The sequence below is a fragment of the Xyrauchen texanus genome, chromosome 9 (assembly GCF_025860055.1).
Source record: "Xyrauchen texanus isolate HMW12.3.18 chromosome 9, RBS_HiC_50CHRs, whole genome shotgun sequence".
NCBI lineage: Eukaryota > Metazoa > Chordata > Actinopteri > Cypriniformes > Catostomidae > Xyrauchen > Xyrauchen texanus.
Window position 1 is genome coordinate 44,624,094 of NC_068284.1, and position 121,903 is coordinate 44,745,996.

Genomic DNA, 121,903 nt, shown 5'->3' on the forward strand with positions numbered 1-121,903 from the left:
ATGTGTCATAAGTGGTCATAGCTCCAATGTCTGTCTTCATCTTGGTGGATGGAGGAGTAATGCTCATCTCGGCGATGTGGAGAGGATGCAGGTGAAGGTGGGTTGCGTCACTTGTTATAGTCAGGTGGAGGACCGCAGTCAGAGTAGCCAGCATGGGAGGAGTATCAGAAGGTAATACCATAGTACTGAATGATTACCATATTCATTTAACCTAGTATTTGCATGGTACCCTAGTGTGCTTCTAAAAAGCTTCAAATGCTTCACTATTGTACATGTCCAAAAACATAGTAATGCTTTTAATGTTAATGTTAGAGCACTGAACTTGTGGTGCAAAGGACCGGGGTAAGAGTCCAGAAGAGCTCTAGTCGACAATTGAGTTGAAAGTATTGTAGATTGCGGAATGCTGTGGTTGCTTCGACAATTGCTTTTCAGGAGACCATTGATTAGGTTTAAGGTTTAGGGTAGGGAGATTTTGTTCATTTAAAACTCAATAGAGCGTTAACCTTGAAAAGCTCATCTGTCTGGGAGGAAATTTTACTTGCTCTTAGCGCCACACAGTGGGCATTTCACCTCAGAAATCCTGTGATACGTGTAAAGAGCAGCGTAATTTCCCTGTAATGTAATATTCATATTCATAACTATGCCTATGTTCATAATAGCGTACTTCACTGTGATGTGTACACAGTTTGACTTTCTATTTCTACTGTAACAATGAACCAAAACAAACTGAAAATTGGGTTAAAAATTCTAAATAACCACACAAAAAAATTTAACATGCATGTAATGTGTTCAATGTAGCATACTACTGTTTGAAATTAATGTTGAATGTTGCATAATGCATACTGCCATTTCAAAATAGTAGGCAGCATTCAGTGAATAGTATGCAGTAAGCTAATATTCCATTCCAGACAATTCCGAGCAGTTCTAACTGTTGGAAAAGTTTTGCACAATGTGATATTAAGATAATAGCACCATTGTGTTATCCCCACAAACCACATCATACACGACACTAACGTTATGTTTGTTGTTTTGTAACTACAAAGGGAGGCAAAACACTCATTTGCATGTAACAGTACATTAAATGAGATTATACAGCATATGTGATCCAATATCCTTACTAATGGCATTTTAGGGAATGTAATAACTGACATGTTGTTCCTCCACTGTGCAGGCACAAACACTTCGTTTGACACAATTGTTTTACCTCAAGTGCATATCTCATAACATGAAGTTTATTTCCCTGACTCATTCTAATTTATGTTCTTTCATTCACTTTCAGTTCCCTGAGGTGGATGGAGACAATTTCCTCTGATTTTGTATCAACAACTCTTGGCAAATATGAATTGTAGAAACAATAACAATACAATGGCAGTCAACAAGTTGTGATGTAAAACAAACATTGCTTGTAGATGTAAAAATGATGAAGAAAATTGCTTGCACTGGAAAAAGTTTGGCTCTAGATATTATTTTAGGAATATACCATATTTGCAAGAGCATATTAAGTGTAAAAGATGTTGTTCCAAATTTTATGAGTTTCTGTCTTCCATGGTTAGTTCTAAAAGGTGAGTAACTGATGACATAATTACACCTTTAATATTTTCTGCATAACAGATAAAACCAGCGGCGGGCCGTGCATTTAAATTCTAGGCCTTCAGTGTGATTAATGCCATTAAGAAGACAGTTTCACAATGAATAAGAAACTCTATGCCTTTGGGCATCATATATCATAGCTAACTAATAATACCAATTGACATTTTAAAAACACGTCCACGCACGAAAGCCAGAACTTGAAATTACAATTATTGCTCAAGCAAGCCTAATTTTAACTATAGCATTACTGTTGTCTCCCGAACAAACATTCAAAAATCATACTTTTTCATTTGACTCTACCAAGGAGGTATATAATACCTGGAAAAATCTATCTAGTAATATTTGCGATTTAAATGTTGCTTGCAATAAATTTAGTTTAGACAGGGTACATGGTTATGCTGCGTTCCATTCAAGTTGGATGAGGGATATTCCTACTTGATATCTCCGACTATAAATACAATCCATTCCCCGATATTCAGAACTGCAGGGGTTTGACTCTTATGTCTCTGTGGCAGGGCGAAGGGTGGGGCCAGGTTGTGATTATACACACCTGGTCACTTATCAGGCTAATTAAGCCTCCAAGAGGGATAAAGGCCGATTGCGGGCAGTGGTGCAGGAGAGAGAGATCGTTTGCGTGCGTGCGTGGGTGGGTGTTTTTTTTTTCATTAAAATATTATTTATATTATCAAGCCGGTTAGTTACAGAGGCTAAATCGTTAATTGTTTCAGAGCATATAAACAAGTGTGAATGTGATAAGTTATGTTTGTGGGCAATGGAGGAGTCAGGAGTCTCAGAAACAGGTTCAAGGTCAGTCTCTTTTAACTGTTTGTTCCAGCACTCAATCAATGGCAACCTTGATCGCGCTTTCTGGTCACCCTGTCGCTCTAAATTTCACTTAAATTTAATTCTTAATTTAATTAGATTCTGTCTTTGATGCTCTGGTGTGCCTTATCAGGTCTCCCTCTGTCATCACTATAATGAGAGACAGGTGTTAAGAGTAATTACCACCCATGTGACAAGCCTTACCGCTTTCCTCTCCTGCAGACAGACAGACAGACAGACAGACAGACAGACAGACACATGACCATGACCCCATGCCACAGTGACATCCATTAATTTCCAGGAGAGGTCGCCAGAAGGCAGTTATAAAAATAATTGTTTTCAACTGAACAGGATGTAAAACAGTAAAGAAAATGCTTATTTTATTTAATCTACCCCCAACCAAAACCCAAATCTAACCCTAACCATTAGTAGAGACAAAATGCAACCCCCACGCTTGTGGTTGTTAATACAAACGTTATTATCTCCTCATTTGAATGGTGATTGACCACAGGTCTCCCATGCAACTGACACAACACGCTTCCAGTCATGCCACAAGGGAAAGTAATTGTTGTTGAGCCATTTTTTTTTTTTTTTTAAAAGGCCAATTTTTGGAGGGTTTAAACAAAGAAATTTAAGCTTATAATTTTATTAAAGCACTTGCATTAATTCTTCTTTTAAACCTTGTGTATTATTTGAGCTGTAAAGATGTTTAAATATGGTTTTAGGGTTTGATGTAAACATCATGGCAAAGAAGTTGCTATAACTTTACACAGAAAAGGTTGGTAAGTGATTTTATCACACTAAAATCACATTTACACGCATATCTTTTATGGCTTGTGGCTATAATTTTGAAACTTGTCATTATTTTAACGTAAAAAACTTGGCCCCATTAACTTCCATTGTAAGTGCCTCACTGTTACCTCGATTTTTGCTTTTTCTAAAGAAAAGGAGGGATGAGTCAAAGTTTATTTTTGTGGTATTCAATATTATGCTACTTGAGCTTAACTTGTATTGAATCTGGAATATTTCTTTAAGTGCTTGTACTATGTAAAAAGTAGCGGTCTAAATATGATGCATGTCTGATTTACCTGATTTAGGAAAATAAACATTCATAAAACACCCGCTTTTTAACGTATTGCGCAAATACATGAATCGGCTTCTTTCAGCACATTGTTGAAAATGCACTTTTGCATTATTTTGGGCATTTGCGCTGACTGACATACCGACATCAAGAGCAGGGCTGATTCTAGGCATAGGCGAACTAAGTGGTCGCCTAGGGCGCCACCTGCTGGGAGGGTGCCAAAGAGGAGACCTCTGCCATACAAATCCAAAACACTTTGCAATAAACACAATTCCAAAATAAGTGGTCAATTGTTTCTTGAAAGTGATGACAAAAGGAACAATTGGATGAAATACCATTATTAAACTTTGCTAGTTTATAATTTACAGGGTAACAATTATGAATAATCATAGGATAAGAGGACACCCCTGTCATATAAAAGTTGACTTACAAATACAATTTTCTTATCAAACCAGATACGAAGAAAAATTGATTTTTTATTTTATATCTTATATTCTTATTATTCCAGATGAAATAAATTTGGCAGGGTGGAGGGCGGGGACGGACCGTGATTCCGCACACCCGGCACCTAATCAGGCTAATTAGCCCTCGAGAGGAATAAGGGCCGACTGAAGACGGCAGTGCAAAAGAGAGAAATTTACGGACAGCTGTCCGACACCTGTGTGTGTGTTTGTCTTTTTGGTTAAGTTTATAATTAAAATATTATTTGTATATTAAAGCCGGTTCTCGCATCCTCGGAGGAGGGATGTGCCGTAGTGGAGTTCTCGCCGCTTCTATCCACCCCAAAGGAGCAGCCGCGGCCATCTGCCGGGGGACAGAGGAGACCGGTCTCCTGGAAGCGGAGGAAAGGCCGCCAACCGTGAGGGGAGGAGGGGCTCCCAACCAACTACTGCCAGGGGCGTCCACCAAAAGGCGTCCACGAGGCGTTCTGTCTGCCGGGGAGGTGCGGCTGTCATCCATTAGAGGGTGGAGGAGTGGTCGAGGACCAAGCTGCGGCGTATCTGAGAGCAGGTGAGCACGTTTTTTTTCTCTCTCCTCTCTCCCACTGCCGCTCCATATTGGCCTTTCCCTCTCTTTTTGAAATGTTTTGTTAATTTGGCACGATTGCCGTTACGGTGTGTAGGTGACAATTGTTTTTGTTTCCCTCCCCTTGTCCCCTCCCTCTTCAGGTAGATGGGGATGACCTGCCGGCAGATGGGGCGGAAGGCACGCCCCTCCCCAGGGAAAGAGGGAAGGGGGATGTACATCATGCCGGGGGCTCCCTGGCCTGAGAGAACGAGGGAGGAATGTGGCAGGGCGGAAGCCGGGGCCGGGTCGTGATTCCACACACCCGGTCCCTAATCAGGCTAATCAAGCCTCAGAGAGGGATAAAGGCTGACTGGAGACTGCAGTGGGACAGTGAGAGAGATTTACGGACAGCTGTCTCACACCTTTGTGTGTGTGTTTGTCTTTTTGGTTAAGTTTATAATAAAAATATTTTTTATATTGTCAAGCCGGTTCTCGCCGCCTCCTTTCCATTAATCTCTTTACACTGGTGCTAAAACCCGAGTTGGAGGAGGGATGCGCCGTAGTGGAGTTCTTGACGCTACCATCCACCCCAAAGGAGCAGCCGTGGCCATCTGCCTGGGGACATTGATAAATGAATAAGTTAGAGTTGTCAAAATTGGGAAGGGAGCACAAAGGGCCTTAGGGCCAAACTTGAGAAATACATTTACAAAATCAAGGATAGCACCAAAAATTGTCGCAGACTCTCTTGGCGTGACTGGAAAGGAGAATTCTTTCATAAAGTGTTCATAAGATAAGAGGACACCCCTGTCATCTAAAAATAGACTTACTAATAATATATTCCCCTATAAATAGCCCCTGGCTGACTTTCTTGAGTGCCTCGGTTACCTCTTATCTTTGAGAAAAGGCCAATGAGAATTGGCTAACAGAATTTGCATGCCCCTCCCATGGACATACGGGTATAAAAGGAGGGAAGCATGCGTCTGTTCAGACAGGTTGAGCTGAAGAGCCGAGAGTAAGGTCCCGGCCATTTCAGTGGCTCAGTACAGTGTTGTGGCAAGAGGGACACAACTTCTCGTTCCCTCCATCAGGGAATGGAGGTTACGACAGTAACCAAAACGTTCCCCTTCTGTCACTCACTTGATGTTGTGTCGAAGTATTGACACTAGGGGTCCCTATTTAAAAATGCCACAACACTGAACGTGTTACACTGAAGTAACGTAACTAGCCTGGGAGCAGCCCGCGCCAGCCGCAGCCTTTTCTCTCCATAGAGAGTTAGATGCGGCTGGGGCCATCTAACACTATAACAAGCATCGGGGAAGGCGTTCTTTTCCAATTCTATTCTTTCAGGGGAAAGACCCCACGGAGACCACATCCTGCCCAACAGAGGAGGTTAACACGTGGCAAATACGTCACATTGGCTTACCAGCCACACATGGAATTGATGTGGTGGTAGGTCCTGCCTCGACGGGGAGGAGCTCTACAAACACAGCGACCGGGAGGCAGAAGGGGCTCTGCCCAAGGGAGCCGACAGGGAAAAAACCCTGGACACTGCAAAACTAAGGCGCGTCTGTGCTGAGGGGGGCTTCCGTCAGAGACTTCCAGTGCGGGCAGTGGGTGGAATCTCGGGAGGCGAACAGATCTACCTGTGCTGTGCCGAACCGAGGCCAAATCAGCTGGACCACCTGAGGGTGGAGTCTCCACTCTCCACTGAGCATTACCTGTAGTGACAGCACATCCGCCCGCCCGGGATATGAGTGCAGTGCAGCGACCTCAGTCCAAAGGAGGAGATGGTTGGTGAGTTGCGACTTGCTCTAAGGGAATGATCACGTGTGATGTACCTGGAGATGGGTTCTTGTGGCGGGTGGGAGCAGGCGACATCACGTCGGGAGCGTTGCTTCATACCGAGGTGGTTGTGCTGAGGAGAGGCTCAAAGCACTTACCTTGCTCCATGTATCCGGCTTGTTCTGTAGCAATGACCTCTGGACTAGTCACCACCTGCCAGCCTGAGGCGTGGTGCAGTTGGACACGTGGAGGCGGAGGGTCATGGGTGCCTGGCTAAGTGACCCATAGATTAAAGAAACTGCTCTTTTTTTGACAATGTGGGTACCGCAGCCCATTGGGGGTGTGGCAAACCAAAAAATGGAACTTAAGATTCTCCACCCGGCCCTCCACTGGGGGATTGAGTGGTCTGAGCACCAGCTCAGCGGCGGGGCAAGATATGTTTGATGCCTCTGTCTGCTTCTTCACCGCCGAGAACTGCTGGCTAAAGTCGAATAGGCCGGTCTGGGAGATGGGGGCATTGAGAAAGTGAGCCTCGTCAGGAAACTTACAGGGGCAGTGGTGGCTCAGTGGTTGAGGCTCAGTGTTACTGACCAGAAGGTCGGGGGTTCAAGCCCCAGCACCACCTAGATGCCACTGTTGGGCCCTTGAGCAAGGCACTTAACTCCAGGTTGCTCCAGGGGGATTGTCCCTGTAATAAGTGCACTGTAAGTCGCTTTGGATAAAAGCATCTGCCAAATGCTTCTATATAAACTTAAATAAAATAGCTGGAATTATGTTCACCCTCTTCCAACCATTTCCTTCTTGAACGAACAAAAGCGCCCTTTGTACATTTATACAAATTATCTGGTTATGGAGTTCTAGAGGTCAGCAAATTCAGATTTTTGATTAATTGACAGATTATCAAAAGGAGTGCATGAGAGGCAAACAATTCTCTTAACAATATTGAATTCTTCTGTTCTATTTTACTTGGCTTTTTGAAATCCAGCTTTAATTAACATTGACATAATATCCTATTTTAACAGCTCTAATAAAGCAGAATTTAATTTCCAATAGGAACTTTATGTTCTTGAATCGGAAAAGGAATTGTGGAACGACAGAAGTATGCATTTATGATCATACAATGGAGAAGGCAAATTCTCAACCCTGGTAACATAATGAGATAAAGAATCAGATATAAGCCAAAAGTCAATCCTAGATTTCAGCAATCCAGAGCTGTTAGACCAGATAAACTGCTACGCTTGAGGATTTTTCCCCCCTCCAAATGTCAATTAGACCAAAATGGGAGATCAAATCACAAAGGCCTGATGAAGCACTGGACAACCTAGGTGTTGATCTGTCCAGAGAGTCCTGTAAAGCTTGATTAAAGTCTCTGCCCAAGAGAATATACAGGTTAGGGTATTCAGACATGAAATAGTCCAAATGTGTTTCTACTGCATTAAATGATTTCAAGTTATTCTTAGCAGAATTAAACCCATACATTTTACCCAGGACAAAAAAAGTTGTAATTTAAAGCGATCAATAAAAAAAGAAAATGACCTTCAGGATCACAAATTGTCTCAAGCCAGAATGGTCTGAAACGGACCTGATAGAGCACATGACGTCATTGTCATGGTAACCAGACACATTTCAGCTGCTTTGCTGAAGACTAGAATGAATGTGTCATCAAATCAAGGTGCGACGCAACTAAATTTATTTTATTTTCTGCAAACGATACCAGAGATAATAGCGAGTAGGACAATGAGGAGATTTAATTTAAGAAGAAACAAATCAGTGACCCTACCAAAAACGAGGACCGTCTTGTGTAATAAACCGGGACTGCTGGTCACCCTGTCTATAATTACATTTCACTGCCCAAAATAACTTCATATTTCATTGTGCCTTTTATTGTGGAAAAAACTTTAAAAGAACACTTTCTTTCATAAGCAGCTCCTCAATGCTTTTAAAATAGAAAAACAATAAATAGGTGCTGTAGATATGTTCAGAGTTGCAGTCTGCTTTAGCAATAACACATTTTTCCCCGACTATTTAAAAAGTTCTAGTTAATTAATCAAGGACCAGTTTAAGTTGACAACACTGCGTGGACCACAAGAGACTACTGATGCCTACATGTGTGGATACATTATGCCTAAAAATACTTAATAGCCCAATATTAATAATATTTTTCTGAATTGTTATTTGTATATTTGTATTAGTAAACTGTGAGAGACATGGTGTGGGTGACATGACTTAATGAAGTTTTTAACTACAAAGAAACTGTGACGCATGCACGGTGGCTGCACAAACATTGCATGTAATTTTACCAGTTGTCAGGCCCCATGCCATGTAAAACAGCCTGGACTCCAGAGTTTGGGAATCCAGAGTCCCAAAGGCTCGAGTCCAAGCTCCAGTACCCCAACTCTACCTTCTACCATGCTATATTCCATCATGTTCATTATGATTGCAAAATTCTGGCCTGTTAATAGTTCCTAGAATATCAAAATCAACAAAAGTAGGTAGATCCTTTTCCTCTTTGGCTCCTAAACTAGACTATTCTCCCTAACACTGTTCGGGATGCAGACACACTCACTGAGTTGAAGTCTAGACTAAAGACTCATCTATTTAGCCAGGCATACACCTAATTTACCCATCAACTCACAATTAGGCTGCTTTAGTTTAGTCTGCCAGAACCAGAAACATTTATCATAATCTATAACACTGCAAAAAATTAAATGTCATCTAAGATAATATTATTCTATTTGTTTCCCTGTCTCAATTTCGGGATTCATATACCGAGGTTCCAGAGCCGGCCAGATCCAGCTCCATTCCTGCTTGGTGTCGGACTCTATGCTATGACTCTACTAATATGCTATGTGTCTCTGAGTGATGACGATTAAATGCAGCCGGTGATGCCAAATCCAACTCTAATGATGGACTGCACTCATGAAATGGAATGCATAGACTATCAATTAATTGCCCTTCATCAGCCAACTAACAAAGGACAATTGCATCTATGTGAACCTCTGCAGTTAATCCAGTATGAACACTTATTTAATTTACTAATTTTAAACCATGACTTGCACTGCACATAAAAAACTAATATTGGCATTATATTCATAGTGGTTAGTCAGAGGGGAACTGGCCCCCACAGTGAGTTTGGTTTCTCCCAAGGTTAATTTTCTTCATTAACAAACATCTTATGGAGTTTTGTGTCCCTTGCCACAGTCGCCTTCAGCTTGCTCACTGGGTTTCTAAATACATCCATCCATCCATCCATCCATCTTCAACCGCTTATCCGAAGTCAGGTCGCGGGGGCAGCTGCTCCAGCAGGGGGCCCCAAACTTCCCTATCCCGAGCCACATTAACCAGCTCTGACTGGGGGACCCCGAAGCGTTCCCAGGCCAGTGTGGAGATGTAATCTCTTCACCTAATCCTGGGTCTTCCCCGAGGCCTCCTCCCAGCTGGACGTGCCTGAAACACCTCCCTAGGGAGGCAGCCAGGGGGCATCCTTACCAGATGCCCAAACCACCTCAACTGACTCCTTTCTACGCAAAGGAGCAGCGGCTCTACTCCGAGCTCCTCACGGATGACTGAGCTCCTCACCCTATCTCTAAGGGAGAAGCCCGCCACCCTTCTGAGGAAGCCCATTTCGGCCGCTTGTACTCGCAACCTAGTTCTTTCGGTCATGACCCAGCCTTCATGACCATAGGTGAGGGTAGGAACAAAAATTGACCGGTAGATCGAGAGCTTTGCCTTCCGGTTCAGCTCTCTTTTCGTGACAACGGTGCAATAGAGCGAGTGCAATACCACCCCTGCTGCCCCGATTCTCCGGCCAGCCTCCCGCTCCATTGTCCCCTCACTCGTGAACAGGACCCCGAGGTACTTGAACTCCTTCACTTGGGGCAATGCCTCCTTCCCTACTTGGAGTACGCACTCCATCGGTTTCCTGCTGAGAACCATGGCCTCAGATTTAGAGGTGCTAATACAATTGTATTTCTAAATACAATTATTATTTATTTTTATAGACACTTCATAATCATATTTAATCAAACTACACAATGATGACTCTAAGACTTTATTGATATTACGGTTTAATTTTCTGTTAATGCCTGATTTTCTGATGTGTTGTGAAAAGCTCTACAAATAAAACTGACCAAAAAAACGAGATGTCATCATTATATTGGTGGAAGCATACAAATGTATCGCAATTAATACTTTTGGGAAAATAAGTCATTTATTAATATCATTATAATAATATTTGTAAACATATGCATTGTTATGGTCTAACATTAAACATCTTAAATTTAATCCTGAGACCCCCAATTGTTTTTATCTTGTTGCTTTTTTCATCATTATATTGTTGTAAGCATACAAACATATTAAAATAAGTACTTTTGGGGGGTTAACATATTTTTTGCCAATCATTATATTGTTTGATGCATAAAAAACATATTACAGTAAAAATTGTTTGGAAAAAAAAATATTATTAGTAGTAGTAGTATGATTATGATGAAGATGACGATTATCATTATTATTATATGGAACCATTTGCATACTGATATGGTCTAACATTGCACATTTTAAAATGAATCCAGATTACCCTGAATGTTTTATTGAAGATACTCCAGAAAGAAACTTTGTTGACCAAAACCAGATGTCTCACAAATTAACTGCTTGTTCTCAGGAGGATGTATAGTAGCATATAGATTAAAAACAACACCTCAAAACATTTCTTAAACTGCTTTGGCACAAACGGCAGTCTTGTAGGCTATGTCAGGGGGAAATGTGACATGCGCTTTTACGCGTCACAGGTAAACTCATCATCTCCGGTGTGGGCTGATCGTGCCATTTCAGATCGGATCATCGGGCGTTTTTATGTAATTGGGATGCCCATTACGTGGTGACTTAAAGGCTGCAAATGTTGTTGAACAGTATACAGATCTCTTGGTCTTTATCAGGTAGGTGTTATTTGTAGTTTAGCCTAATAATCTAAACATGTGCATCATGTGGTGACATCTAAATTAACTGCCTTGATTGTAACATATTACGTAATATGACGAAATCAACCTGATTTAGTCATTTTTAAGGGTTTGCTAGATAGAAACTTCTCTGCACGCATATGCTATTTGTTTTTACAGCGTATTTTTTGTCAGAGAGGTAAAAAAATATGGACTTTTTCTGGCTCGTCAAGCTTTAAAAGTTTTTTTTTTTCTCTCATTGGACTAGATGTTCTTTGCGCTGATTTTTGCCGGGAAGCTCTTTTAAAGTCGCTGGTTGGGCAAGAGTGTTTTGCTCTAGGCATTTCCGATGAGTTGTTATGTTGGAATCCTGGATATCAGCAACAATGGCATGAACTTACTTTACAGATGACGCTCCTGAAGTCAGAAATGATCCAGAAGAAGCTCTGGAGAACTGGTCTCCTGCTCTGGATGTGCGCAATGACCAGAGTCCAGTGCGCTGGTAAGATTGTTTTGAGCCCTTTATAGGTATAAATTGCCCTTATATATATATATATATATATATATATATATATATATATATATATATATATAATCTAGTGGAACAGACATTACCATAACACTTCTAATCTCTTGTGTCAATTAACCCCATCACAACCAGCAGGGATACTTTAAATGGATATTTAGCTAAATCCTTTATTACATCATCCACAAATTTAGACCAAATGTAATACTTTTTTAGAATAAGCCATTGGAAAGCTCATATTGGTCAACCACGAACCTGGATATTAGTGTGGCACAGGCTTCCAAAATATACAGTAACTGGTTTCCATATTAACAAACATCCATATATTTTAAAACACTTGCTGGAAAGGTTAATTTTGGTTTTGGCGTTTATAAAAGAATGTCCTCACCTCAACAGGTTTTGATATTGTATTGTCATGACAGAATGAGAATGAGTGTAGGTCAATTAATACTGATAAAAATTGTGGATTGGTTTTTATGTTTTGCCCACATAATGAGAAAACAACACTTGCTGTCTCAGTTTTGAGTCAACCATGTTACCCAAAACAACAGCACAACATGATGCTGTGTTGAGAAATTGCAGAAAAATGCTTTCCTTCAAAGTGTGTTTGTGTTTCTGGAATAATTTCTGTGCGGTATGCTTGGAACCTCATAATAAGGCATTGGATTACCGTAGTTCTTGCCCTTTATCTGAAATCTGATCCGTAGTGCTGGTTGTTTGTGGCTTCCATGTGTGTTCAACATGTACACAACACTGACTGCTTCAGGTGTGGATGATTAGTTGTGTTAATGTTGTAAATGCGTTCTAGGGTTTCAATGCCTCATTATTGTGCATCAAATTGGGCTACACTCAAAAAATAAATTTTTGCTCCTTGTTGAATTTAGTTACATAAAATAAGCTTGTGTAATACAATCCTAGTATTATTTTGTCACAACTTAATTTCATCGGGTCTGTTCCAAAACTACATTGGCAGCTGTCTTCTGTGGCAGCATTCATACTGGAATGATGCCTCATAGAGAGCTATTTTGAACGCTCTACATAAGCCCTCTCCCAAATGGCACCCTACGCTCTTGCGGTCCACTGAGAGTGCAGACTTTGGTGATGTAAGCAAGTGCAGACCGATGGGACGCTAGTCAGCAAGTCGACGAGGGTGCATGTGTGCATTTGGACAGACTTCAATCAGATGATGCATTTTTTTACATTTTGTTTTTAATACACATGCAGTTTTACACATTTTTATTTGGAAAAAGTCATGGCACTGATGGATAGGGTAAAGGAACACACTTTAAAGTCACTATTGAATGTTTGTTGTACACTGACAATAAAGCATTAGATAATTGAATCAAGAACCTCTGAAAAACAAAGTGCACATATAACTACTGCAACAAAACCCAATTGTTTTAAATCTGTAATTTTGAAAAATAAACATTGTTATTTTGTTATATTAATAATGCATATATATGCATATACTGTATATAATTCTCAGTTACCCAGCGTTCTTGTCAGTGAAGAACATTCTGTTTATGCATAGTCGGACTTCTAGCTTGGAAACTTGTGCGGAAACCGTCTCGGTTACTGACGTAACCTCCGTTCCCTGATGGAGGGAACGAGACGTTGTGTCGATGAGTTGACACTAGGGGTCGCTCCTGCGGAGCCCAGACATCTCTGATTTTGAGAAAAGGCCAATGAGAATTGGCGTGTGGAATTTGCATGCCACTCCCCCGGTATAAAAGGAGTGATGCTGCAAATACACATCAGGTATGGCACTGAGGAGCCGAGCCAAAGACCCGGCGCTTTCAGCGGTTGGTTCATTGTTGTGGCCGGAGCGACGTTGTGTCGATGAGTTGACACTAGGGGTCCCCATGGAAAACGCCACAAGAGTTGAACCGAGTTACACAGACTGGCGGTGCGAGACGGGCAAACCTTTGTGTGCCTCGTAGCCAGCACAGCAAGCAGTCGCATAACTACCACCAACAAACTGGCAGGCATGAAGCGGTCCCCTGCACCTAGGGGAACGGCTAACTGCTCAGAAGTATAAGGACTGGCTGGCCCATTTGGGGCCTTCTCTCTATTATTCTCCCCTGTAAAAGGAATGAAATCGTTCGGCTGGGGGCCAAATAGTAAACCGGACCGAACTCTAGGCACAGTTCGCTAACAGAAAACGACTGCAGGTCCCCTACCCTCTTGATGGAGGTGAGTGCCGTCAGGAGGTCAGTCTTCAGAGAGGGCGCGTTTAGCTCTGCTGACTCAAGGGGCTCGAAGGGAGCTCCCGAGGCCCCGAAGGACCATGGGAAGAACACCATGGGAAGAACACCATGGGAAGAACACCACTGAGCGAACAGACGCCACTTCAGGCCATAAAGGCACCACGTTGAGGGGCTCTCGCCTGAGTAATCGTGTCTACCACCGCGGGTGGTAGGCCACCTAAGTCTACCACGTCCCGTCCATGGGCCAGACATGGAGATTCCAGAGGTCTGGTCGCGGGTGCCAGATGGTGCCCTGTCCCTGAGAAAGAAGGTCCTTCCTCAGGGGAATTCGCCAGGGGGGGTCTGTCGCGAGGAGCGTGAGGTCCGAGAACCAAATCCGGGAGGGCCAATAAGGGGCCACTAAGAGGACCTGCTCCCTGCCTCCCTGACTTTGCACAATGTCTGTGCAAGTACGGTCACTGGAGGAAACGCATACTTGCAAAGCCCTGGGGGCCAGCTGTGTGCCAAGGCATCTGTGCCGAGGGGGGGCTTGGTCAGAGAGTACCATAGTGAGCAATGGGAGGATTCCAGGGAAGCGAACAGGTCTACCTGTGCTTGGCTGAACCACCTGGGGGTGGAGCCTCCACTCTCCTCTGGATGTAACCTGCCAGCGCGTCCACTGTGCTGTTGAGGTAGCCTGGGATGTGAGTGGCTCGCAGCGACTTGACTCTTTGCTGACTCCAAAGAAGGAGACGGCGGGCGAGTTGTGACATGCGGCGAGAGCGTAGACCACCTTGGCAGTTGATATATGCCACCGTGGCTGTGTTGTCTGTCCGTAGCAACACGTGCTTGCCCCGGATCAACGGCAAAAGCCTCCTCAGGGCAAGTACTATTGCCAGCGACTCGAGGCAGTCCAAGGGCCGGCGACTGAGTGCCCACTGAATACGGTGCCCCAGCCCCGTTGGGAGTCATCTGTCGTGACCACGACGTGCCTGGAGACCTGGCCTAGGGGAACTCCTGCCTGTAAGAACACTAGGTCTGACCAGGGGCTCAGAGAGCGGCAACAAGCCTGCGTGACAAGGGCATGGTGTGTGCCATGGTGCCATGCTCGTCTCTCGACTCGGGTCTGTAGCCAGTGCTGGACTGGCCTCATATGCATCAACCCAAGCGGTATAACCGTCGCTGAGGATGCCATATGCCCCAGGAGTCTCTGATAGGATTTCAGTGGGACCAACGTGTTCCATCTGAACTTATGCAGACGGCTCAGCACTGACTGTGTGTGCTCGCTGGTGAGACGCGCCATCATTGAGACAGAGTCCAACTCCATACCGAGAAAAGAGATGCTCTGAACCGGGACGAGCTTTTTCCCAGTTGACCCGAAGCCCCAAGTGGCTGAGGTGCCTGAGCACCAGGTCCCTGTGAGCACACAACATGTCTCGCGAGTGAGCTAAGATTATACAGTCTTTGAGATAGTTGAGGATGCGGACGCTCGCTTCCCTCAGTGGGGCAAGGGCTGCCTCTGCGACCTTCGTGAAGGTGCGAGCGGACAGGGACAGGCCGAAGGGGAGGACTTTGTACTGATATGCCTGACCCTCGAGAGAACAAGTGACTTGCTGAACCGAAAAAAATTTATACGTTTACATCCCTAGGAAAAATAATTTCTGAACCAAAACCTGGCTGGACTGTTGCGCTCTTGACAATGATAAAAAATCAAACCCTATCCGTTATGGCAGACGATAAAATCGAGAACAAATCATACAGACACACATTTAAGGAGGGACCAAGCAATATTTAGGGACAATAATACCATAAATACCTACAATACCCTAGCAACCGCATAGCAACACGCTAACATCGTGAAGAAGAGCTTTGCATGGGCAAGCACTGACATTTTCTAAAATATTGTGTGTTGAATGAGTTCCCAGACATTTTTTGTTTGTCAAAAACACTTTCTCTCTTTGTGTCATCATCAGCACTCTCAATCAAACAGTGTGTGATTCTGGAGTACACCAGTATTACCTGTTATTGGGAAACATCCAACCTGACCCTCGTCAACAGCAGCTACAGACTTCAAGTAAACAAGTAAGAAACTTTCTACATTAACAAAAACACCATATAGTACCATGGTATTGTCATGTTTTTGGACAAAGTACCACACTAATACCACTGCACCTTGGTGTACCATGCAATTACCATAATATAAAATTAATTCAGTATTGTATTCATTCAGTACCTTGTTAAATCAAAGTACCATCTGAAACGATCATATGCATTTTTGTAAGGGAATTCACCTTCCAGTTCTGCAGAATGTGACTTGTTTTGACATTAGATTCAGTCACTGCACTGAAAAAACTACAAAATACTGTTACAAAATACTAATTTCACAGATGTACACGTGGCATTTAAGGGTTTTTCCTAGAACATCGGACTGATGATATGCTCAAGATGGTTTTGATTGGCATGACTTGTGAAAACCAACATGCAAATTTGTTCTTATCGGTGAAACTGATAATGATAAACATCCGTGTTTAAAAGCTCAGACAGCTTATCTAAATAAGTGTAACTTGGAAGTCTATCTTTCATATAAGAAGAAGCCGCTTCACATCTAAATTTAGTTTTGAATTTGAAATACATTATTGTATATATGAATATGTGACTCATGTTTTTAGTCAATTTTAGGAACCAATCTTTTTTCGACTAAATTGTTTGCTTGATTTGAAAGTGGTTAACCATCTTTCAATGTAGACATGTGAGGGTTTAAAACACCTGCGACTCAATCAGTTGTTTTTATCTAGGTGACATGAGAAAGCTGAGACACCCCCCTTTCATGATAATAATTCCTTACATTTACACTGGTGGCCAAAAGTTTGGAATAATGTTCAGATTTTGCTGTTTCGGAAGGAAATTGTTACTTTAATTCACCAAAGTGGCATTCAACAGATCACAAATTATAGTCAGGACATTACTGATGTAAAAAACAGTACCACTTACTATTTGAAAAAAGTCATTTTTGATCAAATCTAGACAGGCCCCATTCCAGCAGCCATCACTCCAACCCCTTATCCTTGAGTAATCAAGATAAATTGATCATTTGGTACTAGAAAATAGTACCAAATTTGGTTCATTAAATGAAGCTTAACATTGTCTTTTGTGTTTGTTTTTGAGTTCCCACAGTATGTATTAGACTGGCATGTCTTAAGGTCAATATTAGGTCAAAAATGGCAACAAAAAAAAACAGTTTCTCTAGAAACTCATCAGTCAATCATTGTTTTGAGGACTGAAGGCTATACAATGCTTGTAATTGCTAAAAAAGGCAGATTTCATACAAAATTGTACACTACAGTATTCAAAGACAAAGCACAACTGGCTCTAACAAGGACAGAAAGAGATGTGGAAGGCCAGATGTACAACTAAACAAGAGTATAAGTACATCAGAGTCTCTAGTTTAAGAAATGGACGCCTCACATGTCCTCCGCTGACAGCGTCATTGAATTCTACCCGCTAAACACCAGTTTCATGTTCAACAGTAAAGAGAAGACTCAGGAGGACTTATGGGAAGAATGGCAAAGAAAAAGACACTGTTGAAAAGGTTCGAGTGGGCAGCGAAACACAGACATTGGACAACAGATAATTGGAAAAGAGTGTTATGGATCTTAACCCCATTGAGCTTTTGTGGGATCAGTTAGACTGTAAGGTGCGTGAGAAGTGAATTTTTTAGAGAGGCAAAAGCAGATATACGCTTTTGGCTACTTAAGGCTTACAGCAGATGTTATCGAAGCATAAATGAGACTTTTGTATTTGATGACTAACAGAAATCATGTATCACTTTGGGATTCTTTTGAAAATCTTTCAAACTGTGGTATTGGGGGGAAAAAAATCAACTGTACAGCTTTTATTTGATATGTGACGTCCATTTAGGTGCAAAGTGAAGGATTTTTATTTTCATATAAATATTTCTACCCCGTTAACTCTAGGGGGTGCTAATTTTCACCGCAAATGTTTTGAGGCCTTATTTAGTTGTTTTAAGTAATATGATTGCAGAATTGATCAAACGATACCTCATATTCCTGACTTTTGTATATGGAGACTTTAACATTTTAAACGTAAACTTTTTTAGCGATATTGAGCTAATGGGTTAAAACTAAAAACTCTCTTTTCAAGAGCACTGTTAAAATGTTTAAGCAAGTAAATAAAAAATGCTTCAATTCGTATGGCAACCTCTAATTTTACTGGTTTTCTTAGGTCCCAAATATTTTTAACTATGAATAAATTAACCCAAATATATTAGGTTACACAAACTAAAGTCATTTTTACAGGTTACATTGCACATTACCACTTTTTACAATGTAAAAAAACTTGTGCAACTTTAGTAAAGGTTCTCCTAAAACCCTCCTAACGCTTTATTTGTAATAGTGTGAATAGAGAGTGTGAATATTCTTTTGTATTTCTTTGCAGAACTGATTGTGATACCAAAGAAGGCTTCATCCCTGTGGATGTGTGTCACAGCAAAGGCTCCAGCTGCTCCGTTCAACCCATTGATTCTGCATTTCACTGTTTCTATGCGGATGTGCTGGTGTCCACACCTGCTGGACCCATACGCTCTCCACCCTTCTTCTTCATTGGTATCTATGAAGGTATTTGTGTTTTCTCACCTACAAAAGCACACCACAAAACAACAGTAGTATGCAACAGAAAAATGGTGTGCGTATTGCTATGTTTGAAATAGCATACAAACATACACAAACTGGATGCCACTTGCTCAATCAAACATGCATGTTATGATGTCATCCTATCCTATGTCTTACTAAACTGTGCAGTATTTAGTACACAGTATGCTAGTACTGTATTTCAAACACAGCTTTTTTATCAGGTCTGGTTTGTTGTGGCAATGCATGAACAAATTATGAGGTTAAGAAAATGCTTGTACAGAATGACTGCTTATCAGATGACATTATGTAAATTGCTCATTTTCATCTGTAAATGCCTGTTATTATGTTTACAAATGATACTTGTATTCAACATTGTTTTACTCAGCATTTCACCTGACCACAGTAAACAACAGTGTTTGGTCTCACGCGATGCCCAAGTAATTAGTTACTGTAATCTGGTTACTTTTTAAGTAAAAATGGAGTGTAATGGAGTGTAAAAAATCAGTTTACAGGTAGTGACTTTCAGTGATGCTACAATTATATTACTTATTGCATAGGAAATATTTAAAAAATCTAGTTTAAAACACATGTCAAGTTTGTAGAAATGTAATCTTTGTGTCCATTTTGGTTTCATAATTGTTTGAAAACATTTATAGAATTTTTTTTTATTACATAATGACTTTAAAAATTGTCAAGTGGTGTAAACAATAAAAAGGTATTACCATATTTTTCAAGGGAGAAAATATATGTTTTACAAATATAATGAATTTTTGAGTCACAAATATCAAGACATACAGTTTATTTTAAAGGTTACACTATTTAACCTAAACAAAATTGATATTTGTTTTTATTTATTTATTTTGGTCACATGACAACATAATGGCTTGGCTTCCTGCATGCTGGTTATACCACCTGACTTTGTTTTGACAAGATTATTCTAAACATTTTGAGAACTTTTCTTTTTTCAATTTCAGATTTGAATGAGACTTACATTACAATGAGATTATTTAATGAGACTTACTTTGACTATATATATATATATATATATATATATATATATATATATATATATATATATATATATATATATATATATATATATATATTTACATATAAATACATATTCCTGAGAAATGCAAGCTTGTAGTACCACCTGTTTACTCCAGAGGGCAATAAGTGACATTTCAGCTGTGTGAGCAACACACAGTTTATACAGTGAACAAAACAACCCTTCAGCTGCAGCACAACACAAACATGCGTTACGCCCTTGCGTTCAAAACACTTGATGAGCGCAAATCCGAACTTAGAGATCTCAAGATGTGTTCTAAGTAGTAAACTATATTTAACTTGTCTCAGTGACCTAAAAATGTGTGTTCATGACGCAACGCACCCGAGACGCTACACAAGCATGTCTGACGCAGCTGTTCATTGACGGGTCCTTAAACAAGCCCTCATAATAAATCTCCAACTGATTGACAAATTCACTTGTGAAATGGATTGCTGTGAACTGTGTGACAATGATTGACTTATGATCAATAATATGGTAATAAACAATACATTGTATTCTAAAACCGCTTTTTGATTTGTCTTATGAATGATGAACTCTTCTGCCACAAGAATGTATTTAATTATCTGAATATGTTTTTTATTTTATTTTTATATATATATTTATATATATATATAAACATATATCATATTTAAAGATAACTATGTATCATTATTTCATCATATATTGAATTATTGTTATATGAGGGGCTTTCTCAGCAAATATTTGTATATGCGATTAATCGCAATTAATTAATCAGGACGCCATGTCATTATTTTGATAAAAAATTTGAATCGATTGACAGCCCTAATATATATGACAGGGGAAGTGAATAACATTGACTATATCAATACAACGGCACCTGTTCAGGGGTGGGATATATTAGGCAGCAAGTGAACAGTCAGATCTTGAATTTCAAGCATTAGAAGCAGGAAAACTGGGCAAGCGTAAGGATCTGAGCGACTTTGACAAGGGCCAAATTGTGATGGCAAGACCACTGGGTCAGAGCGTTTCAAAAACAGCAGGTCTTGTGGGGTGTTCCCAGTATGCTGTTGTTAGTACCTACCAAAAGTGGTCCAATGAAGGACAACTGGTGAACCGGCGACAGGGTCATGGGCGCCCATGGCTCATTGATGCATGTTGGGAGCGATGGCTAGCCTGTTTGGTCCGATCCCACAGAAGAGCTACTGTAGAACAAATTGCTGAAAAACTTAAGGCTGGCTGTGATAGAAAGGTGTCAGAACACACAGTGCATTGCAGCTTGCTGTGTATGGAGCTGCGTAGCAGCAGACCAGTCAGAGTGCCCATGCTGACCCCTGTCCACCGCTGAAAGTGCCTACAATGGGCACGTGAGCGTCAGAACTGGACCATGGAGCAATGGAAGGTGGCCTGGTCTGATCAATCACGTTTTCTTTTAGATCATGTGGATGGCTGAGTGCGTGTGTGTGTCGTTAATCTGGTGAAGAGTTGGCTGTAGGATGCACTATGGGAAGAAGGCAGGCTGGCGGAAGGCAGTGTGATGCTCTGGGCAATGTTCTGCTGGGAAACATTGGGTCCTGGCATTCGTGTGGATGTTACTTTTTGCAGTCCACATACACCCCTTCATGGCAATGGTATTCCCTGATGCAGTGGCCTCTTTCTGCGGGATAATGTGCCTTGCCACACTGCAAAAATTGTTCAGGAATATTTTGAGCAACATGCTGAAAAGTTCAAGGTGCTGAATTGTCCTCCAAATTCCCCAGATCTCAATCCGATTGAGCATCAATGGGATGTGCTGGACCAACAAGTTCGATCCATGGAGGCCCCACCTTGCAACTTACTGGACTTAAAGGATCTGCTGTTAACGTCCTGGTGCCAGATACCACAGGACACCTTCAGAGGTCTTGTAGAGTCCACGCCTTGACAGATCAGTGCTGTTTTGGCGGCACGAGGGGGACCTTCGTGAAATTAGACAGGTGGTTTAAATGTTGTGGCTGATTGGTTTATATCACTTACAATGACTTCTGCGCCCACTAATGAGTCATTGCTGAGTGTGTGAGGTGCGATCGTCAATGGACGAGGAGAAAATACAGACATTATTTTGAATTTGTGAGCAGAAAAACAAACTTTTCTGTGTAAAGTGTCAGTAAGGGTTTTAGAAAGTAACATAATCTGATTACAAAGTTTTTGATGTAGAGGATTACTTCTTCTGAGTAAATTAACTAGAAAAAAAATTTGTGCCAAAAAATCTAACTCTAAACACAAGATCATGAAAGACACAATTCTTCTTATGTTTTGCTTATTTTTTCCCCCATCTGTTCTCTCCACTACAGTGAAGCTTCGTCCCCCACAGATTACAGGAATCAGGCCATCTGCAAGGCAGCCCGAGTGTTTGGAGGTGTCCTTGGGCATCCTCACTAAGGAAGAAAAATCCTTCAGATGGCTCCAAATGGAGTACACCACACATGGCCAGGTTTATACACATCGCTAGTATCTCCATCATGGGCACTTGCAAAACTAAAGAGCAGGCTCTCATCTAGTGGGTCGAAGGTCTTTTCTGATAGAGACAAGGACAATGGAGAAAACAGTGCTAAATGCAAATAATAGAATGCAATGTAGCATGTACTGGAACTGTGCATAGTTAGGATAGCAAAATAAACAGACTTATCAACTTTAAAAAGGGAGGACAAAAACACTTCCTTTATGCTGTTGACACCATCAAATGCTACAGTGTTTTGGCACATATTCATCTGTCACTTGGTAGAATCTTGTCAAAGTAGGCACATGCCAACATGAACAGGTAGTGTGACATAACCTCATCTTCAATAACCATGAAGAAAACTGCAAAAGAAATTATGACCCGGATTACGCTGAATAGATTGTGGGTTGCCTTGCAGGAAAAACATTGGTGCTGCGTTGGGTAGCCACTTAAAGGGACAGTTCACCCAAACATGAAAATTCTCTCATCATTTACTCACCGTCATGATTCTATTTCTTCTACTGAAAACAGTAGGTCCATACAATGAAAGTGAATGGTTGCCAGTATTTTGAAGGTCCAAAAAGCATATAAATGCAGCATAAAAGTAACCCATATGACTCCATTGGTTAAATCTATATCTTCAGAAGTGATATGATAGGTGTGGGTGAGAAACAGATTCATTTTTAAGTCCTTTTTAACTATAAATTCTCTTCCCTGCCCAGTATGTGGCGATATGTACAAATAATACAAATCACCAAAAATAAAAGAAGAAGAATGTGAAAGTGGAGATTTACGTATAGTAAAAAAAGGACTTAAATATTGATCTGTTTTTCACTCACACCTTTCATATCGATTTTGAAGACATATATTAAGCTACTTGAGTCATATGGATTACTTGTATGATGCCTTTATGTGCTTTTTGGACCTTCAAAGTACTGGCCACCATTCACTTGCATTGTATGGACAGAGCAGATTTTTTTATTTTATTTTAAATCTTTGTTTGTGTTCAGCCGAAAAAAGAAAGTCATGCACATCTGGGATGCAGGGGCGGAGCCAGGAGTTTTTCAAAAGGGTGGCTAGGCAGGGGCAAGCGATCAGTTTGTGGTGGCGGGGAGGGGGGCAATGACACCCGGGACGGAGAGGTTTGGGGAACTTGGTGTGCGCACATGTTAAGTTTGTGCATTTGTACAGAGATGATTTCACCTCTAAAGAACTAAATTGTGCCAAAAAATGTCCAAAAAAATTACTAAAACAGAAATTGCGAGTGGGGTGGCCAATGGGGTGGCCCCCTAGCTCCGCCACTGCTGGGATAGCATGAGGGTGAGTAAATGATGGGAGAATGTTCATTTTGGGGTGAACTATCCATTTAAGAGTGCCTTGATTAGATAAAAAATGAATAAGTTATAGAATAACAAATCTGATTGAAAGAAATGTCTCCTCTCATGCTGTAGACTCAGTCGCAGACCATACAAGCATATTCCAATGAGACACTGGAGCTCTGTAATTTACATGCTGGATCTTGGTACATGGTGAAGCTGAGAGTTCAGGACAGTCGATCATCCGCTCACTGGAGCTCTTGGACCATTGAGTACATTAGGACAGAGGAGAAAGGTGAGGGATTCGTGTTTAAACGTGTATTGACAAAGCAAATGTACTGTCTTTATTTATCACTTTATTCTCTCCTCAGCCCCATCTGCTGCTCCTCAGTTCTGGAGACACGTGCAATCCTCAGAAGAAGCCGGAAAGAGACATGTCACCCTGCTCTGGAAGGTTTGCTTTTAAATTATAGATACATTTTTTATTAAATGCAGGATGACTGTGAGACCCACATTTCATTCTACATGCCAAATAAAGCATAACATACAGTATGACTGGAGCCAACACAACACAATATAATTACTCATAAGTTGTCCTTCATAACTCAGGAGACTTATGTAAATGGGTTCTCAATTATGTTTTTATTGGTGGAAGTAAAAATAGACACAAATGAGTTTGTTGGCATTAAGTATGAGCTATAAAATTAATGTGGCTAACATAACTCAGATCATTTGTTCTTGGAAGAATTGGATGAGAAATGTTCATATTGAGATCACTGGCATTGCTATCTTGGAAAATCTGAGCAAACTTTGAGACATGGTTGTGATCACTTCTGAAACTCTAGAGGAGACATTACTGGGGTATTTTTCTGTGGAGAAAATTGCTCCATTTTATCTCATTGCTGTCAGGTATGAACAGTTAAAATAGTAACTAGCTACAGTACAGTGCAAAAGTCTTTTCACATAAGATGTTTCACAAAAGCATTTGTCTTAAGATGGTTATTTATATCTTCAGCTTTAGTGTGTCAACAGGAAATATAAATGTTTGACTCACATTTGCAAATAGAAAATATTAGAATAGAAGAACAGGGAGCCTTGCAACAGATGTCATGGCCCCCACAGAGCCCCCCAATGAACATGGTGTCAGTCTGAGATTACATAAAGAGACAGAAGCAATTGAGACAGCAGAAATATACAGAAGAACTGTGGAGAATTCTCCAAGAACATCCGATCTGCCAACAACCAAGAAAAACTGTGTCCAGGTGTAACTAGGAGAATTGTGGCTCTTTTCAAGGGCAAAGGTCACACCGAATGTTGTTTTAGCTTTATTATATTTACTGGACTTTGTATGACATAAAGTGATCAATTAAAACTATTTACGGCATTATTTTTGAAGACATCCTCACTATGCAACATTGTTCACACCTGCCTAAAACTTTTGCACAGAAAGTATATTTTGTTTTGTTTTTCTATGGTACCGTCAGGATTCAAACATATAAAATGGGTTTCGCAACAACACAATAACATGGCTATGAATTTTTTATATGAATACATATGAAGATAGAAAGGAGAGTGACATCCATTAGCGCAACAGAAATAAAGGATTTATTTATTTAATTTGTAGCCACAAAAAACACTTCCTCTTTTAATAACACACTCAGATTTTCCTGTGTCAGCTGAAATCTCTCATCATAGTAGACCACATCCTGTTTTCTTACCTACTCGAGCTTGAAAAAATAAAAATGAACTATATGTTCTTTGAGGAATTAGTGAATAATCTGACTGTTCCACTACAGCAACTTGCTTCTTTGGAAATGTATTAAATGGGGTATAATATTTATACTACGGCGAATCTCACGAAAACATGTCCACAGTGTAAATACTAATAGATTTCTAAATTTTTTTAAAATACTAAATTAAATAAACAAAATAGTTTACTCACCTTAAGCTTAAGTTTTACTATTCTTACTAGTTTTAATTAAGTTACCGTTACTCTCCAAATCCTAAAGTTGTCATTACCAAAAACATTTAAGCGGTCCTAATTATACAGACTTGAAATGTCATATTTTGGAAGCATAACTCAAATATATATGTACTTTAAACTCAAAATTATCAAGTACAAAATTACGGCTGTTGGAATACCCATAATCCCTTGAATTTGAATAAATTCTGTATGTGTGGTCAAAACAAGGGAAGTAATAATTGTTATTTAAAAATGCATATGGTTTTAATTCGTTTGACTGTTGTTTTGTTGTAGCTGGTTGATAGTTGTGATTTGTGTGCAATTACCATTCAGGTGATTAGTGTTATTTCTGGTGAACTTGGAGCCTGTTAAATTTAAGCTATTTGTTCAAATTCAAATGTACTTTACAAAAGTGCAGATTTATGTGTACTAAGATGTACTGAGAAGAATCCACTGTGCCATATGGCTAACTGAGATTCCAGTCATAATTTCCCTTATACTGTAAAATACATGCTAGAACTCAATAAATATAACTAAATAAAAACAACAGTAGATTGTAATCTAAATCAAATGTCATTTTATCATTTGAACTGCTGTTGTAGGACCCCAGGGAGGAGATGGAGAGAAACACAATTATCTGCATGCCGTTTACATGTTTCCACATTAATAAAAAGCTAAATGCTTTATTATTATAATAATGTTTTAAATCACAGTAAATGTAAAAAAAAAGAAAGGCTTTTTGACAATTGTCAATTGACAAATGACAATTTGTCATCATACAAAACATACAATGTCTTATCATCTACCTTTATCTTTTGATTGCCAAAACTATTTTCTGTGTCTGGCTTGTTATGACCATGTTGTTAGATGGTCAGTTTGTCTTGAATTTGCAAAAGAAATGACACGCTGTTACACGTTCATCGATAGTGTTCGCCATGTTCGCGATCTGTCACACTGTTGGCCTTCACTAATAATACATTTACCTTTGGTTTGGCACAATGTATGGGCACATCATTTCTGCCCCAATGTGTCTCAATGAGGGTTTGTTGCAGTACCATATTTGACCACAAATTTCCATTGAAAAAAAACAGGGGGGGCGCTGTGGAGTTCAAGAGGGCAGCAGACTTTCTGCCCCACATGCTTGAATAACTATATCAAGACACATGTGTACATTGGCATGTCCTTAGAAAAGACCTTATAGGGGGGCTTGGGTAGCTCTGTGAGTAAAGACGCTGACAACCACCCCTGGAGTCGTGAGTTCGAATCCAGGGTGTGTTGAGTGACTCCAGCCTGGTCTCCTTAGCAACCAAATTGGCCCGGTTGCTAGGGAGGGTAGAGTCACATGGGGTAAACTCCTGGTGGTCGCTATAATGTGTGGTTCTCGCTCTCAGAGGGGCACACAGATGCCGCGGAGAATAGGGTGAAGCCTCCACATGCGCTACGTCTCCGCGGTAACGCACTCAACAAGCCACATGATAAGATGCACGGATTGACATGGAGGCAACTGAGAATCGTCCTCTGCCACCCGGATTGAGTCACTATGCCACCATGAGGCCTTAGAGCGCATTGGGAATTGGACATTTTAAATTGGGGAGAAAATCAAAATAAGAAAACTTAACAAAAGCCCTTATAATAAATCTACCTCGGACAGATTGGCAGATTCAATTGCAAAATGGATTGCTGTGGACTGGAAGCCATTGATAGACTTATGTTCAACAATATGGAAATAAACAATATGTTGTTTATAATATTAAATGAAGCAGTGATAAATTATAAAGCAATGAGCAAATGCTGACAGGGTTTTCAAATAATTACATTTTAAAATAAGTTCAATACTTCACTACAGTGAAATATTGTAAAATAAAGATCTAAATACATGAGAGTGTCATGACTAATGAGAGTGTTTGTGGCAGGGTGGAGGGCGGGGCCGGGTCGTGATCCTACACACCCGGTCCCGTATTAGGCTAATCAAGCCTCCGAGAGGGATAAAGGTCGACTGCAGAGGATCGTACGGGAGAGAGAGATAGTTTACGGACATGTCCGTCATATGTGTGTGTTTGTCTTTTAAGTTTGTTATTAAAACTATTATTTATAATGTCAAGCCGGTTCTCGTCTCCTCCTTTCCATTGATCCCTTTACAGTGTTGATTTGTCATATATGTATACATATAATGTTCCATCTTGCACCTCTAAGGGGTTTGTGAAGCCCAAATTGGGAAATCCTTATAACATCCATAATTCTTTTTTTGTTTTTATCTCCTTTTAGCCCCTCTCCTGGCCTGAGGCGAATGGTGATGTGCTCAGTTACACTGTGTCTTGTTGTAATGAGGTGGACTCTTCGCAATGGACTTGCGGCACTTTAGATTCCTCGAAAACCTCCTGCATTCTCATTGTCTCTTTCAATCAGTGTTACTGCAGTCTGACAGCTGCTAACTCTGCCGGGACATCACCTACGGCACATCTCTACATACCTGGACACACGGATGCAGGTAACCTGGCTTTACACCCACGAAGTAGCATCAGTTTGATTGTGCGCAACTATGCTTTCTATTTTGGAACAACACACTGGATATTTATCCTCAACTCATCTCCTATGCCGTTCTTAGAACTCCCAGCCCCCCAGAATGTCAGTGTCATGCAATTGGATGACACTCAACTGAAAGTAGAATGGGCAGCTCCAATGAACCAATCAGAGACCGGATTTGTGTTGCAGTGGATTCCCATACCTCACAACAGAATGACCCATCTGCACTTTGAACACCTGGATGAAACTCCAAGAAGTTTTATTATCTCCGGTATGTCAAGTCAATTTTCTCCATAAAAGGCCTGTTTGTCTTGTTAGAAAGGTGCACTAAGTAATTATTTGTTTACATTTCGCTGGCTGATACAATAGTGATCTTGACAAAAATGCAGCATCATGCAATAGAAAAAGCTTTTTATATTTAATATTTATTCTGCAATTGAAATTGTCCCATAATAGTAGGGTTATTGAATTAAAATAAGTAGTATTCAGATGGCCTATAGCTTATGTAGAATTAAACAGCTTTTTCTATAACACTGATATATCTAGAGTCGGTCTACTTTTTTGGGTGTAAAACTATTTTAAAATAATTCCAAATCAGCTTTATATAGAATTTAAGTGGACAAAAATACTTTGTGCGCCTTTTAAAATGTCTAAATTTTTCAAGATAAAATGCAATCTTTTATTATTAATCATATAAATTTTTATCATATAATTAGGACAGAATTGTTTAAGTAAATGTCAGTGTGTGCATGTTGCAGGTCTGCTTCCAGAGGTCCCATATAATCTGTCTGTCATCATTCTTTATAAGGAAATAACAGGAAAAGAGAAGTATGTCATTGCCTTCACACGGGAAGGAGGTCAGTCACAGTCATACACTTTTACAAAGATAATTGTGAAATATATGAGGGGCTTACATGACATATATTGAAAACGGATGAATAAGGGAGATTTGTCACATGGGGATTATTGGCCTGTAATACATTCTAATTACAGATATATTGTGGAAGATGGCATATTTTTGTACTTGAGAACTGTATTAATCTCAAATCAATGTCAATAAACTGGTTCCCTTTGTTCTATTTGTTTCCCCTACAGTCATAACAAAAGTCCATCAAATTGAATTGTGTAATTTTTGTTAATACAATAAAATTATTGAATCTTAAAATGTTTTTATTTTTTTATTTATTTTGTTAAAGATTACTCAATTCCAAAAAATTTTTTATGAAATTGACATTTCTAAATCTTAAAATTAATTTATTATTAAGGTATTTAAGATTTAAAGATAAATGTATACATTAATAATATATCATTGAATTGTATTAATGTTTATTAATTATATTACATTTAGAAATGTATTGCATTATTTTTAATATAATAACAAACTAAATGCATTGCAACTGCCCATAAATTTGCATAACATTCTGTGCACAAAAATCAAGCTCATGCCACACATGTATTTGAATACTGTTTGACAACACACACACACACACACACAAAATATGCATTATGTATGCTCCTGTAATTAACCCTTGGCATCAATTTAAAAAGGTTACTCAGAGGTCCTTAGAGGACAAAAATGTCTGCATCAAAAAACTGCCATAATAAAATTATATATTAATATTATTTTCCACTTTCAATTTGTTTTTTTTAAACAACATCAGTCCTGATCATAACTACCAAATATTCAATAATTTTCAGGATTTTAACCCTTTAAATGACAGTTTGTTTACATAATGCCACTGTCGTTTTTACACACACACACACACACACACACACACACACACACACACACACACACACACACACACAAACACACAAACTTCTCAATACAAACATACAAAACACACTCTGACATCCATACAACACAACCACACAATTTAAGATGCATAATTTATTCAGTTAGCCTGCAGTGCTCTTATTATACAGCAAACAGAAAATAGGAAAAAAGCATGTATTTGCTCCATAGGCTAAACATGAAAAAAATGGCGCCATCTGGTGGAAAATATATTTTAAAAAAGCATAATACCAGAAAGCATAATACCAAAGAATTCATGATTTTATGCTTTAATGGCACTGAGATCAAATATTGCAGTTTAATGGGTTTCAGTGGGGACATTTTTGTCCTAAAGGACTTGAGTGTAACTATTTTGTGTACACAGTGTATTATAGATGTATCATAGGAAGGTTGAAATATAAAAATGTCCCAAAAATACACACCATCGGCTAAATTTATGCAGTTGGCATTAACACAGCCAAAATGATCGTGAAAAAAACAATATATCCCAGAGGTCGCACAAGGGTTACAGTAAGTCTTCAATTAAAGGGGCATTATGTTAATAAAAATGTACCAACCATAGTAATATGTTATTTTTTTCTGTTGTTGTTGTTTTTATTTACATATACCATTGTAAAACCATGGTGTTTTGGACAGGTACTGATACTCATTCGGTACTACGATGCCTTTTTTATATATATATTCAGAGTTGAATATTATAGTAAGATATGAGAGAACAGTTCTAGACACAGCGTTTTGTAAACAAGTAACTACAGTCCTCTTCTTGTTGATGTTATGCATGTACTGACATCACGTGTTCCTGTGTTTCAGCGCCGTCTGTCGGTCCAAAGCTGAAAGTGCTGCAGACCAGCAGCCGAAGTATAACTCTGAGATGGGACCCTGTTCCTATAGACAAACTACACGGCTTTCTCCAATACTACACTGTTATGTACACTATAAATGGAAAAGTCAAAAGTAAGAAGCAAAATTTTCTTTTGAAAAATTAAAGCAACCTTTTTATTAACGGAGCAGTTCACCCAAAAATTAAAATTCTGAACAAATCAATTTCTTACACATATGGGTTTCTGTCTTTGGTGGACATACATTTATATGTGTTTGGAACAACATGAGGGTCAGTAAATAATGACACAATTTTAATATTTGGGTGAACTATCCTTTTAAGGCTCAGTAAATGTGTAATCATCCAAATGTTCATACTTTTGTATGTAAAGGGGAACAGGTAGGGGGCAGTGTTGAACAGATATCTCTGAGTGGGCTGATGGAAGGAATCTACAACATCTGTGTAATTGCTCACACTGTAGAAGGGGGCGCCGCTGGTCCATGGCAGATGGTGGCTGTGGGTAAGAATGATCCCTTTTGAACTTTTCCTCTCTGCCTGTATAAACAGTCTTATCGTTACACCTTTGTGTATGTGTGTTCACAGGGCATGACGATATAGAAGTAATCCCCATACTATTGTGTGCACTACTACTGAGTTGTATTATTCTCATAGTACCAGTATGCATGCGGGTGAGGTACGTGACATGCTTGAACTCATTAAAGCTGAAGTGTGTTATTTCTAGCATCACCAAACAGTGATCACTTGCAGATTTTTCCAGAAAAGCTCCCACTTCATCGTTTGGTGGTACAATCTACTCCCGCCACAAATTTAAACTTTTGGTTGAAACAATGTTACTGTGTCGAGCTGATTGAGATGCTTAAATAAACTTGTTTTGATCGAGCGAAAGAGTTACAGGATTGCACTTTTAGGTGAAATCAACCTACAAATGGTTTAATTATAGTTGATGCTGCATAATTTGCAAAATTGGCTATAACTGTACACAGAAAAGGTTAATAAGCAATTTTGTCGCACTAAAATCGTGTTAACATGCATATTGTTTATGTCTAGTGGCTTTGCTTTTGAGACAGTGAGTATTGTAATGTTTACAGATTGGCTCCATTCACTTCCATTGCAAATGCATCACTGTAAACCACATTTTTGCATTTTTAAAAAGTTCTTATTATTGTTGTTTATTAGGATTAAACACTGTCTGTGCCCAACTGTACCAGACCCCTCAAAGAGCAGCCTGTTAGCCTGGTCAAACATTAAGCCATGTCAGGTAAGATTTTATTTCCTTTGCAATTATAAAGTTTCATTTCAATCAAAAGCTGATACAACAAATTAGTTGTTGTATCATGAAGATTCATCACAGGATATTCAGCAACAAAAAGCAGCTTGATTTTATCAATCCTGTCATTATTTTGGAGCTTGACAGATGTGGCTACTGTAAACTGTCAGTGTATGGAAAAGAGCTGTGTAAAGATTTAGTAAATAAGAGCAGAATTGTATTTGTTGGGTGAACTATTCCTCTACAAACCACATTTGGCATGTTATTTGAAGTAAATATAAACACAACGATTGACACATGGCATCCATAATCTATAAACTATGCCAGTGATTCCCAAATGGGTAAAATAAAAAATACAAAATTAATTACCCTTATCTGAGTGGTACGAGGCTTAAGGACTTTTCCTAAAATTGTCATCTGAATACACCATGAGTCTTAAGTGGTTGTAAAACAAAAAGTGCAACACTCATCATGTTCGGGTCAAATTTGACCCACCATTGGAAAATAATGGGTGAGACTATAACACAGAGCAATAAGCTGATGCAGAACACATACTCACAATAATAAAATAGTAGCACGTCCACAATGCAGAACACATATGCACGCACGCATGCACACACACACACACACACACACACACACAGATGCAGACACACACATGTTTTTTGACTATATTTGTGTGGACATCTCATAGACTAGGATTCTATGCATAGGCATTTCGAAGCTCATCCCAGCACCCCCTATATCCGGCACTGGGGTTGTCTGAATCATGCACATGAGCCTTGATACAACATAGTCAAATCAGTATTAGGGAGTGTTTAAAGGTGACACCAGAGCAAAATTCAGTTTCATGCCATTTTTCTTTCTGTGTCCTACAGCCTAGACCAACATCCTCTCCCATGAGCGCCTTCATCACTGTAAGTCAAACCTCAGGCTACCACAGTTACGACAAGAAAGAATACATCCCGGTTCAAGTGCTAAGCTACCGCACCGATCAACCTTTAAACAACGACATTGAGCAACCCAAATCCTACAACACTAATTTAGTTACAACGTACATGGGCCCAAGACCACTGGTGGGTCAACAGAGAACTGAGGAAACAACTCAAGCCTTTTCAGTACATTTCATCAACCAGAGCTACATCAGACCAGATCAAGTCACATTGGCTGGTTATCAAGTTGACCAGCAGCCCTCAACGGCCAATCTGTTGTTTGATACGGTCTTTGCCTACAGAAGCAATCAAATGAAACCAGACGATTTGTGTGAGTATGTCCAAGTGTCCCAAAGCTATATACCTGCCGTAGAAGCTGTAGACGGATACCGAACTCTAGATTCTGATGAGAGTGTCACAGTTCTGCAGTCTTTACCAGAGGACCACAAGACATAGTTCTTCACGGTTTATCTGAGAGTACATCACTTATGTTTTAACAATGCTAAAATGAGCCAGTGGAGGTGAGAATTAAGCAATTTGAGATGGTGTCCCATGTGAATGAAGTCTTAATGGGACTGGTTACAAAAAAATCTTGTTTTCAGAGAAATGTAAATACATTAAGGAAGGTTCATGCTAAAAACAAGAGAAAACTATTTGGGCTAAGAGTATATACTATTCTAATATACTATATTACTATATACTACTAATATACTATACGACTCAAAGGGAAAACAAGTTTATTTTTCAAATTTAAAAGGGAAACGAGTTTATTTTTCAAATTTAAAAGGAAAACAATTTTATTTTTCAAATTTAAAAGGGAAACAATTTTATTTTTCAAATTTAAAAGGGAAACAATTTTATTTTTCAGATTTAAAAGGGAAACAATTTTATTTTTCAGATTTAAAGGGAAACTAGTTTATTATTCTTACGCATTGGCAAATAGTTTTTCAGAAACGTAATAAATATTGTAAATTTCTCTGCAAACAAAAATATGTTATTCCGTTTCTCAAGTAAATGTGTCTTGTTTAAAGGACGTTTAGATATTTTGATATATAAAGTCTTGTTGTCAGAGAAATCAAACAGAATGTAGTGAGGTATATGCTTAAAGCAAGAAAAAAACAATTTGGGATAATAAAAATAAAACTTTATTCAAAGTAAATAGACGTTTATCGTTCTAATTTAAAGGGAAAACAAGTTTATTTTTCTGATTAAAAAAAGGGAAAGACATTTCGTTTTCTTACCCCGTTGCCTAATAGTTTCTCTGAAACTCACAACATTTTGTTAGATATATTTTAAGTCATTTTGCGTATCAAGTAATGTATCTTGTTTTAATGATGTTTAGATATTTACACTGGAAAACATGACTAAAATACTGGATTTTTCAGTGTATGTGAAAAATAATTTGTTCCTGTTTAGAAAAGTTATTATTGTGTGTGTTTCCATGCTGTGGTCCTAACAACATAAATATCCTCAGCTGTTGCTGTAAAATGTTAAATTGTCACATTTGTGCAGTTTTCAGGGGGAAATCTGTTGTATTACATATAAAAAACTGTTAAGCTGTAAAATCTCCTACATAACCCACCTAGTGTGAACTATCGATGTGGCCTAAAAGTCTGAGACCACTTATAAAAATCCTATTATGCATTCTTTCTATTTATAATTACAGTATTATCAACATAACAATTTAAGTGAAAGGTTGGTGAGTAAAAGTGAGTACATTTTTAGGTGAATGTAAATTGGCTTACATTTGATTAAAGACTTACAACGCAGAATTTTTTATGTTTATCTGTGGTTGATTTTACTTTTAAACTATAAACCTGAAACTTGTTTATTTCCATCATTAAATAAAACTAAATCCCAGATTTTTAATGTCGTCTCAGACTTTTGGACCCCACTGTGTGCGTATTGTATATTAAACTGTATTTATTTTCATTGGGTAATGCTGTTGTAAATAATGGGAACATTTATTTTTGTGTGCTGTGGCTGAAGATAAACCGTTGTGCTGCAGAGGAAATGAAAGCGAGATTGATTCAGGCATGGATTCGAAACATGACTTTTGTGGGAACGTTGCAACTAGGGGCCAAAGTTCATCAACGCTTGTCCATCTTTCCTGCAAGTGGAATTTCCGACAAATTCCCTCTTTGTTTGGACAGAGACGGGCCAGGCCAGTGTCACACATACATCCGGCTCAACAAAGCTGGTCGTCAGCATCAGGAGCGCAGATCGGTTGTGTGCCAGCACTGACCCATCAAAACTGTGCTGACCCTTAGTTCATAACACACTACCTACATTCCTCTGCTCCTTCGGGAATTTATCAGCCTGCTAAAGTTGCTCTAAAAAGAATGAAAGAAGAAACTGAAGAATTCTAAACTATTTCAGATATTCTGATATTCTTAAAGCACGTGTGTGGTACTAACTGCATTGTAATTTGACTATTAAAGTGAACAAAAACATATTCCAAGTACTCAGGGTTGTTATTTGAAAGTGAATACAGCATAAACAACAACAACAACAAAAAAAACTATAACTATATATACATGTACAGTATATGTACTCAAAAACGCCAGCATACTTTGAACTTTGGTTATATTTGTTGATCTTTCTCAGGTGTGCCAATTGATAATAGGAAGATTTGCTCTGCACTTTGACTGCACCGTAATGGACATCTTTCATATAGAGAGAAATCAATGTAAAAAGTTAATGTTAGGTTCTTAAGGTTCATATTAAGGCCGAATAATGTCTCAATGAAATTGAAATGGCGGAATGTATGGTAGTTTGTTTGTGGAACATGGAATGTTCCAAAAACTGAATGGACTGAAAGGTTGCAGGTTCAAACCCCAGGGAAATCCAAAAAGAGCCATCAGACTCATCTCATTTGTACCCTTGAGCAAGGGACATACTGTAACCCCATCATTTACATACATTTACATTTATGCATTTGGCAGACGCTTTTATCCAAAGTGACTTACAGTGCACTTATTACAGGGACAATCCCCCCGGAGCAACCTGGAGTTAAGTGCCTTGCTCAAGGACACAATGTTTGTGGCTGTGGGGATCGAACCAGCGACCTTCTGATTAACAGTTATGTGCTTTAGCCCACTACGCCATCACACCCCTATAGGTTAGTCATTCTCTAACTTTTTAGGCCAATTACAACCTTCGATCAAATCAGAGCACTCTACAATCTCCACCAATATTCCCTCTAGACTTTTAAGCATTTACTAAATTGTCATTTCTTAGAGAGCAAGCTTAAGCTTCAATATTCCTGAAGTTAAACCTAGAATACATAAAACCTTCTAGAACATTGGTTCTCAACCAGGGATCGGGATGCACTATAGGGCCTAAAAATTACTTAAAATTCTTTCAAATATAGTTATATTAAAATACAATAATTCAGACAATATCTCAAATATGATGTAGGCCTTTTATATATGAACTTCTATCAGGAAGACTTGAGTGGAAGATGACATTAATTTGATGAATATAAAACCGAAAAGTAATGTCTCTCTTTGGCGTAGGCCCCGTCTGGTGGTCCGAAGAAGTTGTACTCGGAACCGTCATATCCTGCCGGAGATCCCCATGCAGGATGGGACTCAACTGGTGGTGGTGGGGTGGTGGAGGTTAGCACACTGAAACAGCAATGTGATAGATTGTGAGCAGACATATAAAGCAACGGCTTAAATGTGATTGGCTAGGAATTACCCAGCTAATGGTGCGATGATATAGAGCTGATAGTCTTTCCGCTAGAACTACGCTGCGCTTACATGGACAGTACCTGAAACATCTGGAATCACAAGATTAATCGTGATAAGTATTTTAACCTTTTAACTCTGTAGTAGAACAATGCAGTAGTAACAGATTTCAGACCACAAATACAGTATGTGCTGTTGGCATATACACATAATGCAAAATACACTCGAAATACATAATGTATGCATTATACACATACAGTAATATGCAAACAAAGTGGCAGTACCGAATAGAGTACACTGTACATAACAGACATTATTTAGCGCCATTTTATAATTTCCACCAGATGGCGCCATTTTTCGAATGTTTATCCTATGGAGCAAATACATGCTTTTTTCCTATTTACTGTTTGCTGTATAATAAAGCGCTGCAGACCAATTGAATAAATGATGCAGATACAAGTGTGTGTGTGTGTGTGTGTGTGTGTGTGTGTGTGTGTGTGTGTGTGTGTGTGTGTGTGTGTGTGTGTGTGTGTGTGTTGTGTAAAAACAACAGTGGCATTATGTAAATAAACTGTCATTTAAAGACATCTTTTTTGTCCTCTAAGGACCTCTGAGTAACTTTTTTAAATTGACGCACAAGGGTTAAATATGGCATTACTCTGAATATAAAGCCTATGCACTTCCTTGATTATCATCATTTGGATCTGAAAGAGTTAAACTTCAATCACATTCAACTAGAGAGTGTGTAAAAAGAAAAGGACATAGTTGACGTCATTTTGTGGGGAGTGTACCTCAGTATACGAGTCAGTTCACTACTTGTGTTCGTGCTTCATGCTGCAGTGTTTAGTTTTCACGCGTCTCGTTCACTCGCGGGAAACCGGCGCTGTCAGAGAGTCCGTGGCGCGAAATGATCGGAGCGCAGCACCCGTAAAAGAAAAATCAGAGCAAGGACACGTTTCACTATCAGTGCACCTTTATCACAGGTAACACAGGACATCCGGAAGAACAAGCAGATCAGGTTACACTCCAGCCGAGATTTTACACGAGCCACAACAATCTACAATAAACATCCAGATTACAGCCATGACAGAGCTGAAGAAGAACAAGCTATTTATTGTGCTGATGGATATACTTTGTGTGCTCGTGGGTAAGTTTGATTTTTTTTTGTTTTATTTTATGTGCATGACTATTATGATCTGAACAGAAAGGTTGTGAAATCCAGAGTTCGTCCAAGTTCGCCTGTACCCTATAATTGATGTGTCTTCCCGTAGGATAGAAACGTAACCAAAGATCATTTAATTCGATTTGTTAAAGTCCAGAGTTTGTCTTTATGTCTTATACATCTTTACTCTACTCTTCAAGATAAATGTTGAGTAATGTAACGGCTTTATGCCTAACGTGTTACATTCATTTGCCTTATGAAACATTTCTTCCAAGTTCATTGTTATCAAAGTGATAATTACTGTATTACATGCCACTAGCACAAATACCATGGGGTTACCATTATATTTGGGGCAAGATAGCATGGTAATACCATTTCTTTTATGGAACTGTACCATGTTAATACCATGTTTGTATGCATATATACCATGATAATACCATGTTTTATGCATATGAACCATAGTAAACCATGTTTTATATATATGTATCGTGATAATAAAAAATTGTAATGTATATGTACCATGGTAATACAATGTTTTATGGATATGTACCATGGTAATACAATGTTTTATGGATAAATAACATAGTAATACCATGTTTTATTGATATGAACCATGGTAATACCATGTTTAATGGATATGTACCATGGTAATACTATGTTTTATGGATATGTACCATAGTAATGCCATGTTTTATGGATGTTTTCCATGGTAAAACTATGTTTTATGGATAGGTAACATAGTAATACCATGTTTTATTGATATGAACCATGGTAATACCATGTTTTATGGATAAATAACATAGTAATACCATGTTTTATGGATAAATAAGATAGTAATACCATGTTTTATTGATATGAACCATGGTAATACCATGTTTTATGGATAAATAACATAGTAATACCATGTTTTATGGATAGGTAACATAGTAATACCATGTTTTATTGATATGAACCATGGTAATACCATGTTTTATGGATAAATAACATAGTAATACCATGTTTTATGGATAGGTAACATAGTAATACCATGTTTTATTGATATGAACCATGGTAATACCATGTTTTATGGATAAATAACATAGTAATACCATGTTTTATGGAAAGGTAACATAGTAATACCATGTTTTATTGATATGAACCATGGTAATACCATGTTTTATGGATAAATAACATAGTAATACCATGTTTTATGGATAAATAACATAGTAATGCCATGTTTTATGGATGTGTACCATGGTAATACTATGATTTATGGATATGTACCATGGTAATAATAAGTTTTATATATGTGTGCAATGTTTTATTGAAATGAACCATGGTAATACCATGTTTTATGGATATTTACCATAGTAATACAATGTTTTATGGATATGCACCATAGTAATGCCATGTTTTATGGATGTGCACCATGGTAATACTATGTTTTATGGATAAATAACATAGTAATACCATGTTTTATTGATATGAACCATGGTAATACTATGTTTTGTGGATATGTACCATGGTAATACAATGTTTTGTGGATATGCACCATAGTAATGCCATGTTTTATGGATGTGCACCATGGTAATACTATGTTTTATGGATATGTACCATGGTAATAATATGTTTTATATATGTGTGCAATGTTTTATTGAAATGAACCATGGTAATACCATGTTTTATGGATATGTACCATAGTATTGCCATGTTTTATGGACGTGTACCATGGTAAAATTATGTTTTCTGGATATGTACCATGGTTATACCATGTTTTTCTGGATATGTACCATGGTAATACTATGTTTTATGGTTCCCCATCGAGAGGTCTCTCCTATTGCGTAAGTAGCTTACGCTATGGGAGAACTCCGTTTCTCGAGAAATATTGAAGTCTTTATGTAAAACGCATTGCAGCTGCACAGCAGACAGTAATGAGCCGGCTGTGCTGCGGCAACTGCTCGAACCAATGACGGGGCGACTCTGAACGCGCGACCAATGGGCGTGCGCCTCGCGTTCGTGCGCTCAGAGCCCGCCGAAATTAGCATAGCCAGGCTATATAATGGATACCCCGTCATGCGAGTTCCTTTAGATTTAATCTCCTTCAGCGAAGACCTTCTCTTCGCTGGATCCTCCGGATTGTTGGAGTCTTTCGCCCGCCGTCGAAAAGCCTACAGCAGGACTGCTAAGAGGACGCCGGCGCCTTCAGCCGCCTTCGAAGCCTTCTGCTACGCCATCCGGCGCGCATCGCATATCCGTTACTGCAAGCGCTCGCCCCCGCGATGCTTTTTAAAGTAAAAGAGTAATTTTTCAAGGCGTTGTTTCAAATGCCTTCAGCCTGCGCCTCGTGCAGAGGCCCTCTTCCTGACGGAGATCGGCACGTCATTTGCACTCGCTGCCTGGGACCGGACCACGCAGAAGCTGCACTCATTCAGGGCGGATGCCCGAATGCGACTCCCTGGGCCTCGCCGAATGCGCTCGCTTTGCCGCTTCGCCGCAAACGAGCCTGCTTCCACCGTGCTGCCACCTCTGTTCGAGCCGCGCAAGAAAAGCGCCGCTCACAGAGGCTGCCGGAGCACGTAGACTTCGGTGACATCACGCCGGCCCAGTCCCCGCGTGCGTCACCGCTACCAGAGATCTCCCGCCGCCAGTCCATTTCACGAGGCGGACCTGCACCCCTCCAACAGAGCGGTGGGTCTCGCCTCGCTTGGCACATCAGGGGACGACGATGAAAAGGATGACAGCCTTTCTATTAACGCTGCATCCGACGACTGGCCGGGCTCGTTCGACCCCACGCCATCGACATCAGCGGACACGAGCGCGGGCACCAGCATGGACTCTGAGATCGTCCGTATCCTGTCCAAGGCCGTGGAAGACCTCGGGCTCGACTGGTCTTCTCCAGAAGAACCTGCCCGCAGCCGGCTGGACGAGTGGTTCCTGCAGGGCGCCGCAGGCCCCGACAGAGACCCTCTCCTTTCTTCCCGAAGTCCACGACGAACTCACGAAGTCGTGGAAAGCCCCGCACTCTGCTCGCCTAAAGCCTTCTTTTTCTTCCTCGCTCTCCTCAGTGGACGGCACGAGAGAAAGAGGCTACGAGGCAACTCCGCCCCTCGAGGAGGCCTTGGCCAACCATCTGTGCCCACCCTCCACCGCTGGATGGAAGGCCAAATCTTCTCATCCCTCGAAGCCCTGCAGATCCACCTCAGCTCTCGCCGGTCGCGCATACGCCGCCGCCGGCCAAGCTGCGTCAGCGCTTCACTCAATGGCGGATTTACAAGTCTATCAGGCCAAACTTCTCCGCACCATGGACGAGTCTGGACCTGAACCTGAGGCTTTCAAGGACCTGTGCAGCGCCACGGACATAGCCCTGCGAGCCACAAAGGCCACCGCCCAATCCATCGGCCGGGCCATGGCTAACTTGACTGTCCTTGAGCGCCATCTGTGGTTGACGCTAACGGAGATGAAGGACGCGGATAAGGCGCCATTCCTTGACGCGCCTATCACTCTGAGCGGCCTGTTCGGACCGGCGGTGAAAGAATTCGCTGAGCGCTTCACTGAGGCCCGGAAGGATTCGCAGGCTATGCATCACTTCCTGCCCAAGCGCTCCAGCTCGTCTCAGAAACCGCCTCAGCAGCAGCAGCGAGACAGGGCGGCACCTCCCGTCTCCCAGCCAAGGAGCAGACCTGAAAAGGACACTCGACGCCGCTCGCGTTCCGCTGGCCGAAGAAAGCAACGAGGTCCTCGGCCCAAGATCACACTGAACCCGGAGCCTCGTAAGTCTTCCTAGCAATAGGAAGAAAAAGAGAGAGTACGTGTCTCGCAAAAGCCAGACCACTCTCTCTCAAACATGTAAAACATTACCCAGTCCCTTTACAGGTGGCTGAAAATGTCTATACAGCAGTCAATGGGCCAGTCATAGAACTCGCTCACCTGCAATCAAACGCCGTTTTTACGGCGACACACAGAAATCACGAAAAGAGTCATTTTCTGCCTGTGTCACTAAGGGTTCACATGTCCACACTAAAGTGCGCATTCCCACATATCAATACTGTCCAAACAGTGCCAAATACCTCCCCAGTTCAGGCTGGACGTCCCAAAAATGTAGATCGTGTGCCTATTGTCATGTATGCACCACTACACACAAGCACTGTTCCCACAGTTATAAACACTTCCCCAGTAAAAACGGGAAATACTATAAATGTAGCACGCGTGCCTGCTGTACTGCACGCACCCCTACACACAAACACTGTATGCATAGCCAAGAAGTCCCCGCTGCGAGCGGAAGACTTTATGGAAGTGGTGCGCGTGCCTACTACAGTATATGCAGCCCCACCCATAAGCGCTGCCCATACAGTTCCAAACAGCTCTCTATCTCATGCCGCAAGCATCACAGATGCAATGCGCGAGCCAAGAAACTCCCCACTAAATGCGGGAAGCTTTATGAATGTGGCGCACGTGCCTATTACGATGTATGCACCCCCACCACAAAACTCTGTTCATACAGTTTCAAGCATCTCTCCGACTCATGCTGCGAGCATCTCGGAGATAGTGCGCGTGCCTGTACTCTCACACGCACCCCTGCACTCGGCACTCAACACGGCTGCTCAGCACGCACTTGCGCCTCTGAGAGCTGTAGACTCTGTGTTAGCACAAGGCAATTTGCCGGTGGGGCCCATACGTCACTGCGACACGCCCCCAGCCAGCATTCAGCCCATATCTGTGCGAGCAGAAGCCTGGGAAAAAATCCCCGACATGCCGAAATGGGTTTTGAACATAATAAAACACGGTTACTCACTTCAATTCGGCCAGCAGACCGCCCGCTTTTCAGCGGTGGTCGAGATGAAAGTGAGGAAAGATGTGTCACATGTTCTATGCACCGAGGTGCTCAAACTGATAGAGAAGGGCTTATAGAAACTGTTCCTCCCTCTTTGAGCGAGGCAGGTTTTTACAGCCGCTATTTTCTCGTCCGAAAAGGACGGTGGCCTCCGCCCCATCCTAGATCTCAGACATCTGAACAAAGCTTTAATGATTCGCTCGTTCAGAATGTTAACGACCAAACATATCCTCGCGCAAGTTCAGCCCGAGGATTGGTTTCTATCAGTGGATTTGAAAGACGCTTACTTTCACATTCGATAGCGCCTCATCACAGGCCTTTTCTGAGATTCGCCGAGGGACAGTCATACCAGTACACAGTACTACCATTCGCCTATCATTGGCCCCCGTACATTCACCGAAATGTATGGACGCCGCACTTTCCCCTGAGACAGCGGGAGTGCGAATACTGAATTACCTCGACGATTGGCTAATCATAGCACAATCAGAGGATCAGTTAACAACGCACAGATCTTGGATTATCAGCCATCTAGAATGCCTGGGTCTGAGAATCAATTTTGCAAAGAGCGTGCTATCCCCAGCCAGAATATCTCTTTTCTGGGAATAGTGCTAGACTCAGTGCAGATGACAGCGTGCCTCTCATCAGAGGGCGCTCTCTATTCGACGCCTTGCAACATCATTCAGAACGGTGCGCGACGCTCGGCCAAACGATTTCAAAGAATGCTCGGTCTCATGACCTCGCATCAGCTGTACTCCAGCTAGGATTGTTGCACATGCGTCCTCTCCAGCTGGCTCAAGAGCCGTGTCCCCACTCACGCGCGGGCGCTCGGGCCACTTTTTGATCAGAGCGAATCACGGCTGTATAAAAGCCCTGACGCCCTGGAAAGCCATCAACTGGTATCAAACTGGCGTGAGTTTGGGCGTGAATACGCGGAGAAAAATGATCACGACAGATGCCTCCAAAATAGGATGGGGGCCCTTTACGAGGGCAGGCCTGTCTCCGGCTTTTGGTCAAACCCGAAAAGCGCCTACACATAAACTGTCTGGAAATGAAAGCGGTCGCCTTGGCTCTCAGAGCCCTGCTTCCGTACCTGAAAAACGAACACGTCCTGGTCCAAACGGACAACATGACGGTAGTTTCGTATATAAATCGCCAGGGTGGACTCAGGTCGAGCTCCCTGCACTCTATGGCCAGGGAGCTCATCCTATGGTCACAGCACCACCTGCGCTCGCTAAGAGCAGCGCATGTGCCAGGCCCCCTGAACCAGGGGGCGGATATGCTGTCCAGAGACAAGGTTCTCCCAGGGGAATGGTCTCTCCACCCCCTGACGGTTCAGTGGTTATGGCAAACCCTTGGCGAGGCAGAGGTCGACCTCTTCGCCTCCAGGGAAAATGCGCACTGCCCCTTTTCTTTTCAAAAGCACAGACGCTGCGCCCAGGTCTGGCCGAGCCGCCCCTTGTAAGCTTTTCCCCCGATCGCGATGCTACCTCAGGTCATTAGTCGGATCAGGGAAGTGAAATGTGCAGTGCTCCTGGTAGCCCCACTCTGGAAAAACCAGACGTGGTTTCCAGAACTGATGCAGATGATGCAATCTGCCCCATGGCCGGTTCCGTTGAGGCTAGACCTCCTCAGGCAGGCCAACGGGATGATTTTTCATCCCCGCCCCGATCTGTGGGCCCTCCATGCATGGCCCCTCAACGGGTTCCCGAGAACCTCCCCAGTGGAGTTTTGAGAACCATCACTGAGGCGCTGAGCTCCTCTACGAGGCTTATATGCCCAAAAGTGGAAAGTGTTCAGCGACTGGTGTGATACCAAGAGCTTGAACCCCAAATCGTGCGAGATACCAAGTGTACTCGCCTTTTTGCAGGAGCTGCTGGAGGCGGGCCGCACACCCTCCACGCTCAAAGTCTATGTGGCGACGACTGCAGAGTTGTCCTTAGGCCAAAGCATGGGTATATTCCTAAAGTGCTCTCTACACCCTTCAGAGTACAGGTGATATCTCTGGCAGCGCTATCGTCCCCAGCAGACGAAAGCGACGCTAATTTACTCTGCCCGGTCAGGGCGCTCAGAGTATATTTGGAACGTTCTGCCCTGTTCAGACAGACGGAACAATTATTCGTATGCTTTGGCGGCCGCACTAAAGGTCTTGCAGTTTCAAAGCAAAGAATATCGCGCTGGATAGTGGATGCTATAGCGCTGGCTTATGAAGCCAAGGGCCTTCAATGCCTCTTAGGCGTCAGAGCTCACTCTACAAGGAGCATGGCCTCCTCATGGGCGTGGTTGAGTGGGATACCCATTGAAGATATTTGTGCGGCGGCAGGCTGGGCCTCGCCTTCGACATTTATCAGGTTTTATAACCTACAGGTCCCCTCATTACATTCCAACATTCTATCAGCCTGATTATAGAATGGAATAGAGTATGTATATGCTGGGCATTGTCTCCTCCCTTATAAGGTCCGTCTCTGACCGACTTAGAGGATTTTTTATGCGTACCAGTACATAGAAAACTCAGTACATAAGATATGTGCTTGTGTTTGTACAATGAGCTCCCACCTTGGGGCAAAGGCTTCTGTGTTATCCCATTATATAGCTCGCCGTTGGCCGGCTCGTGGAATAATCACTTTGCTTTAAGGCTCAGGCATCTGCCTCTGGCTTTATAGAGTGAAGTCAGCACGCACGGCGTTTTGCAGGGTGTTCCCATAGCGTAAGCTACTTACGCAATAGGAGAGACCTCTCGATAGGGAACGACTCGGTTACTAACGTAACCTCAGTTCCCTGAGAGGAGGGAACAAGTATTGCGTAAGCTGCCGTGCTTGTGCTTGGTCAGTTCGCTTCAGTCGATTGAACCTAAAGGAACTCGCATGACAGGGTGCCCATTATATAGCCTGGCTATGCTAATTTCGGCGGGCTCTGAGCGCCCTGTCATTGGTTCGAGCAGTTGCCGCAGCACAGCCAATGACCGAGCTGCCTCGCTCATTACTGTCTGCTGTGCAGCTGCAATGCGTTTTACATAAAGACTTCAATATTTCTCGAGAAACGGAGTTTTCCCATAGCGTAAGCTACTTACGCAATACTCGTTCCCTCCTCTCAGGGAACCGAGGTTACGTTAGTAACCGAGTCGATATGTACCGTAGTAATACCATGTTTTAATTGAAACTATGAAATCGTAAACATATGTAAATTATTTTGTGACCAAACATGTTCAACAAATCAAAACTATCTTATATTTAACTTCTTCAAAGTCGCCACTCTTTGTGTAGATTACAGCTCTGCACACTCTGCACATTCTCTCAACCAATTTCTAAGCATTTTAAACAGCACTGAAAGAGTTGCTATGTATACTTGACACATGTTAGTTGCTTAACATCAGGTCCAATTTAATCATTATTATTTGTCTACACTAATTTCAAACATTTAATAAAGAGCTTTAGATACAAAATTTAACTATAGTCCTTTTAATGTGTGCTTTTTTCCCAAACTCTTTAATTGAGCAGTTTCATGGTGAATCAGTCTCCATATTCCAAAATATGAGGGTTCTGATCTTTATTTCAACAATAATTCATTCGTTGAGGTAGTCGATAATAATACTTAGTGTAACACTGTTGAAATGAACTGTGAAGGCTTTATCTTGTGCACTCGGCTGTCCCACAGGGCAACAGATCTACAGAAGAGTATATGATTCAGCAGAGTAACAATGGAGACCTTATAGAGAGTCTTTATGGTATTGATTATAATTACAATGAGCACAAAAATGTTCTTCTGCTTCCTTTACCACTTTTGTTATACTTCAGTTCATCTGTGTGGTCCGATGAACTTAAATGTTTACACCTGTCCAAATGACTCAGCATAGTGTGAATCACATTTGTAAATCACTTCTTTACTTGGTTTACTGTTGCGAGTCAAACTGACATCTGAGAAGTGTTCATTATCTGCTGCTGACAAAGCAAACTTTGTAACTAAATTATTCTACTAGTGACAGGATTGGTGTCGGCTAATGTTGAGATTCACCTTTGAGCTATTTGGTTTGGTTCATGGCTTCGAAATCTTATTTGAAATAGTTTTTTAAATCCCTATGGAGAAAATGAACCAAGGTCACTTTTGTGCTGTATATTGCATATTTTTACCCATCTCATTAGAGTTCAAGTGCTAATGTTCCATTATGATCCACTGACCTCTAAATACTTACAAAAACAGCCTTTCTTTGGTAGGTTCCTCTTATGGAACGTAACAAAAGAAGGCTGTTTCATGATGGGGAGTTTGACACTAGGGCTGTCAATAATGTCAAAAAAGCACAATACAATAAATGTACCATTAAAACTTATGAAACATTAGCCATAGGATAGCCATAAGTTGATATTCGCTGAACATCTTGCCCTTCAACACAGCACACAAACCTCATTCAATTCAAATATGGTGCATCAAGACAGGTTTGACGTCAATGAGCACGTTTACATGCACACAAATACACTGATTACTCCCAAAAATCAGCTTATTTAAAACATCTGACAAAGCAAGAAATCTCTTTTTTTTTATGTCAAGAAGAAACATGCGCTCAACCCGTGCACACATTGAATAAGCCAGTTTGAACACCGCTAAAGGTCTTTGCGTGCTACGCAAAATCGGCGTAATGGTCAAAAATCTACCCATGTCAACCGGTTTATTCTTACGCCGTTTATGACCTCACACTGATAAAGGAACTGCATGTATTATGTTTACATGACCACATGCGTTGTCAGCTTATTAGGCATAATCGGTGTAAGAACGTGCTTGTAAATGCGCTCAATGAGTGTGTTGACATGCATGATTTTACACCAATTATGCTTAATAAGCCGACAACATATCATGTAACACCTTAATCAGTTTTCCTTTATCAGGGTATGCTCATAATTGGTTTAAGCAAAAACCAAATGGCACATGTAGATTTTTGCTCATTACCCCGATTTCCCATTGCATGTAAAAAAATTTAGCCAGCATACCTACCGGCTTGTCCATTGTTCACAAGTGTTTTGTGCATGACTGTTTATATTTTGACATCAAAAACGGAGAATAACCTGATGGTTTTAAGTGTCATGCAAACACAATTTTCTAACATTGTCTGTTTTTTTTAATATGTTGATGTTTGATAGTTGTATTGCTGTGCATATAAATGCACTCAATGACATAACATGAGAGCACCAATGACATTTTACATCATTATATCAAACCTGCCGTAATATGTTCCTATGCGCCATGTTTGAATTAAACGTGAGTGTGAATGAGTGGGCAGAGGTGAAGATTTTGAACAAATTACAATTTAAATTTAATTCTGTTCCTCACACAAAGCTATTGTGTACCTTTAGAAGACTTGAAAACTAGTGCACAAGTTGTATGGACTACTTTTATGGTGCTTCTTTTTATCTCAAAAGCACCAGCCCCTGTTTTGTTTTTATTTGAATGGAAAAGAGCACTTCAGACATCCTGCAATATATTTTCCTTTGTGTTTAATGTAAGAAAGAAAGTCATTTTGTGGGATGGTTTTTAACTACACGTCTAAATGTTAACTGACTTATTATTATTGGCTGAACTATCCCTTTGAATAAGCTTCAAACAATAAAAAAATCTAGGCAGCAGTGATTGACCGTGGGAATTAGATTTCCTGGCACGGTGGGCGTGGCCTGCAGGTGGAGCCCACCTGTGTCATTCAGAGTCATTAATGTGCACTAACAGGAAAGATGTCTCAAACACAGTTGGCCAAAATAATACTTCTCATCCTTGCATTTGTCTACACATTCTTGCTGCTTTAAGAATGTGTTGCGACGCAGCATGTCAAGGCATGCTCAAGAATCAGGTCTGTGCAATTTCAGCTTCACTGTTGACGGCATTATATGCTGTTCTCTGTTGTCAACATCAGAAATGTTCTGCAATTAAATTATTCCTGTTTACGTGTTTGACCAGATGAAAGGTGAAATTTGTTATTCAGACCGTTGATGGGCAAAACGGGTAGAATTTGTGTTCAGGGTGGAGCTATGTTTATGTACTGAGTGAGAAGAGACTTTCTCTCAACAATTTGTTGAGTCTTTTTGATTCCGTTAAGTATTACCAAAATCCTATATCACAATATGAGTAATTTTATCACGATAACGATATATATCACAATATAGTTACAAAAATCAATACAATCGTATTATATATTAAGCCATGTCGCAATCTAAATGCAAACTTCTTCATCTTATATCATTTTCTCTTTAATCTGAACTTGATAAACATAGTCAAAGTAAACAAAATAAATGCCACATTTCAGTCTGCTGATGTGCACCAATTTTCTTCTTTTTCGTTTTATTATTATTATGAATATTGTTATTATGATTATTGTTATAAAATTCCTCAGAAACTTAACATCTTCTCAAAGCAATGCAAAAAATAAAATAACATATAAATAAAAAAACATATCCATAAATATAAAACTTAATTAGGCTCTTTGTGTTTTTAATCTCTATTAAAAAATATATAAAATATGTGAAGGAAAATATGGCTGGTTTGTTTCCTGATATCAAACATCATGTGAACAGAATTTTAGAAAGGGTTTTTATGTGTATTTTGAAAAACCCATTTGACCGAAAGAAACCAGAATGAGTAATGGGTGTTATCTGTGCTTTTCTGTCACAGGAGCACAAATGAAGGGACTGGGATTTTGTAACAAACTGACCATGGAGACGGTGTTAGTATCCGTGTGCAGGAAATGTATTAAAAGAGACACAAGCAAACAATCCAAAACAGCAGGCAGAGAGACGTAGTCATAAAGCAGGTAGATAAATCCAATAAACCAATTAGACAGTCCAACCAGACAGTCCAACCAGACAGTCCAACTGCTTTTTATCGAAAAAGCAGTAATTCCAGAAAAATAGGCAATGTCATAACATGAATCAATAAACAATGCCAATGGAAAAACACTTGGTAAGGCAGGGTAAACTGGCAATACTTCACACAGAACAATGGAACTGTGTGGTAAAAAGAAAATGAGAGTAAAAAATGGGTTATGATCAGTTTTTGGAGAGGGCTCCCTCTGGTGGTTGGTAGGATGGGTAACAACCTCAGATGTTACAGATGACTTCAAGACTCGTGCGGACTTTCACTAAACACAGCTGCACATGTTTGGATGGGAGGCATGTTTTGAGCGTGGGATGAATGCCATTGAATTTGCTTTGACAGTGACTCAAGCAAAATTTCATGCCGCAGAAGCAGATTCGGATAAATGTTTTCTAGCATTCTAGATGAGCTTTTCATCTAATGACACGTGCAATGGCAAAACTGCATTTAATTTTTTTCATAAGTCACATGTGACGCTCTGATCACTGATATATACACGCACATGGATATATTGACAAACACAATGTGAATAGCAAACTTAAAGTGCTTCTTATAAGTTAAAGAAGCTCTAACCCACCCCTCCAAACTCGTTTTATTAATTGGATGCAAGGTTTGCCAACTCCTGACTCTAATTTGCTTTTGTTGACGTCATTAGCCTATGGGGTTCACATACTTTTTCCTACCTAAACTGTACAATAACTTATGTTTTATTAATTAAAACAGATTGTTTTTGTTCATTATTGTAGCTTTAGATGAAGTTCAAAACAGATTTTAAGACAAATTTACACAGACTTTTTCTTGTCACTGTAGTACAGTCAAAAGGAATGCATATTTTACTAACCATGTTTATGTAAATGTGATTACTTCCTGGTTCCCATTGGACCAAAACCCGTATCTCGGAGGTTGCTCATACAACATGCTATCAGTCGTGCTAGAGGGAAATGATTCAATTTATGCAAAGATTTCTGATGGGTGATTGTGCTTGTCATTAATTTGGCTTATTGAGGTTGATTTAAGGACACATGAACTTTCGGAAGCATGATGACAATTTCCTGTGTAATCATGTTGGCTAGTAGGCGTTACTTATTAGTGGGCTGTACAACTGTACAGCTTACTGACCAGTAACTGTACAACTTTGAAAAACTGATCACAAATGGTATATATGTTGCAGGTTAAGATAAGATAAGATGCCATCCTAATTTGACTAGGAATCAGTTTTCTTACTGCTTAAAGCATGAACTAAATTTTGGCCACAATTGATGAATCATGAATACATGTAAACATGTACAAATGTTTAAAACAGTATAGTACAGTGCATCCGGAAAGTATTCACAGCGCTTCACTTTTTCCACATTTTGTTATGTTACAGCCTTATTCCAAAATGGATTAAATTCATTATTTTCCTCAAAATTCTACAAACAATACCCCATAATGACAACATGAAAGAAGTTTGTTTGAAATCTTTGCAATTTTATTAAAAATAAAAAATGAAAAAAATCACATGTACATAAGTATTCACAGGTTTTGCCATGACACTCAAAATTGAGCTCAGGTGCATCCTGTTTCCACTGATCATCCTTGAGATGTTTCTACAACTTGATTGGAGTCCACCTGTGGTAAATTCAGATGACAGGATTTCATCGATGCACAGATCTGGGGAAGGGTACAGAAAAATTTCTGTAGCATTGAAGGTCCCAATGAGCACAGTGGCCTCCATCATCCGTAAATGGAAGAAGTTTGGAACCACCAGGACTCTTCCTGGAGCTGGCCGCCCAGCCAAACTGAGTGATCGGGGAGAAGGGCCTTAGTCAGGGAGGTGACCAAGAACCCGATGGTCACTGACAGAGCTTCAGCGTTTCTCTGTGGAGAGAGAAGAACCTTCCAGAAGAACAACCATCTCTGCAGCACTCCACCAATCAGGCCTGTATGGTAGAGTGGACAGACGGAAGCCACTCCTCAGTAAAAGGCACATGGCAGCCCACCTGGAGTTTGCCAAAAGGCACCTGAAGGACTCTCAGACCATGAGAAACAAAATTCTCTGGGCTGATGAAACAAATATTGAACTCTTTGGCCTGAATGGCAAGCGTCATGTCTGGCGGAAACTGGGAACCACTCATCACTTGGCCAATACCATCCCTACAGTGAAGCATGGTGGTGGCAGCATCATGCTGTGGGGATGTTTTTCAGCGGCAGGAACTGGGAGACTAGTCAGGATCGAGGGAAAGATGAATGCAGCAATGTACAGAAATATCCTTGATGAAAACCTGCTCCAGAGCGCTCTGGACCTCAGACTGGGCCGAAGGTTCATCTTCCAACAGGACAACGACCCTAAGCACACAGCCAAGATAACAAAGGAGTGGCTACGGGACAACCCTGTGAATGTTCTTGAGTGGCCCAGCCAGAGCCCAGACTTGAACCGATTGAACATCTCTGGAGAGATCTGAAAATGGCTGTGCGTCTGTACGCTCCCCATCCAACCTGATGGAGCTTGAGAGGTCCTGCAAAGAAGAATGGGAGAAACTGCCCAAAAATAGGTGTGCCAAGATTGTAGCATCATACACAAAAAGACTTGAGGCTGTAATTGGTGCCAAAGGTGCTTCAACAAAGTATTGAGCAAAGGCTGTGAATACTTATGTACATGTGATTTTTTATTATTATTTCTTATTCAATTTGCAAAGATTTCAAACAAACATCTTTCACGTTGTCATTATGGGGTATTGTTTGTAGAATTTTGAGGAAAATAATTAATTGAATCCATTTTGTAGTAAAGCTGTAAAAAAACAAAATGTGGAAAAAGTGAAGCGCTGTGAATACTTTCCGGATGCACTGTATATGTGTATGTGGTTACAGACAAATCATATACAATGGTACAATGGTAAAATCGCTCACAGTAACATGAACAGGAATTTGACTACAGTATCTCACAGGAGCCAGATCACATGAGCTCTCCTATGATGTATCAGCACTTTCAGAAATTCATTTTAGTGTGTGACTTATAAAATCACACTCCGGATACAGAGTCTCTGCTGTTTTGTCTTTCCTTTTCCTGTGTCACATGATTCCCACCAATGGAATGTATCAGAAACATTACAGCTACTTTAAGTACACCTCTGATGTATAGAAATCCCAAACATCACAAGCATCATCTAACAAAGTTAATTGCAGGATTTCCTCAAATTATCTGGACTTTGGAGTTTCATGAAAAGAAAATGTCATTGTTTAGAAAACTTTCTTCTAAAACTACCCTGCTGAAAGACCAGCATTGCATCATAAACATGTTGTTTTTTGGGTCCTGGTCCCCAGCAAGATATGCTGGTGTGCTGCTACCAGAACTTTTATCTATCTTAACCAGCTTCATAAGAAAAACCATTTTAACCAGTTAGGTATTGCTGTTGAAAAGAATGGCTATGTGGTCCACCAGCATAAACCAGCCTAGACCTTGGTTAAGCTGGTTTTTATAGCAGAGTATCCATTTAATATTTGATTTGGATTGGCTTGGATGGGTGTCTTGTGAAACACTCAGGCTCTATCTGATTTGGTGTGGGACTGCATGGCCAGACACAGTATCATCAGAAAACAGGCCATTAAACTGGTTTAACCCAAATGCTCTGATTCACAGATAAAATGTTGTGCTTAACGGCTTAAAGCCTTGGCGATCTTTAATTGTTTAACCTTTAATCAGATGCTTTACCTCCCTATATCTATTGATTGACACTTTTTATGTACGATACTGCCCATATTCCGTCAGTACAGGCTGAGGTTCATTTGCATGCTAAACAAATTATGCTTGTGTATGTTTATGGGCACAAGTAATGAAGTGTACAGTATGTAACACCATGCCTAGATTGCAAAACTAGATAGCTTCCATTTATATCAATAAAGCTTTCACTTGTAATGTAAATGGATAAATAATGTGACATACTGGGTGCTTTCTAGTTTTGTTGCATCATTTGCTTGCAGCATAGACACAGCCTTCATTACAATTGGCATACTGTCTGTAGCCTATTATATATGGTACATAAGGAATTGTGCATCCTATTTCATAATGTGTTGTAAAATGGCAATGCAACCTGCTACAGCAGATTTTAAATATATGAAGTTCTATTCGGTGGTGCAGAAATTCTTCTGCTTTAAATATGTAATTTCTGCACCAGTAGTTCCACCAAATGGAATTGCTTATTAAAAAAATAAAAGCATTAAAAAGGTTTCCCAAAAACTCCCAGCATCTTCATCATATTTTTTGGGGCCTGGGTAGCTCAGCGAGTAAAGACGCTGACTACCACCCCTGGAGTTCACGAGTTTGAATCTCAGGGCATGCTGAGTGACTCCAGCCAGGTCTCCTAAGCAACCAAATTGGCCTGGTTGCCAGGGAGGGTAGAGTCACACGGTGTACCTCCTCATGGTCGCTATAATGTGGTTTGTTCTCGGTGGGGCATGTGGTGAGTTGTGCGTGGATGCCATGAAGCCTCCAGACGTGCTATGTCTCCGCGGTAATGTGCTCAACTAGCCACGTGATAAGATGTGCAGATTGAGTCACTACGCCACCATGAGTGCATTGGGAATTGGGCATTCCAAATTGGGGAGAAAAACTAAATAATCCGATTTATTCATTGTAAATGTGATTCAGCATGCAGTTTGTGATTTGGGGCTGAGAAATAGAATAACTTGTGTTGGGTTTATTAGAGCACTGGATTAATCATATAATCAGGTCTGTCTTCACGCTAATGAACACTCAGAATGCGTTAAACAAAACCACAAACCCAAGCATGCACCACTGGAGCGATCAGGAGAGCAAAAGTGGTGTGGGTGGCGTGAGAGAGATTCAAAAATTATTTTAAATTGAGAAGGAAGGAAGGCAGGAAAGATAAGGTAACAAACAAAGAGAATGGACGTGGAGCAATTCTGGAAATCAGAAGAGTGTGGGGAGGGTCTCTTGTGTAGATTAGATGTGTCAGACCGTTCTGAGCACATACCACTGAGTATTGCTCACTCACACACACACTTTCACTCTTATACACACCCACGCACTGCATCAAGACCCGAAAGGGAACATTTGATTTTAACTGTTTAGGAATCACATAAATCCTGTTCCAAAAACCAAGTGAGCTGCCTATGAAGCCAGCATTTTAGGGCATCACATGAGTGCTCCCAACCTGAAGGATGTTCCAAATGGCTAAATCCAGACTTATACATTTTCTAAAGTAACATACTAGAGAGCGTTTTAAAAAGTCTCCATTTTTGATTAAGGGAAAATGACGTTCCAGTGTGGATGACAGTCATAAATGTAACATGTGAAAACGTATTCTAAAAGCCAAAATATAATTCAGTTTTCCACGCTGCTGCTAGCTCCGTGCAAAGTATGTGTGACGCAGATTTTGTCATCAACACAGCCGCCTGGCCTGACCACATGCCACGCAGATTCTCTTGGCCCATGGACGCAGCCCTCGTCTGTGAGCACCACTGGCGCATGTGCCGGCCATTGACTGTACTAAAAGAGTACTAAAAGAGTGTGTCGAATGTGTTCACATTTGCTCGTTTCAGAAAAGTATCCTTTGGGAGACAATTCAGTCGGCCGTGTGTGATCAGATCCGGAATGCGGAAAAATGAAGTATACCCAGGCCTTAAGGCAGCATCACATGTAATGAATGTGCATGTTTATCACTTACTTTGTATATCTCCCTGGGTACCAACATGTTTGTATGATGTCACACACTTGCAGCTCAGCAAAAACTAAGTTGCTTAGTTGCAAGACTAAGTCTTGCCGTAGCAATCATGTTACAAAGTTTCGAGCTCTATCTGTATTTTCCGGGCATGTTCGACTGCTGTGCTACATTGATACAACGCTTGGCGCAGGTATCAGCATAACGTCTCCCACCATCTGTTTATCCGATGGTCAGTTTATGTGACAGTAGCGCCATTTGTGTGAATTTATTTGATTCTCATGAACTATGGTTTGTTCACAGGGTCATATTACACGTAAAAATATATATATATATATTTATAATTTGTGGCATTAAACAAATTTTGCATTAACACGTTATTACGCATTTACTTCAACAGCACTAATATAAGTAGTTTAAGGGTGAAGTGAGACCGACTTGGTTGTGGCATTTATAGTGAGTCATTGGAATGGGCGGTCGCTCCTTGGCTCTTGGTTCTCTGATTGGTGGATCTTTCTTTAGGATTATTAATGTAGCTGTTTACCTGCAATTCTGCTATTAAGCAGGATTTTTAAACAATGAAGTTGAAATAATGCAGATTGATGGCATGAACGGAAGCATTTACCATCGATTAACAAACTCTGAGCTCACTGTAGGTCTGTTTTTAAATGTTTATAAGTTATCATTGAAAAACTATTTGTCTATTGAAAAGAATTTATGGGATTTTTACTTCTGGAAGCAGATTGTTGCACTCTGTTGTTGGTCAAGCCTCCCTTACGCTTTACATAAGGAACTTGTGGACGTATAGAGTAGTAGTCCTTTATTGTCACATAGTAAACCAGTGAAATTGGCCATCGACCTGTCCATACAAACATACATATGACAAGGGGGTATACAGGACAGGAAGACAGGGAATTTAGAAAGAAATACAGCATGACATGAGGAGAGGAGAGGAGAAAAAAGGCAGCCCCCAGACTATGCTCCTTAAGAAGTACAGTGTGGGAACAGGTAAAAAACACCTCAGCAACATTAGCACATAATCAGTACACTCTACAACATGAACAAGACTTGCAACAGGGGAGGGGATTGGGGGGTGGAGGTGGCCCAGCACAGGCAAGCAGCCATCCGGACCTGCAGCCATGTTCGGCGCTGGTCACAGACCCGCCTGTCAGACTGGGGGTACAAAGCGGCGAAGGCGAGGAGTTGCAGCCTATGGAGAGTGTTCCAAATCAGGCCACGCCCACACTAATCTGTTTTCATTTAAAAACTCTTTTTCGTTACCTAACATCTTTGTCTTTCAATGTATGTTTTTGAAAGTTTCAGTTTTCTGTGGAGGAAAATGGCATTCTAGTAGGGCTAGACAATTACAGCTCAATTATAGGTGCTGTAAGCAATTTTTCTCATGGAAAAGATATTAATGAAATAAGTGTTGTGAGATATCTCACCGGTCTCAGTGACAGCACCAGACTCAAAAATGTGTCTACAGACTGCTATTTTTCTGCTGTCTCTGATGCTTTCTGTCTGTTTTCGTAGTACACATTACTGCACATTCTCATAGTATTATAGATGTAGCGAATTATTGAGGCTTAATGCCATTTTTATGTCATGTTGCTCATAACAGTTGTTAGCCGAGGGCGCTATTTTGCTGCTGTTGTTTTTGACAACAGTTTCTGCTCAATGTCGGTCTCAGTAACCTAATTTGATATCTTTGGAGTGCTGGGATTTGGAAAGAGGGTGCATGGCTTATCCAAAATCAGCTTGTGGACATTCTTGAATGGTTAAATAATTGTGAAAAGTATCAATTACATGATGCCATGAGAAAAGCTTTTTCAGTTCCACAAAGTACTTTTAACTCTCAAGTTCTTCAGAAAACCATTTCCAGAACTCTATACAATAAATAAACGGTTCTTGATATGAAGAAGGTTCTTTGAAGCTATAACGCTGCAAAGAACCATTTAAGAACCCTTGTATTAAGAGGTTTTATGGCTCTGTTCCAAAACCAAGCGAGCTGCCGTGCAGCGTACCGCCTATATAGGCAACATCCTAACTGAAATAGAAGCTCATAATGGATTGATTTAGCTATATTTACATCTCTTATCCACACAAGAATATAGAGCTGCACAAATATGACAGAAGTCATAATTTGGAGATTCTTTTTCTTGTTATTTTAAATGAGATTCATTTCAATAATATAATTTATATAAAAAATACTTATTTAGTGTGGTGCATCTGCATGCCATATTCTTTATGTCAGCTACACATCTAGAACAAGCTGAAAACTTTGTTCCTGAATTGGTTGATGTTTTAAACATTAGTAAATCAAGACACAGTGAACAGTCCACTTCACATTGACTCTTTAGCAGCATGAAAATCAAAATCGTTATAGTTTTTGGTATATTCAAAGTCATCAACGGACATATATTTCATAGGTAACAATGTTCAACTGCAGCAAAAAAGATCAATAAATTGATCAAAAATAGAAAAGTTTGAAGCAACGGCAGTAGACATAGGGGAATTGCCTCAAAAACCCTTTTTTTGGTTTTCAGATTGGAACTGGTCTGTTTCCTTCCTGCTAAACATCAACAGCTGCAAAACAGCCAAAATCTATTGTTTGTTGTTTAGTGACCCCTTTTAAATTGATGAGTGTAATTTTTTGTCTCAACAAGAGGGTGTTTGTTTTTGATCAGCATTTAAGGAGTATTCCAATGTGTCAGCATGATGGAAATCACACTGTTTTACCCTCTTAACATGTCAGTTCACGACAAGTTCATTAAAAAGTCTTGCATATGTTCACAGTTTCTCAAAACCTCACTTTACAAAACCTAAAGCTGTTAACTCTTCAAATGCATCTTATTTGATTTCGTTCAACCGATGTGACTGTTAAAGATGAAAATTCGGTTCCCTCATGTTGTTCACAAAAGGAGATGTTAGACAGAATTTTAGCTTCGGTCACCATTCACTTTTTTTGGCATCTTTTCCCATACAAAAACAAAAGACTGATGCTAACATCCTGCCGAATAAGACAGAGAGTCATACGGGTTGAGTAAATGATGACAGAATTGTAATTTTAAGGTAAACTCTCAAACTACAAAATTAAAATATAAACATTACTTAATCCTAATAATAAAATCACAAGTTACACACTTTTATCATATTACTTTATAACCGGGTTTGTGGTTCTGTCCTGTTTTCAGAATAAAAAATGCGAATAAAAATTCACATATTGCATAAATTGGCATTTAGTAACTCGCCTACAACAGCAAAGAGAAGCTCAGATGCGTTCCCATAGAAGACACTATTATAACAGGGCAGCAAAATATAACGAGAGGTCATTGTCTTCTAAGTGTCCTTGAAGAGTGCCTGTTATGAGATTGACCTGCTGTAAGTATTTGAGATTGTGACATTGATGCATTTGCTCCTTAACCAACAATTTCATCAACTGGCCCAAAGCTCTCCCATACTGGCATCAGGCCATCATTATTGTTGAATTGGCCATATTGCTCGGGTAAAAAAATTAATGACCCAGTGAGTGAACTGCAGTTCAGAGCATGTTCCCTTTCTCTCTTTCTTTTCCTATAATTTCCTCTGACTTAGGATGTGCATTCCTTTTTTCTTACTTTTGTCCTTCTTGGAAAAAGGAAGTCCTTTGTTGTTTTACTCTTAGTCTCAAATCACTTGGGTCTGTAAGGCATTTACAGTTTTGCATTTGACAATAGACAGAGGACAAGACTCCCCTCTAGACATGGTCATAAACTGCTTCATACTGGAATACATTTGGCAGACGCTTTTATCCAAAGTGACTTACAGAGCCATTATTACAGGGACAATCCCCCCGGAGCAAGCTAGAGTTAAGTGCCTTGCTCAAGGACACAATGGTGGTGGCTATGGGGTTCAAACCAGTGACCTTCTGATTACCAGTTTACCAGTTATGTGCTTTAGACCTCTACACCACCACCACACCATGGGGAATACAGCCACATTCCACTTTTTAACCTAACTCGTCACACACTGCTTGTGCTACAGACTTTTAAGATACCACAAATGTGTTTGTGTCATGGAGAGTTTTAATAATATCTAAGCGATCATACTTATTGACTGCATGGTGGAAAAGATTCCCTATAGACTAGAATGTGATAAGAGACATTAATACGGTGTGATTAATTATATAAAAATATATAAAGTTGTTAAAAAATGTATGCAATTAATCATATCCCCGGACCGTACTAAGGAATATTCCTACCATCGGAGCAATTCATGCTTGAAGTACCACCTGTTTTCAGCTAAATTTCAACTGTATAGGCAATGCACAGCTGTATAGAGAACAAACCACACTCAGGCTTGACAAGATGAGAGCACGTTCTTGCATTCAATGAACTGGATGGAGCGAGTAAAGAAGCTGACTACAACCCCTGGAGTTCAAATCCAGGGTGTGCTGAGTGATTCCAGTCTGGTCTCCTAAGCAACCAAATTGACCCGGTTGCTAGGGAGGGTAGAGTCACATGGGGTAATCTCCTCGTGGTCGCTATAATGTGGTTTGCTCTCAATGGTGCATTTGGTGAGTTGTGCGTGGATGCCGCGGAGAATAGCGTGAAGCCTCCACATGTCTCTGCAGTGATGCGCTCAACAAGCCACGTGATAAGATGCGCGGATTGATGGTCTCAAACACGGAGGCAACTGAGATTCGTCCTCCACCACCCGGATTGAGGCGAGTCACTACGCCACCACGAGGACTTAGAGTGCATTGGGAAATGGCCATTCCATATTGGGGAGTAAAAAAGGGAGAAAATAATACATAAAAAAATTTATATTATACATGGAGGAGACCTTCGAACTTGGTATATTATAAAATATTAATTTTACAAATTTTATTTTATTATTCGTTTTTCATAATTTTGGTCACATTTTAGTTTTTTAAAAATGTAAAAATTCCATGTATTCCATCAATAAATATGATGCCTCAGAATTGTAGATTATTGCATACATGTTTTATTACATGTTTATCATTTACATGCATAATTTGGATTAATTATAAGCATTTACACTGACATGAAATGAAAGCTAATACGGGACTGTCTCTTTAAGAGTATCAGCAACAGTTCAGCCAGTGAGCGCAAATTAACGAGAGAGAACGCGCATGGTTTTTAAGTGCATCTCTGCTATGTTTAATTAGAATTAATGGTTTTTGTTGTTGTTGTATTTTGAGTAACAAACTGTAAATAGTAGAAAGGGTATTAAAAGAGACTGTGACAGGCGAAGGGCGGGGCCGGGTCGTGATTATACACACTCGGTCCCTTATCAGACTAATTAAGCCTCCGAGAGTGATAAAGGCCGACTGCGGATGGTGGTGCGACAGAGAGAGAGAGATCGTTTACGGTCAGCTGACTGTAGTGTATTAAATTTTACATTAGGCTTTAAGACAATGTAACGAGGCTGCCTTTGGCGGGGGGATCGAACCCGGGTCTGCAGCGCCCGTGCAAAGGGATTAATGGAAAGGAGGAGGTGAGAACTGGCTTGACAATATAAATAATAGTTTAATGAAAAACTTAAAAGACACAAACACACACATAACGGTCAGCTGACCGTAAACGATCTCTCTCTCTCTGTCGCACCACCATCCGCAGTCGGCCTTTATCCTTCTCTGAGGCTTAATTAGCCTGATAAGGGACGGGGTGTGTATAATCACGACTCGGCCCTGTCCTCCGCTGTGTCACAGAGACATTATTCAGTGACAAATGGATTGTGGCGATCTCGTCTTTGGACACACATTACACGGGACAAGTCTAACCACATTTTTACTCTCAATACGTAGTGAAAATATCTCGGTGCCAAACTTCATATAGAGTAAAAAAAAATACTGTTATCATGATTAACTGGAAAATCAATATTTCCTTATTTTTATTTTAAGCCATATATGTGATTTTGTTTGGTTCAATATAGCAAAGTCCAATTCTTTTCGCATACCCCCTGGAACCTGCTTGCGTACCCCCTGAGGTATGCGGACACCTGGTTGGGAATCAGTAATCTGTAGCATAACAGTGGATGTGAATTCTGACATCTTCTGTTTATGCTCTCAACGGCTGCGGTCAAACTTTGCAGTCCTGTGTGAAAATAACACAGATTCTGATCCAGAGAGAGTTCAAGATTTCACAAGCACACAAGTTCATAACTTCAGTGTTTCTGATTCACAACAGACAGTATTAAACTCTGCCTTGATGGCAAACTCCGAGCTGCTTTTCCCAGAAATTTCAGAGGGGAAGAATCATTGCACAAGATTTGATTCAATCCATTGCTTGAGTTCATATGTGAGAATGTTTCCCATAATGATTTGCCAAAATTATGAATCTCCCAAGGTGCACTGTAAAAAAACATCCTGTTAAATTTACGGCAGCTGTGGTTACCCTAAATTCACTGTAAAAAATGTGGTAACCATGCTTCAGGCTTTACGGGATGTCATTTTGATGCCTGTATATTTTACGGTGCACTTTAATGTCTTTTTAAATATATAATATTTTTTACCATATATTTTAAGGTAACTGCCCATTTTTTCTTAAGCATTTTTGCAGTCTTTTACCATTAAAATTACAGAAATTTTTTACAGTGTGGTTGTCAGGTTTGAGCTGGTCTCCCATCCTTAAGGTACTGAGACGTGTTTTTCTAATTTTCAAACTAGAGGGGTTTTAGAAGGGTTTTGAGCACCTGTCAGCTTGACTAGTCTGGAAGATCTGTTTAAGACCAGTTTAAACAGCTAAGCCTAGGCTTGTAATTCAGCAGGGAAATTAATGTAATTTGTTTAATCAAGTAAATTAGAAGCTGACGCAGGAGTCCCTCCTGTTTGTTTTTCTCTAGTCATGGTTCATTTGCTTTTGCAATGTTCTGCGAAATTTTTATTGTCACTCCCTCAGCCAGAATTACTGTTTAAATGTTGTCATATCACTTTATCATTTCAGTACGTAGCAACACTTTCTCTTTTTCATTTGTTTGGCTCGTCCTCTTTTTTTCCATCTTTATAAAACCTGGACTTCATCTTGGCTGTATGCTGCAACATTCTCAAAGTGATTTTCTATAAAGAAATTGGGGTGAAAGGAAACAAGCCGTTTCTCTTTTGAATTTGAGACCTGGGCAGACGTCTCTTCAGGGAATCTTATTGGCTGTTGTTAAACACTGATACTATTGTAATCTTCGGTGTATTTTGGCAGTGGTGGGTTTGCGAAGCCCAATAACAAGTATAATTTCACATTTCTCTGGCCATGGGAAACGTAGAGCTGAGTCAAAGGCCACGAGAATAGCAAACTGTGTCCAATTGTGAATTCTTGGCTGTTTATTTTATCCAGATTCATCTAGTTTGAAACTTGATAGCCAGATGACATTGCAACCAGGCTCTGGAGACAATAGAGCTACTTCTTCTGTGAGTTCGAACCCATGCAAGCACAAAGACAAACGGTCATTTGGCACAGCTCCTGATCACTCGGCAATGCAATAACTTCAAGCTATGCCTTCCATGCAGTTGTTAAACTAGAATTCCAAAGCTATGCGTGAGTCCTGCTCTTTGGGGGGAATCTGAGCTGTCGAAATTGCTTTGATTACTGGAGTGAGATGTTTGTTTTGAAACTCTCTGTAGATGATTTTCTTCGCTGAAGTGGCATTTAGCGTAATTTACTTGATGGTGTGCATGAGGGTGTTTTGATCTTGGAGATTGATGGAAGGTTTTTCATTTAGAGACTGTTGATATAACAAACGAAGAGTTTTTAGGACCGAAGCATACTCTACTCAATCCGCAAATGCAGATGCTAAAGCTCGGCCAATGCATTGCAAGTGTGAGGCCTTGTTGTACATATTTAACATGCATTCTTGCCTTAATGTGGTTGTAACAAACCTCATTACAGAAGGGAGCGATAGAGTTAACTTCCATTGTCTGCACCATTAAACTGCATGTTTCGTTATTTAGGTAGCTAGCAATAAACACGTCGACAGTTTGACTATCTTGCTCCATGCAAACTAGGGATGTAGACTTGTACTTGTGCTCGTAAAAATGCCAAAAACGAATGTCATTGCGTAAACATTTAGCACAAAAATGTAAATCACGTTATGTCCTTGTGTGATCATTAAACCGCAAAGGCTGTGATTAAGATGTCAAGTATATAGTTTTCATGTGATGGGCCCTTCAAAGTTAATAGGTCTTGTTTTTAAATGCTTGAATGTAAATGTGCAGCCAGCTGCTCATAATAAGGAGCTCTAAAACACGCATTGTGAGCAATGAGTTCTCTGTTTGTAGCAGATGACAGTTAGCAGAGCGCTAATTCACTATGTAGTGTGCAGCACATACAGACTACATATTTACAGTATTTCATAAAATATTAGCCTTTTGTGGTTTAATATGCTTGGTCACGTAGCGACCTGCTTTTCCATAGGTGAGAAGCTAAGATCAAAAACAAACAGAAATGGAAAGGGCTTCACTCAAAATAAAAGTTTCCGCCAAAATAAAAGCTCCATTTAAATGGACAAAAAGTACTACAGAAATACATCACTGCTGAATTGTTATGTAATATTCACTGTAATACTACTACTACTAATAATAGTAATAATAATTTAATACTTATAGAAGAATACAGATTACTGTAATGGCCAGGGATGCATCAATCCAGAATCGGTATTAGCTCCAATACTGACTTTTTTTTGTCTGTCTGACGAGAAAGATCCAAATCCGATACCGTGTGTTAGTTGTTACTTTTAAAGCTCCATACATGACAAAAAGATCTATAAAACCACCATTAATGTACTCCAAGTCTCTTAAAGCCATAAGATAGCTTTGTAAATTGCAAGGCTGCATTTATTTAAAAACAATAATAATATTATTATTTATTACGTTGTGATTGATTTCGGAATGCAACAATGTGTAAAATCGAGCATTCGTTGATAGAAGCATCTGCATTCGTAAATGGTCTGCACTTATATAGTGCCTTTTTAGCCTTTTGCGTTATTCAAAGCGCTTTACACTGCGTCTCATTCACCCATTCACACACCAATGACGGCAGAGCTGCCATGCAAGGCGCAAGCCTGCCATTGGCAGCAACTTGGGGCTCAGTGTCTTGCCCAAGGACACTTCGGCATGTGGGCCAGGAATCGAACCGCCAACCATGCGATTAGTGGACAACCTACTCTACCTCCTGAGCCACAGCCGCCCCATTCCTGTGCATGCATACAGTATGTTTCGTGCTTTATGAATGACACTGATACATTTCTGAATGCATTAATGCATTAAATTTGCATTTGTAAGTAGAAATGTCTGCATTCATTAACTTGCATAGAATATGTTTTGCATGTCACAGTTGCATTCTGATACATTTCAGAATGCAACAACACATAAAATCGAGCATTTGTTGCTAAAAGTGTTTGCATTCACTATTCACATACTTGCAAATTGTGGTTCATGCCTGATGAATTATGCTCTGGAACATTTCGTAAACTGAACGCAACAAGGTTTAAAATCGAGCATTCGTAGCAAGAAGTGTGCTCATTCATGAATTTGTATACAGTATGTAGTTAGAGGTTTTTTCGAGCCTTAGTTTTAGTCTTTGAGATCTGCAGCAGAGCTTATAGAATCCTTTAATTCTTTAATTCCTTTTTCCTGTGAGAGTTTGGGAGCCTTTTGTCCACTAACACAAGCAATCAACTCTCTCATGAGACTGCCCTCTTTTCGTGCAATAGAAATGGATTTGTTCTGTTGCCTCACATTTCTCTGTGTTCGCCAAAAGAAAATTAAAACAGATGTATGTCCTAAGTCAGAGGATAATCGAAAACATCAAGCATGCACTGTAAATGATTTTGTACAACAAAATCATAGCAGGATGTCCTTACTAAATCGATGTAGGAGGTGTGTTGCATTTTGTGTCAGTTATACTTTAACTGTAGACTGGCACACTTTGATATATCCAAGTAGGACATGTTTCTGGAACATTCCTATCAAACAATCGCAGGCCTAATCCTAAACCAATCCTAATCCAAGTCATTTTCAACCCTAACCTTAATCTTAAAATCTGATATCTGAATTTAAAAGCAGCTTTAAAAACTTTAGCACATCATTACATTATTTACTCATGTAGTCAGTTTTACTCTGGATCATTAGAAGTGTGTGTGATTGTTTTCAGGATCTTCACCTGTGTAAGTCACTGACAATATTTGAACACGACTCATGGACTTATGTACATTTGTCTAGTTTAACAACTAAAGAAGCAAGTCTGGACTGTAGTGTCAATGTTTGACCAACACATTCAGGCAAAGGATTTTCCTGAAAGTTTCACAGGAGCTAAATTCGCTCATAAACAAGTTGAGGAAACTCAAGAAATTTAGAACGCCCGTCAGGTTCATGTCCATTTCAGGTTACATTAAATGCATAAAAAACTGAAGTGAAGCATCTGTTTATTCCCGCTTCCACCCCAATGAGCTTCTGTGAGACAGACATTTCCTGATGGTATAATGATCTTATCTAGTTGATCTGACTAAATTAATTTGAGTTTGTGCAACTAGAACAAGTCAGTTCAAACCAATTATTTTTTGGTTGGATAACTTTATTTAATTGCATGAAAAAGTTTTCCTCAGTTTATTTTATTTTTATTTATTTTGTGTACTTTCAGTTAGTAGCGTAGTGTAGCGTAGCGTAGCTGTAGTGTAGCTAACTGGTTTTTTTTTTTTAGCTTGGCTCTCTAATTTAACAATACTAAATTATAACTAACTTGTACAGTTTCAAAGTTTCCTCAGCACGGCTGCTCCGGTGATCTACCTCCTCTGAGTTGGCAAATTTACCACACGTGCACTCTCATTAAATGCAAAATGCTAAAACTCTGCCATTTTACTGCAATACTCAATAGTCAAATAGTCCTTGTTTATAATGCTGTGTTCAGTTTAAGATCTTCTCTTGATCTGTAGATGTTCATTTCTCAGTTCTCTAAATGCTTCAGTGATCAGTTTCTTTTCAGTGAGTTTCACATCCATCAGGCTGAACCAATATCCAGCACAAGCTGTGAGAGTGAAAGTGCTAATCTGAGACCAGTTACATGTCAATTATTCTAGCTTTGCCTTTTTTATATCAAGAAGCTTAAAATGTTTAGACCCTCCGAGCAAAGTATCAGAACTGGTCTAGAAATGGCTATGTGTACTGTGGGTAAAGATTGGGGCCACATTTTCAACACTTCAAAAAGTTCATTTTTTCAAAGGTGCAATCCTCACGTTTTTATTATGTATTTTTTAGTACTTTTAGAACATTTTATTATTTGCATTAAGCATTTGCATTAAGCGTTGCTCTCCGTGACCCTATCATGTGTGCATAATGTTAGCAAATAAGCTTATCTAAACTAGATAATGTACCTTGAAATAGGTTCTTATCCCACTGGCAATTATTTAATTTTTTTAAAGCTTTAAACGATTAAAAGGCAATTTGAGAAATTCAATTTGAGATGTATTTTCATCTTACATTTATAATGGAAAATAAGACAAATATATACTGGTTTGGAAAATGAATGACTTGTAGTACCTAAACACTGATATTATTGTGAAAATGATTTAGAACATCCATTTAACTCTCCATCTTAAACTTAGTATATTAATTTGCATTTGTTCGAGAATACTCCAGCATTTAACGTTCACTTAAAGGATTCATTCACCCAAAAATGAAAATTCTGTCATTTTTTACTCACCCTTGTGTTGTTATAACCCTTTATGACTTTCTCTCTTTTTCTTAACACAAAAGAAGAAATTGTGAAAATATTTTGTGCTCAGTGATGTCATAATAAATAATTCCATGAGACTCATGATTGTTATGAAAGCATACAATGAGAAACAAACCAAAATCGAATGTATTATTTAGTGAAAATGTTCACTGACCATTGATCTCCGGTGTGCGTTCATTATAGGGCACGAGAGCAACAATTCACACAGCACCCTCGCAACCTTGAGGCATTCAAGTGAAAACCCTTTTTCTAAAAAAGGTCCTCCACAGCGATAGCGGCAACAGAACATAACACAGCTGTACACAAAACAGAGAATAGAACTTAATAAACATGTCTGAAGAGCTTGCAGTTGAAGAATTTATGCATTTCTATGCCCAGCCTTATTTTTTTGAACGGAGTACTTGGAAAGCAAACGGGGCGGGGACACTACAGGCTGATATTTTATTCCAATTTTCCACATTGTACAGTAACAGTAAGTTACTGTAAGTTATCAAAAGTTACACAAATGGAAGTATGGTAATTATTCGTTGACCAAATATTTTCCAACAAATCAAAACAACCTTATTTAAAAGTGGCCACATTTCATGTGTAGGCAAATATTATATTTGTGTATAAAATTTCAATCACTTAAGCATATTTCTAAGTTGAGCCAACAAAAATTGGATAATTGAGTTACAATATCAATGAAGGGCAGTTATTCTCACTCTACCTTTTAAGTTATGATAACTAAATTCAAATAATAATTTTTACAGCTTGTTTACATTGAAAAACAATGTTCAGTGTGAACGGCCCCTAAAACACCTTTTGGCCAGCTTATCCTTCCGATCCAATCCTTCCAAAATTGCGGATGAAGTGTGAAAATGCCAAGTAATTAACCAGAAAGTAGCGATAAGTAATATTTCAATCTAATTAAACATGGAGTTTTTAACTCAGTATTTGTGTGTCATGTATGTTTATGCGTATTAAAGTATCACACTGTTCACTTAGCAACACTCCAAACTCTACTGGAATTAATCACATTTGCATATAGAGTGCTGAGGAGTTGAGGACCAATGTGAGGAGTTGCTACTTTTGTATGTAGAGCATTCCGAATAAAACCTTTTGAGGTTCCATTTCAGTTAGGATGCTGAAATGGAACTTGCCACTATATCAAACACAGTTGAACTGTGTTTGATATAGTGGCAAGTGATTTTCTAGAACCAAATTAACAATTTAGCATGATTACTGAAGGATAAGGTGTTGAGTAATGGCTGCTGGAAATGGGGCCTGTCTAGATTTGATCAAAAATGACTTTTTTCAAATAGTGATGGTGCTGTTTTTTACATCAGTAATGTCTTGACTATACTTTGTGATCAGCTGAATGCCTCTTTTGTGAATTAAAGTACCAATTTCCTTCCGAAACAGCAAAATCTGAACATTATTCCAAACTTTTGGCCACCAGTGTTTATCGATAATCATCTGGAAAATCTTCCAATTATCGATGTGTGAAAAAGACATCAATCCCTTTGCCTTGTTCAAACTACATTAAATAATGTTTACTTATACTGTACACCTTTTAATATTGCAAATGTATTAATAAATGTAGAAATTAAAATGAACCAAAATGTAAACAAATTTTGTTTATGTTATCTATGTCAAAATGAATGGTTATAAATGAAACCTTACTGTAAAGTGTTACCATTATAATTAGTTCATGCATTATGAACTAACATGTAAGGAATAATTGACGACACACCGTTGAATAATTGGAAAATAATGCACACCCCTAGTTGGTAAAGTTATTTATATCACCCATATACCACAGATACCACACCTCAAGATATATATATATTTTTTTGTCTACATTTTCATGTTTTCATCCCTAAAAAGCTCTTGTATGCTGAACTACTTTCTTACGCCATGCATTATTACATTTCCCATAATATAGTTATTGTTTGACATATTTATCCGATTTGCGTAAACAGTGTCTTGTGTTTTTATATATTAACATTAACCAAGATTAATAAATGCTTTGTTCAATGTTAGTTCATGATACCTAATACATTTACTAATGATTTTTTGCCAAAAATTGGCAAACACTTTCAGCTTATTTTAAAGTGCAAACCAAAAGTGCACACTGACACAAACAAATGTACAAAGCCTTTAGTCATTTGTGAGCACATCTTTAAACATGCTCTAACTAAGAGCACTTTGGATGTGTCATACAGTTAAATGCATCTGGTTTGGTGCTTTTCCATTTAATGTGTGTGGAGCCATGTATTGCAAAATGACTTCAAGGTCTCGATCCTGGGAAAGTAACCATTGCTTTGAGAGTAGAAACAATGTTGATGAAATTCTGAGATGAAGCAAATATACTGTATTCTTAATATCCAGTTTATTTTCTCTCGATGGCCTGTTTGCCAAAGATTGGCATCTTTGCTGATGTCTGATGGGAAAAGAGTTGCACAGAATATTCATGCTTTGGGAAACTAGGTTGTATAAATATTCACTGTATTGGTTCTCATGACTTTGGATAAAAGCATAGCGTGGGTTCATAGAGTTCTGCGCGTTTGAGACATGAATCTGTCCTTTTCCTGGTAATGAGATTCTGGTGTGGGCATCTGTTAAACTGCCATCTGGTGCCATGACCCCAGTGATAACTCTATGTATCCGGATGGAAAGCGAGGATTTCATAATTTCCAACATGTGTTGGACATTCATGACTAGTCATTGTTTCTTGATGTGGAAAAACCTTCTGATTTGTCATACATTAAGTTCTTTCTGTCATACCACTTTAAAGGATAGTTCATCTTTCATCATTTACTCACCCTTATGTGTTTCCTAACTAGCATGACATTCTTTCATCCATTGAACGCAAAGTTAGGGTGAATGTCCAAGCAACTCCATGCAATGATAGTAAATGGGGGACTTTGAACTATTTTAAGCACCATAAAATAGTTCACACGACTCGTGTGTTATATTCCAAGTCTTTTAAAGCCATACAATAGCATTTTGTGAGAATCAAACAGGGTTAGTTTCATGAGATATTTTCTGTCATGAGTAAAAATAACCAATTATAAGTATAGAACTGTACATTTGTTTGTACTAGTACCCTCTATTGTCGAATCGTGTTAGTATCTCCAGGTTTACATAAATTACCATAAATTAGAGGCTGCAATACTTAACAATGACATTAATTATAAGTTGTCCAATCACAATACTCCATAGATGCTATAAATTGTTCTTTTTGGACAAGGTCTCTTTACGTAGCGTAGCATGCGCTAGACATGCTAGTCTGAATGCAATCTCTGGACATCATCATTTCAGAGTTGCAGTCTCTAGTGTCACATTAACTTAAGTAAAAAAATAAAAAACATTTTCTTCATAGTGTGTTTAAAGACTGAAAATGTTTGTTTATTTGTGAAATTACTCGGGCAACAAATATTGGGCTATAAATATAAGGTCGCTATATTTTAAGCATATGCACATAAATAGATTAGAGAGGCCCTATTATGCTTTTTGGGATTTTACCTTTCCTTTAGTGTGTAACATAGCTCTTTGTGGATGTTAAAGGTCTGCAAAGTTACAAAGCACAAAGTCATTCATTGTCGGACTCAAGCTAGAGATGGTACGGCAAAAACCGATGTTACAGTAGTGTTTACAGCTGCTCAGGAAGACTCGGGAACTGATACTCGGTAATGGTAAGGGGCATTACATTTCTGACACGCTCTACACGGTTGAACAATCACAACAGACTAGGGCAGCTGACCAATTAGAGCAGACTTTGCTTTTTGGAAAGGGGGGCTTAAAAGAGACAGGAGGTAAATCAGAGCGTTTCGGCCAGAGTATGAAGAGAGGGGAAAAGCAATATACAGTATGAGAAAAATAATGTGTTTTTTTAGAATTAAAGCATGTAAACCTATTCTTGTAGACCCCCAAAAAAACATGATGAACCTGTAAATTTGAATAATATGGGCTTTTTAATTAAGTATTAAGTACTTAGTTTCCTCAGCACGGCTGCTCTGGTGATCTACCTCCTCTGAGTTGGCAAATTTACCACACGTGCACTCTCATTAAACGCAAAATGCTTAAACTCTGCCATTTTACTGCAATACTCAATAGTCAAATAGTGTATTTGGTGTATTTTTTGGAATACTTTATTTTCAGTTTTTCAGTTTACAAAAACAACAAACAAAAACAGTAAAATTAAAAAAACAACAACAACCTCCCTCCCCCCAAAAGGTGCTCCAATATTCTACAGTAGATATGTAATGTAACAATGTCTTCGAGGTCAATCACATTCTAATATCACATTATCCACATAATCTAGATAGGGTTGCCAGATTTTAATAAAAGTATTGTATCCCTTTCTAATGCTATATGTTATTTTTTCTAATGGCACACATCTATTCATTTCTAAATACCACCTAGTTATAGATAGAGGGGAATCAGACTTCTATGAGACAGCAATGCATTTTCTAGCCACTGCCAGAGCTATCTCCAGAAAATGTTTCTGAAACCTGTTTAATATTTTATAAATTTTCATGAAGTTCCCCAGCAAACAAAACTCTGGGTCAACCGGTAATGAAATTAAGACACTAGTCAAGACACTACAAAAGTCAATCCAGAAATCTCGTACCTTTACACACGACCAAGTACAATGTAGGAAGGTGCCCACCTCTATCGTACAGCGGAAGCATGCATCAGATAGCTCAGGTTTGAACTTATGAATCTTCTCCGGAGTTAAATACAACTGATGGAGGAAATTATAGTGGATAAGTCTATACCGTGCATTAATAGTGGCAGATAAACTGTCTTTACACAACTCTGACCAAAGTTGGTCTTCAATTGTGGTATTTAAGTCTGATTCCCACTTCCCCTTAGACCTATACAAACCAAGTTTAGGACATTCCGATATCAGCAAAGAGTACACTTTAGAGATAAGCTTACATTGTCCACTTTCTTGCATCAATTTCTCCATTTCCGTGAGCATGGGCAGAGTCATGCTGTTGTTCAAAGTGCTCCTCAAAAAAGATCGCAATTGAAGGTAACAAAAAAAAGTATTGCTGGGCAGGTTATATTTCCTCCTTAATTGTTCAAAGGACATTAAAAGTCCATCCTCATAACAATCCTCCAAAGTATGAATTCCACTGTGATGCCACGCCTCCAGGATCTTGTTATTTACCGTCATCGGGATAAGCTGGTTTTGTTTTAAAGGTGACTTTGGCGACAGTCTTATCTCCTTGCCGATGGTCTTATGTACATCATGCAGGTAGCCTTTTTGTCACATAACATAAAACAGAAGTTTTTAACAAATATCAGATATTACATATTTGTTCATGTTAAATGGAGTAACCCTAAGAAAAGTTCTTGATATTTGTGACTCAAAAAAACTAAGTTTTACCTTGAAAATATATGTTTGAATTAGGTTATGTTCATTCACATGTACTCAAGGTGCAAGGAAAGTATTTTAAAATTTTAACCACTTTATGATTACACCAATTGACACGTTTTAAACTAGATTTCTCATTTGTATCACCTCAGACAGCCTTATTTGTCAATGACCCTTTCACTGAAAGGCTTGCTTGACAGCTGTAGTCACCATTCAAGGTCATTGAGTAGAGTAGCTCATTAGACATTCTGTTATATAACTTTTGTGTTTTACAGAAGAAAGAACATTTGATTTGGAACAACATGAGCCTGATGACAGACTTTTCCTGTTTTTATTGCAAGAAATATTGATAAAGGTTTCGGTGGTCTGTTTCCCCTTATAAATGCAATTTACTTCGTTTCTTTCCCATGGACATTTCAACAGATCACTTGCATGAGAAAGGTGCTGAATGATTTGTTTTGTGTCTGTTATCCAGGCAGCTGTCTGAATCTAATAATAACGTTGTTTGCGTTTCAGTGGCGATGCCGTTCATCATCATGACCATCATGTTCCGGCCGTACCAGCGTGGAGTTTACTGTAACGACGAAACCATCCGTTACCCCTACAGACCCGACACCATCTCTCATAAATTGATGGCTGTCATCACCATATGCAGCTCTGTCATTATCGTAAGTCTCTAAACCAATCTAAAGCAAAAATAACACAATTCATTTGTTCAACATTTACTTTTCATCAAACACAAAAGGTATTTGCTAGTATATTGTCCAGACTGCTCTTTTTATATACAACAAACATACAAGTTGTTGAGCTATGTGAGAACCAACCAGTTGAAGCTCTGCTATGATGGGGAATAAAATACAGATGCTGAGGGAGTGACATCTCTCTTCTGACTATTGTAATTCATCAATCTGTCAATTGGGAATGTAAAATGTTAAAATATTATTTGCTGTGGTCTCACATATAACTCTATATAAAATGTTCATATAAAAGAATGATGCAGATTGATTTTGTTGTGTGGAAGTACATTGTCATTAGCTCATAATGATTCATAATCAGTAAAAGTACAATGCTTCATTTTGAGTCATCGCAAAAGACGGACACTCATATACACTCACTGACTTTCATTTACTCAGATTTCAGGGAATTTATCTTAAGGAATGTGGCATTGTGAAATATTGCAATGTTACTGGTGCCTGAAGGCGAGACTCGCTATTACTATTGTTTATACATTTGGTACTGATTTGAACAAACCATATAAAGCCATATTTAGGAACCACAATATCATAGCGATCGGGAGGTGGGCTCTTTTAACCCTGTAAAGCCTGAAATGAAAGAATTGTCTGTAAAAAATATATTTACTTTTTTTATTTTACATTAAACTGGTTTTAGTACCATTAGACAAACTATAAAAAGAAATCATGAAAAATCATAGGCTTTAAAGGTCATTATCCTCCTAATTGTTTTTTTTTGTTTGACATTTGTTATTTCAGTTATTCTTACCCTATACATGCTACAGTGGTAAATCTTGGGTTATTATCAGAGCACTCCTTGGGCTTTTCAGTAATGTTTGAGAGTTTGGCCATGACAGCTTCCTCTCCTTGGCCTATAAATATGGATTGAAATTAGGGCTGTCAATCGATTAAAATTTTTAATCGAATTAATTACATGGTGTCCCGATTAATTAATCGCGATTAATCGCATATACAAATATTTGCTGAGAAAGCCCCTCATATAACAATAATTCAATATATAATGATTATACATATTTATATCAATATATAATTATACATAGTTATCTTTAAATATTAAATATATATATATATATAATAAAACATATTCAGATAATTAAAATGCATGACATTCTTGTGGCAGAAGAGTTCATCATTCATAAGACAAATCAAAAAGTGGTTTTAGAATACAATGTATTATTTACTACCATATTATTGATCATAAGTCAATCATTGACACACAGTTCACAGTAATCCATTTCACAAGTGAATTTGTCAATCAGTTGGAGATTTATTATGAGGGCTTGTTTAAGGACCGTCAATGAACAGCTGCGTCAGACATGCTTGTGTAGCGTCTCGGGTGCGTTGCGTCATAAACATAAAATGTTTAGGTCACTGTGTCAAGTTAAATATAGTTTAATAATTAGAACACATCTTGAGATCCCTTAGTTCGAATTTCCACTCCATCAAGTGTTTTGAACGTAAGAACGTAACGAATGGTTGTGTTGTGCTGCCTACTGGAGTTTTTTCTTCACTGTATAAACTGTGTGTTGCTCATACAGCTGAAATTTCACTTACTGCCCTCTGGAGTAAACAGGTGGTACTACAAGCTTGCAATTCTCAGGAATCTTCCTTATTATTGTCTGGGGGCATTGCGATTCATTGCGTAAATCTTTTTAATCGACAGCCCTAATTGAAATGTATCACAGTTCAGTTCAGCACATCAAATACAATATGAATAAAAGTAATAATTTAATCAAATATATTTTAAGCACCAAACACTATATTGACATTTAAAAAAGGGAAATTGTAAAACTTTTTTTGCTGGGTCTCAGAAACTTATGGTAAGATGACATCATAACAGCTTGTAATGTAAAATAATGAGAACTTTATAATGACTGAGCAGAAAGCATATATGAAAATACACAGAAATAGTAGTTCACATTTTAAATATATCTTATAAAAAGTATATGTCAGAATTTTTTAAACTCTGTGAATTTTATTTTAATTTTTTTGTGGGCATGAATGGGCTGGATTGATGATTGAGAGATATACAGCAAAAGCTTGTTCATGTATCAAATGTATCATATTTGATACATTTATTTCTAAGGGGGGTTTTCAATAAAATAATATACAAATATTTATCCAAGCTCAATTGCTTATATTCAGCAAATGCTCATTTTAAAAATCAGTAACAATATAAACATTACTGTCACTTTTACTTTATTACAATAAGCTGTCATTTATCCCAAGCCATAAGTCACTTTTCACGCAAATCCGCCACCATTTAAAATAGATCGATATAAAGATTGAAACAAATAACCACTAGATTGTGAAATAAGCATGTGAAACTTACATACCATAGGATGTTTTGCTTGTCAGCTTGAAGAGAGAATGAAACAGGAGCTGTCCAACTTTGTCTTATTTGATACACATGGCGTTATAGGTTTAACTTGGGCCTGTAAGCAACCACATAACAACACCCTAGCAACCACCCAGAAGACTCTAGCAACTACATAGCAATATGCTTAAACCACCCAAATCTCCATAGCAACCACCTTGAAGACACTAGCAACACCATAGCAATGTGTGAAAACCACTCAGAACGTCTTAGTAACCACATAACATCCTAGCAACCACCAAGAATATCCTAATAACTGCATAGCAATGTGCTAAAATCTTAGCATCCCCCCTCAGAACACATATAACATCCTAGTAACCACGCTGCTCACTCTAGCAACCACATAGCAATATGCAAAAACCACCCAGAACACCCTAGCAACCACCTAGAAGACATTAGCAACAGCATAGCAATGTGTAAAAACAACTCAGAATGCCTTAGCAACCACTTAACATCCTAGCAACTACCAAGAAGATCATAATAACTGCACAGCAACGTGCTAAAATCATTCAGAACACCTTTGCATCCCCCCTCAGAACACATTTAACACCCTAGTAACCACGCTGCTCACTCTAGCAACCACATAACAATATGCAAAAACCACCCAGAACACCCTAGCAACCACCTAGAAGACATTAGCAACAGCATAGCAATGTGTGAAAACAACTCAGAATGCCTTAGCAACCACTTAACATCCTAGCAACTACCAAGAAGATCCTAATAACTGCATAGCAACGTGCTAAAATCATTCAGAACACCTTTGCATCCCCCCTCAGAACACATTTAACACCCTAGTAACCACGCTGCTCACTCTAGCAACCACATAGCAATATGCAAAAACCACCCAGAACACCCTAGAAACCACCTAGAAGACACTAGCAACAGCATAGCAATGTGTGAAAACAACTTAGAATGCCTTAGCAACCACTTAACATCCTAGCAACTACCAAGAAGATCCTAATAACTGCATAGCGACTTGCTAAAATCACTCAGAACACCTTTGCATCCCCCCTCAGAACACATTTAACACCCTAGTAACCACGCTGCTCACTCTAGCAACCACATAGCAATATGCAAAAACCACCCAGAACACCCTAGCAACCACCTAGAAGACACTAGCAACAGCATAGCAATGTGTGAAAACAACTCAGAATGCCTTAGCAACCACTTAACATCCTAGCAACTACCAAGAAGACCCTAGCAAGATCATAGTAATGTGTGAAAACCACTCAGAACACCTTAGTGCTCACATAAAACCCTGGCCGCCATCCAGATCACCCTAACAACCACATAACAATGTGCTAAAATCTTTCAGAACAACCTAGCAACCACACAAAAGACCCTAGCAACTGCATAGCAATGTGCAGAAACCCCTCCGAACAAAATAGCTATAACCCAGCAGACTATAGCAACTGCATACAGACAAACCACACACAATGCTTTAGCATCCACATAAAACCCTAGTAACCATGCATATCACCCTAGCAACTGCTTAGTATTTTGTTAAACCACTCAGAACACCTTAACAACCACTTAACACCCTAGCAACTGTATAGCAATGTGCTAAAACCACACAGAACACCTTAGAAACTACCAAGAACACCCCAGCAACTACATAGCAATGTTCTAAAACCACCCAAAACACCGTAGCAACCACATAAAACCCTAGCAACCATGCAGATTACTATAACAACTGCATAGCAATGTGGGATTTTTAAACACCTTAGAAATCATGTAATAAAATTGCAGAACACCCTAGCAATCACATATGTAGCAATGTGCAAAAACCACTCAGAACACCTCAGCAACCACATTACAACCCCATAGCATTTTGACACTAACTTTGGCAATTTGCACAGGCAAACACTGCTTGTATTGTCCACAGAAAATGTACAAATTTAGTTCAGGTACAGTATGCTGTTTATGTCTATTCCTTGCTTTTTAATTGATTTAGCCTAAAGAACTCTCTGGATCTTTCTTGTGTCTCCATTCTGTTTGCAGATCACTTCCGGAGAGGCGTACCTGGTCTACACCAAACGTCTCTACTCCAATTCGGAATTTAACCAGTATGCTGCAGCACTTTACAAAGTCGTTGGGGCATTTTTGTTCGGCGCGTGTATAAGCCAGTCTTTGACCGATATGGCGAAGTACACCATCGGACGCTTGCGGCCCAACTTCATGGCCGTGTGCGCTCCGGAAATCTGTAACGGTTACATGTTGGAGATAAACTGCACAGGCAACCCTCGCAACGTGACCGAGTCCAGGTACATAAACGGGGGGTAGGAAGGGCCAATGTCAAAGGGCATGACCTGCTAACCTCGCTTGCTGTATATGTTTTTTTTTGTCACTTCCTGTTTTACTAGTAAAAAGTGTGTGTTTCCTCAGGCTTTGACCTTTGCCGTCCAAAGTCAAATTTTCAATGTCATATGAACTTTTGATTCTATTTAATGAATTCTGATTCTTTATTTTTTATTAAATCAGGAACCATTTATTACTACAAAACTATATTTTACATGAATTTCAGTCAGATATGATTCAGAGAAGGAGTAAGTCGTTAGACTGATTTAAACTCATAAAAAAATTGAAACACATTTAGTATTTTAGGATAGTATTTTTTATCGGCAAAACAATGCCAATATTCAGGAATAATTAATGGAGCATCATGAAAATTATTTGGTTTGAGTATTTTTTAAAGTGGAACCTTTTCAAATAATTCATTCTAGTATTTTTTTTAAGTGGAACCTTTTCAAATAATTCATTCAAGTATTTTTTTTTAAGTGGAACCTTTTCAAATAATTTATTCGAGTATTTTTTTTAAGTGGAACCTTTTCAAATAATTAATTTGAGTATTTTTTTAAGTGGAACATTTTCAAATAATTAGTTTCTTTATTTTTTTTTAAGTGGAACCTTTTCAAATAATTTGGTTTCAGTATTATTTTTAAAGTGGAACCTTTTCAAATAATTTGGTTCGAGTATTTTTTTTAAAGTGGAACCTTTTCAAATAATTCAGTTTGAGTATTTTTTTTAAATGGAACCTTTTCAAATAATTCGGTTCGAGTATTTTTTTAAAGTGGAACCTTTTCAAATAATTTGGTTTCAGTATTTTTTTTAAAGTGGAACCTTTTCAAATAATTCTGTTCGAGTATTTTTTTAAGTGGAACCTTTTCAAATAATTTGGTTTGAGTATTTTTTGAAAGTGGAACCTTTTCAAATAATTTGAGTATTCTTTTGAAAGTGGAACCTTTTCAAATATTTTTTTCAAGTATATTTGTATAGTAGAACTTTTTCAAATAATTTTTATCGGCAAAACAATGCCAATATTCAGGAATAGTTAATGGAGCATCATGAAAATTATTTGGTTTGAGTATTTTTTAAAGTGGAACCTTTTCAAATAATTCATTCGAGTATTTTTTTTAAGTGGAACCTTTTCAAATAATTCATTCGAGTATTTTTTTTTAAGTGGAACCTTTTCAAATAATTTATTCGAGTATTTGTTTTAAGTGGAACCTTTTCAAATAATTAGTTTCTTTATTTTTTTTAAGTGGAACCTTTTCAAATAATTTGGTTTGAGTATTTTTTTTAAATGGAACCTTTTCAAATAATTCGGTTCGAGTATTTTTTTAAAGTGGAACCTTTTCAAATAATTTGGTTTCAGTATTTTTTTTAAAGTGGAACCTTTTCAAATAATTCTGTTCAAGTATTTTTTTAAGTAGAACCTTTTCAAATAATTTGGTTTGAGTATTTTTTGAAAGTGGAACCTTTTCAAATAATTTGAGTATTTTTTTGAAAGTGGAACCTTTTCAAATATTTCTTTCAAGTATATTTGTATAGTAGAACTTTTTCAAATAATTTTTGTCAAGTATTTTTTAAATATTTTTTTTCTTTTGGTTCCCAATCCTGGTGCATAAACATGATTGTGCAAATCTTATCTCATTTGAGTATATGTTTCCTCTCTCCCTGTTTTCTTATATCCGTTCGTACCTCCCTTCCTCCTACAATTCTTGTGCGGCAGGCTGTCGTTTTACTCCGGCCACTCGTCCTTCGGGATGTACTGCATGTTGTTTCTGGCGGTGAGTCTTCACAGTGCTTCTTCCTCTTTGACAATAATGCTGACACAGAATTGTGTAGACAGATAAAGGAGCAACAGTACACTCGACTGAGACAATAAACTCCAACTTCAAGCATTCCCAATTTCTCAGGCTCATATCAAGGCCATATGTAATATTTAAAGGGATACTTCACCCAAAAAAAAAAAAGGTCATCAATTTATTTCCGCAGAAGAAAGTTATACGGGTTTGTTACACAGCTAAATTATGACCAAATTTGTATTTTTGGGTGAATTATCCCTAAATAATAATGAACTCTGCTTTCTGGTTGTTTCTAAATATCTTCTCTCATGTTCAGGCATGTCATGTAGCTATGATGTTGTCAGTTATATTAACACAAGTTCAGACCATATTTAGGTGCTTTCCCAGAACACTTTAAAAAGAATAACTGCTTAAATGAGTTTCCTGCTATTTCAGAACACACATTTTCAGTTCATAATCCCTGCATATTTTTAAATATTGTGTAATCAAGCAACGTTTTCCTTGTGTAGCTTTATGTCCAGGCACGAATGGCATCCAAGTGGGCCCGCCTCCTTCGGCCCACCATTCAGTTCTTCCTGGTGGCTTTTGCCATTTACGTGGGCTACACGCGTGTGTCTGACTACAAACACCACTGGAGTGATGTTATCATTGGTCTTCTGCAGGGAGCACTGATTGCTATCCTCACTGTGAGTTGTGGTTATTACATTTATATAAATATGTATAGCAATGTATAATAAATAAAAATGCAGTTATAATATATAAATTGTTAATTTATTAATATAACACACATTAATACAAAAACACATACATTTGTTGAAACCAAGCTGCTAAAACGACTCGTTCTCTACATTATGATGTCACACTGTGGTACGCCCTAATAATTATATTTAACTATAACATCCAATATTTTCATGTTATGATATTTTTTTTCTTCTGGGGCTTAAAATTTAACCTGTTCAGACAGATGAGTATAGATCCAGTCTTATATTCATATATATTTGTGGCATCTTAATTTTATTTGCATCAAAACTTTCTCCTCTCCGTCCGTCACAGGTGCGATACATTTCCGACTTCTTCAAAGAGCGCCCCCCTCGCTGCCAGGATGTTGAAAATGCCGAAAACGAAGACATGGAGCGCAAACCCAGCATTCAGATCACAGACGCAGACAGAAACAACCATTACTCTTACAGCAGGCCTGTATGAGCCGGACCTTTGACCCAGTGTGACCGCTCTCACACACAGAACCACTAGATGCTGCATCCTCGACGCCACGTCTCGTACCAATAGCCAAACACACCGCTGCTGCCCTCACCTACACTGGCATGATCTATACTCTCTTCCACAGGACAGAATGCACAGACTAACACTGAATATTTTATACTACTCTATAGATGGCTGACCGTGTTTATAACATTTTATGCATTCTCATATATGCCGCGTGCATTGATCGAATCTAATGAACAATGAAAGACTTTGTTTTATGATAGCACCAAGACACTCCCTCAAAGGGAACTGGTTGTTTCCATGGCAACCTCAAAACCGTCGTTTCACATTTACTGACTGGCCGAACGTCTGCTGTTCGAAATTCTTTCAACGTGGAGACAAAAGGGCTTTTCTTAGTTGTGACAGAGGACAAGGGTTGTTTGGTTCCCTAATTGTAAAAAAAATACAAAATCCAAGTTTGAACACTGAAATGGTGCCCAAAAAAGTCTTACATTATCAAAGAGATATTTTACCTACATTTTATATACATTTTTAAAAACTGGATTACAGCGACTTTAAAGTCTGTTTTTATAAAGATATGTTATTATCCTGTGACGGTAGGTTTAGAGAATTTGTAACTCTTTATATCCATAAACTAATTATATCTACATCCATCTGCAAGCATTTGTATACAAACTGCATAGCATGATTTTTTTTTTCAGCACTGTAATTTGATGGGGTTTATTTTCTTTTTATTTGCTAACATCTTAAAGGTGCTGTAAGCGTTTTTATTCATGGAAAGGTATGCAAAAAATGTTCCCACTCCCTGAAAGATATTAATGAAATAAGTAAGTGTTTTGAGATATCTCACCGGTCTCTATGACAGCTCTAGATTCTACAAACAGCAAACAAAACAATTTCCACGGGCCGCGGCCTCTGACGCTTTCGACCTGTCAATAATTTTGTGCATTCTCATAGTATTGTAGTTGCAGCAAATAATTGAGGCTTAATGCCATTTTTATGCCATGTTGTTCATAACAGTTGTCAATTGAGGGCGCTATTTTGCTGCTGTTGTTTTTAACAACTGTTTCTGCACAATGTCAGTCTCAACAAAGCTAATTTGTTATCTTTGGAGTGCAGGGATTTGGAGAGAGGGGCGTGACTAATTCAATGGCTCAGTCTTGCAGATCTAGAACGGCTAAAATCGCTTACAGCACCTTTAACTCCATGTCCATAAGCTTGCGACACCATTCTAGTTTTGTTGCATTGCTCGCTCTCAATGTAAACATGGTGTAATCTTTGTAATGTGTACCACTAGCTAACCAGCGCACGTGTATTTAAGTCCTGTGCGTCACAGGTTTCTGTAAAACTCTAGAAAATGTGTATAACTAAAAAGTTAAAAAGCTGCTCGTTGCATTATAATCACAACAATCGCAACAATTTCCATTTTTCTCCTGAATGTGGAAGTGTTTAATGCTTAATAACAGAATTCAGTTTTCGATGTCTGGTCTCCAGTGGTTTAATTTGCATCTGCGTATTTTTAAGCGGATAATGTGATGTTTAGCGTATTACGTGTGACTCTATTTAGTGCAGAAACTTAAAAAAGTCACAATGACTCATTAACTACAAACTACTTTGAGTTGTTATTGACAGCCAAAAACTGCATAAGTTGAATCTGAACTTATTTTTGCTCCAATTAAAATAGCTGTTGTGGAGCTAGGCTCCTGATTGGGTGGGCCAGGCCCCCTCTGGCCCCCTGTGGAGCCGGACCTGCAATCCGATTGAATTCCGTTCTCATATCTTCATACCACATCTTTGTATAATACCACACAGTGGCTTTATTGCGATAATTCCCATATTTCTACTTTGCACTAAAAGTATCTGTGCCTTTAAAAACTACACAGTGTCTGCCTTGATGCACTCGCCATTTTGTCTCTAATCAAAAAGGAGGACAATCCAAAAACATGCATGGATGCACATTTCTGAAATCCTCCGACAACTGTATACTCTCCAGGCATTGCATGCTATTTTCATTGTTGGTTTAGGAAACACAACTCCAGTCCTTGCACACTATTTAGGGTGAATATCATGCAAATTGAGTTTAAGCCTGTTTAAAATGCATTGGAGTCTATTTTTATCTTCACCTGTTCTATTGTTCATCAGAAATAGTGTCCTAATTTCTATTGACAATAGACCACATATATCCTGCACAACACAAATTTGCTGCCTACCGCGAGTTGCTAATGCTGCAAGACATTTTTATGGACTTTATTCACAGAAAATGAATCATTTCTCCCTATGTGGATCATAGACTCTCTTTGACTCAGGTGTAGTTGCAGAAAACCAGATGGCCTTAAAAATCAATCAGCCCCCATCGCTGGGCTGGGCTGGGCTGGGCTTATATTCTGGATTTACACATTGAATGTGAACAAGATCATGGCGTATTTGTACACTTTTGCTCATATTTCCAAATGTCACTACCGTTTTGTTCAGCATAACTGAGCCGTGTTCCATCCATCCATCCATCGTCAACCGCTTATCCTGTGTACAGGGTCGCGGGGGGCTGGAGCCTATCCCAGCTAACATTGGGCGAAAGGCGGGGGACACCCTGGACAGGTTGCCAGTCCATCGCAGTACTGAGCCGTGTTATTGATTATTATTATGTTCTTCTGTGCCATGCAAGTGGGTCGTTGGCATGTCCTGTGGTGTGACACTTACTCAATCTAAAACTATTTTAAACAGCATTTTGCAACTTTTATAATTATGCATGCAGCTTTTATGACTTCACTAACTGAGACGCCGTCGAATATTTGCACTTTTAACAATGTATTTGTCACACTGCAAGAGCATTTAAACTGAACTTGTGAAGTCAAAAGGTGAATTTAAAGGGTGACCAGTCACAGTACCTAAAATATACACTTTTCCCTTATAGAGAATATAACAATTTTAATCTCAAATATTGATTTTATGCTGTAATGCATCAACTACCCTACATTAAGGATATAACACCAAATTATGTCTAATAAATGTTTACTACTGAATCTAACAACCAGCTTTATACGAACTAAGGCATATTTTAACAAGTGAATTAAAAATGAACAGATTACAGGGTTTATTTCAAGACCAAAGCTTCCCAAATTTGAGTTTCACAGACAAAATTACATTGACAGAAAATCCTGTCACCTGATATTTATTGTATGCAATTAAATTGAAGCTACTGAACCATGCTTTTTTTTTCTTAAAAAATTTATAATTAATTGTACACCACTTGTGAAGCCTATAGCTCTCATATATATACATATATATATATATATATATATATATATATATATATATAGATAGATAGATAGATAGATAGATAGATAGATAGATAGATAGATAGATAGATAGATAGATAGATAGATAGATAGATAACCTGCTTTAATCATTGATTATTTAGTCCAATTATTTTCGCATGACTGGCATAAGTGACTTTTTATTGCGAGTGTACAGCTTATGAATATTGCACATTTAATTTTGTTTTCTAGGTATATTTTGTATTTGTTGGTTATACCTACAATGTTAATAAATAAATAAAGCATCTTTGTTTCATGATGTTTGTGTTGTGTCATGACTTTTTCAAAGGTCACAGTGAAATGTGGTTTATTTATAGTTTATTCCCCCTCCGTTATCAATAGGTAACACTTTATATTCCAGAATCCACATTACTCCAGAATACATGTTATTAAGGATGTTTGCTAAGGTAAGACTTACTATTCCTGTCGCTCATTGTTATAGTTGAGGTTTTGTAAAATGTAAATTATTTGTTTAACTGTATGTTTAAGGATGAACTGTAATAACAAAAAGCTATCACATGGCGTCAGAAAGCCATGGGTTTGGAACGACATGAAGGTGAGTAAATGTTATAGAATTGCCTTTAACTGTCCCTTAAAGAATGTTATCTTGCATTTGCATTAATCTTTCATTGGCTGAACTTTCATAAAAAATTCAGTCCAGTGTTTTTCATTAATTTAAAAGAAACTGCTGTCACAGGAGGAAGCACATTTTAAAATGATGCCTTTTATTTTTAACGAGGTTTCAAAGCTGTGTCCTAACATTTGACGAAAGTCACCCCTCATCCTATAGGTCCTCTGAGTTAGCGTGTACTTTGTCAGTTTGAAACAGTCTGGCCATTCTCTGTTGACATCTCTCATCAACGAGTCATTTCCATTCACAGAACTGCCGCTCACTGGATGTTTTTTGTTTTTGGCACCATTCTGAGTAAATTCTGGAGACTGTTGTGCGTGAAAATCCCAGGAGATCAGCAGTTACAGAAATACTCAAACCAGTCCATCTGGCACCAACAATCATGCTACGGTCCAAATCACTGAGATCACATTTTCCCCCATTCTGATGGTTGATGTGAACATTAACTGAAGCTCCTGACCCGTATCTGCATTACTGTAAACACTGCACAGCTGCCACACAATTGGCTGATTCGCATGGATGACTGTTGTTGTCAGACGGAGTATTTCTGTAACTGCTGATCTCCTGGGATTTTCATACACAACAGTCACTAGAATTTACTCCGAATGGGGCCAAAAACAAAAAACATCCAGTGAGTGGCAGTTCTGTGGACAGAAATGTCTTGTTGATGAGAGAGGTCAACAGAGAATGGCCAGACTGCTTTGAACTGTCAGAGTCTACAGTAACTCAGATAATCACTCTGTACAATTGTGTTGAGAATAATAGCATCATTCTAAGATGTAGGTTGGCACTGTTTTGGCAGCACAAGGGGGACCTACACAATATTAGGCAGGTGGTTTTAATGTTGTAGATGTATATATATATATATGTGTGTGTGTGTGTGTAATTTTAAGTGTGTCCTATTAGTAGCTATTACAGTTTTTTACAATCTTATCACACGTCTCAATACTGAGAACACATTTTCAAAAGTCATCTCTACCAACATTTATACTAGTGCAACAGTGAATGTTTCATCCAAAATGCCCTACAACCATAGCAGCACTTCAAACATCTCTCAAAATCAATTTCACAGAAACACTGGCAAACTGTTTCCCCCAATATAAATACTTTGACACTCAAAAACACATGACCTAATAAACACAAACAACAGGAATCACTCCAAGATGTTTCATTCTGGCTTAACTTGACTCTGTACATATGTAAACCAATACTTTTATTATTTATTTATCTTGATTGTGGTTATATTTCAGTATACTGCTATTATAGAAATATAGCAAATTCTGTGAAATGTAGTTTGTGTGAGGCTTTGAGCTGAAGATTAACAGTAGTGAAAACCAAATGCAAACAAGGGAAAAACGATGCTTTTACACAAAGTTTTTCTGGTTGTTGTGACAAACGATTTCATGTTTTTTATATGGTCAGGGGCATTCTGGGAAGAGAAATTGGCCCTGGATTTGAAATAAAAACTGGGTCCCGTTCGGTCCCGTTTCATGGTCGGCCTACCGGGAAAAGTCCCAGTTCTTTTAAGGTCCACCCAGGGGCGGAGCCAAGAGTTTTTCACAGGGATGGCTGGGCAGGGGCCAGCGATAAGTCTGTGGTGGCACAGAAATTTTCGGGCAGTACATGTTAAGTCTTGTGCCCCTTAGCTCCCCTACTGAGTCCACCCCTGGATGTGATCACTGAATCACTGACAGTATTTGCCCCCATCCTGATTTTTCCTGTTTTTGTGTATCTCATTCTAAATTGTTTCAAAAATCTATCATAAAACAGGCAATCAGAATAAACACAAAATTCAGTTTTCAAACGATAAAGTTTTTTTATTGAAGCAAAACATTTATCCAATACCAACTGGGCCTGTGTGAAAAATTATTTGCCCCCTTTGTTGCTAAATCCCCAAATTCATGAAACTGCATTCATAATGGGGTTCAGCTGGGCTAGAAACACCCAGGTCTGATTACTGCCAGCCCTGTTCAATCAAATCAACACATAAATATTGCTTTTTCAGCAGTTGGATAGAAGTTTTCACCCACAAGCACACTATGCCATGGTCGAAAGAAATTCCAGAAATTATGAGGGAAAAGGTGATTGAAATACATCAGTCTGGGAAGGGTTCAAAGCTATTTCAAAGGCTCTGGGACTCCAAAGTACCACAGCGAGAGCCATTATCTCCAAATGGAGAAAACTTGCCACAGTTGTGAACCTTCCAAGAAGTGTCAGACCTTCCAAAATTCCTTCCGACGACTCATCCAGGAAGTCACAAAAAAGCCAAGGACAACATATAAGAAACTGATGGCCTCTCTCACATCAACAAAAGGCCTGTTCATGACTCCACTATCAGAAAGACACTGGCCAAAAATGGCATCCACGGAAGAGTGGCGAGGTGAAAACCACTGCTAACCCAGAAGAACATTAAAGTCTCATCTGAATTTTGCCAATGCACACCTTGATGATCCTCAGCTTTTGGGAGAATGTTCTGTGGACTGATGAGTCAAAAGTGGAACTGTTTGGAAGACAGGGGTCCCATTACATCTGGCGTAAATCAAACACAGAATTCCACAAAAAGAACATCATAACTACGGTCAAGCATGGTGATGGTAGTGTGATGGTGTGGGAATGCTTTGCTGCTTCAGGGCCAGGGTGACTTGAAACATGAATTCTGCTCTCTACCAGAAAATCCTAAATGAGAACATCCGGTCATCAGTCCGTGAGTTGAAGCTCAAGAGCAACTGGATTATGCAGCAAGACAACAATCCAAAGCACAGGAGTAAGTCCACCTGTGAATGGCTCAAAATAAGCTAACTTTAAGTTTTGGAGTGGCCTAGTGAAAGTCCTGACTTGAACCCAATTGAGACAGCTGTGGCAGGACCTTAATCGGGCAGTTCATGCTCGAAAACCCCAATGTGGCAGAACTAAAGCATTTCTGCAAAGGCGAGTGTGTCAAAATCCCACCACAGCGTTGTAAAAGACTGATCTCCAGTTATCGGAAGCGTTTGTTAGCAGTTTTTGCTGCTAAAGGTGGCACAACCAGCTATTGGGGGGCAGTTAGTTTTTCACATGGGTGATATAGGTGCTGGGTAACTTTTTTGCTTCAATAAATAATATATATATATATATATAAAAATGTAATACTGTATTTTGTGATTACTCAGGTTGCAAATATCCACAATAATTTAGTATGAAAAATACACAAAACCCGAAGAAATCAGGATGGGGCAAATACTTTTTCACAGCACTGACAGAACACATTACTTTTTGTATCTGGGCCTGTTGACAACAAGTGAACAAGAAAATAGAAGAATAAAAAAAATATCAATAAATTGTAGTTGAACACCTCTGAACATCCCTTTTGAAATAATCATTTATTTATCCCATTTTGAGGCCTATATTTCCCCAGCACTCAAGAATCAGTGGAAGTATGAAGACATGACCACATTTACATGTGTTTCATTGCTTACCAAAAAGCAGTTTGGGCTAAATGAACAATGACTGGCGATATTTAAAAAGTTTCTGTCTTACATCAGTCAGATCAAACAGTTTGACCTCTCCAGCCAATGATTGCTCATCATGGATCAAATGAGTTTATGGTGTTTATTAGTGTTTGATGTCAACTGAGCAGGTTTCACCATTGTGCATAGGCAATATTGCAAGATTTATGATAGATTTATGTTAATAGAATTTTTGCATTGTGAAAAAGTAAATAAACAGTCAGTCCATTACACTTATCTGGACTGGAGATACAGAATATACCATAATCAGTTACACATGGAGCAAACAACAGCAAACAAGAACAGTATATTCTGATGAACTGATTTATGTTTTGATCATCTATTGCCATCTAGTGGTGAAACTGTGTAGAGTTCGTAGTCTGTTAATCAAAATGCTGCAGTTTAGTTTTACAAGCTTTTAACCTCATATACTATTTTACTCACCAAAGCAATATAAAGGAATACAAAATAAAATTTAAAAAAAAGTGTTCTGGATGCCGTGCTTAAATACATAATAATAACAAAATACCTTCTCACTAAGCAACTCTGTACATCACTGCGCAGCACTAAAGCTGAGTTCACACTGCCAGCTAATTTGTCGCCTGTGGCTGGCGGTTAGGTCGCTAGTGGTGTGTATGGAGAGTCTAAACAGCACTGTTTCTTTACAATTCATATTATTATTAAAATATTAGGATCACGTGAGCTCTAAAATCTTCTCTCCTATTGGCTGTCGCTCCCGAAAGTTGCTCTTCATTTGCATAAAGTTAAACGAATTTGCTAAGTAAAATAACATTTTAATGAAAATTGTGTTTATATTAAGAGACAGGCTCTAGAGGTCATGCTATGTTGTATTCACTCCGCCTTTGTTTCGAACCTACAACGGCCTTTTTAGCCATTAAATGTTTACGAAAAACACATCACTCCTACCGCATTGCTCCGCTAGTACCGAGAGTCGCGCATGGTTATTTGGAACCGCCATAATGTGGATTTGTGTAACAAAAGATGCCAGTTTGTACAAAGAAAAACAGGTTTACATCAGAGCGTTGTTTGTTGAACTAATACTACGCAATCCAAATCATATATTTTTTAATCATTTTCTTGAAGGGTCAGTTTCAATACCGACTGTGTATATCACTGCGCAGCAATCATAGTTTACGTCACAAGGACTACATTGTAGTGGAAGTATGGATCTGCTTCAGTAGCCTAATGTTTCAATGAACATTTGTTTCCTTAATGTTAATTTAAAGAAGAAATAACAAGATATTCACTTCGCCTGAATGTTGTGCCTAACAAAACCATTTTAAGCCATTAATATATTTGCAAAATAGTACCGCCAGTACTGTGTAGCTGCGCTTGGTTAGATTACAAGCACCATAATGTGGCTTTGTGTATCAACCAAAGACGGCAGTTTTTAACAAGCAAAAGCAGGTTCAGAGCATTATTTGTCTTTAATGCTGTGAATTAATACTATGCAAACAAAATTACATATTTGTTCAAGGGTCAGTTTCAGTCAGGGGTAGTAACACGTAACTCAAGGGTGCTTGAGCCATTTGAAACAGTAAAAATCTCGTGTGTGAAAACTGTAGTATAACAAGAACAACTTTAATGTCCATGTTTCTAGAAGTTTCCGTGTCTTGTTCTTGAACTCTTTTTGACTTTAGAATCTTTAAAATTGGCAGTAAAATTATTTCAGTCCATTTCTGTGTGGGAGATGATAGGAAGAAACTGTTCTCGCCTCCATTTGTCACACTGAAAGAAAAGAAAAAAATGAATTACATATTAAGAATTTTAATTTTTTTACATGAGTATTAGCCTTGCTGGATATTATGAGGGAGGGTACTATTTCACATGCATAAGTGATGATTTTGATTTCAATTTCATATGCTAAGGGTTATTTCAATGATATCCATTTTCTTGAAATTACCTTTTGGTCTTATAGCTATTGCAATATCTCATGTTTCATATTAGACACAAACTCTCATACATAATTTGCATATTTAGCATTTTTAAACTGGTAAAGTTACAATACAAAAAAACCCCAAAATGTTGTTTTTTGTGTATTATAAAGTTTCAGTAAAAACCTTTACAATGACCCTAAAGCCCAAAGTATACTTCAGTTTTGATGCGAACTCTTAACGACTATGTACAGATGAAAACTATCCTTTTAAAATATAGTACTTCATTTGACTGTGTGCATACACAGCCGGATGGTGCATGCACGGTACGACTTCTATGAGACAATAGACTACATATTTTCGAGAGTTTAGACCAATGTGTATGTCTTTATATTCCTTCAGACTGGTGTTATCCAAATGCAGAACTCCTCACACATGCGCTCTTAACTTGCACATCCACTGCTGTAATTTTCAGATTCGTCTCCTGTTGATTAGCGACGATTATATCTTCTGACGCTTCTTCGTGACAGCAACGGCTCAACTGTGAGTTGCCACCTTGTGGACCCACTAATTAGTGCAAATAATTCCAGCCTGTATGCAGTATGCGCATACTGCGCAGTTAGAAAAATGGTGCCGTACGTGTTCAGTGCTCGAGCACTCTGTTGATGACAAAATTTGCATCATGCGTCCTGTACACAGATGCCTTGCATTCACATCAGACCGAAGCCAACGTCTTTCTAGCAAGTCAGTCCACTGTCGGCCATCTTTGGAATTTCCTGTCATTGTTAAGTGAGATAAGTCTAACAACACTCGAATCATAAATTGTGCTTCTTTACCTCATATTACGCTAAAAACGCAATTTTCTAATTTTGTATAACTAATGTGCATGTGCTTTGTCGAGTTGATTGACAGGCGATCTCAGTATCTAAAAGGTGATTGGCTGTTTTAACTGTAAGGCAGGACTTCCTTTCTGCATCCGCTGATCGTTTGCTGCCATTGGGAGTTCCAATTTCTTCCATTCATTTTAATAGAAGTGGCCCGTCTCTGCTAATTAATCTCTGCCGAAGCAAACGTTGGGCTTAAAGTGTATTATTTAGACCCTTAAAATAAGTCACACTTAAAAATGGCATTGCATTAGGTAACAAAATAAGCAAATGCTCCTAGACATTTTCTCAGTACTAAATTCACCTTTCTGAGAAATTTTTGCAATTACTTTTAACCAACTGGTGTGAAGGTGATTTTTAGTGGATGTATGAAGTCAGTTGCCCTTTAACCAAAAATTTATTTTACATTTACGCATTTGGCAGATGCTTTTATCCAAAGCAACTTAGAGTGCACTTATTACAGGGACAATCCCCCCAGAGCAACCTGGAGTTAAGTGCCTTGCTCAAGGACACAATGGTGGTGGCTGTGGGGATCGAACCAGCAACCTTCTGATTACAAGTTATGAGCTTTAGCCCACTAGGCCACCACCACTCCATTTGAACAATAGATTGTTATATAATTTTAAAACTACAAATTACATTGAAAAAAATTTTGCTCGATATTTTGTTATCAAATGCAATGACATTCATAATTTTTTTTAGTGAGGATGAAGTGTCCAAATAATGTTTTGGGCCACTGTAGTTTTGGAATTGTGAGGTACTGTAAGTGTGGCAGTTTACCAGAATATTCAGCTTGCTTTCTACTTGGCTGACAGAGCTGTCAGACAGCTGATTGGCTGATTACTCCCTTTTTGTGGGAACACAGGTGCAGTTTGCTCAGAATTCGGCTCAAAGGGCCACGAGGACGGATGATGGGCTTCTGACAAGGCACCTAATGCCCAGACTCCTGCATTCTGGGGCTGACCCGGCGCAATCTGGGACCGGCCCCTTGTGTTCTGGGAAGGGCAGGCTGGGGAGGGGTAGAGGCTGTCTTTCACTAGTCTCACTCCATGGACAGGAGTGGGTCCTGTGAATTAAACGAGACATAAATAAAAACATGTAGAATGTAACTCCCTAAAAGTGAATAGCAGGAATAGAGTGCCACAGCCAGGTTCCTAAAGTAAATATCTCCTCCTTTTTCTTAATTTAGAAACTGATTTTTAGCAATAAAGTATACATAGGAGCTCCAAGATTGTTAAATAAAGGGTCAATGATGTGACACTCATTTTTATTTGAATAAGGTATTAAAAATGCAATTCACACTAAACAATTACTTGATAACACCTATGAGGAACATGTTTCCAATTACTGAGTTTAAAGTCATTTTGACATGTTTTCTGGGGCTTAAAGTAAAAAAAATGCCATGTGGTGTAAACGTTTCATTGAAAGCTGAAATAAAAAAATAAATAAAAAAATGGCATTAGTAATGCAGAATAATATCTTATTATTATTTCTTTAAAAAAATAAGCAGATAACAATTTTGTTTTAAAGTATTTTTAATATTTGAAAAACTTTTGCCCACCAATTTATAGTCAGCTGGTGTAACCAACATGTAGTTGACATTTTGTTGCCATGTGACCAAAAAAAGAAGAGGGAAGACATCTTTCATGACATTGTGTGAAGTAAAAAAAATGACATTTTAATATGAAAATGCTAATTTTATTCAGGTCATATGGTGTAACCCAGAGGTGGGATCAAGTCTCAAGTCAACTATTAAGTCTCAAGTGCAGTGCAGACAAATCAAGCAAGTCAAGTCGAGTCAAGCCACAGTACTAAAATTAATAGAGGTAAAAAATATATATATATTTTTTTTTTGCTCTGAAAAACTTGTATAAAAATCTTAACATTAGTTTTGTGTTATACAACATGTATGTGTGTGTGTGTATATATATATATATATATATTAGGGCTGTCAATCGATTAGAATTTTTAATCGAATTAATTACATGGTGTCACGATTAATTAATCGCATTTAATCGCATATACAAATATTTACTGAGAAAGCCCCTCATATAACAATAATTCAATATATAATGATGAAATAATTATACATAGTTTTCTTTAAATATTAAATATATATATATATATATATATACACTCACCTAAAGGATTATTAGGAACACCTGTTCAATTTCTCATTAATGCAATTATCTAATCAACCAATCACATGGCAGTTGCTTCAATGCATTTAGGGGTGTGGTCCTGGTCAAGACAATCTCCTGAACTCCAAACTGAATGTCAGAATGGGAAAGAAAGGTGATTTAAGCAATTTTGAGCGTGGCATGGTTGTTGGTGCCAGACGGGCCGGTCTGAGTATTTCACAATCTGCTCAGTTACTGGGATTTTCACGCACAACCATTTCTAGGGTTTACAAAGAATGGTGTGAAAAGGGAAAAACATCCAGTATGCGGCAGTCCTGTGGGCGAAAATGCCTTCTTGATGCTAGAGGTAAGAGGAGAATGGGCCGACTGATTCAAGCTGATAGAAGAGGAACTTTGCCTGAAATAACCACTCGTTACAACCGAGGTATGCAGCAAAGCATTTGTGAAGCCACAACACGCACGACCTTGAGGCGGATGGGCTACAACAGCAGAAGACCCCACCGGGTACCACTCATCTCCACTACAAATAGGAAAAAGAGGCTACAATTTGCAAGAGCTCACAAAATTGGACAGTTGAAGACTGGAAAAATGTTGCCTGGTCTGATGAGTCTCGATTTCTGTTGAGACATTCAGATGGTAGAGTCAGAATTTGGCGTAAACAGAATGAGAACATGGATCCATCATGCCTTGTTACCACTGTGCAGGCTGGTGGTGGTGGTGGTGTAATGGTGTGGGGGATGTTTTCTTGGCACACTTTAGGCCCCTTAGTGCCAATTGGGCATCGTTTAAATGCCACGGCCTACCTGAGCATTGTTTCTGACCATGTCCATCCCTTTATGTCCACCATGTACCCATCCTCTGATGGCTACTTCCAGCAGGATAATGCACCATGTCACAAAGCTCGAATCATTTCAAATTGGTTTCTTGAACATGACAATGAGTTCACTGTACTAAAATGGCCCCCACAGTCACCAGATCTCAACCCAATAGAGCATCTTTGGGATGTGGTGGAACGGGAGCTTCGTGCCCTGGATGTGCATCCCACAAATCTCCATCAACTGCAAGATGCTATCCTATCAATATGGGCCAACATTTCTAAAGAATGCTTTCAGCACCTTGTTGAATCAATGCCACGTAGAATTAAGGCAGTTCTGAAGGCGAAAGGGGGTCAAACACAGTATTAGTATGGTGTTCAAATAATCCTTTAGGTGAGTGTGTGTATATATATATATAAAATAGAAAATGTTCAGATAATTAAAATGCATTACTTTCTTGTGGCATAAGAGTTAATCATTGATAAGACAATACAAAAAGCGGCTTGAATATTTAGCAATAAATATTTAATCAATATAGCCTTTTCTTTTAAAATGTTAATACAATTTTTACATTTAGATGCTATGTGTGCACAAAGCCATAAGATTACCAGTTTAAGCATGTACAAGCTGACGTAAGCAGTGTGCTGAGGGTCATTTAGAAGGATGAAGAAATTTGTAGATGCTTACAGGAACAGAATGTGATTCCGCAACTTATGATGAACTATAATTATTAGATCAATAACTAGCTATGGGGAATACATAGGATATAAAGTCAAGTGATCAGCTTAACACCTTGATAGTTTAAAGATAATTCCTGGCAAATTACGTCACATAGTTTAACTGCAAAGCCGTTGAATGCGTGAATAGCAGATGTTTTAACCCAAAAAGGCAAATCGGCAATGTTACTGCAATTTAACCGGTTTCATGTGTGAAAGTGGCTAATAAATATAAGACAATAGGCAATAGGGATTATTATATCACGTTACATTTTGAAAGCTCGATATGTACTAAGGCAAGTGAAAAAAGACCCAGTGCCACCCATGTTTGCGGTAACCAATAAAAGCACATGTCATGACTCACCTAGTGTTTGAGAGCGGGAGACGGGCCACGGGCAGAGGAGGAGAGAGGGCGAGGCAGTGGCGAGCCAGGAGAGAGAGATTCATGAGACGCTGATGGAGAGGGAGATCTCCCTTTCTCCTGAAATGACAGAGGGCCAAAAGACTCAGCCACGTCCAGAACTGCCCAGAAGTACTACTAATACTAAAGCAAGTTTCTTAGGAGAGGATTTCCTCCAGACAGGGGTGTGTCCAGATGGGGGACATGGGGTGGCCCAGGCCCCCTCTAGAATTTGATTGGCCACCCAAAAAACTGTGATTGGTCATTTTCCAAGTCGTAGGTGGGCCTTCAATAAAACCAAGTAGAACCTTGTTGGTTTTACAGTGTCAAGAAATGAATGTTATGTGAGTGGACTCGGAGGGAAATACTTCGTATTTACAATATTTGTATTTAATAATTGTAAACTTTGCCAGGTTCTTTGGCATGTCTCTTAAGAAGCAAAATTACATTGTTTTTGGAGATCAAAAAATAGCTATAATATCAAATTAAGTAAATTAAGTTTTTTTTAAAGCAATGTTTAAGTAATCAAGTTAGTCACAATAAATGGCTATATATGGAGTACACCCAACTGAAATCCATGCACATTCCTCCTGTGTACGCCTATAGTAAAATTAAGAAATATCTTAAAGAGACAGTAACCATATTAGCTGTGTCCATAACATTTATGCAGTTGTAAGAGACACGACATACATAAAAGTGATACTTAAAACAACTTTTTTTTAAAACTACATTCATACATATTTGGAGTCTTCTTTGTTTTGCAGTATTACCATTTAATAACAATTAATCATAATTGAACTAAAAATTAACTATTAAAAATTCAAACTTATTAAATTAAATATCAGGGATGTTGAGTTATGCTTCATGGCACCCTTGAATGAGTCTGTGCCCCACGTGGGCCACCCCAGTCAAAAACATCTGGACACGCCACTGCCACCAGATCTGTGTGCCAGGTACCAACTGATCCTGTGCCATACCTGTGTGGGGCTCTTGCAGATTCCAGGCGAGCGCTGCTGTGAGCAAGGGGAGGATGAGGGGGAGGGCCCTTCCCTGGATGGATTTTTCCAGAGAACCGGAGAGCTGCTCAGACCGTTTCCATCAGCAGACCTCGGAGAGACTCCAGTGGGTGACGCACTTTTCTGCCAATGACAGACAGTCAAAAGCAACATTAACTACAACCCTGAAAAACAAACTATTTTTAAAGGTGTGCTTGCATTTCGGAATCATTAAAAAGGCTCCTGGTAAAATTGTGCATTTTTGTTATTTGGATGGTATAAAAACACGGCAAGTGGTAAAAATATCAAAATATTATATAAAAAAATGTAATCTTAATTAATGCAAGAAATTGATGTGGAGGATTTAATTAAATTGTACTTTAGGATAGAATTTAGCGATAAAGAAATATTTTGGTGCATCAGCAGAGTTATTATTAGTATCCGGACACTGCAGCGGTCATGTGGGAAATTGAATTAATTCAGGGGAAAGAACCAGACAGACATTCGCTCAGTCCTGCATAGCGTGGTGATGCTTGGGTTCTGATGCTTTCTGTTGGTTTTTGCTCTCAAAACAATACTATAAATGAGGGGATTGAGATCTGGGGTATTTGGTGGCCAGGGCAACACCTTGAACTCTTCATCATGTTCCTCAAACCATTCCCCAACAATGTGTGCAGTGTGGCAGGACGCATTATCCTGCTGAATGAGGCCACTGCCATCAGGGAATAACATTGCCATGAAGGGGTGTACCTGGTCTGCAACAATGTTTAGGTAGGTGGCACGTGTCAAATTGACGTCCATATGAAAGGTCAGACCTACAGTTTCCCAGCACAGCATTGCCCAGAGAATCAAACTCCCTCCACCGGCTTGTTGTCTTCCAACAGTACATCCTGGTGCCAGCTCTACCTAGGTAAATAGCACACACGTACATGGCTGTCCACGTAATGTAAAAGAAAACGGGACTCATCAGATCAGGCCCATTGTAGGCATTTTCAACGGTGGACAGGGGTCATCATGGACACTCTGACTTGTCTGCGGCTACACATCCCAATACACAGCAGGGCGCCATGCACTGTGTTGTGCCATTCCTCCCGTAACATCATTAAAATTTCTGTGACTTGTGCCACAGTAGACCTTCTGTCGGTTCGGCCAAGACGGGATAGCCTTTGTTGCCCTTGTGCATCGATGAGCCTTGGGCGCCCAAAACCATGTTGCTGGTTTGTGGTTTGTCCCTCCTCGGACCACTGTCTGTAGGTACTCACAATTTCTGACTGGGAGCACCCCACAAGCCTTGCTGTTTCACAGATGCTCTGACCCAGTCATCTGGCCATAACAATTTGGCCCATGTCAAAGTCACTCAAGTCTTCACTCCTGCCCATTTCTCCTACATTCAACACGTTGACAATGAGAAATGATGGTGCACGAACAATCTAATCTACCCAGACCTTGACATGTGGCCATGATAGGAGATGATCAAAGTTATTCACCGTACCTGTGAGTGGTCATAATGTTTTGGCTCATATATATATATATATATATATATATATATATATATATATATATATATATATTATTATTATTATTATTATTATTATTATTATTATTTTTCTAGTTGTGCATGCCCATACAAATCTTGCTGCTATGATCCTACGGTGTAGTGGGTGATTGGCAGAGCATTGTGATGCAGTTGCTAAGGTGTGTCTGAGTGGTTTTTAGTGTATTACCATGTGGGCATTTCTAAAGTGTTCTGTGTGGTTGCTTATTGTCCAAAGTCAAAAGTGCCCATCCCTAAGAGTCTTTGATATACTGCTATTCTGCTATTTAAAAAAAAAAGGGACAAGCAGTTCGACAACTCCCGCCCCCACTTGCTGTTCAAGTAGGAAAAACGTCAAAACACCACCCCTCGAAAACACAAGACTAATCATTCATGTCTGGAATGGGACTATTTATATTCCAAAGTTTAAAACTTTTAAGTTTAAGACTTCTGTTGGTATCACTCTAATGCAAGAAGAAAATAACAAGATCTTCACACCTCTTTAGTACCATCTCTGTCTCAGAGCGTCTTCCTTTTTACTGCCACTCTCCTGTAGGAAACACATTATCACATGATCATTCCTAATCACGAGATCTTTGTACCTCATATGCCTTGGTGTGAGTGAATTCACAAGTTATCAAAACTCAAAATGAAAAGGGATGAAATTACATTACTTTAAATGAAGCAATTGTGATGCAGTTTAACTGCTCATAGAATGAGAGGCAAAAGCATACAGACTCCAGGAGGAAGATCTTTTAATCTCTTCAGACTGTTTTTGATCTCAACTTAAATTACCTGTCGTGTTCGTCCTGTGCCCGTCTGATCTGTGGTGCTCCTCTTACTGTCTCTCTCAGCGTGAGAGGAGGAGGAGGAGGAGGACGGTGTAGGAGGAAGACCGAGTCGCAGCCCTGAAGACCGATGGCCCACTGGAGAGCCGCTACCACTCTGAAATACACACAACCAGGTTCAGAAATGAACCAGGACTCAAGTCCAAAATGCCACCAAAAGTGACAATTATTCCCCTGAAATTCAATATGTGGAATCAAAAAATGGCTTCATAATTCCACTTCACATATGATGACTTTTAGGCCCAGAGAGTATCAAAACTCTGCAGATTTCCTCAGAATTGCATCATTATAAAAAAAAAAATCATAACAGGTCTGAACATTCCTCACCCCTTGGATGTTTGTATATCAAATATGTTGGATGATTGCAAGATGCTTTCAGAGAGTATAGAAATCTCAAAAAGTTATCAGTAAACATTTGTAAAGATCACTAATTCAGATCAGAGAATTAGCTTTAATACTCACCATGTTTGGGGCTCCATCTACAAACATAAAAAGAGAAACATACAGATGAACTTATCAAAACATGTTTATCACGTTATCATGAGCGTTCACAAAATGTTCATTTAAGTTATTTCTTAAATGATAGATGTTAACACGTGTAATGTTTATGAGTTATGGTAATACTTAATATTATTACTATTATTATAATCATATAGTTTATTTATTTGCAGTGCTGCATGCTTGCCTGCAAGGCTTGCATTAACGTAATTACTGTAAGTGTGTTTAACTTTCGTTTATGTCAGCTAAAAATAACCTGGAATATTCCTTTTAGCCGTAAAAGGTTTTATTTTGATATACGCATTTGGCAGATGCTTTTATCCAAAGCGACTTACAGTGATATACACATATCATATTCTGTTAGCATTTATTTACATTTTTAGAAACGCTAAATGTTTATTGAATTGTTGCATGTGAAATTTCTAAATTATTCTCATCTACCTCTGGAGTCCACAAGCTCTAGGTGAGTGAGGTCATCTTTAGGGACCAGGTGCGGGGAGAACGGAAAGGCTCCAGGTAGAGCCATGAGGCTTGTACCCACTCCCAGCGTCAGTCCTGAGGGGTGTTGTGTCAGAGGATAACCTGATGCATGATGGGAGAGATGCTGGAACTGCTGTTGCTACAAAAGGAAGAATGACTGTAAAAGGAAAGCTACTGTAAAACATGAAATTATTTTATGATACAAAAAATGCTTTGATTTTTGGTACAATTTTAATTTTGACTATAAATCTAATGAGCTACCTTGCCTTCTGCCTTCTAAGGCAGCATCCTAAATGCAATGGTATACACTAATTACAGTGTTGCCAAAAATAAGGTATCTTAGAAGGCTGCATAATTATGCTGACTTGCTTTTGGATCATCTCTATGTCTTATGTCCAGTACATTAAATACAATTGAACTTATATTGGTCCGAAGTTGGTTAGGAGGACAAAAACTCACCCCAATAATGGCGTTGAGTTCTGCTATGCTCACATGTTTCGATCGCTCGACTGCTTGGGCGACTTGGTGCTGATGCTGCCCAGATACACACAAATATCAGAACAATGTTTAGGTAGGTGTTTAACCTGTTACATGACAGTACCTTTCATTGTCCAAAACCATAAACAAACAAGCATGTGAACTCGAAAGAGGCGTTGAAGGGATATTTGCCTCTATGGCAGCGCTCTTGTTCCCTGAGGGTATTACTATTACAAAATAACCAAGTCCACTCCGTGTGGCTTATAAAAGAACAGTATGAAATATTTATGGAGGGAAGAGGTGGCCCATTCCAAGCTCTGTCTTGATGATGACCACCTCCGCTGTAAATAATTCAAGTGTAAACAGCAGCTCACAGAGGACGAGTGTGTGTGCTTGCTCACCTCTTGGGACAGCAGTGGAATGATCTGAGTGCATATAGCACTGAGCCGCTTTACAATCTCTGCCTGCAGAAACACAAATACACACAGTGGTAAAACAATATCCCATTACATAATGGTGGTGATACCAAACAAAACAATCCTGGTAAATGCATTGTTATTGATTTGTTGTTTTGACAGGCAGACAGACAAAAAGATAGACAGACAGATGGAAGTATAGATGGATGGATAGAGAGACAGATAGATGGGCAGACAGACAGATACATACATAGATAGACAGACAGACAGGCAGAGGGATGAGAGAAGGAGAGACAGAAAGACAGACGGATGGACGAACAGATGGATAGATAGATACACAGACAGTCGGAGGGAGGGAGAGACAGACGGACAGACGGACAGACCAAAAGATGGATGTATGGATAGATAGATGTGCAGACAGATGGATAAATAGACAGACAGACAGGCAGATGGATGAGAGAAGGAAAGACAGAAAGAGATGACAGACAGACAGATAGATTGATACACAGACAGTCGGAGGGATGGAGAGAAGGAGAGACAGAAAGACAGATGGATGGATGGACAGAAAGATAGGCAGACAAGCAGAGGGATGAGAGAAGCAGAGACAGACAGGCAGATGATGAGAGAAGGAAAGACAGAAAGAGAGACGGACGGACAGACAGACAGACAGATAGATAGACAGAAAGATGGATGGAGAGAAGGAGAGACAGACAGATAGATACACAGACAGACAGTCGGAGGGATGGAGAGAAGGAGAGACAGAAAGACAGACGGACGGACAGACAGATGGTATGATGGACAGACAAACAGACAGACAAAAAGATGGATGGATGGATAGATAGATGTGCAGACAGATGCATAAATAGACAGACAGACAGGCAGATGGATGAGAGAAGGAAAGACAGAAAGAGATGACAGACAGACAGATAGATTGATACACAGACAGTCGGAGGGATGGAGAGAAGGAGAGACAGAAAGACAGATGGATGGATGGACAGAAAGATAGGCAGACAGGCAGAGGGATGAGAGAAGCAGAGACAGACAGGCAGATGATGAGAGAAGGAAAGACAGAAAGAGAGACGGACAGACAGACAGACAGATAGACAGAAAGATGGATGGAGAGAAGGAGAGACAGACAGATAGATACACAGACAGACAGTCAGAGGGATGGAGAGAAGGAGAGACAGAAAGACAGACGGAGGGACAGACAGATGGTATGATGGACAGACAAAAAGATGGATGATGGATAGATAGATGAGCAGACAGATGGATAGATAGATACACAGACAGTCAGAGGGATGGAGAGACAGACGGACGGACGGACAGACAAAAAGATGGATGTATGGATAGATAGATGTGCAGACAGATGGATAGATAGACAGGCAGATGGATGAGAGAAGGAAAGACAGAAAGAGAGATTGATACACAGACAGTCAGAGGGATGGAGAGAAGGAGAGACAGAAAGACAGACGAACAGATGGATGGATGGACAGAAAGATAGGCAGACAGGCAGAGGGATGAGAGAAGGAAAGACAGAAAGAGAGACAGACGGACAGACAGACAGATAGACAGAAAGATGGATGGAGAGACAGAAAGACAGACAGATAGATACACAGACAGACAGTCGGAGGGATGGAGAGACAGAAAGACAGACGGACGGACAGACAGATGGTATGATGGACAGACAAACAGACAGACAAAAAGATGGATGGATGGATAGATAGATGAGCAGACAGCTGGATAGATAGACAGACAGACAGGCAGAGGGATGAGAGAAGGAGAGACAGAAAGATAGACAGACAGGCAGATGGATGAGAGAAGGAAAGACAGAAAGAGAGACGGACGGATGGACGGACAGACAGATAGATAGATGGGCAGACAGATGGATAGATAGACAGACAGGCAAAGGGATGAGAGAAGGAGAGACAGAAAGATAGACAGACAGGCAGACAGAGGGATGGAGAGAAGGAGAGACAGAAATACAGATGGATGGAATGACGGACAGACAGTTAGATAGATAGACAGACAGAGGGATGGAGAGACAGAAAGACAGACTGATGGAATGACAGACGGACAGATGATAGATAGATAGATAGATAGATATAGATAGACAGACAGACAGACAGACAGACAGACAGACAGATAGATAGAAGGATAGATGGATAGATAGATAGATAGATAGATAGATAGATAGATAGATAGATAGATAGATAGATAGATAGATAGATAGATAGATAGATAGACGGACGAGTGGACGGATCACATGGGCACACACTCTAACCCACATACACACTCAAATCCAGGCATTTCCAACAGATGGCCTGGAAAGCGAGGAAAGAACCGAGGGACTTATCTGGATTAGCCCACTCTAGCGTGCACCCGTGTGTGTTAGCTCATATCAAGTAGTCCCGCTTAAAACCAGCTTCACAGTAAATACACAACAAATACTGAATCCAGCACATGCGATATACATCTACCCTCAGAAATGAAATTGTATGAGCCACATTTGAAAGTGTTGTAAAACTGACAATACATGCACACCTGTGACCTCACATTATATTAATGTGCCAAGTCTACATACAATATTCACAATATAATATACAGTTGTTCAAACAAACTATTTCACTTGGTGGATGAATTGTTTACTGTGATTATTATCCTCAATACATTTGTAGAATTACTGAACATTGTTTTCTTTTATCATATTGCTGTTGTGGCTAAAAGCCACTAAAGGTGTTAAAACCCTCAATAAACTCCTTAACCATGGTAAAATTACTGTAACTCACAGCCTCTTGTATTGCAATAATCCTCTCTGATGTCAATGTAATGCCTAAAATCATATGTTAGAGGTTTAACTCTTTCCCCGCCAAACACGGAATTTTCCGTGTTTTATGAAAAAACGCTTCCCCGCCAAACACGGAATTTTCCGGGTTTCCGTGTTTTAGGTGTTATACGTAATGAAGACCCCTCCGCATGTTTTGAAAGAGTACGCAACTCTTTGATCAAAGAAACAGACTGCGATCGTCTCAAACATGAAGAAGTGGAGTATTGAGAAGCTCAAAATATCAGACATAAACATGCCTTTTTCTCAGCTTTTTGTCTGAAATGTTGTTTTTGACAAAACCGACCTCTGTTCAAGTCGCAATAAAAAAAGAACAAATGAAGATAAAATAAAATCGTTTTTTTTGCCTAAAAGCAGAGGCTCAGATCTTTATTGTGATATATAGCATCTTCATATATTCATGGAAGAAAATATTCTGCGGGCCATTAAAATTTAGCGAAAATCGTCAAAAACCCTGGCGGTGGCTGGCAACTTTTTTTTAAAAACGCTGGCGGGGAAAGAGTTAATCTCAGGAACTGAAGACTTAAAACAGCCAAAATCCTCATCTATCACCATTGTTCCCTTGATCGTGTAGTTTCAGTGTAATTGTCCCTACAATTAGTGTTTTGTACATCTAGCGCAATCTTAATCAGACCCATAATACCCCCAGACAAAGACACCTCATTGCGCAAAGCTCATTACACACAGATCCCACTGATCTGTCATGAAATCAAATTGAAAATGACAAATCAGCTTCTGTGAATTACCTGTTTCTGCATTTCAATGTTCAATCCGTAAGACATTTCATAATACTGTGGAGGGAAACGCAGACAGCTCAATTACACTTAAATTGCATTGCATAAATCATAGTTACATTCACTTAAATTACAGAAATGTTTTACATATATTACCAAAAAAAATTGTCTTTCATATTATTCTATGAGGATCATTATTCTGACTGCTACAGAAAATGCTTCTATTTGCTAATTTAATACAAAAATATAATGTCACCATAACAATTTGAGTGAAAAGATTCATTGTATATTCACTGTATATTATACCACATATCAGATATCATAAAAAAAAACATATTATTTGACTAGTACTGTAACTTATGTCACAGCTAGGGTTGGTGACGTGCACAGGGGTGAAAGGACATGGAAAGAGTATGATGAGAAATCTGCCGTAATAGTTGTTGAGCGTGGGGTAGGGGGTGCGGTAATAGTTGATGAGTGTAGGGTAGGGGGGGTGCGGTAATAGTTGTTGAGCGTGGGGTAGGGGGGTGCGGTAATAGTTAATGAGTGTGGGGTAGGGGGTTGTGGTAATAGTTGTTGAGCGTGGGGTAGGGGGGTGTGGTAATAGTTGATGAGTGTGGGGTAGGGGGGTGTGGTAATAGTTGTTGAGCGTGGGGTGGGGGGTGCGGTAATAGTTGTTGAGCGTGGGGTAGGGGGGTGCGGTAATAGTTGATGAGTGTGGGGTAGGGGGTTGTGGTAATAGTTGTTGAGCGTGGGGTAGGGGGGTGTGGTAATAGTTGATGAGTGTGGGGTAGGGGGTTGTGGTAATAGTTGTTGAGCGTGGGGTGGGGGGTGCGGTAATAGTTGTTGAGCCTGGGGTAGGGGGGTGCAGTAATAGTTGATAAGTGTGGGGTAGGGGGTTGTGGTAATAGTTGTTGAGCGTGGGGTAGGGGGTGCGTAATAGTTGTTGAGCGCGGGGTAGGGGGTGTGGTAATAGTTGATGAGTGTGGGGTAGGGGTTGTGGTAATAGTTGTTGAGCGTGGGGTAGGGGGGGTGCGGTAATAGTTGTTGAGCGTGGGGTAGGGGGGTGCGGTAATAGTTGATGAGTGTGGGGTAGGGGGTTGTGGTAATAGTTGTTGAGCGTGGGGTAGGGGGTGCGGTAATAGTTGTTGAGCGGGGTGGGGGTGCGTAATAGTTGGGGTAGGGGGGTGGTAATAGTTGATGAGCGTGGGGTAGGGGGTGTGGTAATAGTTGTTGAGCGTGGGGTAGGGGGGTGCGGTAATAGTTGATAAGTGTGGGGTAGGGGGTTGTGGTAATAGTTGTTGAGCGTGGGGTAGGGGGGTGCGGTAATAGTTGATGAGCGTGGGGTAGGGGGTTGTGGTAATAGTTGTTGAGCGTGGGGTAGGGGGTGCGTAATAGTTGATGAGCGTGGGGTAGGGGTTGTGGTAATAGTTGTTGAGCGTGGGGTAGGGGGTGCGGTAATAGTTGTTGAGCGTGGGGTAGGGGGGTGCGGTAATAGTTGTTGAGCGTGGGGTAGGGGGTGCGGTAATAGTTGTTGAGCGTGGGGTAGGGGGTTGTGGTAATAGTTGATGAGTGTGGGGTAGGGGGTTGTGGTAATAGTTGATGAGTGTGGGGTAGGGGGTTGTGGTAATAGTTGTTGAGCGTGGGGTGGGGGTGCGGTAATAGTTGTTGAGCGTGGGGTAGGGGGGTGCGGTAATAGTTGATGAGAGTGGGGTAGGGGGTTGTGGTAATAGTTGATGAGAGTGGGGTAGGGGTTGTGGTAATAGTTGTTGAGCGTGGGGTAGGGGGGTGCAGTAATAGTTGATGAGAGTGGGGTAGGGGGTTGTGGTAATAGTTGTTGAGCGTGGGGTAGGGGGATGCGGTAATAGTTGATGAGCGTGGGGTAGGGGGTGTGGTAATAGTTGATGAGCGTGGGGTAGGGGGTGCGGTAATAGTTGTTGAGCGTGGGGTAGGGGGTGCGGTAATAGTTGATGAGACGTGGGGTAGGGGGTTGTGGTAATAGTTGATGAGCGTGGGGTAGGGGGTGTGGTAATAGTTGATGAGCGTGGGGTAGGGGGTGTGGTAATAGTTGCTGAGCGTGGGGTAGGGGCGTGGTAATAGTTGATGAGGTGGGGTAGGGGGCGTGGTAATAGTTGTTGAGCGGGGTGGGGGTGCGGTAATAGTTGTTGAGCGTGGGGTAGGGGGTGTGGTAATAGTTGTTGAGCTGGGGTAGGGGGTGTAATAGTTGTTGAGCGGGGTAGGGGATGTGGTAATAGTTGATGAGTGGGGTAGGGGTGTGGTAATAGCTGTGAGCGGGGCAGGGGGTGGTAATAGTTGATGAGCGGGGTAGGGGGTGTGGTAATAGTTGATGAGTGTGGGGTAGGGGGATGCGGTAATAGTTGATGAGCGTGGGGTAGGGGGTTGTGGTAATAGTTGTTGAGCGTGGGGTAGGGGGTGTGGTAATAGTTGATGAGTGTGGGGTAGGGGGTGTGGTAATAGTTGTTGAGCGTGGGGTGGGGGTGCGGTAATAGTTGTTGAGCGTGGGTAGGGGGTGTGGTAATGGTTGATGAGCGTGGGTTGGGGGGTGCGGTAATAGTTGTTGAGCGTGGGGTAGGGGGGGTGCGGTAATAGTTGTTGAGCGTGGGGTAGGGGGGTGCGGTAATAGTTGTTGAGCGTGGGGTAGGGGGGTGCGGTAATAGTTGTTGAGCGTGGGTAGGGGGTGTGGTAATAGTTGATGAGTGTGGGGTAGGGGTTGTGGTAATAGTTGATGAGTGTGGGGTAGGGGGTTGTGGTAATAGTTGTTGAGCGTGGGGTGGGGGTGCGTAATAGTTGTTGAGTGTGGGTAGGGGTGCGTAATAGTTGATGAGAGTGGGGTAGGGGGTTGTGGTAATAGTTGATGAGAGTGGGGTAGGGGGTTGTGGTAATAGTTGTTGAGCATGGGGTAGGGGGGTGCGGTAATAGTTGTTGAGTGTGGGGTAGGGGGTTGTGGTAATAGTTGTTGAGTGTGGGGTAGGGGGATGTGGTAATAGTTGATGAGTGTGGGGTAGGGGGATGTGGTAATAGTTGATGAGCGTGGGGTAGGGGGTTGTGGTAATAGTTGTTGAGCGTGGGGTAGGGGGATGTGGTAATAGTTGATGAGCGTGGGGTAGGGGGATGTGGTAATAGTTGATGAGCGTGGGGTAGGGGGATGTGGTAATAGTTGTTGAGTGGGCAGGTGGATGCGTAATAGTTGATGAGTGGGGTAGGGGGTGGTAATAGTTGATGAGCGTGGGGTAGGGGGATGTGGTAATAGTTGATGAGTGTGGGGTAGGGGGATGTGGTAATAGTTGATGAGTGTGGGGTAGGGGGATGTGGTAATAGCTGTTGAGTGGGGTAGGGGTGTGGTAATAGTTGATGGCAGGGGATGTGGTAATAGTTGATGAGCGTGGGGTAGGGGATGTGGTAATAGTTGATGAGTGTGGGGTAGGGGATGTGGTAATAGTTGATGAGTGTGGGGTAGGGGGATGTGGTAATAGTTGATGAGTGTGGGGTAGGGGGATGTGGTAATAGTTGATGAGCGTGGGGTGGGGGATGTGGTAATAGTTGTTGAGTGTGGGGTAGGGGGTTGTGGTAATAGTTGATGAGTGTGGGGTAGGGGGATGTGGTAATAGTTGATGAGCGTGGGGTGGGGGATGTGGTAATAGTTGTTGAGCGTGGGGTAGGGAGTTGCGGTAATAGTTGTTGAGCGTGGGGCAGGGGGGTGCGGTAACAATTGTTGAGCCTGGGGCAGGGGGGTGCGGTAACAATTGTTCAGCTGGGGTAGGGGTGCGGTAACAATTGTTCAGCGTGGGGCAGGGGGTGCGTAACAATTGTTCAGCGTGGGGTAGGGGGTGCGGTAACAATTGTTCAGCGTGGGGCAGGGGGGTGCGGTAACAATTGTTCAGCGTGGGGTAGGGGGTGCGGTAACAATTGTTCAGCGTGGGGCAGGGGGGTGCGGTAACAATTGTTCAGCGTGGGGTAGGGGGGTGCGGTAACAATTGTTCAGCGTGGGGTAGGGGGGTGCAGTAACAATTTTTCAGCGTGGGGCAGGGGGGTGTGGTAATAGTTGTTGAGCGTGGGGTAGGAGGGTGCAGTAACAATTGTTCAGCGTGGGGTAGGGGGGGTGCGGTAATAGTTGATGATCGTGGGGTAGGGGGGTGCGGTAATAGTTGTTGAGCGTGGGGCAGGGGGTTGCGGTAACAATTGTTCAGCGTGGGGTAGGGGGGTGCGGTAACAATTGTTCAGCGTGAGGTAGGGGGGTGCGTTAACAGTTGTTGAGCTTGAAGTAGGGGGTTGCAGTAATAGTTGTTGAGCGTGGGGTAGGAGGTTGCGGCAATACTTGTTGAGCTGGGGTTGGGGGCAATAGTTATTAAGCGAGGGGGTTGGTGCGGCAATAGTTCAAAGGGGGATGCTTGTGGGGGGTGCTTGTGCCCCTGTAGCCCTGTACTGTACACGTCAGTGGCTAGTTATGTTGCTAAAGTAACTTTCACTCTTACCATGATATAATGCCTGTGCATCTCTGTTTTCTCACTCGCCAATTTCTCACATTCCAACTTTAGACTGAAAAACAGAAAATGACAAACCGTGAGTTCTTCTAAGGAGGTAATATGACGTGTCCTCATGCAGCTCAAATAGGGTCAAATAGGGACGCTAAAATATCAACCCTTCCAGCACGAGATAGAAAAGCCAATGACTGCTTTATTCCAACTATGTAGTCACATTTTATAATAAACTTTGTTATTCAGAAAAATATCACATGTTATAATGTACAATGATGTTTACTACTCATTTAGTAGTAAAGTTCTAAAGAAAGATATTCAGTAGCTTTCGTAATTGCTTCTAATTAGACTATCTGGATTAGGCTAACTGGATAGCTGGCTATTAGTCTGTATCAGCTAATACAAGCGTTTCTAGTTGCTCGAGTGATTTTAGAGCATTAGAGTTTGATAATCTCATCAGCTTTGCCAAGGTAATCCAATGCAGAGTTCCATTCAACTTGGAAAGTTGGAATTTCCAATAGAGGTAGAATAGAGGTTTTTAGCGATTAATTAGTAAAACAAGGTTTGTTGACAAGATTACTAGAAGAGACATATTTTGTTCTACAACATATATTAATCACAGTCATACAATGTGAATTTTAAGCAAGTTTCTTTGTGCAACTACAACTGATATTTTATTCGTCAATCATGTAAATTCAAACCTGATCTCATTGCAAGACAGTGGCAATATTTTTGCTAAATTATTTTACGTGGTTCATTCCACATTTCAAGGCAGTTCCGAGGTTAAATGTCCACTGTGTGGTGCTAAAAGTGAGTTAAATTTTCTCCTAAACAGATGAGGTTTTTAAGGCTGAATCAACAAAACCTTCCTTAAACGATAGGGACAGAAAAAGAAATGTCAGACGAAAGACAAATGCTGAAGAAACCACGTCATTTTGTGGTGCTTTTATGACATTTTCTGTTCACGTGTCGACTCATCTGCTCTACAGGACCCAGTTTAGCTACTGTGCAATTTAATCAGGCCTGAACAAGCATGAAAAATGTTGTTGGTTTTGTAATGCAAACATTAAAATGTATTGCCTTAGAAGTGATATGATATAGTAAAAGTGTTCTGATGTCATAAAATGGCATAAGATATTCCAAGTTCAATACAAGTTAAGCTCAATCGACAGCATTTGTGGCATAATATTGATTACCAAAAAAATTATTTTGGTTTACCCAAAAATCTGGGTTACAGTGAGGTACTTACTTACAATGGAAGTGAATGGGGCCAATCCGTAAACATTAAAATACTCACTGTTTCAAACGTATAGCCACAAGACATAAACAATATGCATGTTAACATGATTTTAGGGGCCTGGTAGCTCCGTGGTAAAAGACGCTGGCTACCACCCCTGGAGTTTGCTAGTTCGAATCCCAGGGCATGCTGAGTGACTCCAGCTAGGTCTCCTAAGCAACCAAATTGGCCCGGTTGCTAGGGAGGATAGAGTCACAACCTCCTCGTGATAGCTATAATGTGGTTCGTTCTCAGTTGAGCGTGGATGCCGCTGTGGATGGCTTGAAGCCTCCACACGCGCTATGTCTCCGTGGCAACGCACTCAACAAGCGTATCATCTTACGTGATGAGATGCATGGGTTGACGGTCTCAGATGCGGAGGCAACTTAGATTTGTCCTCCGCCGTACCGATTGAGTCGAATCACTACGCGACTACGAGGACTTAAAAGCATGTTGGGAATTGGGCCAAAATGGGAGAAAAAGGGGAAAAATTACTTCAAAATTACTAACCTTTTATGTAAATTTAAAGCCAATTTTCCATCTTTGTTGCCATGACAATATAATGTAAACAAACCCTATATCTCAAAAATGACTGTAAAAATGACGATTTAAACAACTTTACAGCTTTGGTAAAATTAAACGCTTCACATTTCTGCCTTTAAAACCTCCGAAAATGTAACCCATTCACTTCCATTGTAAGTGCCTCACTGTAACTTTGGGTCAAAACAATTTTTTGTGGTATTCAACGTTATGCCACAAATGTTGAGCTAATCTTTTATTGAACCCAAAATATTCCTTCAAATATATTTTAATAAGTACTATTAATTTAATTGATTGGGGGGTGTTCGCTATCCTTTTCTGCATACCGTGGCGCCATTTTGTGGTCCGTTCTGCATAACGCGGCGGCTCATTTTAGCTTATCGCGGCCCATTCGGCACGTTCCGCAGCCAACCCACCATCCCGCTCGGTTCTCGTGATGGTCAGTCTGCCCCTGATCAGCCCCAAAGTGCATCGGCACACAGGGAAAATTACCAGTTCATACCAGAAGATTACCAGTCCAGCCCTGCCCATGACGCACTGTGAACGATGTAATTGGGTCAGTCTCCCTTCACCCTTAAACTATGTATATATTTGTACTTATCAGGATATTTTGCAATTTATTTCTATTTTTATACTTATAATCGACAAACTAAAACAAATGGTTAAATATATTTCCATCTTTTTTTATTCATTGGCATTGCTTCATATTTTGTGCCCTCATGAAAGACGGTAAGTACAAAGTCGTGTACCTTTGTCTTTATGTCTTTAATACTTTTTTGCCTCAAAACAAAGTTTGTACTGTTGTGATTTACCTCAATTCTGGTTGCTTTGGTTGCTGGCTTACAACTCTTTTATGGAGGATTTTATGAAAAGCCTATGCAAAACTCGAATGGGAAAAATTCTTCCGGAACCCATTCGGCTGAATAAGTGTGCGGGCATTGTTGCAATTTATTAACTCATTATAAATTATAAACAAACAGTATTCCATTAAATTATACTTTTACAGAGCAGTTGAGGTGTGCTTGTGTATATTATGAGCACTATTGCGAATTTTGGAATAAATCCTAAAATGAAATCATGGTTCTGGTTTTGTACCTGTGGTATTGGGCCTGGAAGAGCTGGAATTCTTCTTTTATGTGGTCCAGAGTTTCCAGCACTGTGAATTTCATGCTGGCGTGGCCAGAGACCAGCGGAGCCTGAAACACAACATATGACCAGTGAATCATCATTAGTGTAATTAAAAGAAAGTTTTGTGAAAGAGATACAATACCTAACTAAAGCTAAACATTTAAAAAATGCTTTTCCAGGAAGTTGGGAATATACACTGTTGAAGCTCTGACACACAGATGGGAGAGTGACCATACAAAGGGGGGGGTTCACCTTGATATGACCCCTGATAGAAGCCAGACCATCACCTAACATTAGGGCTGCAACTAACGATTATTTTGATAATCGATTAATCTAACGATTATTAGAATGATTATTCGACTATTCGCGATTATTGCAAGGATTAATCATTTCCTTTAAAGAGCTCCTAAAGAACCACACAAACTGTGTGTGCCGATACCGATATCCGATTACTTGGGGTGTGTTCACACTTATAGTTCGCTTCTCTTGGTCCGGACCAAATATGAAAATGATACATTTAGTCCTGGTTCGTTTAGCGTTCACACTGGCATTTTTAACACTGAACCTAACGATACAAAACCAAAGCATCAGGGAAAAGTCACGACCTGATTGGACGCTTTTATGACTTATATTCTTTGACAGAACTTGTCGAACATCCAAAACAATGCTGGCGAAATGCGCTCGTTGGATGTATATGTGGTGGTATCACCAGCTGAGAACAAACGAAGAGTTAATAAAATGTGTAAAGGAGTCAAAACAGCACCAGGAATTCCTCCGTTGCACACAAACGAAGATATGCTGTCAGGATGGCGGTTCCAACACCTGTCCCGAACTGTAATGGCAACATAGCTCCTATGATGAGAAGACCCAGGTATGCTTGAGGTCAGTATTAGGCAAGTTACTTCCTGTTTTTGGTCCGTTTATACGTCTTTGGTCCATGTTGCTTTCGTATATCAATCGAACCGCACCAGAGTTTGTTTGGAAGGGGACCGAGACCCACTTTTCGGTTTGCTTGTTTGGTGCGCACCAAGGTTCGGATGAACCACACTAAAAGAGCAATCGCACCAGAGTTTGTTTTAATTGACCCAAACATGCCAAGTGTGAACACACCCTTAGAACCAAATCTGCCGATATCGACAGTTTGGTGGTTCTGCTATTTTAATGTTACCTTATTTGAAATCACTGATGATTACACAACTACAAAAGACTTTTAAATAATAACCTTATTCTCTATGTCTCTACGTGTGTTTTTTCTCAAATATGAACAAAACACCGAAACAAACAGCACATTATTAACTTACAAACTGAATTATGACTTTCTGAATGCTGTAAATAAACAAATAGACAATGTCCGATAGTGCAGATAATTGCTTTAAACAACTGATACCGATGTTTGATGCATCTATATATACACATAAAGTGTTTTTCATATAGGCCAAAATATATACGCACATGCAGGAATAATGAGCAGCTATCCCGAGGACTCAAAGAAACAAGAGGGCGTTGTACCCAAAACAGCGTGACAGAGTCATGAATTGTCACAGCCTGTTCCCCTAACAGCAGCCCTGAAAGAACGCAGTCATCTATCTCACACTGTTTACTGTGCAGGGCACTTTCAGATGAGAAATAGAGTGGGAGGAGGGGAAGGGAAAATCGCAGATCCGTGAATAACTGTAGACTGCTGAAATATTCAGCACATGTGGCACAAATACAAGAGCCATGTATTTGCAGCCATTTGTGTGCGAGCGACGTATGAACTTGCTGTGTTTCCAATCAATGCTTCCTGCATGCACTGCTGCGGATGGCAAAAACAGTGAATGTTTGGAGAGGATATACAAGCACATCTGTTCGGAGCATCTCATTCCAGAAGTAGTGTACGTCAGTGCTGATGAGCAGACTGTTAAGGCCTCGATACACAATACTGCTCGGATGAGAATTGACACCATGCATTACCGCCTCCACACACACACACACACATCATTGCAGCCTCTGCAGTTATGTATTTACGCAAGAATGGGCCTTTGAGAGGTGTTAAATTGGCATGCCGTGTGTGTGCTAAAAGGAAAGACTGTTAGTGTGAGTTAAAGAGATTTGATCATTAACACCATTACCGTAACGACAGTAAATCCAGCACAGATGGTGGAAGATACAGGGATGCATAAAGTCATACACATAAATATTCTGACACTTTCTCACACATGCCATTACTTACTGTCTGAGACTTTGTTTACACCTGGTTTTCAAAGAGTTCATCACATTTTCCTTAATCTTTTGACATATAGACTAAAGCTAAGCTAACTTCTCAATCTAACTATTTAGATTTCAAGTACATGTTAATGCATAGATTGAAGTATTTCACATACTAAGGATTAATATTTGTATTATTTAATTATATATATATATATATATACACTCACCTAAAGGATTATTAGGAACACCTGTTCAATTTCTCATTAATGCAATTATCTAATCAACCAATCACATGGCAGTTGCTTCAATGCATTTAGGGGTGTGGTCCTGGTCAAGACAATCTCCTGAACTCCAAACTGAATGTCAGAATGGGAAAGAAAGGTGATTTAAGCCATTTTGAGCGTGGCATGGTTGTTGGTGCCAGACGGGCCGGTCTGAGTATTTCACAATCTGCTCAGTTACTGGGATTTTCACGCACAACCATTTCTAGGGTTTACAAAGAATGGTGTGAAAAGGGAACAACATCCAGTATGCGGCAGTCCTGTGGGCGAAAATGCCTTGTTGATGCTAGAGGTCAGAGGAGAATGGGCCGACTGATTCAAGCTGATAGAAGAGCAACTTTGCCTGAAATAACCACTCGTTACAACCGAGGTATGCAGCAAAGCATTTGTGAAGCCACAACACGCACAACCTTGAGGCGGATGGGCTACAACAGCAGAAGACCCCACCGGGTATCACTCATACACAATTTGCAAGAGCTCACCAAAATTTGACAGTTGAAGACTGGAAAAATGTTGCCTGGTCTGATGAGTCTCGATTTCTGTTGAGACATTCAGATGGTAGAGTCAGAATTTGGCGTAAACAGAATGAGAACATGGATCCATTATGCCTTGTTACCACTGTGCAGGCTGGTGGTGGTGGTGTAATGGTGTGAGGGATGTTTTCTTGGCACACTTTAGGCCCCTTAGTGCCAATTGGGCATCGTTTAAATGCCACGGCCTACCTGAGCATTGTTTCTGACCATGTCCATCCCTTTCTGGCCACCTTGTACCCATCCTCTGATGGCTACTTCCAGCAGGATAATGCACCATGTCACAAAGCTCGAATCATTTCAAATTGGTTTCTTGAACATGACAATGAGTTCACTGTACTAAAATGGCCCCCACAGTCACCAGATCTCAACCCAATAGAGCATCTTTGGGATGTGGTGGAACGGGAGCTTCATCCCCTGGATGTGCATCCCACAAATCTCCATCAACTGCAAGATGCTATCCTACCAATATGGGCCAACATTTCTAAAGAATGCTTTCAGCACCTTGTTGAATCAATGCCACGTAGAATTAAGGCAGTTCTGAAGGCAAAAGGGGGTCAAACACAGTATTAGTATGTATGTGTTCCTAATAATCCTTTAGGTGAGTGTATATATATATATATTAGGGCTGTCGATTTAACACGTTAATTCAGTGTGATTAATTTTATTAAACATAAAGCGTTAAAAAAATTAACGCAATTAATCTACATTAAGACATGCTTGTGTAGCGTCTCGGGTGCGTCTCATAAACATAACATTTTTAGGTCACTAAAAATATAGTTTAACACATCTTGAGATCACTTAGTTCTCCATCAAGTGTTTTGAACGCAAGAACGTAACGAATGTTTGTTTTGTGCTGTCTGGTTGTTTTCTTCACTGTATAAACTGTGTGTTGCTCATACAGCTGAAGTTTCAATTACTGCCCTCTGGAGTAAACAGGTGGTACTACAAGTTTGCATTTCTCAGGAATCTTCCTTATTACAATACGGGGGCATTTTAAAGCGTTATTTTAATCAAATGAATCGCACTTAATTAACGTGTTAAATCGACAGTCCTAATTTTTATTAATTAATAAACTTTATATTTATGTATATAAAATAGATTTTTTTAAGTATACAGAAAAAAAATAAGTAAAATAAAATATTCTAAATTATAATCACCAGTTAATCAACCATTGACACCTAAAACAAAGGTTTTAAAATCTGCAGATTAGGTGCGGCTTTAACAAAAAAAATAATTTAGAGCAAAAAAAAAAAAAAGAAAAAGGAAAATTCTCGGCTAACCACATGATTTTAGAGTGATTTTTATATATATACAAAAACCATCTAATACCACTAAACATCACATAATTAAGGTTTGTTCTGTTGTTTTCCTACACAAAATTATGTCACTTCCTTGAGGAAGATATATCTCCATTTCAGTCTTTACAATTGTGACACATATATACAAATATATATATATATATATATATATATATATATACATATATATATATATATAATAGGGACATCAAAATGTACTGCGAAGTAGGAATGACAGGTGTACACAGAGCCTGAGATTTCAGATATCTGATCACATAGCGGGGGGGTTCAAAGCAGACACAAGCTGCCCACTGGAGTCAGATCATCAGAGACCCAGCAGGCAGCAACAAAACATACACTCATAATGTTATTACCACATCCTGTCTACTAAACAAACAGATATAAACAACACACAAACCATATTTACACACTCTCATATGGTCATGCATTATGTACACTAAAATTCTTCGCATTAAAGCTGATGCAAGTTACCACAGAACTGGGTCTCTGTGGGCCTGTTATAACATGCCATCATTTGCAAAGGTAGCTTTGACGTGTGGCTCAGTGTGTCTGTGTGTGGTATCGTGTTTCCCAGTGATGGTGATGGAACATGACATTTGCAGTGGAGAGAGGGACGGCCTGGATCTATATGCAGCAACATGCAGCAGTAACACGAACAAACCATTCATTCACCCATCTGTCTACCACACAGTGCAAACTCAACCCACAAATCTCTCTCTCTCTCTGTTCATGAATTTCCTTCTACTCTTTTCAGTAATGAATAATTCCCTTTCTCTCTTCCTCCTCTTTTGTACATGCTGATCATACTTATCGCTCTCTCTCTCTCTCTCTCTCTCTCTCAAGTGCTAAACTGGCATTAAGGTTTGACAAACAATACTGCCAAAGCTTCAAAACAAACATTGATAACAGTTGTAAGACAGAGAGAACCCCAATAATAAATCTACAAAAATATAGCTAATATTAATAAAAAAGAACAAATTACAATTATAATTGTATATATTGATAATAAAATAATTATTATATAAATAATAATATAAATATAAATAAATATATATTAATAATATTAATAATATTTTTTACATTTGAATAAATATTCAAAAAAAAAAAAAAAATATATATATATATATATATATATATATATATATATATATATATATATATATATATATATATGTAGTGTACATGCGTCTATAATGTTTTATATTTTCTTATATTATATTTGATATATTATATATTCATATTTACCTATAAAATTAGATCCAATTTAAATGTACAAAAAAATATAGTAAAACACAGAAAAAAAATGTAAAGATCTATTTAACCAGTCTCTCTCTCTCTCTCTCTCTCTCTCTCTCTCTGTGTGTGTGTGTGAACGGTCATGTACATTTTGGTGACCGTAATAGGACTCCAGGCGCCAAAGCATAAATCACTGACCCCCATAACGCTGTAATTAACTCTTTATTCTCTCATCTCAACCCAGACCCTTACGCCAAGCATAATGCACATTAAAACGGGCCGCCGCGCCGAACTCAACGATCCGCTGGAACCCGAGCACACCGAACTGCGCTCCGCTGGTCACTGTGATCTGAAAAGTTCATGACGCTGCTGTACCTGAGGTCTTCCGTGCGGATACATGGTTATGAAGGTCATCCACGGGGCTCTCGATGGTCAAGACCGAATCCGGAATCACCATCCGACACCGAAACCCGCGTGCGCTGCGTAAAACCAGATCTCTTTCCTCCGCTTTGCGCGCGCCAACCGTTTTCAAGGTCCAAAAGAATTCGAATGTATTCGATTAGAAAGTTCGAAAACGCACTATTAGACTGGATCAAACGATTTTTCTCTTTATGACGCACAGTTACGCCGAGCTACAATGTAACAAGATCATCCTGTTCTGCGCGCGTGCACACGGAGCGCGCGTCGGAGATCAGAGGAGCATAAACAGCGCTGACCCGCGCGCACACGATCGCATTGGGAAGTCTGATTCATTTTAGTGAATCGGTTCGTTCGAACGAACAAAGTGATTCACTTCTTTTCAAACTTCTTACCAAAATATACCATGGTAACCAATAGCTTCTGCCTAAAATCATTCTACACGTATTGTTATTACCCTGATAGCACATGTACATCACCCAGACGTCTATTTGATGTGTGTGTTTACATCCGGAAGACATTTTTATATATTTTTTTTACATCAACAAGACATTTGTCAATAATTAGGCTATGTTTTGGATGTTCATAAGACAATCAGCAGATGTCTTTGAGACGTTTCTGATTGAGAATGTTTGTAAATCTGATCTTTTTAAGATGTTTAGCAGATATTAATTAGATTTTGATGTTTTACAGATGAAAAGATCTACAACAGACATCTCTGAGATGTACATGTGCTATAACTGGGTACAGTACCACCATCATCAAAAAGAACGTTCCTAGAATGTTAGGAATTGGTTCACCAAAATATAACCATATGCTAACGTTTGGGAAACGTTCTGTGTTTACTGAGTTGCAAAGGCTTTGTGAATAGTTTTGAACAAATCACTGGCAAACAAACAATTTAGCATAGTCGTTCTATCGAGAATAAGACGCTACATGTGTAACGGTATCCAGCGGGTAGGTAGCTGTGCAATGTGCAAACCTCACTCTCCTGGCCTCAAGAGGCGCACTAGCAACTGACGCTTAGGGCTGTAGCCTTTAAGGCACAGGTATACTTAACTTTGCGCGTTCCGTCTCGCGCACAGTTGTGTTCGCACAGCTTTGAAAGTATACCTCAAGCGTACGAGCGCGAATGGATGCGTTCGACACATGCGCGGCACAATTGCTCTGATATATGCTACCAGACATTAGAGGGCAGCACTGAGTCGTGTCATTTACAGGACATCCGCTCTGAAGGATAAAGAAGAAGAAAAACCAAGGATCCGGCATTAGAGGAAGCAAGAACAACAATATGTTCTTCGACTACTGCTTGACAGTAAAGCCCAACTGTGCGTATTGCCCCCTAGTGGACTCTTCTATCTCAACAGTCAAACGTCCTGGTGATGTAAATTACATCACGTGGACTGTGTCCAGACCACCGTGGAACGCCAGGGCTAGATTGGTAATCTGGCATACCGGACATTTTCCCAGTGGGCCGATGCACTTCGGTGCCGATCAGGGGCAGACTGGCCATCAGGAGAACCGGGGCTAAGCAGAAATGAGCCTCTATGTCATGCAGAATGGGCTGCGATATGCCGAAGAGGGCAGCGACACCCCCTCCCCAATAGCTTTTGGGCCAGTTTCTAAAATCCCGGGCCAATTTCTCTTCCCAGTCCACCCCTGCGGAAGTATACTTATGTCCTCATGCCGCAGACGCCGGTTCGAATCCCGCTCAGAGTGGGTCTAGCAGGACCGATTACACATACTCAGACACTAAAATAATGTAGCCTACATCCTAGTAACCGTAGTATCTGACAAAAATACCATATTATCCTTTGTGTGTTACTACAATAAAACTGGGGTATTTGGTATTTGCCACCACTGTCATCGATGCAAGAAATTAGCCTAAATAACAGAAAGATACATATTTTCAGAAATTTATTTATTTGTATTCTATTTATTCGGATTGTTTCTAATGTGAATTAAAAGTGATTTGTTCATATTAGTTTGTCACGAAAACCTTCCTGCAACATTCTGGGAAAGTTGGTTTATAGTAAAAAAATGTTTTTAAAAAGTATAACTTTAAATAGAACTTTCCTAGAATGTTAGAACATTAGAACGTTAGAATTCCTAGAACGTCACACACAACACACACACACACACACACACACACACACACACACATAAAAGAAGGTTCTGTGTTTACTGGGTTACAAACGCTTTGCGAATCAGTTTGACAGAATCACTGGATTAAACAGGTTCAAAAGAGTCGTTTGTTCGCAAATCGGTCTCTACAGTCTGTGACAGCGAGCCAAATTGCAGCCAGCGGGCGGTGGATTGGGTTTCTGAAAACTCTCAAATAAATATATGGAAAATTGAGATTGAGAGGTATGAGATCAGTAGAGAAAAGGAAATGAACAGTTCTTCTCAATGATAGCCCACACTGACTGTATTATTGTGCCTGTGAGTTTGACATTAAAACTTGTCAGGGAATGGAAGATGCTTTTAAGGTCGACCGCATACATTTGCAGTATAAAGATGAAATAAATTCTATAAAAGTGGAGTAGGCTACAAATGCTAGTGAGAACAATATTTGCAACCAAATTAGATATACCAACCTAATTTGGGATGCAAATATTTGACTCACTTGCACTGTTCAACAACTGAACACAATGTACAATACAAACATTTCTCTTTCCTCGATGGGGCGCACAGTATCGCCCTCATTGGCTAACGTCATGAAAGTCAAGGCCAATGAGTGACCTGAGCGCCCACGTTGGGTCATGACACACACCTTGATCTGGACCAATAGCGAGACAGGACTTTGCGGTCATTGCAGCATTATGGGTAATGTAGTCCTTCGCGTTCTGAATCGCCACATATTAAATATGGAAATGAGAGTGAAGCTAATCAGGAAGCGTGTTGAAATATGTGAATATTTATGAGAGAATGTTTCTCTTTTACAGTCTGTATACAACATCTGAGTATTCAGAAAGAGAAAACGGAAATTATGGTGTGAATTTACAGTTTAGCTAGCTAGGCTAATAGTAGTCTTCAAGACCAGTATAATTCCTATGCATTCACCTACATATTGTTGTAGCCATTATATGTGTGTAAATATAACTCTCAATCCCTCACTGATTAATGCTAACTTCAGCTCTTTATTTCCATACTATTAGACATCATGCTTTTTTGTTATTTTGCTGCTGTGTAAATACTTTAGTGATACTTAATGAAGTAATTAAGTCATTAATAAAAGATTTAGCGCCTCAACTTGACCAGAGGATGTTTATTTTTTTAATTTCTTTGCTGTATAACAGGTCATTCTGATAATAGTATAAGTATTTGGACTGGTGCACAGTCTGAATTTGAATGCATGCAAGAAACTACAGGATCCATTATAAATACATTAATAAAAAAAATAACTCAAATATATACATTTCAAATTCAAAACAAAATTAGATCAAATTGAACTGAGTAATCTCAGCCAAATAATCCAAACCAAATAAAAAACCTAATTTAAATATTTGAGTGTTTTTTTATTTTTATTTAATTTCTTTAAAAATGACACAATGCGCTCTAAAAATAGGCTAAAATATTTTTGTAAACTTGTATCCACTTTTACAAGTTAAGGAAAGTGGTTGCATGAAATGTATTTATCTACATTTGAGATATATATATATAATGAGTTAAAATACATATTTTCAAATATGTTGGGTAAAGTGAGTAAATCCAACTAGATCAAATCATGTTCATTCTACTTAATTAAAAACATAAATTATGCGGCTTCATGCAAACTTTTAAAGGGATAGTTCACCAAAAAACGAAAATTCCCTCATTATTTACTCACCCTCATGCCATACCAGATGTGTATGACCTTCTTTGTTCTGCTGAACATAAATGAAGCATTTTTAAGCTCTGAAATATTCAAGTGAATGGTGACCAGAACTTTGAAGCTCCAAAAAGCAAATAAAGGCAGGATAAAATAAATATATATGACTCCAGTTGTGAAATCTATTTCTTCAGAAGCAATATGATAGGTGTGGGTGAGAAGATGATCAATATTTAAGTCCATTATCACTATAAATCTCCACTTTCACTTTCTTCTTTTGTTTTAGGCGATTCATGCAGGGAACACAATTTATGGTAAAAAAGGATTTAAATATTGACCTGTATCATTCGATCATATCACTTCAGAAGACATGGATTTAACCACCGGGGTCTTGTGGATTACTTTTATGCTGCCTTTATATGCTTTTTGGAGCTTCAAAGTTCTGGCTACCATTCACTTGCATTGTGAGGACCTACAGAGCTGAGATATTCTTCTAAAAATCTTTGTATATGTTCAGCAGAAGAAAGTAAGTCTTACACATCATGGGATGGGCATGAGGGTGAGTAAAGCGAGAGAATCTTCATGTTTGGGTGAACTATCCCTTTAAGGTTGCCAAAATATTCTCCAAATTCAGTCCCTTGGTCAGCAGGGCACAGTTGTAGCAGGATAAAAAGGGTGCTTTGATGTTTTCATAACTCCCTTCTTCCTAACATAATACAGTTATTGCATCTGCTCTTAAAAACTGAGCAAATATTACAGACTTGATAAATATACAGAACAAGGTTTACCTTAGTAAAGCTTAGGAACCCTCATCTCCATGATTGACTTCAAATAAAACTCTATAATTCAACACAAAAAAGCAATTGAACAGAAGTGTTAACACAACTAATAGCCTTATTATTTACCAACAACAACTATTTACATTCCACATAAGCTCCCATACCTTGCCCGGACCTATAATTAATTATTGGGGTGCAAGAAACTATAGCCAATCCCCCAAACTCAGCTCAGCTGAAACAATTCATTTTTTTCTAATTGACTTTAAACGATTTAAATTCATTATTTATTTATTTTCCAACACAGAGAGTACATTTCAACAATGCATGTCATGTTATGGGGTACAATTAATTAAAATGAATACTAATTAA

General features: G+C 39.6%; 2 protein-coding genes and 1 pseudogene across 3 annotated transcripts; 2 read left to right on the forward strand and 1 right to left on the reverse strand.

The window, feature by feature from the left end:
• Nucleotides 1-4,167: 4,167 nt before the first annotated feature.
• On the forward strand, nucleotides 4,168-35,158 carry LOC127649428 (interleukin-6 receptor subunit beta). 2 transcript variants are annotated; one of them, XM_052134507.1, is made up of 15 exons: nucleotides 4,168-4,504; nucleotides 11,626-11,719; nucleotides 15,903-16,011; nucleotides 18,385-18,563; nucleotides 21,936-22,075; nucleotides 23,533-23,692; nucleotides 23,769-23,851; nucleotides 27,626-27,848; nucleotides 27,966-28,154; nucleotides 28,642-28,740; nucleotides 30,489-30,632; nucleotides 30,890-31,018; nucleotides 31,102-31,192; nucleotides 31,696-31,777; nucleotides 32,665-35,158. In XM_052134507.1, exons 2-15 carry the CDS (start codon nucleotides 11,626-11,628, stop codon nucleotides 33,172-33,174), a joined length of 2,232 nt encoding a protein of 743 aa, XP_051990467.1. In that variant the 5' UTR covers nucleotides 4,168-4,504; the 3' UTR covers nucleotides 33,175-35,158. The 2 variants fall into 2 exon arrangements, with proteins under 2 accessions (XP_051990467.1, XP_051990466.1); XM_052134506.1 differs by lacking the exon at nucleotides 4,168-4,504 and adding an exon at nucleotides 11,110-11,217.
• A 2,031-nt stretch (nucleotides 35,159-37,189) lies between these two features.
• Nucleotides 37,190-83,990, forward strand: plpp2a (phospholipid phosphatase 2a). The gene is made up of 6 exons (XM_052134225.1): nucleotides 37,190-37,557; nucleotides 72,499-72,650; nucleotides 77,113-77,375; nucleotides 79,124-79,181; nucleotides 79,709-79,885; nucleotides 80,253-83,990. Exons 1-6 carry the CDS (start codon nucleotides 37,494-37,496, stop codon nucleotides 80,400-80,402), a joined length of 864 nt encoding a protein of 287 aa, XP_051990185.1. The 5' UTR covers nucleotides 37,190-37,493; the 3' UTR covers nucleotides 80,403-83,990.
• A 2,225-nt stretch (nucleotides 83,991-86,215) lies between these two features.
• On the reverse strand, nucleotides 86,216-117,218 carry LOC127649352 (transducin-like enhancer protein 4; annotated as a pseudogene).
• Between the last annotated feature and the right edge of the window lie 4,685 nt (nucleotides 117,219-121,903).

What these genes read in the sequence shown, in the direction of transcription:
- LOC127649428 (XM_052134507.1), top strand. Translation starts at nt 11,626, where the DNA reads ATGACGCTCCTGAAGTCAGAAATGATCCAGAAGAAGCTCTGGAGAACT. An exon ending in GACCAGAGTCCAGTGCGCTG is followed by an intron (nt 11,720 to 15,902) that starts GTAAGATTGTTT and finishes TGTCATCATCAG; the next exon opens with CACTCTCAATCAAACAGTGT. An exon ending in CCAGTATGCATGCGGGTGAG is followed by an intron (nt 31,193 to 31,695) that starts GTACGTGACATG and finishes GTTGTTTATTAG; the next exon opens with GATTAAACACTGTCTGTGCC.
- plpp2a (XM_052134225.1), top strand. Translation starts at nt 37,494, where the DNA reads ATGACAGAGCTGAAGAAGAACAAGCTATTTATTGTGCTGATGGATATA. An exon ending in CGCAACGTGACCGAGTCCAG is followed by an intron (nt 77,376 to 79,123) that starts GTACATAAACGG and finishes CTTGTGCGGCAG; the next exon opens with GCTGTCGTTTTACTCCGGCC. An exon ending in CACTGATTGCTATCCTCACT is followed by an intron (nt 79,886 to 80,252) that starts GTGAGTTGTGGT and finishes CGTCCGTCACAG; the next exon opens with GTGCGATACATTTCCGACTT.